Source organism: Neopelma chrysocephalum, unplaced genomic scaffold (assembly GCF_003984885.1).
Source record: "Neopelma chrysocephalum unplaced genomic scaffold, ASM398488v2 Primary Assembly neopelma1_24, whole genome shotgun sequence".
NCBI classification, from domain to species: domain Eukaryota; kingdom Metazoa; phylum Chordata; class Aves; order Passeriformes; family Pipridae; genus Neopelma; species Neopelma chrysocephalum.
In genome coordinates, this window is record NW_020897693.1 from 50,995,171 (window position 1) to 51,138,902 (window position 143,732).

The 143,732-nt window shown below is 42.6% G+C and overlaps 3 protein-coding genes and 1 long non-coding RNA gene across 11 annotated transcripts in view; 3 read left to right on the forward strand and 1 right to left on the reverse strand.

Moving 5' to 3' along the window:
* Positions 1-22,429, forward strand: part of PPP2R5E (protein phosphatase 2 regulatory subunit B'epsilon) — a 78,159-nt gene extending 55,730 nt beyond the window's left edge. For 4 of the 7 annotated variants that reach the window (XM_027674180.1, XM_027674182.1, XM_027674184.1 and 1 more), the window contains 11 exons: positions 3,994-4,095; positions 6,744-6,836; positions 11,229-11,359; positions 11,444-11,503; positions 12,146-12,254; positions 13,232-13,285; positions 13,392-13,442; positions 14,295-14,414; positions 15,478-15,605; positions 17,377-17,478; positions 20,145-22,429. In XM_027674180.1, coding sequence (XP_027529981.1) covers positions 3,994-4,095; positions 6,744-6,836; positions 11,229-11,359; positions 11,444-11,503; positions 12,146-12,254; positions 13,232-13,285; positions 13,392-13,442; positions 14,295-14,414; positions 15,478-15,605; positions 17,377-17,478; positions 20,145-20,244 — 1,050 coding nt within the window. In that variant the 3' untranslated portion in view covers positions 20,245-22,429. The remainder of the gene's footprint in view (positions 1-3,993; positions 4,096-6,743; positions 6,837-11,228; positions 11,360-11,443; positions 11,504-12,145; positions 12,255-13,231; positions 13,286-13,391; positions 13,443-14,294; positions 14,415-15,477; positions 15,606-17,376; positions 17,479-20,144) is intronic. The other 3 variants (XM_027674179.1, XM_027674181.1, XM_027674183.1) reach the window with 2 other exon arrangements.
* A 19,546-nt stretch (positions 22,430-41,975) lies between these two features.
* On the forward strand, positions 41,976-45,627 carry GPHB5 (glycoprotein hormone beta 5). 2 transcript variants are annotated; one of them, XM_027674188.1, is made up of 3 exons: positions 41,976-42,069; positions 43,370-43,574; positions 45,439-45,627. In XM_027674188.1, the coding sequence occupies exons 2-3, from the start codon at positions 43,371-43,373 to the stop codon at positions 45,625-45,627; spliced, it is 393 nt and encodes a 130-aa protein (XP_027529989.1). In that variant the 5' UTR covers positions 41,976-42,069; position 43,370. The 2 variants fall into 2 exon arrangements, with proteins under 2 accessions (XP_027529989.1, XP_027529988.1); XM_027674187.1 differs by lacking the exon at positions 41,976-42,069 and adding an exon at positions 42,533-42,552.
* A 6,027-nt stretch (positions 45,628-51,654) lies between these two features.
* RHOJ (ras homolog family member J) lies at positions 51,655-112,838 on the reverse strand. Its single transcript, XM_027674186.1, has 5 exons — positions 111,922-112,838; positions 67,555-67,613; positions 62,067-62,231; positions 60,894-60,989; positions 51,655-59,544 (listed from the first exon to the last, which is right to left on the reverse strand). Exons 1-5 carry the CDS (start codon positions 112,097-112,099, stop codon positions 59,398-59,400), a joined length of 645 nt encoding a protein of 214 aa, XP_027529987.1. The 5' UTR covers positions 112,100-112,838; the 3' UTR covers positions 51,655-59,397.
* LOC113963228 lies at positions 81,318-91,205 on the forward strand. The gene is made up of 4 exons (XR_003532695.1): positions 81,318-81,392; positions 83,184-83,336; positions 88,241-88,309; positions 91,060-91,205. It is a non-coding gene; the product is annotated as an uncharacterized LOC113963228 (long non-coding RNA).
* Positions 112,839-143,732: the final 30,894 nt, after the last annotated feature.

Below are 143,732 nucleotides of genomic sequence, written 5' to 3' on the forward strand. Positions count from 1 at the left end.
GCTTCATGTTACAGCTTAATTACATTTTATTGTTAATGTATGTTGTTATTATGCACAGCACTTTAAACACTGTGTGCAGAGATACTGGGTTTCAATTTTGTATGTACATGGGGTTTATTTGGATGATTCCACATATTTTTAATTGAAGAACAGGTGTTCCCTGTGAGCTACATGGGTATTCACTTACCCTGGTTTTGTATAGCGAATATATTAAACTTCCCAGTGTTTGTTTTCATTTCAGGCTTCATTCAGGAAAACTATTACTGATAAAAATCTTTGTTTCAAACAGCACAGAGTAGGAGTGCTCAGCTGCAATTGAATTTGTGAAGTGTTTCTGTTACAGCATTATCATTTTTATAGCACTCCAATGAGGGACAAAGAGAGGACTTCTCAAAGCATGCATTTTGACTTCAGGCTTGAGCCTCTTAGTTCTTTATTTTCTTAAAAGTATTTCAAATATAAATGCAGTGATAAAACCAAAGCTTTCTTGAAGATTTATACTTTTAGCTGTATATCCATCATTTTGTAGTTCTGCATTGCCAGGTACCAGTCATCAGACCTGCTCAGAACTTGCAGCTCAGTCTCTATGTGGGTATCAGGAGCCCTCTTTGTCCTTTTTTGTTTTTAATGAATTGACTTTGTATTGTAATTGCCTGGAAGAGTTTTTGTCTTGCTTCTGGTTGGAGTTAGATCAGATGTTAGGAAGAAATTCTTTACTCAGAGGGCAGTGAGGCACTGGCACAGGTTGCCTACAGAAGCTGAGGATGCCCCATCCCTGGAGATGTTCAAGGCCAGGTTGGAGGGAGCTTGGAGCAACCTGATCTAGTGGAAGGTGTCCCTGCTCATGACAGGGGATTGGAATGAGATGACCTTTAAGGTCCTACATCCAGTTTGGTGTGTGCTTCTGAAAGGAACAGTCATGGAGGACAGCGTGCAGATGTTTTTGAGGACAGAGGGGGGAGATCTGTCATGATACAACTTTCTAGAATATTAAGAGTTCTGGTTTGCCTTACAAAAATATCATCTGGGCTTGGAGATGTTCCTAATCCAGTGGCAGACGGAAGTCAGTATTGATCCATAGTCATTTGTGTTGGCTATGGGAGCAGAATCATCAGGGACTGCATATGCAGGCTGGCAGGGATGTCCTTTGGCTTGATGATCCAAGAGAGATCAGAAGAGAAATGATTCAGCTATCCAGCTGAAGGAATTTTGGCATGCTGCTTGGGCCCAGGGATAAATACTAAATACGTACCTTATGCCTATCTGAGAAAAATTCTTTCCAGATTCGATGTAGCGTATTCCCATCTTGGTGTGGTGGCTGTCAAAGTCTCCAATGTACAGCTGGGCAGTTCATGCATGGAAGAACTTGTTGCCTTTGGTTCTCCCTTAGAGGCTTATAAACATTAACCACCCAGAGGCTACTGATTTAGATAAGCATGCTATAAATTGACACTGCATGTAAATGAGCTGTCGTGCTGTGTTGTGGTGATTAATGCAACTGTAATGGCACACATTATCTTTTAAAGTTATGATAACCTGGGGAAATCACTTAAAGATAACCTGTTTTCTCTGTTCTCCTCGGGAGAGTATCTGCATTTTGGCTCCATGTAGCTTATCCTTACTTCTAATGCAAAAAAAGAAAATTAAAGAGAGCAAAGTGTATACTAAGACCATATTCTAGCTTTCATTGCCTTTACTCCTGCATGTTAATTTTCTTATGCAAAAAACCTGCTTTTGAGTTGCCTTGAGACTGGAGTTTTTTAATAGGCACTCTCTGGAAATCATACTGGTTTTGTTCCAAGCTCAAGATCCAGGTGTCAGTGCTGGCACTTAACTAATTGTTGCTGAACCCTTCATACTTTTGGCATGCTGGTAAGGCCCTGGCACTAACTGCTTGAGGCTTGGTTTGACTTAAATTAAGTCTTGTAAGAATTTGTCTTTCTTTGGCTTTTCATTCTGAAAGGATGTACTTTTCCTTGCAGGTTTTGCTTGTGCCATAATTCAGTATTTGTCCCAGTTTCTAAACAAAACAGCTGATCAATACTAAGGTTTTCTGTGACCTGTTGGTACAAGTTTCAATAATACACGTATGGTTAAATTTGCAGAAAAATTTGTTTCAAATGAAATTTAAACCAGAAAAGAAAAAGTTGTCTTTGGTTTTCTTAGTTTCCTACTTTGGTCCAAATCCTGAGATAGCTGGGGTTTTTTTGGCTGTGAAGCATTAACCAAATATGCTTGAGTAAGTATTGTAGAATCCCACATGCTTGGATCCAAGGTACATTTCCCCCTTTTTACTTGGGAATCCTTTGGGCTGTCTACCCTCTTTTGCCCTGTGCTCTACCACAGGAACAGTTCTGTCTTGCTAATTCTGACTGCTCTCCCTGCTCTTTTGTATCAGTGATAGCAGAAGGAGGAGCTCAGGAATCCTTGAAGAAAGACAAACTGTAACATGTGTATTCCTGGAATAGTTATTTGACCTCTCATGAGACTAGAAATGTCTTTTCATGGAGGGGCTCTTGAGAGAAGTGAATGAGTCGGGGAAGAGGATGGAGAAGGGAAAAAAAGAGCTGCTCCTAGTGATTGCTGGCAGTCACTTGGCAGGTGTGGGTACAGGGCAATTGGGGTTCAGCATCCATCAGCTCGGGCTGCAGCAAGTGCTGTATCTCTTCATGCTGAAAACCATGCGGCTTGAAAACACGAGATTTAGGTACAGAGTGGGGGCTTCCGTGAAAGCCTGTGGTGCTGTAAGTGCAGTGGCACACACCCTCTTGTGGCAGAAGGGAAAAGTCCCAGCTCAAACCAGCGTGGCCTCTTTTATTTTCTGTGCTCACTGGTTTGCCTTTCCTACTCTTCTTTTGTCTTTCCCTTGTGTTCAGTGAACATCCTTATGTGCTGTCCTGCACTTTTCTGTTTCATCTTTCTGTTTATGCAGCACCTGAATCTGCTCTGTTTGTCTTGCAAATTCTAATATTTCACTCTATTTCAATCTGATTTTATCAGTATTTAAAGTGTATTTAAACTCTGGCTTTAAAGTGCCTTTTCTTACTAAGTTGCCAACATATTGAAAATATGCCTTACAGATTAACTTTAAGGCATATGCAGGAGCAAAAGGCTGGAAAAATAAATAATGACATTCAAGAGCATACTAGTTTTGTTTCTTAAATAGCTTAGTTTGTCTGAACTATTGTGAAGGGGTCATGTATAGATTAGGAGATAACAGGCTGCTTTTCCCAGCTGTTTGATTAACCAGCTTAGAGATGGGTCAAATGCGCAGGAGCAGAGTGCGAGGGAGGCACATCATCACCTTCCAAGTGCAGGAAGGGCCCTACAGCATGTTTGCAGTTTATCAGATTTGCTGCATAATAAGCTGTACGCTCCATTCAGCACTCTAATTAACCCAGGAAAGCACTCTGCTTCAGTCTTTGCTGATAGCATGAACCTCACAAAGCCAAGCAGTCTCACCAAAGTACCTCTAAATAAGATTAAGCCAAGCGAACCAACCATGAAATAAAATGTAGGCTAAGTGTCGAGCAAATACTATTATTTGCTTTCATTTAGTACCAAGTACTGTACTTGGCATGAGATGTCCAGGCATTTAATGTGTGAGTAGCACTGGCAGCTCTTAACAAGTGCTGACAGATGAGACCTTAATCATTCATGTTTTCTCTCCGCAAAGAAAAGTAACCAAGTGTTGTATGAAAACACTTGTGAATGCATGTTGATGGTATTTCCCACAACTCCTAAACAGCCCATTGGTACTCAGCAGAGTTGGGAATCAAATGTTGGTGGGCTCCTAGAGTGTGGTGGCAGACCAGCTAACACTGGGATATCAGTGGAAAGAAGAAAAGCCAAGATTGTGGTGGCAGATTTATAAAAGGACAGATTCCTCAGCCCTGTTCTGAACTTTGTTAGAGTGGGTACAGACATACACAGCCCTCAAATCTAACGCCTGTTTGAAGAACAGATCTCATCTGTCTTTCTTTCACTTTTCAGGTATCTTGCAATATCTTCAGAACTCTCCCACCTAGTGACAGCAATGAATTTGATCCAGAAGAAGATGAGCCCACCTTGGAGGCATCGTGGCCGCATTTACAGGTTTTCGATTATTTACCTCAGAAGAAATGCTTGTCATTGCTTAACGTATCTCATAATTTTCTCAGCTTTTGTTTTTAACTTGTGAATCAGACCCTGTTAGTCTGTGAGACACTAACATTTATTAATCCCTTTCATGGCTATAATATAGTACCTACAGAGACGGGAGAGAACTTTCTGATATTTGCAGAATGTTAAAGCTTTCTTTAAAAATTCTATTAATGTAGTCCCTCATATATCCTGTTTTCCTTCACTGATTTAAAAATTATTTTGTTTTCCAAACTGCTCTGATGTGCAAGGGTTTTTCAACAACTTCAGCAAGAGCATCATGGGGATGATACTGCTGGCAGTTTTGCTTTACTGAGGGTAGTTTATATTCATACAGAAGTGCACAGGTGTTGGCAGCTGCTCAGAAAAATGAATGATAAACTACATCCCTAAGTCCTTCTTCCTCTCCTTGAGTCAAGGTTTGTTTTGAGGTATTTGTAGCAGGGCACTCACTGCTGAGTATTATCCCTTCCTCTGTGTTTCAGTTGTCAAAACAAGGTATTTTGAGACCCCCACCTGGACCAGTGTGTCCAGTTCTGGGGTCCTCAACACAAGAAAGTTGTGGACCTGTTGAGCGGGTCCAGAGGAGGGCACAAAGATGATCGGAGGGCTGGAGCACCTCTCCTACAAATACAGGCTGAGAGAGCTGAGATTGTTCGGTCTGGTGAAGAGAATGCTCTGGGGAAACCTCATTGTGGCCTTCCTGTACCTGAAAGGGAGCTTGTAAAAAAGAGGGATAGTGACTTTTTACATAGGCAGACAGTGCAAGGGGGAATGGTTTTTGTACTAAAAGAGGAGAGGTTTAGATTACATTTTAAGAGGAAATTCCTCACTCAGAGTGCACTGGCACAGGTTGCCTAGAGAAGCTGTGGATGCCCCATCCTTGGAGATGTTTAGGGCCAGGTTGGATGGGGTTTGGAACAACCTGGTCTAGTGGAAGGTATCTCTACCCGTGGAAGGTAGTTGAAGTGAGATGATCTTTAAGGTCCCTTCCAACCCAAACCATCCCATGATTCCATGATTTTGAACCAGGAACATAAACTAAGTTTGGAGAAAGCATCATCGGTATTAAGGCAGTAATTTCCTTTATTGAAAACATAGATGCAGATCCTTTGTGTGTTAGTCAGGACAATGACTTGCAGTACTAGTAAACTGAGAAGAAGTTTGACTGAGTAACATCAGTTTGTGGAGTCTGGGAGTTTCTGTGAGCAAAGGAGCACAATTGATCTCAGCCTGAAACGAGGATTGTATTTTACAGTTGCATGCACAATCCTTGCCTGTGAGCTGTTTGTTTCGCTCTTTTGTGCTCTCTCATTTAGAGTCTATGGAAATGTAGGTTCATCCCTCATTTATATTTAAATTTCACAAAAAATATGAATCTTAAAAGCTTTGAGGCAGCTCTGAAGAGCTCTGCTCTGCAGGCCTGGAAACAGCACCGGCATAAGTGTCTGTTACCTTGTGTTAAGTGACACTAGTGCTGTAGTTTTAAAAGTCATTACTTACATGGAAATGATGGAATTTCTTATCCAGCGGATGACTTGCCATTGTCAGGAAGAAATTCACCAAAGTATTTGTGAGGAGTCGATGGAATTGATTTCTTGATGATTCAATGTTAGTTATGTAAGCTGTCACTTTTTCCATGTCTTATTTCTAAACCTCTCTCCCCCTTTTTGATTTCCTATTGCTTCCTTGGAGAAGTCAGAGAACACTGACATAAAGTAGCAGCAGCAGCAGCAGTTTTGCAGCATATTGTTGTCATGGAAAAGTTTAAAACTGTTTAAAAATGTAATTTTTAAGCTTCCTTTCTGCTTTCAGTATCGATACTCAGACTCACTGAAGGCAGAAATGAGCAAGTTTTCAATGGCTGCTCTTTATGAAAAGGTTCAGCAAAGAGATTTGCTGGCTGGTAGCTCATTATCAGTGACAGATCAGAGTTGCTGTCTTATGAGGCCACAGCAGTCTCTGTTTCACTTCACTTTCTTGTTGCCTGTTTTTTATACTCTTCTTTTTCTCCACTAAATGAAAAGTCTGTTGCTGTCCCACTGAATAGTTTAGGTAGAGATGGAATTGCATGAAAATAAGCAGATTTTCTCCAGCCCCGAGGCTAATCTTTACTGTAAGTTAGGAACTTCTGAATAAATTCTGGTTTGTATTCTTCTTCTGTGTGTCAAGTAGTAGTAGAACACTACTCTAAGCAGTTTCTAATTTAATTTAAATATTTCCAACTGTTTCACCAACCCTTTCAGAATTGTAATGTCTGTATTTGATGTGACTTCAGCAGTTCAGAGGGCAGTTTAAATGTGCTTTCCAATTACTTAAGGAAGCTTTACAAGATGATAACAGGCATTACAAGATGGCAGTGCCTGTTCTTGGTCATGAAATGTCTTTGACTGGAGTTAAATAAGCAAAAGCAGCTTAAAAAACTCATGTAATTAATTCTAACTAAGACGTAGCAGTTTGATTTAGGAGGAAAATCGTTTTCATTTTTTAACCCTTTACTCTGTGGAAAAATAAGTGCTTAATTTTTTAACAAAATTTAGGGAAATACTAAAATATGAAGATTAATCAAGACATAAATTAACCATATTTTTTTTCTTTTGCAGCTTGTATATGAGTTTTTCATACGATTTCTGGAAAGCCAAGAATTTCAGCCCAGCATTGCCAAAAAGTACATAGATCAGAAATTTGTATTGCAGGTAAGCTGATGTGTTTTCTTTAAGGCTTCACGTTGCTTTTGAAAGAAAATTCCTTTAAAAAGGTTTTGTTCAGAATTTGAAAGTGAAAGTTTATTTGCAAAAGAAAAAGGCTATACCAGCATATACAATGGAAGCTTTCAATCTATGGAGGTGGTGGAAATACGTGTATGTGTTTATATATCAGTCTCTGCTGACATAAAATAGATGGTTTGGATCCAGTTTTGATATCTCAGTCAAAATATTGGACTTACTGGTTATGAGAGGAAACTGAAACAGTAACTATTGAGAAATGAAAGGTTTACCATCAAGTGTCAAAGTGCTGCTATCTAGAGAGTCTACTTAAATGCCAGTTTTAATGTGTCTTAATATTGTTAAAATGTTTCTGTTGGAAGGGGAGAATATTTCTCCCTTCTCTCTCTGCAGGAAGGGGCAGAAGTTCATCAGCAAAGCTATTTCCAGCATGGTACTGAAACAGTGAGGCTGTAGTGTTTGGGGAGGAAGTAAATCAAAGGGTGTATAAAGCTTGAGGTCTATTAAAAGCAGGGAAGGAGAAGCAGCATCAATAATAAACTACATGGGCAAAGAAGAAGTAGCTTTATTTTTGTAGTTTGCTTGCCATTGCTGTGGCTAAAGGGAAGAGATGACTTTCAGCTGCTGCCCAGGTATTTTACACATGTTCAATCTTTTCAATCTTCCTTGATTTCTTGTGTGCTTTGTTACTTCACTGGAACTACAGTAGCCGGTCCCCTCTACTGAGAAATTTTTGTCCAGGTCTTGACAAACACCAGAACAGAGGTGGTTGAAGGAAGTTGTTTTCTAGGATAAGCCAGGACACTCCACAGATACAACTGTTGTGTTCAGCTCTTGGGGATAGGCCTGTCTTGGGTTTTCTGTTCCCATGGTGAATTTTTTGTATAACCACAAAGTCAGAAAGAACTTCGTGTTTGATGCTGCCTATAGCTTGCTTTTGAAATCAGGGAAATTTAGAAGGATTCCTACTTAGTTAGAAAAGGGAGTTTCCTTGCAGGCTGACACTTGAATAAAAAACAAATTAGGAGTGATACTCAGCATTTCTGAAGACCTTTCTCTCACCCCTTATCATGGAGCTTTTACTTTTTCCCTGTAGTGCTCAGGAAATGCAAGTTGTGCTTTTACTGTTCTTGTTTGTTGTTTGTATGAAGAATACCTGGAAAATGTACTTAAGAGAGCAGTTTTCTGTCCTTATGCTCTAAGATTCGAAGAAGGGACTTCAGTTTCCTTCTTAGTGCCACAAGACCTTTTTCACCCTACAAAAGCAGTAGGATATTTATGGTTTTATTGTATCCATCTTGTAAAAACAAGAGCATTCTTCATCTGGATCAAACCTCTTGTGGTTTGCTTTTTGTTCACCTCAATACTGATTTGAACAAGGAGGTGCACCAATCTGATCATCCAGCACCTGGTGGAGATGTAAGAAGATGCATGAGAATCACTCTACAGGTTTTTCCAGGCTGGTTTTAATTTCTTTAGATATAGCAGGATTGCACTGGAATGAATACATGTGCACATGTTCAAAATCTAGTGAAAATAACTCTTAGATGCTCCTGTTATGTGCTGCTGAGCTTGGTCATGACTGGCAACATCCCACTCACGCCTTTCAAGACATTCAAACCTGGCACAGGAGAATGGGTCTAAAACAATGATTTTTTTATTTTTATTTTTAAATCCTGCTAGTCTTTATTAAGTGTACTAAATGAAAGAATGGTATCTACTGAAAAAGAGGAATATGGGATTTTAAAAACTCTGTACCAGAAAATGTATGTTATGACAATAGGTCAGAAGAATTCTAAGGATTCACGTTCTTGACACATGGTTTGGTGATGCACATTTATAAATTGCTGTGTACAGTGTGCCAATTTAAAATTCACATTTTTCTATAAAAAGTTCTATTGAGCCATATGTATTATAAGCAAGTAGTTATGTTTCCATGTGTGTAAATGTTTGTGTTTAGCCTGTAGGAAATGGGCTGTCCTTCCACTTTCTGTTATACTTGTTGTGTGTCTGGAGCAACTCCTGAGAATCTGTGAGCACAGATCACTTACATGGGGAAGTGATTTGAGACTAAAGGTTCATGAAGCATGTTTGGTGTTTCATGACACTGACAACACAAGTGTGACAGTCTTTGAAATCAGCTTTCTCTCAGAATTAATTTTTTTTTAATTTTATGAACTTTATTGGGGTGTTTCTTGGCAGTAAGAATGACTATATGAAAAAATGATACATTTTAATGCACTTTTTCCCAGGCTTTTTCTTGTTGGCTTGATTTTTGCCTTTGGTTTTTTAAATATGGCCGTGTTTCTGGCTTTCAGCTGTATGTTTTAATAAAATGCTGTATGTACCAGTGTAACTGTTCAGTTCTCAAGCCTGCTTATATACAGTCTGAAATGGTTGGCAGTGGTTGCTAAGAGACATACTATTCAAATATATCCACAAGTCTCTGTGTTATGTAGGTTGCTATTTTGGAAAATTTATTTCCCTTTTCTTTGTATGTTTAGAATAGTCACATAAATTATGGAAGTCTTGCAGCTTGTCCGTAAAAATAAGACTTTATTGTTGAAAACTGATAACAAATTGGACAGAGCAAAATAATAGTCTTATTTATTTTTTTCTAAATGAGAGGCTGAGCCTTAGTTTAGCAGTGTTTCCAGAGAGGATCTGTATAAGAGAACTGGAAATATAAATACTTTGCAATCCATTAAGAAAATGAAACACGTAAGTGTTTCCAGCTGTTTGCTGTCTTAGGGTGAAATGTGCTATTTGGGGAAGGATGAGGTGACTATTTATTTATTTAACTGTAGAACTAATTGAACAAAGCAATGTGTTTATAACCTCTGGAGGGCAGATGACAAACCTCATAGTTTCCTCATGAAATCCCCACCACAGATTCTTACTGCAAGGAAAATACAGTGAGATCTCATTACAAGCTGCAGAAACATCCAAAACAATGAAGAAGAGTATGTGCATCAGTTCTAGACCTGCATGTTAGAAGTCAAAATCCCAGACAGCTCAATAACTTTTAATCATATTTTTCTGCCTTTTTTCTTTCTCACCTCTTCAAAGTTGTATAGCAATTTAACAGAGATGTATGTAGCATACATACACTGACAGATCTACTTGTAATAGGTATTTATAATTTATCTGTTTGTGAATCTCAGATAATTTTGCTTTCTACCATTCCTGTAATAACTTTCTGACAGCATCTAATACATTTGTAAGACCTCTTTGGAAACTGTCTTCGTTTCTTTTGCAAGACAGGTGGTGGTTGACAGTTACTTTCTTTTTCATGCAAGAGAGATACTGGTTGCTTATAATTACTATCCAAAATTGCCTGTTTTATATGCATTTGGTGGTGGTGGTTGAGTTTTTTGTTTTTAAGTAAAGTTTACCTTCTCATTTTTTCCAAATATCCACCAGAATAGCCAGTGTTGTGGGGTCAAAAAATGAAGAAAGTGCCTAAGGGGAAGCTCATACTTTTGTGGTATAAGTGTAAAGGGGAATAAAACAAAGATCTGCAGGTGCTATTCCTGCTGCTCATTTCATGTCTTAATTCTTAGAGGCAACTTCAGGTGTCAGTGTTTTGGGATATATTTTTGGGATATATTTTGTGCAAGACAAGACACTGGAACATGTTTTCTTTTCACTGACTCTCACATAATCATTTTGCTGTTTTAAAATCTTATTTAAGAGCTACTTAATAAATGTGAGTCTTCTGTTGTTGGGTGGTTCTGCTGGTTTTTTTTATTTTGGTTTTGCTGGTTGTTTTGTGGTTTTTTTTAATTGATATTAATATTAATTAATTAATTCCCCCAGCGCTTTGATTTGTGTCAGTTGGTGGAGATCCTGTAACAGCAGATCCAGTGCTGGCATAGACCTTCCCCGTTGAGTCTTTCCACAGTGTGAAGGCCATGCAATCACTAGGAAAGCTTAAGAGCTCATCATATAAATTACAAGCAATTAGAAAACTGTGACCTTGACACAGTGTTGTGAGAACAAGAATATTAGAGCAAATGAGGATCTTTTAGTTCTGCAGAGTGAGGGAATGGTGGATGTTAAAAGGCAGGTTGTCTTCGTTTATAGATATTCCAGCATCTAAGAACTTAGGTTTTTATTTTGGGGAGAAGGAAGGAAGGCAGCATTTTGGAGCCAATTAATCAAAAATTTATTAGTCTGAGTTTTGTGATGACGTACTGGGGTTCCAACAGATTCTTTTAATACTGTATATCTACACCTTGGGTACCATGGATGTCACATTTTACATGCATGTGCTTTCATGAATTTACTTTTACATAGAAGTCTGTGTGTCACACTTGTCAAATGTGCCCTGTTTGAGTTCTCTTTTTCCTTTAAACGCAGCTGTTGGAGCTGTTTGACAGCGAAGACCCTCGAGAACGAGACTACCTAAAAACAGTCTTGCACAGAATTTATGGCAAGTTTCTGGGTCTTAGAGCATTTATCCGAAAACAGATTAATAATATTTTTCTACGGTAAGTTGTGGAAGAAGGTACTTTTCTCTCATGAACACTTTAGGAAACTGATATATCGCTTATATTTAACTTTTCTTTTTTTAGATTTGTTTATGAAACTGAACACTTCAATGGCGTAGCTGAACTGTTGGAAATTTTAGGAAGGTAAATGAGTCTTTATTTATTATCTGTCTCAGACTTCCTTTCTAGACACATCAGAATAGTATCAGATTCGGAAAAAGTATTATGATAAGCCCTGATTCTGAAAACAGATATGTGCACACGCTCATCTTTAAGCCCACATGCAAACCTCTGTCACATCTTTGCCAAGAATATAAACTAGATGCAAGTTACAGCCAAGTGTTGGATTGATTTTTACATGTGTGTGTGCATTACATTTTGTGTACTTCACCCTTACATGATGTAGAGTTTTTTTTTTTTTTAAGCACACTAGCAGTGTGAATGTTTTGAGTTAATCTAATTTTGGTAGGTTAATTACTCGAGACCACCTTGCTTACATGAATTTACAGACCACATAGACAAGGTCTTATCTGTTTGGCAGCAGGTTTGTTCAGCTGTTTATGTGATTATTCCTAAGTTGGAGCTGAATTGCTACCTAAAGATCTTGTGCCCTGCTAATATAAAGCAGGACCAAAGTCAGCACCTGTTTACAAATGGCATGAACCTGCTGTTTGTAAACAGGTGCTGACTGCTAAATATACTTTAATCTAGAAAGTGCTTGTGTAGAACCTCCATATTGTTTTCTCTGATAATGACACTAACAAATATTTCTTTTCTGATTTCTAGTATTATCAATGGTTTTGCTTTACCTCTGAAGGCAGAGCATAAACAGTTTCTGGTGAAGGTGCTGATCCCTTTACACACTGTCAGGAGTTTATCTCTCTTCCATGCACAGGTAGACATTATAAAAATATTTTCTGTTCAGAGTTATATCTTTTTAGGGTTGCTTTGGAAATTTAATTATGTAGCACATAAAAGGTGGGGGGAAAGTTCTGAAATATGGAAAAAATACAATAGATTTTTTTAAAAAATTCATTTGATGTGCTTTGTCTGATGGATATCTTGCTTCTGTTCCGATAAGGTACTTAAAATTGTTAACATACAACTGTAATAGTTTGGAGATTTTACTTAGTAGTTAAGCAGTCTCTGTAGGTTTTCCTCTCTGCTGTTTTCTCATTCTCACAAGTTTGCCTTTCCCATTCTCTCTCCCAAGAGGATGTTTGGGTTTCCTTAGTCTGGTGCTGTCAAGGCTCTTCTTCACCCTGGCAACTTTCTGAATTAAAATACCCACATTTTTGCATGATCTTCAACGTTCTCCCTCACAGATTTCTTAATACTGCATTTATGCTCTCAGATATCTTTTCATGCCTTCATAACATTATTTTTCCTCTGATAAGTGCTACCTGTTGCCTTTCTGTCTGATTTTCAGATAGTGCAGTATTTCTTGTGCTGATAAAGCTGTGCTTTCTAAATATGTTATTCCAGGGTTTAGGCATTGGCTCATCTTTCAAGAGTTCTCATGATTTTGCTGATGTATAAAATGTGTAAAAAGACACAGTTTGAGAGAGTAACAGAAGTTTCAAAACATTGGTTGTATGACTGTATTTAGAATTGCAAGTTGCTCTGATTTTAATTGTATGTGTTACTTTGTCACTTGACTGTTTTTGTAAAGTGTCCCCTTGTTTCTTACGAACTGAGCTTTCAGAGCACTTGCACAGTGCAAACTGTGCATCTCAGTTTGAAATCAGATACTGTTTGAGAAAGCTAAGTAGCACCTTGCCTTGAGTGTCTCTTTTTTTAAAAATTGGGTCCTTTTGGTTTCTTTATAGAAATGTTCTGACTTAATTCTCTTAAATTCTCACCTCTTCACAGCTGGCGTATTGCATAGTACAGTTTCTGGAGAAAGACCCCTCACTCACAGAACCGGTAAATATTTCTTTCGTACTTTTTTTTTCCTTTTTTTGTTCCTGAAATGGTTTTCCCTGTTGAGATAAAAATAAAAAAATCTGACTTTTTTTCCCTTCTAATTTAGGTCATTAGAGGTTTAATGAAATTCTGGCCAAAAACCTGCAGTCAGAAAGAGGTAAGTAGTGTGCTAGTATAACAAAACAAAAGAATTATTTTGCTTTAAAGTATAATAAGCAGGGAATCTTTAACTGTTTCCTGGTAGCTAACACATGCCGTGGTGAATCTTGGTATTTTTTCTTGGAGATGATTGATTTTTCTCTACTTGAATTCTGGCTTTTTGGACAATTTCAACTATGAAAAGTTTGATAACCATGATTTCTATTCACTAAATTAGCACTGGTACTTCTGCAGAGAACTGTTATGGCATTTTTTTTAGAGAGGAGAAAATAAACATAGTTGAGGATAGGGTGGAAAACTCTGGTAGACTTGGAATTGTTTGTATGTGAGGGTAGTATTTTTCCAGGGAGGATGAAAGATATTTTACTGTCTAGTGTTTATCTGCTATACATGTAAATGATGCAGTTAGGCCTTTGCATTTTTGTTTCAAATTCTTGATGCAAATCTGAGTTTCCCTAATGAGGTTTTGTGAAAAAGCAAAATCATAATTTTACCTTGTTTTTAGAAGCAATATTCAAAATAATTGCCCTTAGTTGGCAAAGTTTAAACTTTGGTCAAATTCTTTGTATGAGGCAAAGTTTTGAGAATTGAACCAGTATTCCATGCTAATTTTATTGTAAAGGACAAGTGCTATATTTGAAAAGACAGCATTTGAACACACTTGTCCTTTTTTTGAGACTGAATCCAGAAGCTGCTAAAGGTAGAACTGATCATATTATTGGAGAGGGTCTTACTGAGCTTGTGAGGCTTCCATTTCTCCCTGAAGCAGTAGAATGTGAGGGTTACCAGCATTTTGCTGATCAAGATGATTTAGAGGTTTTATATTTAATGCTTTCTTCCTTGTCTTTAGGTCATGTTCCTAGGAGAGCTGGAGGAAATCTTGGATGTAATTGAACCATCACAATTTGTCAAAATCCAGGAACCGTTGTTTAAACAAATTGCCAAGTGTGTCTCTAGCCCTCATTTTCAGGTCAGTGGTAGAGGTTATTGTTTGTACAGGAATGTATAGTCTCAGTTTCAAATGTAACACCCCTGCAAATGTAATTATTATTTTATGTTATGTGGTTTTAAATACTTGTCTTCTGTGGAAGAGGATACGTTGCAGTAGAAGTTTAATTCTGAGCTCCATGTTAGAGGTATCTGGGGTTACATCCCAGAACTTGCTGTTCTGAGCCCCACATAAGACCTTAAAGCTGCATCCAAGCAGTTTTAACCCTTCTGACTGCGGGTGACAGGTCCCTGCCATATAGACCATGTAGGATATATCTGCTCTCCATTTTTGATGCAGTATTGTTGTTTTCCGACTTACTTCCCTCTGTAACCAGGAGATGTCTGGTTAGAGGTGACAGAAAACTTATCACATTGCATAATGGGAAGGAGGGAAATGAATAGGATTTAGATGGAATCATACATGAAGAGGAGGTGGAGTTCATGGCCTGTGGTGTCTCCACATTAAGCCTGGTGACCTGTCCTGGCACAAAGGCAGATGAGATTTTTCAGCTCTTCCTTGGGCTACATTTATTTTTAGCATAATTTAGATCAGCATCCTCCCTCCTACTCCCCAGCTCCTCCCCAAGGTGATCACTGTCATTGTTACCTTCCCCACACGGAAGGTTTCTCCTCCCCAGCTATGGGGCCTTTCTCTGTCTCCTCCCTCTGGTATCCCAGCACTACTGTCTTTCTTCTGACTGCAGTCTTCCTGACTTTGAGGGAAAGGGGAGATGGGAAGTCTCTCTGCTCTCCCTTCCCCTCCACAGCTGCAGCATTAATGCAGTGTCTGCACCTGGTCTTCAGTGAGCAGCAACATATCGCTCAGGGGGAAGAGAGTGTGGATGCTGTGGGATCAGAATTATGGGATAGAAACTTAATTCCATTAATGCATGTTATGCTACTGATTGGAGTTGTTTAATTCCAAAACTAATGACTCCTGTTAATTTGTCTTTGTGAAGTTTCTCTGTGGTTTGTTTTTCCTTAAAATTACAAAATTATAGGTATCTGAATTCCTGTTAATAATTTATTCCTTTGACTCAAAGGTGGCTGAAAGAGCGCTGTATTATTGGAATAACGAGTACATCATGAGTTTAATAGAGGAGAACTCAAATGTTATACTTCCCATCATGTTTTCCAGCCTTTATAGGATTTCTAAAGAACACTGGAATCCGTAAGTTTTTTGTCTTTACACTTTATTTTACTGTTTCTGAATGGGAGAGATCCAGACCCAAAGCTGGTCTGAGCAAGTGCAACTCTGTTAATGCCAATATAAATTAGTCTGTACTTGAGCTTTTCTCAGAGTGTTTTTAATTAACTGGTATGTGTACAAAAATCACTACCTTATGGGATAAAAATAGACCTTCTCACAAGCTGGAAAAAAGAGAAATTAGATGTTACATTGTTATTGAAGAAAAAGTGTTGCTCATCAAGCTTTTCTCCTACACAGTTTTTTATAAACTGGTTGACTCTTAAGCCAGATTGTAAATTGTGTAGAGGGATATCACTTGGCATTAATAAAGCTTTGTGGCTGTATCGTGGACTGATACCTCTGGGAGACCTCTGGTACTGGTATTTTTTAAACATCTGTGAAGCATACAGACATATTCTTCTCAGGTTGCTTTTTTCTAAATTTATTTAAATACAGCTGTTCTCTATTACAGTAATTGAACAGTTACTTCATATTGATATCCTGATAATTAGGCATTTTTATTTTAAACTGAATGACCTAGTAGAAAGTGTTTTAATGAAAAATACTATTACGGTTAGATGCCACATATTCCATACTCGAGTTGAAAAGTTTTTCTAACTCAAGATGGTTACCATGTAGTAAACCCAGTATTTTTAATGAGCTTGTGCTACATTCAGGTCTCAGTTGTTTTAAGACCTTACTATAAAATATTTAATCTTTTCAAACATTAGTCTTTTTGTTCTGTACCTAGGCAAGCTCTCAAGTTTGTGTGCTTACCTGACAAATCTAGTGCTGCTGGAAAGCTTCTGTAGTTAACACTGGTCACAAAAAGACACTTTCCATAGCATTACCAGTCTCCAACATGCCCCTGCTCCTGCCTAAACCTTTATACTGTGCACTGGGATGCTTTTGGTAATGAGAATTCTCCACTGTCCCAGTTTGCAGGTTGTTCATACCCACAGGAATTTTGTTTCTTTGACACACAAGCCAGGTAAAGATACATGTAAAATAAAGAATATAATTTAAAGAATTTTTATATTTATAAGAAAATTTGCCACGTAGGCAACAAAATTAAAAGTTTATTGAAAGAAGTGAAAGAGAGACAGGGGTATGTGGGCAATTGCACATACTTTGTCTGCTGTATGGATTAGCTCCAAAGGTTCCTGGCACTTGTACTGTTGATTCACTGCCTCCTGGCTGAAGTGCTGTTTCTTAAGCAGCTCTGGGTCTGAATATGACAGCCATAGTAGTGGATCAGGAACTGTGAAAGGGAAAATGAATATGAAATGTATGAGTACAATCACTCTTGAAATGCAGCCTTGTATTTTGCATAGAGGCAGTGAATATTCAGCTTCATAGAAAAGTCATAAGGAAATATGAATCACTCTCATTTTGTGTTTGAATTCTATTCCTTCTGCCAGCATTGATGATTTGAATCCCTGAAGTTGCATTCAGAACTGCTCCACAGCATGAGGGAAGAGTCTGTAGTTATATGTAATGGCTTTCTGTTGTTACCTTTTACCCTGGAGTTTTGGCTTTCTCAATTTCAGTAGTCAGTAGAGACAGGAAAGCTGATTCTCACCTTTAAATATGTTAATCAAAAGCAGTTTCACTGAAATCGAAGAATTTACATAATCATACTTGCAAGAACAGAATTGGTCACAGAAAGGCCGGGAAGGGAAGACGCTTTTATTTCACGTTTGATTTCACCTGCAACTAATGGACTCCTTTCTTCTTTTTCAATTTTTCACAGGGCTATTGTGGCTTTAGTCTACAATGTGTTGAAGGCATTTATGGAAATGAACAGCACCATGTTTGATGAGCTGACAGCCACTTACAAGTCAGATCGTCAGCGGTAACTTTTTAAAGCTTTTTTTTGTCAGCTGTGCATAAGGCCTGCTGTTTAGTTTTTCCCTTATGTTCAGGTGCAGTTGCATAATCTCACACATGGTAGGCACAGTGCCCCATTTTTTCCCTTGCCTGCCCATTAACCTTCTCCTTGCAAGGTGTAAGATTATATGTGCAGGTTGCTCTTTACCCTTTATTAAATACAGTATCTGTTGCATTGCTTGGGAATCCACATTGTCCAAGCAATTCCTTTTGACTCCCCATTCCGAGAGACTGAAGCATATCAGGGTCTTCCATAGTAAAAAAAAAAGAGTTTAAAGATAACACTTTGCTTTAAGACTTCACAAAAAAAAGTTACACTGAGCTTTGGAAAGAGACACAAGGGAAACCCCTAAGATTTGTTTTCCAAACTGCTGTTTGTAGGCTGGATGTGGTCTTAAAGCAGAGAGGCCTTTCATTTCTTATTCAGAGGTCTTGCTCTGTATCTGAGTCTTTTAGCATGCAGGATCCATTAAGGACACCACTCATAGAATCATTAGTTCTACCCCAGTAGGTTTTTGTCTTTTCTTTTGTTTTCCCTAATCTTCATTTTCCAATTACAGTGCAGCATCTTTTCTCAAAAGTTTTGCCTCATGCAAAGTGTCAGGTGAAAAAAATGAGGAAATTTCAGGAACTCTGAACAATTTGCAACTTCATTTAAGTCACACCTTCTCTGTGACTCAGGGTTTCCCCCAAAGCGAAGCAAAGCAAAGGGCACTGCATGTCAGCAGACCTTGTTAGTACAGTCTGGAAAGTCCCTTGGAGGCTGTTTTTTGACTTGTGTGACTCCAGTCACACTGGCCTTTTGTTTGGCTTTGTTTGAATTTTATACACAAAAAATCATTCGTTAATATGGTATTTTACCATAGTTCACTAATATGGTATGGCAGTGGTAAAAAGAGTTCATTAATATGGTATTTTACTTTTAGAGACTTGGAGATACATTTGAGTGAAGATGCCAGATCAGTTCTTGATAGGTGTTGATAATTAAGATTCAATCTGCTAGTGCAGTTGAGACAACAGTGGTTTCTTAACAAACAGGCAGAGAATTTTGGGACTGGTCATCAAATCCAGCCATTCACTAAGGGAGGTTGGTGACTTAAACCAATTTGCAGTTGCACTTTGCCCCCTAAGATAAGAAACTCTGCTCTTAACAGGACCAGACACTGAAGTGGAGTGTCCCATGGCTGGATAATGGGGAGGTTTATTGGCTGAACTGCACAAAGAATTTTTCTTGCCCCTGCTGATGTTGTATCTCCTGTTCAGGGCTGGTGCTAAGCATTTCACCATTTCTGTTTATGGCTTATAATTTTAAAACATGCAAATACCTGAAGGTATAAACTGCTGGCATGTTTACCTTAATGTTTCCAGAAAATCTTTAGCATTTTAATAAAACCACATATCAAAAGGGTAGCTATGATACCACTTAAAACTTGAGAAATATGTTCAAGATTAATGACTAGGAAAGGTCAAATAGGTAAGTTGGATGAGGTGATCATCCTCTAACAGCCCTTTAGGTAAGCAGGCATATATTTCATAATGATTAGAGGATAAATATTGTTAGGTAACCTGAAAATGTAAGGCTATTTCACTTATTCTTGTATTTAATTTTAAATACTTTTAGTAACAATGGGCTCTTTTTTTTTCTTTACTGTTCTTGGGGGATTTGTCTGAAAGTTGTTTGTATTTTTTTTATAACTTTAAAATACTCTTGGGAAATTAAAATTCTAAATAAATGAGCCAGATGTTGGTATTTTGACTGAATCAAGATGTGCAGAGATGTTTCTAATCCGCTGAAATATTTTTCAAGACTCCTCTAATGTGACTAGCAGAGAATCTGTATTTCTGTCATTGTTAAGATTTCCATTCCCTCTAAACCTGTAAGGTGATGTAATAGAACTTGAAAGCATTTTGTACCTTCCAGTACCAAGGAGATTTATTCAAAGTAAGCTATGGCAGAGACAGGAAACTTAGAAAGCAAACAATGCAGGTAAAGTAAATGTTAGATTTGCTGTTTAATTTTGTCAAATCAACCATTGAAGTCTGTTGTTAAAGCAAATGCTACATAGATCTTGTAGGAATTTGGTGTGGAAAAAGAGTGACTCAGTGAACAAAAGGCAGATCTTTTAGCTTGAACTTCGCCTTGGCTGGTGCCTAAGCTAAATGGAAGCCACCAGTCAGTTAAGTAAGAATAGCAATTCTAAAAGAATCAGAGAAAGCTTTTTCTTGGAAGTGGCTGTTATTTTTAATATTAAAAAATGCCATGCTTAAATAAACAAACTTGAAAATAATTAAATAATTTAGTTCGTAATGTTAATTTTTATAATCTTGATCCATTAGGCCCATAATAAAAGTCCACTGCAATTTTTTCTTCCTCATTACAAGTTAGTGTCTATGAACACTGTCACTTTGCTCAGCTTATGTTTTATGTTCTTCTCATACTGCTTTTAGTTCTATTTATGTAGGTAGCAAAAAGGAAAAAAAGAAAATATCTTAAAAAATTAAATTTATTGGGAAAATTGCAGTTGTGTTTTTGAAAATCAGTGCAGCTAATAATGTCAAATATATATATTTTAACATAAATATTATACAGTCTTCTCTCCTGCTAACACTTTGTTTTGTTTCATCTGTCAGTGAGAAGAAGAAAGAGAAAGAACGTGAAGAACTGTGGAAAAAACTGGAGGATTTGGAATTAAAGAGAGGTCTTAGACGTGATGGAATAATTCCAACTTAACAAAAAAACAAAACAGCATTATTAACCTGTGGAGTCACACATTTATGTAGTAGAAGATGGAGCAACAGTTTTCTGTATTGTGCAACTTTACAGTAGATTTCACATTTGTTTCATTATTACAACAGCACTGTATATACCTGTCTCTAAGTAAAGGAAAAAAATAAGGACTTTAATCCAAAGTTTGGACAACAGATGGACTTCTCAGAACTTTGCAAACATAATCATTGTTTTAACCCTTCTTTAAAACCAGTCTTCAAAGATCTGTTGATGAAAATTGCAATGTCAAATTCCATTGTCAGGACCTGTTCCTTATTTATCATTAGCAGAGAGTATAATACAACTTTCAAATGTGAACAATCTTAAAATTTAGCTTGTCTTTCTGCTAAACTGTTACGTGTATTTATAGTAAAAGAGAAAAAAAGACTGTCATTTCCTTATGAGTTTGTGTAACATCCTCCTTCTCTGGATAACTTTACTGTAATTTGACTTTTTTTTCCTTTTGCACATCTTCATGAGTTGAATGTCCATTCAGATCAGGGCCATGAAAAACATTGGTCCTGAATAAAAGTTTTGTTTACTGGTGTGAGAATTTTTTTAGTACCAGGCTGTCTCTGGTGCTTCCTTAATTTGAACATTAGGAGTTAAAAAAACAAGTAGGTGATAAACATAGTAGGAAAGGGAGCTTTGGATTCATGCACCTTTTTATTGCAAATCCAAATTAGTGTCCACAATCCTTGAAAAAATGGGCAGTGGTAACACCCTGAACTTCAGTACCTAACCAGTATTAGTGATGCAGCATTGGAGACATGTACCAGAGTTGGTTTAGAAACACTAATTGCTAAATTATTACAGTATGTTTTTATTGGACCATTTAGAAAGAATACACGTGCTAAACAATATGAGCATGAAATTTATCTCCAGTGGTCATGGATCTAATTGGAAAATGAGTTGAGATAGCAGTTTGGACAGTTTGGAGTTGTTGCCTTACTTTTTAATATGTATTTATAAAGTGTTCCAGCAAAAGAGGATGTAGCCTCTAAAAAACATACTCTAGTGTTTTTGTGGTTCTAGTACTATTACTCATCACAGTACCAGCCCTGTGGTCTTAGCTGGAAAGGATTCTGGATAATACACTTCTGCATTCTCATCTGGATGCTCATTCCTAACTACTGTATTTGTTACCAAAAGTGGTTCTACAAATGCTACTGAAAAAAAAAAGAATTCTGGAAATCCTAATGTTCTGAGTATTAATAATAAAGTTTAAAATGCTTTTATATCAAAGGTGCATTGTGACCAAATTGTTTAAAACAAAAGAGGAAAAAAAAATTTACAAAGAACAAAAGAAGAGGGCTGTATTATAAGTATACATTATTGGCTATCTGCTTTGTATTTGAAAGTGGAATCTTACATCTTTGGTAGGTAAAATGCTGATAAGACTTATGTACAGTATATATTTAGCTAATGCAGTTGCATTATTATATACCAGAAGGTATGTGTTTCGGGATTTTTCTCCAGGATGCTTTTGAACTGTTATAGACATATGACAACAGTGAATTGATAATCCTAAACCATCAATCCAGCAGTATTTACAGTATAAAACTGAATTGGTGTTCATGAGTCTTTGTGATAGTTGCAAACATGAATTTATGACCTGTTGCCATTGATAGAAATACAATATAAATACAAGCTTGTATATTTTTCTTCCTACCATTTAAATATACAGTAGGATTTGAAGTTTTCTTGTTTTCAGGCACGGAAAAGAGGTAAAATAGAATTCCCTCCTAGACTACTGACTGTTTCAGGATTATCAGGTCACAGTTTGTACTCCTGGGTCTGCGCACACAAATGTTGTAAACTCAACGTTTTGTAAGAACTTGACACTGTTAATTCTGGAAAAAAAAAAGTGGAACTAGTCATATGCAACACCAAACACCACATGGTTTTAATGGGATAAAAATGAGCTTCTTTTAAGAACATTGACTGGGACGCAATGTAAATTAGGCAGTTACTGTCATAGTTGAAACATTTTATTTTAAAGTGCTGAAGCAAAGGTGCAAGCTGAAATACTGAAGATTAAATAAATTTATAACAAATCATGTCCCTTAGCCCATTGATTTTGACAGTCTTTTATTTCTGTTACCAAAAAAAAAAAAATATTTGCTAGTGTGACTTCTGTGTGAAATGATCATACAGTACAAAAGGGTGGACTCAAACTCATGCTCAAAGACTTATGTTCCATTGTGAAAAACTGAGATAGAATGGAGGACTAAAACTTCATGTTTTTCACCTGGTGGAGTAAAACACAACAATGTGAAATTAGAAAAAGCACCTTGTCCTGTACTTAGAGTTTTAGGTGAGTGTTGTTTGTTCATAACTATTTTTGGTTTCTGACATGTCATTCTGCTATTGATCATACAAGACTGACGAGAACCTGATGGGTTGCAATATTTTGTTACCTCTGATTGTTACCTCTGATGTGGGGATAGTGGGGTGTATCTAAAGTTTATAGATGACTTATCACTTCCGAGAAGGAATGTTTAACGTGAACGGGACGCTGTGATGTTATTAGTCACTTGACTCTAAAGGCTCACACGGCAGTAGGTTTGCACTGTGCGATGTACCCAAAAGAAGCACTTGCCACAATGATACGACCGTACCCCCGGGACCCACAGGCTGCCGCAGTCCCAACGCCATGTCCTGCCCTCTGCACAGCTCCCACTGCTGTCACTCGGAGCTGCAGGCCCAGAAGGAGGCAGCACACGGGCCCAAGTGTGATCAGTGCGTCTGTTTAATTAACGCTTTTCGTTCGCTTCTTGAGTTCCAGAAACTACCTTTGTTTGTGTAAATGTTGTTGTTCACTGCTCGTCTGGCAGTCGTTGGGTGGCCGCTCGTGTCCTGGGCCATATTGGTTTCAGGAGAAAGGATTGGATGCTCTCTGGTCAAAGGAAAAGAGCTGCGTTTTCGACACTAGGGCATTGCATCGGGTCATGGGGATGTAACAACTGTAAAAGTAAAGTTCCTCTCATACACTTTAAATTGAGCACACGTTGCTTTCTTCATCCTGCAAGTCTCCCTTATTGTTTTCCTTTCGTTGCTTTCGAGTGTTTTTTGTCTCCCTTCCAAAGGTTGGAATGCTTTAAATAAAAGTATTCTAATGCCATTGGAGCGTTCACTAGCAGGCTTATGGTAAATTTAATCCTGGTTTTGTTAGCATAAATAAAAGGGCTTAATTTATTTTTTTATCTACTCTCATATATGGAAAAATCGAGGGTGTTGGAGCCAAGAATTGCTTGAGTAAGAAATGGAGCAGCTGTACTTACATTATACGTGCATAAGTACAGCCTCAGGCTCTCTCACTCTGTGGAAAAGAAAATATATTAGGAGCTCTAAAAAGCTCTGTATTGTTTTGTGAGGAGCAGGAAAGACGAGATTCTTCTCCCTCCAAGTAAAACTGAAATGGTTTGCTTTTAGTTCTGTCTTGGAAAACAAAGATGCCCTTTTCTCTTAATTGTATGACAGCACCATCCCAAAGTAGTTGCCCTAAAAGAAGACAAAGATGACAATGCTCAAGATTGAAGAATGTTTTTATTTACATGTGGCTTTTTTATTTTGGCTCACATGCTTCCCTTAGCAGCTCTGGAGTGAGCCATGAATTAGTTTTTCCTAGTTGGTATGTGCAGCATATTTTATATAGCCCAGTTTTTCATTTTGAAGTCTACGAAGCAGTATCTTGAAACAGAATGGAACAGATTTTCATTGAAAACTTTTATCCAAGTGTTACTTCCCATCCACAGAAGCGTACGCTTTTTATCATGACCTCTCTGAATAAGAGTTTTTGTTATTTGGATCACTCTTAACTGTAAATATGTTGTATTCATAACCTCATGGACCCATGAGGAGTTTTCAAATATAAATAGTACCGATACATTTCTTGTTGTTGTCCTATTTTTGACTGTAGTATAGCGAATGACCTGTCATGCTTTTTGTTTCAAGGTTAGCATTAGATTCATAGATCTTAATATTTTAGCATTTCATTGTTTAAGCAGGAGAGGGCAGCAAAAGTTCATTTTTCCCCATAGGAATGCTCTGGTCCCATTACTGTTTTTAAACTTAGTTGCATTTAACTATCTGTGGGTAGGGGGGAAAAATGAAACACTTTTTATATATATTAAAAGGTGCATATGAAAATATATAGACTGGTCCAACCAGACTGTGAAAATGTCTTCTACTCTACGTCCAAGTAACAATAAAAGAAAAATATCTTCCACCTCTGGATAAAGTACAAGCAGGTCTTAAGCTCTTGGATTCAAATGTCATTCTTTGGAAACAGTTTACTTTCTTAAAAATGGTATCAAAGAAACTCGAACTCAATGGTGCTCCCAGCTATAAATGTGTAATCTTCCTCTTTTGCACTTGCTAAAGAGGCTCTGTACTGTGGGTGCATCTAAATAAAGAAGCAATGAAGTGTTTTCCAGGTGCTTGGCTTTTTTTTCCACCTCCTCCCATCTAAACTTCATGTAACTTTTCAGCAGTGAACTTCCAGCGATCAGATACCCATCTGCATGTATTAAATGTGAGGACACTTGTCTGGAAACAAAACCCGAACAGCGAGGTGGTAATTTAAGCTTCAGCCAGAATTACCATAGTAAACACTTGGTTTTCATAAAGTTCATTTTTTTAAAGGTCCTCTCATCGTGGTGAGCTGCACACAACCCCACCTGTGAGAGAGGTCAAGAGCAGTGGATGCAGGAAAAAGGCATTAGAGCCGCACATTGATCTTTAGGATCTCTTTGAGCCTTACACTTTGCAGCTGGTGAAGGAGTTTGTTCTTTTGTAGCACCATTCTCCTGCTTCTGTCCTTGTGCTGTCCTGCCTTGCAGTTTGGAGGCGAAGAGAAAAGCTTAAGATGGTCACATGCGTGGGGGAAACCCTCTGGAGAGGATCACGGAGAGAGCCTGGTAAGGGGCACTGCTGGTGAGCGGCTTCAGCAGCAGCACAGAACATATGGTTGCTTCCATAAGACTGGAGAAAATATTTATTAAACATCTACTTCTGATCTTTAAATACCACTTTTTTACATGAGTTATTCCAATAGTCTAATTCTTAATTCCTTCCGTTTTGATTTTTTCCAAAGTACATTTTCAGCAGTTGGATCTTGCTTGCCTTTGTTAGAAGAGCTCATTATCACAAATCTCTTTAAGTACTTGTAAGACAATATTTAGATCACTTAACAACCTCAAATCTCTTTACTTTCTTATTGCAAGGCAAGTATTTTCTAAAGAAGTTTAAAAAAAAAAAAGATGAGAACATGCAGTAAGTTAGCCTTCAGGGTAGGATTTGTCTTCTTGCTTGCAAGCTGGAAAACAACCTTTACAAGATCGAAATTAAAAACTTAAATTAGTTTCCTACTTTCGGTAATGATAATTGCTTTGCTAATTTTTCATCTTTGTCTTTGCTTCTCAGGGAAGTTTTGGTTTCTCATATACTAGCAGAGTGCCTGGTTTATCTTATGTTAGGTTTGAATGACAGATGACAAGTCTGTAGCCTACAAAAGTAGCTTTGTGTGCAGATAAAGGGTGTTCCCAAGGCTGTATTGATTAGTGGAAACAGATACAAGGTCTTGCATTGTGAGTTTGGAGTGATCTATGGTTTTAAAGATTTTATGCTGAAGCCAAAGCAAATATCCTGAATTTGTTAGAAAATACCTTGAAAACGAGTGTGAGCAGTGGCCAAAGGCTTTTGTGCAACAAGTCTCCATCACATGAAAAATGGCCATACAGAAACTTGATTTTTCACTGTTTTTATGCCTGGTTGGTTTTGGTTTCTCCCCTGTCCATTTTGTCTATTCAGTACTGTCTTCTCTTGAAATCACTGAAGGTGAGACAAGTTAGGGGTCACTTGGGAAGGATGGAAAGCTTGCAATGCATTTAAAGAAATGTATATTTTTTTATAGAATGGTTCATACCTTTGATACACACTTGAAAAGTCTGGGAACTTGTCATACCTTTGATAAACAGTTGAAAGTGTCTGGGAACTTGTCTTGCATTATACCTGGGTCTGGGAAGGTCTTCCAAAAAGAGGATGAGAAAGGGATATTCTGTACGCCTTCTGAATCTTGTTTCCAAAATTCTTACTTTGCACCACCAGGGACAAGTTTTTTCTTGGGTACAAAGCCTCAGTGCTTTCCTGACAGAAAAAGCAGCAACCCAGCAGTCTGTGTTCATGGAGCACTGAGGATCCTACACCAACCTTCCAGCCACAGCAGGAGCACACTCAGGCATAACTGCCCTGACAGCAAGGAAGGAAAGACCTTGTGTTTGCATGAGGATTTGTGCAGCCCTCCAGCAGCAAAAGGCCTGAAAATCTTTTGTGAACTCAGCAGGCTCGGGTCAGTTTTGAATCGTCACCTTCTGGTGAAGCACACGTGGTTTAGCTGTGTGAGCAAACTGGACAAGTGGTCCAACTCAGTTTTACGTTTTAATATTAATTCTGCAAAATGTACTGAGTAGGATTTCGTCTTATGCTCATCAGTCATCCCTAAGACCATGCAGTGGCTCCGCTGCTTTTCTAGATCTTACTTTGGCTTTGTATGTAATGTGCATAAGTGGAAAATCACTGTATATTTAACTATCTCAAACCCAGATGGGCATCTGCATTACGAAGTCTTCCAGTTCAGCCATCCTGGAGGAGACAGGGTCAAGTCTGCAGTTGGCAGATCTTGGAGTAACTTGGCAAAACACACTCTTGATTTCTGGAGCAAGAAAATGTGGAATTCAGACAGTGGTAATTAGTTTGTTAGTCCACAGGCTATTTCACAAACACAAGGGGTTATTATTGCTCTTTGCTCTCCGTGACACTCATCAGACAGTAATTGTCACGGTTAGTGGTTACGAACATTTCGAACACCAGTTCTGGCCAGACAAAAGTGACTCTCAGGAATACAAAGGAAAGAATATTTCCTCCTGCAGTGTGGTGCCCCTCGCTGCCCCCCTTTCTCTTGTGCTGCTGAGTGATGCACCTGCTGCACAGAGGCTCTTGCAAACACAAGTGAGGACTTGAAATGGGCTAAATTTAAGCAAAAGGTGCTATTCTAGTCAAAGATGTCAAAAGGGGAACGTAACTCTGGACCAGTGGGCATTTTACCCTTATCCAAGCAAATGCCTTTCCATGTGGTTAGCTAAAGAACTTTCTAGGAGGTCCTGTGGATCCTTGCAGTGTAGCTCTGCTTTAGCAGGAACTGTATAGAACCTTTTTTTTCAAATGCAATTCTATTTCCAAAATTACCTTCAATCTATTAAATCCTCTAAAATTTTTAATGTGAATTATTAAAAAACCTCTCTCCCGCTTCAAATCCCGTTGCTATCTATTTGATTATTCAGGGTTTGTTGGTAAAGTACTTTGAGGGTGTTAAATTTATAAATTTACTCCAATATTTAGAAATGCTTCTGCAATAAATGCAACATAATGGCTAAAGATGGTTTGGATTGGGAGAGACCTTAAAGATCATCTTGTTCCAACCCCCCTGACATAGGCAGGGACACCTTCCCCTAGACTTAGTTGCTCCAAGCCCCATCCAACCTGGCCTTGAACACTTCCAGGGATGGGGCATCCACAGCTTCTCTGGGCAGCCTGTGCCAGTGTCTCACCACCCTCACAGTCAAGAATTTATTCCTAATATCCAATCTAACCCTGCCCTCTTTCAGTTTGAAGCCATTCCCCCTTGTCCTGTCACTCCAGAGCCTGGTAAAAAGCCCCTCTCTGATCAATATCTGCAAAGATCTGATCCTCACAGGCTGCATAAACCTTTTGGATTCTTCTGGATTCAGTTTAAACAGGTCAAGCACATGCAAGAATTCTTGCTTGTTTGTAGTTTTTTGTCAGAATTTGGGAGAGCAGAGGCAGCTGTTTTTCCCCTGGAATTTCAGTCACTCCACTTTCAACTTTTTCAGCTTCTTTATTCTCTGAGCTTTCATCCATTTTTATTGCAATGGGTGTGTGTTAGTGACACTCTCTGCAGTTCAAAGGCACTTTAGTAAGAAAGATTAGACAGTCCCAGGAGCAGCACAACTACAAACACTTGGTTTACTGTGTCTTTCCTGTGTGGCTTCATAGGAATGGCTTGTGGGAGACAAGTCTGACACTAACTTCTCTGATACAGCTTAGCTGGGACAGAAGCTGCAGAATGAACTTCCAGGAGTCAGGTGCACATGGCATAACAGCATAGAATTTATTTCCTTGGGAAACTTTGCCATAAAGGGATATTGGTCTCCTTGCCTGGATTATGGGAAGTGCTATCCCAACAGCAGCCCTCTGATTTACATTAAGTGCTTCAGATTTGACCAAACCAAGAAGGGGCCCTGGCATTCAGGTGCAAGAGAACACTGTCTTCCAGCAGGTATCAGATGTGCACAGAGACTACCCTTTAGGTCATGATTTCAGCGTCTGGGAAAAGAGATTAACTAAATTAGATTGTTAAGACACACCACACCCCCCCTTTTTTCTCTCTGCTTTTAATCAAGTGTAATTTGTATTGCTGCTAAATCCACCATCATTAAACTGCTTCTCTTTTCCTATTCTAAATTACCAACCCCCTTCCAAATTGCTGGCGATGAAATATATGCTGTATATAACTTAATGGATCAATATCCAATATATTACTGGGATTGGAAATCTAGTAATTAAATTTAGATGTTTGAATTCATGATCTCAGAAAACAGAACCTATAAATAAGCCATTTAATGTCATATTGGTTTGTTGTTTTGTTTGTTGTTTTTTTTTTTAATTGGGTGTCAATTAGTCACTGATGTAGAATATCCTGTTTTGGTCACTTCATTATTGCAAGCAGGGAGTGTGGGCATGGAATCAAGACCCTGCAGTAATAAATAACTCAATTTCTATGTTTCTGCATAACCTTGATTTCATGGGAAGACTGTTGGACCAACCTTCATTCATTATGGCAGGAGGGTTGCAAGGCAAAACTGGGCTCAGTATTATTCCTCAGTGCTTTATTGACCAGAAACAGGAAAATCAGATGAAAGGGCAGCATTTCTCTTAAAACAATCATTTTTAGTAGCCAGGATGTGCAAAACACAGGTAAGGCTTAGGAGCAGAGGTTTAAGCTTGCTATGGCAATACTAGTAGTCAGTTAAACTTCTGTGACCTTACTTCCAATACTGGCTTTTCTCCTTCTGTGCTGCCTGACTTGGCAGCAGTCAAAGTCCCTAAAACACATCTTTGAAATGTATTTTCCTTTACTCCAACCTTGAATTGTTTTCCATGTGTTCGAATTCTGTCATTCCCATCCATTATCCTCATCAGTTTGTTTGTGCTGATACATTTTCCAAGTAAGGTCTCCCTTTCTGGAAATGTCTCTCTTCAGAGTTGGGGTTGTTATCTTTTTGCCTGCAAAAAGAGGACTGGGCAGGTGAGAGGAAAAGAGTTTCTGGCATCCCTGTGCCAGTGGGATGGGAGTGTGAGTGATGCAGGGAGGACATCTCTGCTCTGTACAGATAGGATTCCTCCCTGCCCTGGGTCCCAGGGGAGAGAGGGCCATGGGGTAACTTTCACCCACTCCCACTGGAATCCCCAGTCCTTAGGTTTTCCATCCCATAACACACTCAGTGCCTCAGTGAATGGACACCTCCTGATCCCTCCTTGCCCGGCATGTGCCCTCTGTCCTTCAGTTTGCCTTTTCTTACTCCTATCAGAAACCATCTTTCACCCTGTCCTAAACTCTTCCCTCTCCCGCAAGAGGCAACCCTTACTACTTATTGCCAAATCCCCTGCAGCCCCAAACTACACACCTCTGACCTGGGGCTCATGGGGGCTCCAGCCCTTTTATCTGAACCTGCTCCTCCTGCTCTCCAGGGCTCATGCCCTCCTTCCCCATCCTTCCGTGGGATCCTCTGGCAGGTCAAGTTGTGCTTCTCACCTGGCTCTTCTAGAAGAAAGACATCCTCCCTCTCCTCTGCCAACATGAGGATGTGCAAGTCAGTACTGACCCCAAAGCAATCAGATCCTCAGAGAGGAAGTTATGTAGAAAAAAGGTGTGTGTTAGTCCGGAACACAGTTTTTCCCTCTGCAGAAAGGGATTCTGTTTTAGTCTCAAAGATAAATATGATGTTTTTCTATCCATGGCTAAGGTTTGGGTTTTTTTAAAGAATATTTTATTATTTTTACCTTGACGGCACTCACATGTATGTGAATAATGGAGATCTTCCCTTTTCCAAGTACAGAAACACGATGAGACAGATTAAGTACAGCTCTTCTGTAAACTGCAGGACTTCATTCTCTTCCTGCCAGAGTCAATGATGGAAGTCCTGTTGCTGTCACCAAAAGTAAAATAAAGACCTGTGAGGAGATTGGACAAAGCTGCTGTGTCTGTGGGGGAAACTGGTCAGTACTAACAGGGGTGATGTGGACTCATTTCCTCTTCCTGCAGTAAATTGATCCTATTAATATCATCTACTATTGCGTGCATAGTAGCTGGGTGACCTCTAGAAAGCTTTTATGGATATAAAATTCAGAGAGAATGTGTGATCCTGGTTTGCTTCCTGCCTGTTTTAAAATGATGCACCCATCGGCTCCAGAGAAAAACTGAATAAATTTGTGCTGTGTTATTTGTGGTCAGTACCTGAGCACACCGGTAAATGCTTCAGCACATACAAAAACCCCAACACCCCCCAACACTCCCCCTTCCCCCCCTCCCCGAGGTTAAGTAGAGGCAGTTTTTTTTAAGGCTGTCTAGACACAATGTCTGCATACAAAAGAATTTGGTTATGAACAGGGCAGTATTGTTCAAAAGATGCTATTCTGCTGCTGGGGAAATTGAAAGGAATTTTTTTTGCTTTCAGGAGCAGGGAACTGCCCTTTCCCGGTGCAGTTGTCATTTCATGACCACTGTTACTGAAACACTGTCTTCTCTCCTCTGAGACTCTCTACTATTGTTACTTATCTAAAACATGCTGTCTTGAGGAAAAAAACCTACTTCCCTAGTCTTTGAAGTGAGAAAAAATGAAAATTAAGCAGTTTAACTTTACTTTCTTCGTCTGGACAATACCAATGCCTACATACAGAGCAGTTTTTCTACAAACTGCAATAAATGTCACTGTGATGCTGGGAAGCAAGTTGTGTACTGTCTGTTTTGGCACCCTGTAATGGAAGTGGACTGGCATTTTGAAGACCATGGAAGAAGGTAGTTTGCATGAAGTGTGTTGCTCTGACCCAGACCTGAGAGTAGAGGGGACACTGGGAAAAAGTGTGGGCTTGGAATGAGGTTTTATAACTGGAAGTGCTACAATGAGGTGAAAGTGAAGACCAGTCAAAACGCATTCAAACATTTATCTTCCTTCAGGGATGGTCAGATGTTTAAGAAACTGGAGAAACAAGTAAGTTTTAGTCGTGTCAGATGTGTCTATGCTTAGTAAAGTGCTTTGCTCCTATTGCCCAGTGTATCAGGTTGGGGCTGTCATGGCCATGTCAGTCAAAGGCTGAGTCAGGTCAAGAAGGCCAATGACATCCTGGCCTGTGTCAGAAATAGGACAGCAGGACCAGAGCAGTGACCTGTTTGGGAAGCCTTTGCTTGGGCACAGTCCTGTGCATGCAATCAACCAACTGAAATGGGGGAAAGGAACAGATTAGCCAATTTTAATCAATCTGTCAACACTGTGGCTCCTTGGATTAAAAAAAAAAAAAGAGGTGATTTCTCAGTCGAAAAAACTGTGATGTACAGAAACTGTCATTGTCACCAATCTTTTTAGAGACACATTGATAGTTCCACCAGCATTGTCCACACTGTGCAGAGAACATCACCCAAAGCAGGAAAATCAGCAAATGTTGGGCTGAGGCCCTGGGGTTTGTACGAGGGCCTATGGGTTTTTGGTGCTCTGGGGCCAATCTCTGTGGGGAGGGTTTTCTAAAAGGAGTACAGAGTACAGTTTTCCCCTTTCAGTGGAGGTTTGGCCATTGCTAACCTTTGTACATTTACCCTGTAGTGCACATTGCTCTAGGGTGATGCTGAAGGGTTCAGAAACTGAAGCCTGCAGGACAACTGATCCCTGATGCTAATTAAAGAGGCAAACTTTAAATTTAATTTTCTACCCTTACGTTTAGGGTCAAATCCAACATTTTATTAGCTTTCCAGCTTAATCTGTGAGTCTTTTGTAATGCACTTTCCTTATAAAGCAACATCTGTATGTTGTATTCTTTACATGTCAAAGAGGTTCAGAGTCTTTTAGTATTTCAAGTTGAGTGGGAATCCCTGGGGTACAGTTTGGCATACTCCTCTGCAAACATACCTTTTAGTCGTTTCACTGCTGAGTTAAAACTCAAATGGATGATCGAGGGTTTAAACAGCTGGATTTCAACATCCATTTGCCACATGCCAGCTGCAAGCAAAGCAAGAAATTACTGTGCTCAGCCATGATTTACATGTTTGACCTTTGAACATCAGAGGATATAGCTGACATTGTCAGAACCAAATACAATATGAAGCCGTGTGAAGTATGAAACTTGTCTTGTTAGACTTTCAGATCTGTATAAATTAATATCCGGTTCGAAAGTGTCTTTAAATGACAAAAACATTTTGTTTTTATCAGGATTTATCTGTCTAATCTAATTAAAGTAGACATAGCTCATAAAAGACTGCAGAATAGAAAGCACGCTTGAAGGCAAGCAGAGGTGTGTAGCAACAGCACCACAAAATTGAATTTGTGATACTCTTTCAGTTAATCTCTATCGATTAATCCATATGCAGAGGAGCACAGGCTCTGACCTGAACTTCCAGCTCTGGTATGAAATCGTTACTACTGTGACATCAGAATTTGTAAATAAGTTGCAAATGAGTGATGTTTATTAGGAAGAAATTCTTTCTTGTGAGGGTGGTGAGGCCCTGGCACAGGTTGCCCAGAGAAGCTGTGGATGCCCCATCCCTGCAAGTGTTCCAGGCCAGGCTGGATGGGGCTTGGAGCAACCTGATCTGCTGGAAGGTGTCCCTGCCCATGGCAGGAGGGTTGGAACCAGATGGCTCTTAAGGTCCCTTCCAACCCGAACCATTCTATGATTCTACAATTCTATGTCCTCCCAATAGCAGAGAACTGTTCCCCCCTTAGGGCAGAGCAGTGTTTCAAAAAGCCCTGTAGGTACCAACCCACCTCCATGGTCGGGGCATTTGTTTGTCCTGTGCAGGAGTTGACATTTCCCAGGTCATGGCATGTGTGACAGCATGAATGATTTGCTGTGCAGTAGCGTGCCTGCTGTTTGCTTGGTTTATAAGAGTGGTTTTAAGATGGACTTTGACTCAGAGATGATGTTTCTGGATTGTTTGTTGCTAGTGGTAAAAGAGGGGTGCTGTATGACCCTGTCATGGCCTCCATGTTCTGCTCTCACAAGGACCAACCTCTCTGCAACTGTGTTACAGCAGGGTTAAAACAGAGACCCTGCAGACAGGACATGGGTGTGATTGCAGTGAAACAGTTACAGTGTGATGTGGCTGTGGCAGTGATGCTCATAGGTCAAAGGTGGAGCTTTGTTATCTCTTGCTCTTCTCTTCCTTCCCTGCTGGTTCTTCACTTGCTGACAAGTTGGTGACCCAAGATAGACAACAGAAAACTGGCCACCCTCTGGTCACCTCAGCTCTCTCTGTACAGTTGTGAGGTTTGTTTCTCAGGGGCTTGCTGGAACCTGTTTTTCTTTATGACCTCTGTGAGTCCTGCTGGTCTCGTGACATGGGATGACTCTGCACCCACAAGGAGCTTGTTAAAATCAGTGGGATCAGGGTGATGAACTTAAACTGGAAGTAGTCTGAGGACTCAAAGTGTTGACTGAGATGCATCTTTCCCCAGAGGGTAAATGGAGTTTAGGCTGGAAGATTTGGTTCTATCTGCTGCTGAAGCTTCTTGCCTGTTACTGTCTGGGTCTATGCTGTGCCGAAGTTTGGTTTGGCCACGTGCCTCTCTGGGGTTTGGGACTCTCATATTATTTGTTTTTCTGTCTGGATTTTGATTTGTTCAGTAGTTCTATGAGTTTATTCTAACAGGATTCACAGGAAGAGATGGTAGCTTTGTCTCAGGAGACTTAATTTCCAGCTTTGTCTAATTTGCAAACTTCACTCATCACCAAGGCAATACTGGAAATGGAGCATTAGCACTGGGGGTGATGTGTGTCGAGACAAGGTGTCCTTTTTCCAGTGCGCTGGACATGAACAATAGGGAAATTAAGATAATGCATCTTTGAACTTCTGTAGTTTTGTAGAAGCTTCATCTTCAAATTCTGAGCCCAAAGGAGCTGTGTCATTGCCCACTAGTCTGTCATAAACAACTAAAATGTCTTTTTAAAAAAGACTATTACAGGAAAGCTATGGAGTGCAGAAGTGACTTGAGTTAAAGTGGTTATTGTCAGTCACATAAAGTTTGCATAGCATCTGTATTTATTGGAGAATCTTTTTCACATTGCAATGAACTCAGAGCAGACCTCCAGGCAATTCCCTGGTGTACAATTAGAGAACCCTGTTCTCACTCACATCAATATTCAACCAATTCCATTGGATTTGAATTCTTAAATTCAAATTCTGGGCTGAATGTGACTAAAACAAAGCATATTGCATATCAGTCTATCACTCACCTTAATTATTTTTATTTCTGTCAACCCCTTTGGCTGTTTTTAGCAAATTTGACAGCATGATAGTGCTTAGTATTTTTCAGGTTTTATGAATATTTTGGATTTATGTCCATGTTACTATCCTGTTGAGCAAAAGCTGCTTTACAGTTGTTACCCCTACCAGACACCACGGAACCTGTGTCAGTTTTGATACACACATGCACAGGAGTGTAGCTGTAGTGTCTCTGTCATCATAGAATCACAGAATGCTTTGGATTGGAAGGGACCTTCCAGATCATCCAGTTTCAACCCCCCTGCCATGGGCAGGGACACCTTCCAGCAGACCAGGTTGCTCCAAGCCCCATCCAGCCTGGCCTGGAACACTTGCAGGGATGGGGCAGCCACAGCTTCTCTGGGCAACCCATTCCAGGGCCTCACCACCCTCATAGGGAAGAATTTATTCCTAATGTAGGAGTGTAGCAGGTTTTTAATATAAACCTGCCTTCTTTCAGTTTAAAGCCATTCCCTCTTATCCTGTCACTCCATAACCTTGTCAAAAGTCCCCCTTCAGCTCTCTTGGAGAACCTTTAGGTACTGGAAGGTGCTATAAGGTCTCCCTGGAGTCTTCTCCAGGCTGAACAGCCCCAACTCTCTCAGTCTGCAGAGGTGCTCCAGCCCTCTGAGCATCTTTGTGGCCTCCTCTGGACCTGCTCCAACAGGTCCACATCTTTCTTATGCTGGGGAACCCAGAGCTGGACTCAGTACTCCAGGTAGGATCCTACCGGAGCAGAGCAGAGGGGCAGAATCACATCCATTGACTGCTGTCCATGCTGCTTTTGATGTAAGCCAGGACACAGTTGACTTTCTGGGATGTCAGTGCACACTGCTGGCTCATGTCCAGCTTTTCATCAACCAGCACCCCCAAATCCTTCTCCTCAGGACTGCTCTCAATCCCTTCTCTACCCAGCCTGTATTTGTGCTTGGGAGTTGCCCCAACCCCAGTGTAGGACCTTGCACTGGGCCTTGTTGAACTTCATGAGGTTTGTTTGGGTTCACCTCTCCAGACTGTCCAAGTCCCTTTGGATGCACTTGATCCCACTGTCCATGTCACCAACAAAGATGTTAAGTAACACTGGTCCCAATACGGACTCCTGAGGGACCCAACTTGTCCCTGGTCACCACTTGGACATTGAGCCATTGACTGCAACACTTCAAGTGTGACCATCAAGCCAGTTCCTTATCCACTGAGTGATCCACCCATAAAATCCACATCTCTCCAGTTTAGAAAAAAGGATGTTGTGTGTGACAGTGTCTGATGTTTTGCACAAGTCCAGGTAGATGGTGTCAGTCACTCTTCCCTCATCCACCAACAATGTAACCTCATTGTAGAAAGATGCCGAATATGTCGGGCACCATTTGCTTATAGTGAAGCCATGCTGGCTGTCACCAATCACCTCTCAATTTTCCATGTGCCTTAGCACGGTTTCCAGCAGGATCTGCTCCGTGGTCTTGCCAGGTGCAATGGTAAGACTGACCTGCCTGTAATTCCCCATGTCTTCCCTTTTCATATAATAGCATATCCCAGAATATCATCTCTATAGCATATCTAGTCATAGAATTGTGTCTATAGCATGATATCTATATCTATATTCTGTGCTATAGAATAACCCCTTTTTGTTACAAATGGTTCCAGATTAGTTAATGCTTTTACCTCCAGCATTGTAACGACATATCAAAGATTGTTTATAACAACGATTTCTTCGCCCATTTGTGTATCTTCCCGTTGCTCAAGAAGTTTTCCTGGTTGAGTTTCTCCTGAGACAGGGTGACATGTTAAACACAGAAGAATGCTAATCTTGGAAGCTGCCATTTATGCCATTTGTTTTCACACTCAACCACGTATTGCCTTGCCTTGCCTTGTAGATGTCAGAAGGGCTCAAAACTTGACAGGGAGTTACTCAAGGACTTCATGCCAAGCAAAAGTCTCTGTTCTTTTGGGAAGTTTGTACATCTCTGTATTGAGGACTGTTTTTGCATTAATTAGATCCATTTTTTTACTATTTCAGGGCCTGTTATTCAGCCTTGGTCAATTGTGAATTTACGTGTGCTGGTTGTTTTCAGACCCTGATCGTGCCTTTTTAATCTTTGATTTTAAACTGACAGTTTATCCCAAGCTCTGATCCTATAATGTGTTTGGCATTGGCAAAACAAAGAAAGCAATCCAATTCTCCCTTAATTAGTGGTGTTTTATTCCTTATTACTGGGAGGTGTGCTTGACAAATACACCTTTCCGGTGCAAAGAAATGGTAGCCTTAAGAAGGGAGTCTCTTTACTTTCCTGAGGACCATGAGAAAGGAGTTTCTCAGCCTAGGCTTGGAGTTGTGCCTTTACTCTCCTCCTCATCCATTCCAGATATGTGTTTTTCTGGTTTTTGTTCCCCTTATCGTTGTATATATCACAACTCCTAAATCTTTGGGGAACTCCCCAAGAATGTCCCTCCTGCAAGTAAATTCTTTCTGGCAGTCAGTCTTTGATAAATGTGTCTTAAGCAGTTCTTAATCCTTACAACATGTAACTTCCTGCTTCTGTAGACTATGACTCCACAATCAACATTTGGACTACTCAGACTGGGACAGGCATCAGTATCATGTTTTTTATTTTAAATTGTTGCTATCCTTCACCATTAGGTCAGGATGCATTTTGCTTTAAACAAAAGATGTCCTTTTCTTGACCACAGAGTCTCTTTATTTCCTATTTGCTTTTATACTTTTCTTTCTGATCTTTACTTTCAAAGCATTTTGCTCAGAGTTTAAGGTTTGAGAAATTAGTTTTTCTGAGGTCCTCTCTATATAAACATGTAAAAATGGGATTTTAATAGAAGTGTCCAGTCTATAATACAGAGTCTTTGTCCATATTGTATAAAATCAGGTTATGATCAGGTTCTGAATTGAACCTGCAGTTCTGCTATGGATTCATCTTTATTGGAATTAGCTTGTTTTGGGTGCAATACCTGTATGTTAGAGATTCTCACTACCAATTTTTAGAAGCTTCAGCTCTTCTAGTGGCTGTAGAAGCTTCATTAGTTCTCTTCTGGATTGAATCCATCATAGCTACAGGCCTTTTTTAGCAGAATAGAGTTATCTCACCGGGCTAGATGTGCCTCAAGCAAACTATGGATTAGTGTTTTTTGTTACTGTTAAGCCTCACCCTGAGACTTCACTTTCCAGGTCTGATGGGGAAGGAGGAGACGAATAGTGTCTGACATTTCTCTTATAACAGCCATGCCAGTAAGGCAGTCGTGCTGGAGCAGCTGTGATATTGCTGCTGGTGGTGCAGAGCTATTTCACAGCACTTCAGATTTCCTGAGCTGGATTTTACAGGTGTGTCCATTGGGCCGTTCTGCCGTTCAGAACACAGGTACCCCCACAAGCTGAAAGAAACATTTATCTCCTCTCTAAGATGGGTCATTCCCCTAAGTACTCAGTGTGGTGTGATTTACTGCCACGGCAGCCTCAAAAAATCCTCTTTCCTGACTACATTCTTCTCACCCTAATGCTCATTCAGCCGGTGCCAGTTCGTGTTGTGTTAAGCTCAGGAAGCGAAATGAGCAGAAAGTCTTTTAAAGTAGAAGTGGCTTTGTGTGCCTGAGACCTTCAGCCAGGACTGTGTCCCATTGTTAGCAGGGAGAGTCCACATTTATCTAGTTACCACCCGAGAACACATTTCCTGACGGCCGCATTGTGCTTTCTGTGCCTGCACTTGGCAGTATTTCTATCAGAGCTTTTTGATGAGCTTTACTCGCTTCCTTTGATTTTCATTTACAGATCAGCCATGCCCTCTCAAGGTTAAACCTACTTTGTCTGTCCCTTTGCAAACCAATTCTTTGCATTCTTTAGAAATGGAGCAAACGACAGAAAGTCACACTCCAAGACAAACGTGCAGCTGCTGTGGGGATGGATTAAAGAATCATAATGTACTTGTTTGAAATGCTGTTTTCAGGACATAAGGGTTATCTTTTTTTTTTCCCCAAACTACTGGCAAAGAGTAAACAACCTTTTTAAAAAAAGTCTAATGTTAGCTTGTATAGGGAAAAGTGATTCTGGTGCTAATTTTTTCAGTGAGTTCATCAAATTACATCTAACACACATAGCTTCACCTCCTACCTGATAGTTTCATGACTCACTCTGTTCTAATCTGAATTCTAACCTCTCTCGGATGCAGACTTCTGTGAGTTTGGCCAGCCAACCCATAGCACCTCATTTCCTCATCCATTTTTCCTTCTGTCTTACTTCTGAACTAGCACCCACCCTTCCCAATCTCTCTTGTGTGCAGTGCATTAAGCATCTCCTGTCCAGTCACTGTCTTTGCTTGCCTGAATGGTTACCAGGTTCTTTTTGGCCTGTCACTGCCTATGTCTTTTGCTGCAGTACTTACTATGTGCAGCCACTCAACACTTTTATTTCCCTTGGTCTGTCCCATTAAATAGCACATCTCAGCTCCTTTCTCATGACCAGTCCAATTTGAAATCCTAGTGGTATATTTATTAACTAATTTAAATAAAAAAAACCCCCACCAAAATCACAAATCAGTAAGCCAGCAAAACTCTGTGTGGGAAAAAGCCAACACTCAAGCTTTTCACCTGACAGTCCTTCAGCAATTGGTGTCTGTTCCACAAAGAGACAGTATATTCTAAAGATAAAATGAGAGTCTGCAATTCCACTTTTGTTTTACTTTATAAGACTGTTCAGTACAGATGGAGACAAGAGAACAGAATATTAGTTAGCTGAAGTCACCGAAACTAAACTAAATTACACAAAAAGTCCAGCACCTGGTTTTCTAATCCATAGAAGAAGAGGGATCTGTCAAAGCTGGTTCATCTGCCATCTGGCATCTATTTCCTGTACCTGTCTCTAATCTTGGGCTGATTTTTGCTGGCACATTTCCAGAATAAAATAAAGGGAACTTTAGCTTAATATTTTCCCTTTTACCTGCTTCCTCTGCAAGTCAGGAACATTTAAACAGCATATTTTTAAAAAGCTTTTAAAAGTTTATTTTCTAGCTTTATTTTTGGTCAGGGAAAATTATGGAAAAGTAGTTAAGGGTTTTTTCGGTGGAAAGTTGCTGATAGTTTTAGATCAGTAACAAGACTTTGGCTGTTCCTCTTAATCTCCCTGTGATATAATTTGTCTTAGAATCTCATGCTTTTCCCAATTGGTTTCAATGGGGGAAAAAGGTGTCCAGGACGTGTCTGGTGATCTCATCTATGGAGACATTTACAACACCTCCATTCAGTATTCCTCCTCCAATGTCCCACCTGATCACTCTTCACTTGAAGCTGGAATCCTTTACTGTGAGTGAGACCCTGAATAACAATGAGTGAGAGTACTGGGACAGATTTTAAACATCCCCTCCCTCCTGACTTCAGGACAGCTTACAAATTTTTAGTTAAAATTCTGTTCCTTTTTTTTTGTTGTTGTTTTGTTTGTTTGGTTTGGGTTTTTTTTTGTTTTGTTGTTGTTGTGGTGGTGGTGGTGGTTTTTTTTTTGTTTTTTAGTTAAGTGAATTAATTTTCTGAAGCAGTTGTTTCCATGTCATGATGGCAATATGGCAACAGCACTGAATGTCTTCTGCTCTTCTGTGTTTCAGACAATTTCTTCCCTCTTTCACTTCTCCCAATCACTGTTTCCTAATTTAAGCAGAAAAGGCAAATCGTGAGGGTGAATAACCAGCCTTTTACACACCAGCTTGTGTGGCTGCTCCAGCTGAGCAGTGAAGTAGAGCAAATGCTCTGGGCTTCCCAGGGGGTGTGAGCATGAGTGTGAGCCCTGCTGCTGCACCAAGTGTGGACTGTTGACCTTGGAAGTGGAACAAAGATCTTGAGCCATGGGTTATTCATCCTGAAAAAGGGAGAGCACCTAAGTGATGTACCTTGTTTGGCCCTGGATGGTTCAATATCCCATTTCCTCAGTGTCTATTTGCTGGTTTCCACAGCTTAAACTACAAAAAGCCTGAATACAACTCACCAGAAGCATGTATTGGATAATTGTAAGGTAAATTAATGAACTCATAGTAATTACTGGTTCATATTTGATGAGATGCATGTTCTGGACATCAACAGATGCTGTTTGGATTGGTTGTTGCTGGGTTTTTTAAAATCTTTTTTTTTCCACTCTGAAACATTGTAGGATGGATTTTATTTGAATCAAGGTTTCCTCTATGTTTTCTCTTCTCAGGGCTGGGTTGTACTGTTGTGGCCACTTTTAGCAGCATCATCCCGAGGGGTGCATAATCCCTGACACTTGCCCTGCCTTTTCTGGACGTGCCTGGGTACTGGAGCCACCACTGCTGGGAAATCACCGTCCAGCCACGATGGAAAGGAAGGGAGGTGACCTTCCCCAGGTCGTTCCGTGAGCTTGTGGCTGCTCTTCTCTCCCACTCATCCTTCATGAACTCTCTGACCAGCAAGTTCCTCAGGGAACCAAGGTTCCTCGGCTGCTCTCTGTCCTGTGAATAGCTGAAAACTGTGTTTGCATGGTGCAGGCAGTGGACACAATTTCTAAATTTCCTTTCACAGTGGGGCTCACCTGTGTGACAGCTGCCTGGCTCATCAACAGAACACTTGCTTTCCTTGCAACTCACACCTCCTCCCTGTATTCCTTGCCCTTGCTTGTACAGAGCAATCAAATAAAAAGGGTCTAATACAACTGGCAAAAATCCAGGTGTTTTTTCGCACAAATATCCAAAAAGTCTCTCTTGAGGATGTTTACTCAGGGCTTGTTAATTAGGAGGGCAATGATTTCAGAGCCAACCTCCAATCCCCTCACAAAGGTGTTGATATTCCACTGTGGAAAAGAAGATCCATTTTGCCCCAGTGCATGCTCATAATTTCACTCACTGAGATGCTCCTTTTGTTTCAGGGCTGATGTTATGAAACAATAACCTACAAAAACAATAATTCCCTTGAAGATAATCGCTGTTGGAAAGGGGAGCCTTGCTTTACAGTCAATGACTTTGACGCCTTGAGTAGTTCAAGTAAGGATCTGCCTTGATTGACAAGACCCTTTCTATAAATTTGGGCAATTAAACAACCCAGTAGCAGCTGCTGGGGAGATCCACTGATCACAAAGCTGACAAAGATTGCTGTGCAGGTCTCCTGCTGCTCACTCTGACGTCCTTAAACATCATCTGCAATTTAAAACTGCAAAAAGAATTCTGACTCCAACAAGTTAGGTGAGTGTGTGTCTGTGTTTGCTCCCTGTCATGGCTCCAGCTCATGAATAAAGCAGCAGGGTTTGCTAAAGTGACAAAGAATATATGTTTGATTTGTTCCGAAGTTTTTCTGTTTTGCTCTCATATGTCTTCCTTTAAAAATACAGAATTTTAGCATTTTTTTTTACTCTGTTGAAGCTTATATATAAACATCTCATTTAATCACATGTAGGACTCTAGTGTATGCATGGTGACATATGAAGCAAGCATCGTGTGCTCATCTGACGCTCTGATTTAGCAAATTTAAAGCATTTGGTTTAACAGGAGTTTAGAGATTCAAGCATCAGCCAGGGAAAAGGCAGGCCCAGCTCATTTAACATTGATCTATCCAGCTGAGGACACAGGCCAGTGCACACCAGTCTGTGCCCCGTGCAGTAGCTGACTTTCTCAAAATGAAGTGTCAAGTCTGGGTGGATATATTTGAATGCAGTGCAAGTATCTGAAGTATAAAATGCATCTCGTGGCTTAGAGCTACTTTCCAGCTCTCCTTTTTTTTGATAGAGAAAGTTTTTCAGAAAAGCCAGTTGCTTTTTTTTACTGAGGCAGAAGGTCAGCTGGTATCAGAAGGTCTTGGTGGATGCTGGGCTGCTCAGGTGTGAGGAGTTCAAGCCTCCTGTGGTCACCTTGGCCATGTCCCCCCTTGCCTAACCAGCTCTGATCACTGGCTTGGCAGCCTTGGTTGGGTCTGAGCTGGCTGTAGGGCAGTGTGTGCCAAAGGGACAAACAGCCCCCCTGGCTGCAGCCCTGGGAGATGAACAGCACGAGTGCAGTGCTCAGGGTGTTGGCAATGGCAGCTCCAGTAACACTTTTGGGAGATGCTGAGATTATAGCACAAATTCAGAGATGCTTGGCTCCTAACTAGTCAGCTATTGGCCTTGTGTGAGCTCAGGGCAACCCAAAAGGGCTGGTAGAAAGACATCTGCTGCAAAGCAACCCTGCAATATGGAGATTTCAGTGGGGCTGAGGCACTGGCTAGTGGCTTTATCTCTTCCAGGCAAACTCCCACTGCTCTGCAGGGAAAGTCTTTACTCTGCTGCTTTCTGTGGCAGAACTTTTTACTAAGATTCCCCACTCCTGGGAGTAGGTGACCCCCCATTCCTCCGTCTGCCCATCTTCTCTCAGGCTGAGTGATGATGGGGAACAGTGTGTCCAAAGGCAGGAAGGGGTGTCTCAGCTCCAGCTTAGCCTGCCCACTTGCCCTTCTTGCTTCCTGGACCGTGCTGGCTCTCCCAGCCCTCCACTGCTCTCCCTTCTGCCTCAGCATGAAGCTCCACTGCGTGGTCCTGGGCGCTCTCCTTCTCCTGCTGCTGGGGGGCTGTGGCAGCACACTCAAGACCTCTGCCATCGACCTGAGGACCTTCATCGGCTGTGCCGTGCGGGAATTCACCTTCCTGGCCAAGAAACCCGGGTGCCGGGGGCTGCGGGTGACCACGGACGCGTGCTGGGGGCGCTGCGAGACCTGGGAGGTGAGGCTGCAACGGTGGGCACTGACATCCCTGGCTGCTGCTTCCTTCCCCCCCAAAATCCCTCCACATAAACCCACCCAACATTAAATAGCTTGTAGGTATCTACTAAACAGGCAAGGGCTGTGTCCCACTCCATGACCCCCTTGCTACCACGCACAGCAGCGTTTGTGGTCGGTTGTTCCCTCCCTCCTTCCCCTGCCCCAAAGGGGGATGGACGTCATGTGATGACATCAATGAAGCCCTTATGTAAAACTCTTACATACAATCTGAAAGCCTCTTACAGCTTGAACACTTCAAGAGAGGAGGACTTTATTACTTTTCACTTGAAAAAAAAATTCCTTTGAGATTAAGATGGAGCTCCCGATTGATGGGTGATATATTTTGTTCCAAAAAGGAAATCCCAAACATAATGTCTATTTCTAATTTGGTCCTGTTTTAAGTCATGGTGCTGTGTAAATATGAAGTATTTAAGTTTTGGGGTTGTACAGAAGGAGGAAGAAAGAGCATAAGCACATCTACACTCAGGTTAGAGAACAGATTTCTGACTGTCTTTGCCTTTCTGTCACTGGAAGGCTCACAGTTTAATTTATTCAGGGAAGCCTTGAACCACTCAGAGAGATTTTGCTACATGAGGGCAAGGTCTGCATAGGTGACCAGAGGAGGAGCCAGGGTTTGTGAGACAGCTCTGACTGCCCTCCTTTTGTGACTTGGTGAGACGAGAGGGAAGGCCACCAGTGACCAGATTCCATGGTGGGATAAGGCTCCTTCGAGGGACCTCTTGACATCTGATTTCCCCTACCCCCAAGCTCCTCTGGCAGCACAGACTTTTCAGACTCTCTTAGTGTATTACAATACCACTGGGGTGTAGTTCAGCTGAATTCATCTGGATGTAGGCTCAACAGCTTCTAGGAAGCAGCACAGTGTGCTTGGATGGGGAGTTTGTAAGAGGGAGGGTGTCTGGATGTCTTCTTGATGAGATGTTGCATCTGCTCTCTTCCATACCATCATTCTTGTTTTCCAGGGAGGGCTCTTTACGCAGCAGAGAGTGAAAGAAAGAAATTAAAGTGTCTCCTGGCTGTGTTATCTTATGCTGTTTCCCATCTGTGCAAGTGAGAGGATGACAGTGGACTCCCACTGCTGTGTGCGCTGCCCCTTCTTGGAGTCTTTGGAAAATGGGTGTCCCTGTTAGGGAAAAAAATAATTTTTCAGCAAAAGCAATGCCACTGTGATACCACATGACAGTGTGGGTTTCAAGGCCTTCATGCTCCCATCATCTCCTGATGGCTGAGGTCTCTGGCCAAGCTTTTTTTCAGGAGGAACTGCAGGCTTCTCTGTTGGCTGCTGTGCTGAGAGCTTTCCTCACATTGTACACCCATTGAGCTTTGTGAGACATGCAACCTGACTGAGAAGACTGGTCTGGCTGAGAAAAAACCCAGCCCTTGGCACCTGGATGCACCCCTTCTCTTAGGCAGATTGTGCACATGGAGGGGTTTCCAGCAGAATGTGTTTAATGGAAAATCAATGCTTTTGGAAGAAAGCAGCTGCTTTTGGCAGCATTTGGTCGAAACACTTGTAGTCTGCTGAAAACCAGGTTTTTGGATAATCTTTTGTCTTCCTTCAAGCAGTTTTTAATTTGAGCTTTTATGCTTTAAACAAACTGAAACACGCAGATACACCACCCCCCATTCCCCCTGGGGTGGGGCTCCAAAAGGCAAGTGTTGAAGGATGCAGCCTAAAAATTATTTCCATATCCCCTTCCACCTGATCCAGTAGCTCCTCTATTTACACTAAATCCCCCTGAGGAAGGTGGGACTCCAGATGTTTGTCTCGCCTCTTGCCCGAGGCCATCCTTTCTCCCCCACAGAAACCGATCCTGGAGCCACCTTACATCGAGTCCCACCACCGGATCTGCACCTACAACGAGACCAAGATGGTGACGGTGAAGCTGCCCAAGTGTGCCCCTGACGTGGATCCCTTCTACACCTACCCCGTGGCCATCCGGTGTGACTGTGACATCTGCTCCACTGCCACCACCGAGTGCGAGACTTACTGAGCTCCCTCCACAGCTCAGGCAGGGAGGGGCCGAATTCTCCCCCAGCTTCACACCCCTGGTACCTCCAGCGTTGCCGAGGATGTAAATCGGTCCTGAATCTGATCTCACCCTCTAATGCTCCTAATCATTGACTTCTCTGGGCAGATGAGGCTTAATCCCCTCTCCTCGTGCTGTTCAAAGCATTATTGCTGTAGAAACCTAGTGCACAGCCTTACAATAGCAAACTCTTTGGTAAAATAAGTGATGCAGTTTCCCTTCCTCATGAGCTTTTCATGCTGTGTGACCTTTTCTCCGTGTACAAAGTGCACATGGGCTAAGCAGTCATTGGGGGGTGGAAACGGCTCACAAAGGCATTGCCTCCTCTGTAACAGCCTCCTTATTCACCTGGGGTTTAACTCCTTCCCAGTAACATAAATGCAGTTACCACCATTGCCACCACCTCACCCTCCCACTCTCCCTCCATTAGTTATTTTTACTCCGGTCATTCAGGAATAACAGTCAAAGAAAAATGTCTTAAGGCCGAAGAAATGGAAATGAGTATCCAAATCACCACCTTGAAATTAGGGTGAATTCATATTCAGCCCTGACTCAGCCAAGTACTTAAGCTCATGATTAAGTGTTTTGCTCAGTATCAGTGGGCTTTTACAGTTAAGCAGGTATTTGAGTGCTTTGCTTAATTGGAGTTATTTTCCTGAAAAAAATTTTGCCTCACAAGTGACAGTTCCTCGAAAAAAGAAAAAAGAGAGAAACACATTAATGTGTAGAACCATCTGCTTTCGTCCAGGGATTGGAGGGGAAATGGCTTCATCAAGACTCTGCAGAGCCCAAGGAGTCTCTCCTGACAATTTCCAGAGTTAGAGGGACCAAGCCAAAATGCAACGATCATGGTTTACTTTCAGCAAGCCCCTGGCTGAGATGGTGGGAAAGAGGGGGCTGTGAAGGGTGTTCCCACAGTTCCCTGCACTGCTAAGTTCCATGGAGACCCTCTCCTCTGAGGATGCACAGAGAGCTGGGGGACAGCCAGATGTGCTGACAGTAAAGCTGTGGAGTATCCAGTAATGCTGGGTGAGACAAGCCCAGGACAGGAAAGAGAGCAGACAGGCCAAAGGACAGTTCACACCTCCTCAGACCTAACTAGAGGGGACATCTGGGAGCTGCTGCAAGAGCCCCCTGTGACCACAGCCACAGAAGTGCCTTTGTCCTCTGGTTCCCACCTGCAGGAGGACAGATCCACATTCATCCCTCATTTCCCCCCTGAATAAAATGGGAAATTATATGAGCACAGGAAGATTTGCCAAGTGGGAGAGGCTCACAGGAGCTTACAGAACAAAGACACCTTCTCAGATAGCCATTAGGAGAGAATTGTTGCTGAGAGTAATACCTGCACCTGCCTTCCCCCCATGCAGTGCCTTGTCTTCTGGATGCAGTCACCTTCATTTCTGGGGATGCACGCTTGAAACTTCCCCAGGTGTCCTGTCCTCACTGAGACAGATCTAATTTAACCTTCAATTTATTAGTTGATGTCATTTTTTTCTGTCAGTGGAACTGGAAAAGCTGCACTGTGACTGAGCAGGAAGGAGGTGATTTTATCACTCTGCGTTCTCTAATTTTGAATAGAGACTGCTCTGTCCAACAGCAGCAGTTTTCCGCTGATGAAGAGTTTAACTAACCCTCCTTTAAAAAGTCCTCATGTTTTGTTTCAAATTGCATCTCACAATCCCTCTGATATTGTTAACTGGCATCACAGTTATCATGGAAAACATGTAAATTATTTTGTGTCTTTAATAAACCTCACTATTGTAGCATGAAAGCAATTTAAAGCAACGTGTCCCTCTTTATTTATGCATACAGATTTCTCATGTAGAATATGTATAAACTCCTACAAACTCTTTGCCAGAACTGTGAACACCTGCAAAACATCTCCTCGATGTGAAGTCATTTCCTTCACTGAGTTTCTGTGATGGAGTCTGGCTGTGCTATAGTCTCAGGATCAGAGGTAGGGTTAGAAAGTGGCAAACTTGCTTCCTTTGCAGCCAGCAGGAAATAAGGGCTGTACCCAGACATGGTGAGACAGTAGAAACCTCAGCAAGTGATCAGACGAAAACACTACAGGGCGTGAGAAGAGTTTTGAGTGATGCAGCCAGACTGGGGGGAAGAAGAGGAAGGTGGGAAGGATGTACTGACTGAACCCAATCCGTAAAAGACCACTTCAAGAGGGTCTTTTAAGGAGAAGAGCCGAAGTGTCTGCTGATGCTGTGGATTTGCCCTGAGTGACAAAAGTCCAGCTGACACCAGAGCACAACAACCCATTTGCCATGCAAGTGATCACTGGAGGGATTTTAAAAATGTATAAATGTAGTACTTGGGGACATGTTGTAATTGTGGGCTTGGTGGTGCTGGGTTAGTGGTTGGACTCAATGATCTTAAAGGCCTTTTCCAACCTAAATGATTCTATGATTCTGTATTTTGAGTGGTGCACATTCTTTTCATCCAGATGTGCTGAATTCCCACAAGTACACAAACAAGACTGACTTTCGAGAGACCAACTTCATTCCTGCCACTGTGGCTTTTTTCCCAGAAGTCATTACGGTACTAGGTCTTCATTCTGTTAAATTCCCACTGATTTTGATACTTAAAATCATTGAATGGTTTGGGTTGGAAGGAATCTTTCAAGGTCATCTTGTCCAAAACCCCCATGATGAGCAGGGACATCTTCAATTAGACCAGGCTACTCAAGGTGCCTTGAATGTTTCCAGGGATGGGGCATCCACTCCAGGCGACATGTGCCAGTGCCACACCACCCTCACTGGAAAAAACTTCTTCTTTATATCTTGTCTAAATCAACCTTCTTTTAATTTAAAACTATGACCCTTTATCCTGCTGCAACAGGCCCTACTTGTGACCAGGTCTCCAAGATTTCCCTTTCTTTATGTTGCAGCTGGTATGGTATGTCCTGCTTAGAATTTGCAGGCAGTCAATATAGCCTCTATATTTCAGAGGATGAGAAGCCCCTTCCCAAGGCCATCTTAATTACAGTGGGAGCATTTTAACATTCTTTAAATCCACAGATTTAAATCTCATCATCTCATCTGTCCAAAGCAGTTAAATGGTCCTTCTGTTTTTTGGTGCAAGAAGTGTTTGTCACAGAGACTGTCACATCTCAGGTATTATCTCTCCCATGAAAATCAGTGAATTTTTTTTGTGCCTTAATTTCCCTTCTGGACATTGGGAATGATTTTATACATGACTTTTTTCTTCTCTACTGTGTGCTTTGGAGTGTAAGGTCACAAGGCAGTGATCAGTCATATCTGTAATCAGCACAGCACTCAGTGTCTCAGGTTTATTGTCACTCTTTTAACCCAAAGAGCAATAGTCACTATCATGCAGTGCTTCGATTTGTCACAACACTTTCCTGTTCTATGACAGTGACAAAAGTCCACTGGCCCTTGAAGCTCAGCTCCCCTCATTCCCATGCTGCAGTTGGTGTGCCCAGCCAGACTGACCATGCCAGAAATCAGTATATTTTACCCCACCTCCAGACCTGAGTTACCGTGAGAAGGAGGGCAGGATGCCTCCCCGGATGGGTGTTTCCTGCACTGACTGGATTTCTCTTAGGGGGACAGGACAGGCAGCTCCCTCTGCTCTCATTGTACTCCTATGAAAACAGAGGAACCTCCGCCCTGGGTCAGAGCAAAGGGCTGTCTCGCCCAACATCCTGCCACAGACAGTAGCCAAGCGTGGATCTTCAGGGAAATGTGAAAGCATCAGGGCTGTACAGAGATATCCTTCTCTGCCTATATCCACACAGATTTATCTGGCTGCAGTTTAGGAAGTTTCTGCTCTGGGCGATGCCTTTGGCACCTTGTTGTTAACCCCAGACATGCAGGTCCTTCCATGCCACTTCTTCCCAGATAAATCTGACCATGGAAAGTGTGGTGAGTAATACCATCTTCCTCTGGGGACAGATAAATCAAACATATTCCAGGCTACATACTGTGCCCTCTTGGATTGTCCTGTATCCTTTTATAGCAGCCAAGGATTTGGGCTGCAGTGCCTTTTTATTAGGAATAGACCTTGATACGCTTTGTCTTTGCTCTGCGAGTGAGTGCCCCAGGCAGGGGCTGGTTAAACCCACTGAGGTTCACAAGCTGCAGAAACACAAAAAGAGCCTTTCTCTGGTGAAACTTGCTTTAGCCCAATCAGTATAAGGGACATTGTTCAGAAATGGTGGGATTTATAGCATTAATTTAAAGACCAGACCAGCTGATCAATGGGATTGATTCTGGTCTTGAAATAAATTGTAATGAAGACCTACATAACAAAGGCACTATCTTTTTTTTTTGTTTGTTTTTAAACAAGATCCACATCTCTGCACTGAGTCCCTGGAAGACTGAGGCCAGTCATATTCTTAATTTCAGTCCATCAGGGCTGTCTTTCCTCATGTAACTTCTTCATCCCTGTAAGCATTTCACTTTCCCTCCTGACTCTATACCTGTCCTACCTGCTGGACCACAGGTAACACAACTCATTATCTTCCTTGCCATCAGCAAGGGTTTACTGGAGGGTTTGTTATCCATGTGTTAGGTAATAAACTCCCCTCAAAACTCCTAGGCTAATATTTTTCCACCTGCTTCACCAAGGCTGCTGCTGCTAGGCTGCCACACGCTCTCTTCTCTCCAAAATGCTTCAGATTTCCATTCAAACAAGGAAAAAAAATCTTCTTATGGTTCTGTGATAACACAATGGAGACCACAGACAGAAATTAAAAGAAAAATGAAATTTTAACTGACAGAGCAACAACCAACCACCTTAATATTGTTGAAGGATGGAGAACTAAGTATCTCCAGGCCAGTCCCTGAGGGATACCCTGGGACCAGAGTGAGCTGAAGGCTCTGTGCCATCAGGGAGCCAGAACTGCAATTCCCACACTTCCACCTTTCTGTGCTTCCAGGCTGCAGGGGATTTGGTCAAGCAACAGTTTCCCAAGAGGAACATGCCCCAAACAAACCTGCTGTGTCACTTCCTGTTTGACTTTCTGCAGGAAAGTGCAGGTGGTTTCAGGACAATCCAAAAGCAGCCCTGTATGTTAGTACAGGTTTTTCCTACCTGAAAAGTGCTGAAAGGTGTATATGTGATCAGCATCTGGGAAAATAAACACAGCATCACACACCACACCATCTCAAAAGGATGCTGTCAAAATACTTAGTAATACATTTATTTTGTTAAAATAAACTATGTACAATAGACGATATTATTGTGCATTACAATATACAGTAATTACATGTTTAAAAGAGGATAAACAAAAGAGTACAGAATTATGTGCTGTAAATAGGAAACTAATACTGTTTACATGATTTTTAAACTATGCAGAACAAAATCGCTGGAAAACTGAATTTCCTTGGTTTGAAATTGTACTGCTTTGACGTGACTTCTGAAGATTTGGTTAATCTTTGAAAAGAAGACATATCACTCAAAAGTCAGACATAATGTTTTAGTGCTCATCCTTTGGTTTCATCAGCCCCAGATTCCAGCAGTATTGCACACAGCAACTTGTAAGAGAGAAAAATTCAGTTGCTCACATCAGGTAAATGACTCCTTTTCTCAGCTGGCTAAGATCTGACTGATGATGCAGCAGGTCCTGATCTGTGCTGAGGTCGTTACATCTGATTCACAAACTCAATTAGAATAACTTGTTGCACTGTTACTTTTAAGCATTGCTTAGTGAAGACTTTTGAGTATTACTATAAAGTAAACACAAAAAGGAGGGAAAGAACTTTCCTTGTTTTTTTGTTCTCAGGGGAGCAGAGAATCTCTGTGCAGTGAAATGCTTGTATTTGACAAGTGCATCAACATCATAACAGGTTAAATTCGATTCAGTTATCCTCGCACTGCATCTCCCTGCTCCTCTCTGCAGCCTTCCTTGAAGTCCTCCCAGTTCCAAGGTGCTGCTGAGCTCCAGGTATCCTGGTGTGACTCCACAGAGACACCTCTGAGCCCTTTCACCAGGCTCAATACATAATTTTTGGCAACCCGGGCTCACCACCTTAGGTCACTTCTGCTCATGAGTGAAGAAGACTTTGCCAGTGTCTTTCCCCTCTCACATAACTTTTTGTTATTGCTTATTAATGAATTAATATTTGCAAGTTTGGGGAGAGTTTGGGCTCATTTACTCCATACTGACAAGGCAGTTCAGTGCCTGCCAGGTCTGCAGTGCAGTTAAATAGAGCAGCTGCCTATTTTGGGGTGAAGTATTGGGAGAGATGATGTGACAGTCATACTATGGGTATGTCCTATACCCAAAGTTCTTTGACAGGCATGAGACCAAATTTTCTGTATGTTATCAATACAAATAGCTGTTGTATTGGAAGATCTGGAAACTGTAGACTGGTGACAACTGTTTACTCTCAGTTCATTAATCTCTGATCAAAGTCAAAATTCATCAGAGTTGATATCAGTGAGAGCTCAAACTGATCTTTGGCAAAACCAAATTGAATCTGGCATCCTGAATGGGATGAGATGAAATTAAGTGACAGCAAGGAGTGCAGTATCAAACTCAGCAAAGAAAACCATTTATCTTGAATATTACACTGTTAATGTAACTATTTTCATCTTCAGTCTCAGTAGTGGTAGGAACACAGAGTTTCAAATCCAGCCTCCAAAGATCAAATCAGCAAAGTCTCCAGATGCCCCATCTCCTTTCAGGAGTCTACAACCAGCAGCCAAAAGGTATAAAAGATTCTTGGACCTGGCTCAGTGTGTCCATGTGCTCAAAGCTTGGTCAGCCAAAATAAAAGGTTAGAAAAAGAGGCAATATAAAGACTCTCAAACGTTTTCCACATTAGCCATGTGTGGACCCCATTGAAATTTTCCATTGCCTTCATAAGAATTGAAATGAAGCCAAAATACAGCATCTTTGAAAATCCCACCCTAACATTATAGTTAGAGGCAGCCAAACCCTGCATTATGTTCTGCACAATCTGGAAGGGGGTGGGGATCAGGCTCAAAGTTTTTTTTTGTTACAATATTTTCAGAGTTAGAGATTTTTAACTATTGACAGCAATTCACATGGTTTTTGCTTCTTGCTCTGTGATATATGGGTTTGTGAGCTCATTTTCCTTCTACAATGAGCATCTGATTATTTTTGCTGTTCTGGTGGGGTTCCTGGAACTGCCCAGGAAAAATACATTCATGGTCCCATGTTTCTGCAAGCTTTAACTGAAACAAAGAAAAGAGAATTGGAAGTTTTGTTTTCATTCTAGTTATGGGCGTCCCCTTAACACCTTAAAATAAAATTCAAGTTTTAGGATCAAACTGACTAATTGTGACTCTGGTCCCTGATTTTGCAGCTCTCCCCCAAAGCAGAAGTGTAGATGTGATTCCGTTGCATTCGTGACTTCTAATTGGTGATTTTGTCCCAACTTTTTGATGCAAAAATATTCCTGTTCCTGTTTTGTTTTGATAGGTGAAGACAGCTGAGATCACAAGCCACTACCGAAAGCAGTGGGAGGCTTTTTCCTGCTTTCAGATGGTCTTTATTCATGAAGAGGAAAATAAACATTTATAGTGGAAATTTGTCTTCATTTTTTACATAGAACTCAAATGTGTCTAGAAGTTATCTGACGTAGGTCTCTCCATGCTCACCTCCTGTCACAGCAGATGCTCCTCCAGTCCTATAGAGTTGTGAATCAAGAAAATGTTCTGTCATTTCCAGATTTTCTTTTTTTATGTGGGATAAAGCACATTACAAATCCTCCTCAGGGGAAAGGAAAATACATGGAGAAAGGCATGTGCAGCCAGATTCCTGCATTCTACCTGTTTGTTGAACAAATGGTCCCAGGGCCAACATGAGCATATGTTGATTGCTTTCCTGGAGAAGACAAATGTGCTTTTAAACAATCCTGGCTTGAGACAGAGTGATGCCACTGCAAACTATTTTTAATCCAGATGAAGTTCCAGTATGGTGAATCAAGAGGTATTTGCTGTGCCACTTGGGGAAAAAAGGTACAGAAAAAGTCATGGGCTGTAAATAAGATATAAAAGCAGAGGGGCATCTTAAATATCTGAATTAAAGGGAGGAATAGGCTGCCTAGGGAAGTAGTGGAGTAGCCATTCCTGAAGGTATTCAAAAGACATAAAGATGTGGCACTTAGGGACGTGGCTTAGTGCTGGGCTTGGCAGTCCTGGATTGATGGTTGCACCTGATGATCTTAGGAGGTCTTTTCCAACCAAAATTATTCCGTGATTTTTGTGAGGACATGGCAGCTTGCACAGTGAAAATGCACCTGCTGGACAGATACCCTTGGTGTGACCGACCACTGTGTCACTGCTGTATGGGAGGCTGGGTGCAATAGAGGTGTATATGAGGGGAGGCAACAATAGAAATTGCTTGCAAGGCCTTCTGCAACTTTTTCCAAGCTCTTCTAAAGGGCTCTCAGTTTGGATCTCTGGAGTCTTGGGACAATATCTTGGATGGGATCTCAACAGCTTGCCGTCCATGGAAAGTGAAGCCCGTGCATCCTTGTCAATGCATCCAGACAGTCACCTGTAGAGAAATGTTTGTTCCATGTTGTTCTCTGTTTGCTACAGTGGTTTTCCCACCCTTGGTGTGGCTTTTAGCCTCTTGATGAGAGTTGCAATGCAGTGACTGTTTCTGGGGGAGTCCTGCTTGGTTTGTGTGGCAGCATGGCCAAGGCTTTTCTCCTTTCCCAACTAATTTCTTGGTTCTTCTCCTTTTCCAACCCATTTCTTGGTTCTTCTCCAACACACTGACTTAGAGATGGCAGATACCACACAGATCATGGTGCTTAGCATGACAGACCCCCAAGTGATTTGTAGAGTGTGCAGGGAATGGGAAACCACGGCTTTTTGTGGAACACAGGCCACCAATACTAGAGCAGCTGGAAGAGATTTTGTTATAGGTTAACTACAGGGCAGGTCACAATGGCCATATTCAGCCTCCCTCCTTTATATGAGCAGTGCCAGTGGGATTGAATGAGAAATGAGGAAGTTGGAGACAGTTCCCTGTGAAGTAAGATTCTCTTCTGTAGGAGGAAGACTGCCAAAATCTGTCCCTTTAATAAAAGTATTTGGAATAATGTTATTTCATATCAGGATGCAGGAGTATATTTAATTCTGTGTTTATTGTGAATTTAAACAGTGCTTTGAAAGACAAAAAAGGTGAGAAATATCAATGTCAGCTGCTGAAACGATTGTTTTGATTGTCATTCTGGACTTGGAGTGAATTCTGTAGTTTCCACCCGCAAGAAGAATAATTTTATCAGGATCAGTGCGTGTGGATATCGAGGGAAAGACTCACATCCTGCCTAATGCAAGGCAATGAGAGGTAAGAGCTTGTAGTTGGTTGTTCTCTCTAAGCTATACATTACTGTAACAGTAGTTATTTATATTAGAGAGAAGGTCTGGGACCATATGGCACATGGGAGAACCAGGTTGAGCTCATCTTGAGAACTGCTCACCAGCACCCCTGGATGATGTAAGTACAGGGGATGTATATCCTGTTGAACAAACAAGGATGGACCTGTGTAGGGTTAGAGCATTGTTTCTGTATTCTCTCCAGGTTTTCTGAGCTCTAGGAGGCACAGGACAAACTGTGGAAGTCTTTGTGGGACTTCCTTCAAGTCATGCTGGAAGTGGCAGGATTGTCCCAGTTCCACCAGCCTGGTGTTTTTGCAGGGCTCTGGAGGGCAGAGGCATCTGTGGGTTGTTTAATCATGATATATGATATAATGTTTTATGTGAGATATCTCTCAAATACCTAATACCTCTAATATCTCCTTGCAGGAGTTTGCATGAAAATACTTTAGGAACTCTGTTTGGAACTGAACTTCAGGTTAAGAACTCCTGGTCGGACATTATGGTTTAAGAAGAGGCTAAAGGAGATGGGTTTTACAGGATCTAGCAGGTTTCCTGTAAGTTGTGAGTGCTTTTGAAATGACAGCAGACTATTAGCAAAGGCAGGTCTGTCAGGAAAGGTTTTGACATCAGCTGCAGTAAGAGGATGTCGTCAAATAGGTTCCAGGGATGGTTTATAACCTTTATGACTCTCCTTAACTGTGTTCCTTTGAAGGTGAAATTGGGATCTGATTTCTAGCTCATCTTACAGTGAGAAAACCCATCTGCTTCCACCTGGCAATCCTGTATTGATTTTCTTTCCTTGTTACTAATGGTGCTTGAAAATAACTTCGAGTTTATATCTGTGGCCTTATGCCTGTGCTTGCACTGTGTCTGGTGTTGTGATATTTCTGAAAATAAGCTTTGCTGCCTGTTCACACACCATCTGTTGGCTTTTAGAGAAGGTATTAGGTATGACTTGCCAGATAGTCAATGAATCTCCTTACATCCTACAATCCCTTTCTAAAGCCTATTGACCTGTGCTAGCTCTGCAACCCCAAAATAATAGTGTAACGGGGCAGATCCTTAAGTAAGTGCCACATTCCACGGATAAGTGTGTGTACGTAACCTAAGACAGGAATAATGTTTATGGGACCTGCATTAACCATGGCTATTTTTAAAACATTTATTTTTGTTGGAAGAAAAATTAGAAATAAATGTAGTGCAGAGGCCTTTTCTCAGTGGACTGTGATCACCCTCCCTCCCTTGCAGCTCCCAGATGTCAAATTTTGGTCAAGATCAGCTTGAAAAACTTCAAATTTTACTGCCTCACAAACTTGATATGCTCCATTTCGTAAGTGCAACTAAACCCCTGGTTAGTCTTAACATTTTTGTATGCATATTAACACTTTTCTATCTACTTTCCCCATGCAATGATGTGTTCAGGGTGCTGTAGATTAACACATTAGGACAGTAGCATTTTAGCTCCTACATCACCATATATTTTGTAGTTAGTTTTCCTCAAATCCCATTTGATTTTTGATTCTATTCCCAAGCCTATGCCATCCAATTAGTATTAATAACTATCCCTGGTACTTAGTGGCACGCAGAAGTACCCTTTGATTATTTGTGGCTTTCCCTGATGCATGCTGGGATGTTACATTGCACTTTTGCAGTGTGCTCATTATGTTATGATGAGCTCAGCTGTCACTCTGGATTTCTATCTCCTCTGCATTTTGTGAAGCTCTAAGAATACCTGGCAGCTCCAACCTGAGTGCTTGCATTGTGCTCCAACTAAACCAGACTTCACTTACTTCAACCAGACACTGGACTCTACAGCAACCTACATGAGCTAAAACAATTCCCCTAATTTATTTCCACTGAAGTAAATGGCAGCACAGTGAAGATATATTTTTTCTCTGAAATGTGTTGAAAGCTTTTTTTTTTTCTGTTTCAGTGGATTTCTAGTCATGTTGTAAGCCAACAACCATTACCTAGATATTAATTTCTTTAATCCACTCCTAGTTCTCCTCATACTGTCCTAATATCTCCTTACACATTATAGTTCAGCTGATTGCCAGTGTCCCGGTGGGGTGAACACTCACTGCTCTGTCTGGGGATGGCAACAAACTCTGTGGCACAGCACAGATCCCTGCCCTGGGCTTTGACACTGTCCTTCCTCTGAGCTGGGCTTTAGCAGCCAGGCCATCTGAAGTAAATGTCTGGGACCGAACATAAAACCAAACATAAAATATGGACAAAAAAATGCCAGCAGTGAGGAAAACTTTCTTTTGTCTGCCTTTGGTTTAGCACAGCTGTGCTTTCATCCATGTTTGTGTGCAGTGGGAAAGGGATGGTGAGCGGAAGCCACCAGGTAACAGCAACAAGGCATTTGCCTTGAGTCTGATTGCTTTTGTCAGAGAGAACTGCTGATTTATAACTAGAACAGTTTTGGGGTGTCAGAGCTTGTTTCTGTAGATGTCCATGGTAAATTGGGGTGGAACTAAATGATCTTTAAGGTCACTTCCATTGCAAACTGTTCTATGTTTCTATGAAATGGAATTTGTGCTAAAGGAGGAGCTTGGATCCGTAAGCCTCGATGACTGCGGGACTGGGCACTGCATCAGACTTGGCCCCTGCCCTGTGCTGAGGGTGCAGTTCCTGTTGTCCTGCTGAAGTCACTCATCACTCCAAGCAACACCAGGTCTGTAGTTCATCAGCTTTCCTGGTGACAGGTGTGTACTGAGCTGTTGTGCTTCCAGAGAGGAGAGGGCTGGCAGTCTTATGGGATAGGGTGTGTGGGGGCGCAGGGCATGCGACCCCAGGCTGGGAGGGTGCACTACTGTTACTTTCTCACTCCAGGCACTTCTGGAAATGCTGGCTACTGCTTTTGCAAGGAGTTACATCAGACACTTTCAAATCTGTATGTGCTGGTACTGTGATTTCCTGTTTGGGGAATGAAATCCATAACAAGACAGTCTCATGGCACTGCCCAGGTACCCGAAAGCAGCTGCAAATAAGAAGATGCACTTCGAGTTCACCTCTGAGTGCCTGTGTTGCTGTGATGTGCAAAACTACAGGATCCCTGGAGAGGTTTTAGCAAAAAGGCACACTTTCTCCAGCAGCAAAGGGAGTTCACAGGCATCTTCCCTTCTCTTTTGGGCTGGACTTCCCATCTCCGTGCTCTTGGCTGTCATTTGCCACTCATGGGAAAGTTCACTCCTGAGGACTGCAAGCCACGCTGCAAATAAAACAGCACTCTCCTTGAAGATGGAAAAATGGGAGGAAAGAAAGAAGCAATCAAAGGGAGGAGGGAAACTACAATAAGTCAACGTTTGCAATCACTTTGATGAGGTTTTTTACAGAAATGCTCCACAAAAAAAGATAATCGTAAGGCAACTGGATCACCTTAAAGCACTTAAAGTCAGTACGACCTTTGGCTTTTTGGTTATTGCTATTTTTGGCTGTTGGGTGAGATGTAGAAATCCAGCTGATCTATAAGGTAAATTCTCAGTTGCCATGGCAATTGGTGTCTCGTTCATGTTCTCAGCTGGAAGGGAGATTGTTCCACGCTGCTATTCCATGTCTAGGGCAATGTTCTTTGGTGGCAGAATTTCTTTGTTTCAGTTCATTAATGCTACAACTCTGTTCTTCCCTTCCCAGCTTATGGAAACATGGCTCAGCCTGAACATTCTCCTGTAAAAATACAGTTATTTGCATTTTTTTTTGTTATAAGAACATTCCTTAAGTCTGGAGGTAAATGTTGGTCCATTTTGGTAGCTTGTATGCAGCAACATCCTGATGCTGTGAAGTTTCACCATTAAGTGAAAACAAACTGGAATCACTTCACCTTTGCTTCCATGTGGTTTGAACAAACTTAAGTATCTCTTGAACTGGCAAGTCTTATAAAAGAAAAGTAATTTTAAAGTACATCCTACCTACGGTGTATATCTTATGTATTAGACTTCTACAGATCTCCTCGTGCTTTCAGTCAATTCAGATTTAATTCCTAAGTACTGCAAATTCCTAATTTTGATCAATTCTTACTTAAGGCCACAAATGGAGTTTCTCCTGTTTCTTTTACAGCCTTTAATTCTTTGTTTACCCATGTGCCACCTTCACCTTATTCCTAAGGTAAAGACCCAGGCAGGAGCAAGCATCCTGGTTTCTGTTGGCTCGGTTCAGTCTGTAGTAGTGGGAACAGGCTACATACAGCTCTGGAGGGTTAGGAAAGCACAGAGACATGAGTTGGCCTAGTGTGATACAGCTTGGAGGTTTCACAGAATGGAGGGCTCCTGTATTTGGGTAAGAAGGACCCTTTTCTGGTCATGTTCCCCATTTCAGTTGCATGTGACCTTCATTGCCTTTCTAACCTGCTTGGTTTCATTGAACTCAGCTCGCTTCTCTTTCCAAGCGACTTCACACGAGGGTGCAGCATCTGTGGCACTTTGCACAGCGCTTCTTCTTCTTCTTGGGGTGGAAAATGGTCATGATTGCCTCGTCAAAGACAGTCTTAAGGCCTTTCTGTGTGAGGGCTGAGCACTCCAGATAGCACTGTGCTCCAATCTGAAAGAGAAGAGGAAAAAGTGGAGTACCCAATGCTGGGAGAGACAAAGTGACTGTTCCAGCATCTTTCTATGTGCACATGGGTCCTGCCTCAGAGAGAAGCCAAGACCTTTAGAAAGGGGGTCAGGTCACTGTCTGTTTTATATCTGGCTGCCTGTGAGATGAAGGGACAAGGCAGGTGGTCATCCTGAGCAAGGGAGCAGGAATAAGCATCAACACAAGTCTCTCACCACAGGGCATAGTGGGGAGCAGGAATTCCCTGCACAACTCTCCAGAGGGAGTTGGACCAGGAGCTTGGCCTCCTGCCTGTGCAGCTGGGGAAGGTTTCAAAGAGATGCTTGTTTCAAAGAGATGCCGAATCCCTTCATATACTTGGCTCTTCTCCCCTGACCTGTCACTCTTGTGTCCTGCCTCCTCCTCCAGTGCCAGGGAGCTGTTACCTGGTGAGGACTTCCAGCTGGTTTCTGGGAACAGGGAAGCATCATTTTAAGATGGGATTCTCCTGGGGATGCTGGCATGACACAAACAAACACAGTGGCCTGGGAATGCAGCCTGAGCTTATTCAGCAACCTTGTGGCTTACTCATCTTGTTCTGCTATTGGATGCTCTCACTGGCCTTTGAGGGCCAGGGCCAACAACAGCAAGGGGACCATATGAGGTGGACAAGGCTGGGGTCCAGAATCCTGCATTCCAGGGCTTGGGGAGGGCTTTTATCCCTCTACATTCCTGGGGGAAAGGTGAAATATCATAGAAACCTTGGGAACACCTTCTCTGCTGCTTGAGGTGCAAAGGATAAGTGAGAATCAAGTTGCCCGTGCTTTTGTAAGGGATAGGGATGAGTTTGACGTGAGGTGGCTGCAGAGAGGGGTTTGCCATATGCAGCTCCTGGTGGAACCCTGAACAGGAAACACTTGACTTAGGTAAAATAGGCAGTAAAATCTCTTTTGATGCCCATTTGCCACCTGCTGCCCCGTGTACCTTGATGCTTTGCTTTAGAGCTGTGTCACAACACCAGGCCTGCCAGAGTTCAAGAAATGTTTGGACAAACCTCTCAGGCACATGGTGTGATTTTTGGAGTTGTCCTGTGTATGACCAGGAGATGGACTGGATGGTCTTTTTGGGTCCCTTCCAGCTCAGGATGTTCTACAATTTTATGATTCAACTGGGTATGGCAGCAGAAGTGCAGGCTTAGGGGTTGCAATGAGTGCCTGGGTCCAGCCTGCTGAACAGAGGCTTTAATCTCTGTCTGGGACCACCAACATGCCCTGGAGAAGTTCACCTTGAATGAAACAAACCCAGTGGAAAGGTGTGATCAGTGGATTTCATGGGACCTCAGGAAAAGCTCTTACCTCCTTTGCTAATTTCACTCCGTGCTCATAGGTGAGGGGTTTCTCCTTCATGTAAAGCAGCCGTGCCAAAGTTTTGGGATCATCCCGGAGATCAATCTAGTAGAAAATACACAAACTCTGTGCTGTAATTCTTAAGGCAGATATTCATAGCTTTACAGACCCAGATAAAGGCATCTGTCCTCTCCCAGTGCATCTTGGAAAGCGTTGGGAGAAGCCTGAGCCCCACTGGCAGAGGAGGCTGCTACGACCCTGCACTGCATCACCAAAAACCACCCTGACAGGCCAGACAGACACAGCTCACTTCACTTGAAACAAAATCCTTTTTTTCCATGGAAAACATCAAAGCGAAGTATTCTGGCACTTCAAACCCATCCATTTTCAGAGTGTGTGATCCAAAGGGTAATACTTTCATTTTTAAATGGGTGTTTCAGATTATTCCAGTTTAGAAAACAAAGCCAGTGTTTGAATGAATGACCTTTCCTATGGCATGAAGATTTTGGTTTTGACCAGAATTTGATCTGTTTCTCTAACTTGGCTTAGGTTACTGTCCAGTGTTCTGACATTTTCCAGAGTTGTATCCCTGCTCTCACATTCACTAGTCACTCTGTGTCTTGGAAGCAAATCCACATTTAAGGTATTTTTATTTGATTGATAAATGTATAGATTTTAAGGCCAAAATAAAGTGGTTTGATCATTCAGTCTAACAATCACTATAACGCAAGTAGGATGGTGACTCACTAGTTGCAATGTTGATGTAAAAGCATGAAGGGAAGCTACTTCCTTCCCATGTCTCTAAGTCATTTGGTTAATTATTCCCATTCTTAAAATTTAGTTTGAAGTTTAGCTTCTGCTTTTAACCACAGACTTTGATGGTTTTTTCCCCTCACTGAAGGCCTGTATGAAATCTTTTCTCCCTATAGGTATTTATGCCTTGTTGCCACATTAATATACATTTGAATAAAAAGATGAAATGAGTTCTGCCCGTCCAGACATCTGCATGTTGGTTTCCATTCCCAGTCCCTGAGTTTTCCTCCAATGGGAAAATCTGGCTGCATTTCACATAAGACATTCACAATAGGAGACTTTTCCACAGAGCTCAGCCTCCTGCCACCCCTGGGTGGAGTAGGACCACCCTCTCTCTGAAGCCCCCCCAGTGCTCAGGAGAAGAATTACCTGTGTTCCTATGAGGACATAAGGCACGTTGGGCATGCAGACTTTCAGCTCAGGCACCCACTCCTCCTGGACGTTGTGGTAGGAGGCAGGATTCACCACTGAGAAGCAGATCAAGAACACGTCTGTGTTGGGGTAGGACAGGGGTCTCAGCTGGTTGTAGTCCTCCTGCCAGGGGAGAACAGCAAGAGTGTTACGAGGTGGGGATAACAGCAGATGGGGGCATCACGTTGGCTCCACGTTGGCTCTTGATGAAATAAATGTTCAACAGTTCAAACCTTCAGGGAGCTGCTGGGGGGGAAGGGAACCACCCCTTGTGAGACAGGGGGGCTGATCTGTCAACATCTTTATCCAAAAGAGCTGAAAGTTGTCCCCTCCCTGGAAGTGTTCAAGGCCGGGTTGGACAGGGCTGTGATCAACCTGGTCTAGGGAAAGGTGTCCACCTCCACGGCAGGGAGGTTGGATTTAGATAATCCTGAATGTCTCTTCCAACTAAATCATTCCATGACTCTGTGAACACATTTTGTTTGGGTGTGTTTTATCCATGGAGATGTTGGTGCAGAGGCTAAATGTTAAATGTTAGTGCATCTGGTACCATCACAGTCTGCTGCACCAATGTGTCAGTCAGAAGAAGACACTCATATTGAAAGCAGATCAAATCCAGCCTGCAGTGCCTGGGTACAGCACTGTGGGAGATTTAGTGTTTCCACGGGCCCTGGACAGGAGAAGGAGAGATGTTTTCTCTATGGGCTAGTAGCGGAGAGGGTAAATTTTCAAACATCTCAAAGCACAGCTGTGTTGTGTCATGAGCTGGCTTTGATAGCTGAGTTTCAAGGAGGAATTTAAGTCTGTTTTCAGGCTTGAGAAGTTGAGAGCAAGCAGAGGTTTTGCAAGCCATGTGAAAGGGGTAGCCTGACAGTGAGAGCATATGTAGCTGTGTCTGGTGGGTACTGTTCAATGAAAACTGCTAGAAAGTTTCAGTGCAATGAAACAGATGCTTTTTGAAGGGGATACATCTGTTTCAAAGACCTTTTTGGGGGGTCCAGATTCAAAAAAGGGGAAAGGAACACAAAGCTAGAGTGTGGGAAACAATAATACATGCTGCTGTCAAGCCTGACTGAGATCTAGGTCTGCAGTTTATAGTTTCTGGATTCTGGGCAAGTCTCAAATCTCTGCAGTCTGGTCGCTTTTGTTTTTAACTGTATGAAAACTCAACTGCTGCAGATTTGCTTTGCAGATACTAAATAGTTAATAAAAGGAAATAAAGCTAATAAAAGGGGGGAAAAAGACACCCAGGTGCTGTTGCCTAGAATTGAGAACTTTTATTCTAGGCAGGAAAAAAAACACATTAGGGGCAGGAGCAATACAAGCTGCTCTCTGTCCTGCAGGAGAAAGCGATGCAGGGCTATATCAGTGTGTGCCCAGATGAGATGGTGTTTTAGTTCAGCCTTAATTCTGCCTTGCTGTGGATGGGTCAACAAATGAGAGGGTTTAATCCTGAATTGAGACTGGAAAATCTTCTTTCTGAAGTATTTTGTTCACTGACTATACAGTGATAAGTTGACCCATATTAGTTCTGAATGGAGACTAGTTTCTAAAATATACTCATAAATTATGTAGAAAGAGTCTTCTCCAACTGCTTCTAAAAAAAACACCCAAAACCTTATTTTTTTATTCTGAAAGGAAGTATAAGGCCAAATTTAGCTCTGTCTCATTAAAAAGTTTAAAGAAGCATCCTAAAACACAAACAAAATATTTTGTTTTGTTTAACTGAATGTTCATTGTCCCAAGCCCACTTCGACAAGAAGAGTAAATTCCCAGTTACTACCTCCAGCCCTCACAGCCACAGTATTTAGAGTAAAGCCAGAGTGTTTTTCAGCTGACCTGTGTCTGTCTTTCCAGTGGCATAGAAAGTGTTGATCTGAAGAAGGATTTGCAAGACAAGAGGAGGTGTTTCTGGATATATCACCTCCCAAGAAAGTGAATTCTCCTTGTTCAGAGTATAGTAAGAAAAAACCCTCAGAGATGTTTGTGGGAATATCAGTGATGCAGTTCATGAAGAAGTAAAGTTGGTGAAAGGAGATGTATACGAGACTCTGGAGATGTCACCCAGCTCCCAGCAGAGGAGTTAATAGAGGCAAAGTGATGGGATGGGCTCAACAGAGCAATTGCATCACAGAGACGAACAAGTTTTATGTAAATGTTGTGTGTTAGGAAGGCCTGGTCTGATTATGGGACATTATTTTAATCCAGAAGATCCAACCTGAGATTAAATATGTCTGTGGCTCAGCCAATACAGACTGATATCGCTAAAAGCCTTTTCTGTATTTTCTGTTTAATTGCTACAAATCAGGCTCCCAAACCAGCCACGCGGTGGCAGCAAGCCCTCAAGGAATCCTCATTTAGGATTTTTTTTTGGAAAGAAATTGGCTAAATATAGACAGTTTCAATATTCCAGACGTGCATATTTAGATGGGATGGAACTTACTGTACCATTAAAATTACAGATTAAAGCCATGAGTGCTCTGCCTGGCTGTGACAGCTACAGGAGCACACATTTAATTTTATTTTCCTTGTTCCTTTGGAGTCCCCAGAAAATCCTTTTTTAAGGAGGAGCATTCCTGATTTGAGCTATCAGCACAGAACATTATATAAACTGTAAGGAGGGACAGCCACAAGTCACGTAACAGAGGTCTTGTCTCCCACCAGGGCACATGGAAGCACAGACACATTAAAACACAAAGGCTGTGGATAAGAGTTGATCTGGGCTCTTGTGTCTGTGGGCTGACCCGAGCTTCCAAACAACACCAGACAAGGACCCTGTCTCTGTGACCTGCTCTCCAGGAGAAGGCTATAACACCTTGGACTGTGGCACTACAGTGTCATTTCTCTGTCAGAGATGGTTGAAGTCAAGCAAACAAACAGCATAAAAAAGGGACTGGACATTTGTATGGTTAAGGGGCGTATCCAGAGGTGCTGCAGTGAGTGACAGTGGTGTCTGGGAAGGCACATGAGTTCTCACAGGCTTGGGCTGTGGCTGATCAATAATTTATTTTTCTCACTCCTGCTTGCATTGTGCTGCCTGCTCTTCAGGGAGCACAAGCCTTCCCAGTTAACACCACTGGTTTGGCATGGAAATGTCAGTGCCACACCTGGCCTTGCTGAGTTACTGCCTGTGGCTTGCCAGGGCTGAGATACTTTGGCTAGTGTTGCTCCCTCCTCTCTGTTGCTGCCATCAACTCAACAATGTTAGGGCCCCCCAAAAAAATCCCAAACTGACTTTTTTAATGTTGCTGCCAAGTACATTCCATTAAAGCACTTTTGCACCTGAGTCCAGCCTGGGGCAAAAAGACCAGTTTTTTCCTCCTAGGACTGTTTGTGCCAGGGATATAGAAAACCAGATACCCCAAATCTGGGGTCTCTGCCAGCTCTCCCTTCAGGCTGACAGAGGGTCCTGCTGCAGGAGTACATTTTCCAATTGTTATTTCATTAGCATATGTTTTATAGCATCGTAATGTCAGGGGCTATTTCTGGCTATGACTTCACACTGATGCCTTTGGAAAGCCACACAACACAAGGAGAAGGAGGGAGGAAACAACCCAGATGATCTGTCGTTATAGCTGGAGCATGTGGGAAGCATCATCCTTCCAGCCTCCACGGAGACACAATCTAGTCATCAAGGGCTGATTCACACTCCGAGTTTGGACTAGATGGCCACGTCCTCTGGACCAAGGTCTGGGAGGGAGATGAGCCTGACGAGTTAGAAACAGGGCTTGGAGGCAGGTGTTGATCTGGCCAGTTTGAAGCAGGAGATGGCAAAATGATGTGGAGAAATAGATGAAGGGGTGAGGTTTGTCAAAGAGACAGATTAGTGTTCCTTCTGGCTCAGGAAGACAAATAAGAGGGGGTGTTGCTGAGAAAATTGGTGGCAGGTGGAACTGTCAGCCCTACAGAACAAGTAGAAATATTAAAGAACTGGGTGAAATCTGACTGAGAACTGAATATAACTCCAGTCTCACTTGTGAAGTCCTGCAGGTCTGCTGGACTGTGACACATGCTCCAAGCCTTGCTTTTGTGAGCAAAGAAAATTGAACAGACTTTGGACATGGAACAAGGACTTGGGTCATATTTTGGGACTGCTTTTGGATCATCTGTTTGTGCCATGTCAATAGAATGGATGAGTGGACTTTAAGGGCCACCAAGTTAACTATGAAGTGAGTGTTGCTGCCTACAGAAACATGACAAGGATAAAATTCAAGGAAGTGAAACCCAGAGCATCAAAACCTCAGTCCTGCTGAGTGCAGGCTTTCTGGAAGTGACAGTCTGTTCTGGTGTGGGTTTTTTGATCTCTCTGCATACTGCTGCAAAGTATATTCTGCAAGAAGTGGCCTTTTGCAGACAGGAGAGTCTCGTTCTGTATTGTCTGTGCATTTCATAGCAGTCAGTCATGGCCAAAACCAGTACGGCCAAGAAGTGCTCCTGATGAAAGCACAGCCCTGCATCTGGGTTTAGTGGAACCAAGAGAGAGTAAAGTTCCCAAATCTGCTTTCTCTCCTGCTGGCTCCAGTGCCGGTTCTGACTGGAGGAGCTGGTGGATGCAGGTTATAATCTCCCCAGGGTGTGAAGGATCCGGAATGTGCTCCCTCCCCTCTCAGCAGGTGACTTTCTGCAAGGTTTCTGTCCAGATTGTGGCTCTTTCTTTGTTTGGCCTGTCACTGGCATTTGGAGGTCAGAGAAGGAAATATCACCACAAAAATGTGTTGCTCCCTATACCTTCTTCTGCCCTTCTACTGGCAGAGCAAAGCATGAGAATTACTTTTTCCTCCTCCCCAGGGGTGGAATTATTCTGCAAACTTCAGGTGCAATCACACCATATCAGACCGTGGACAGCAGAAGCAGTAAAAGCATTCTATATGTAAGCAAACATGGGATACAGACTCCCCTGTAAGGGACATCCTTGACCTGGGAGAAGGATATTGGGATGGATGCCAATCTGTCTGGGTTACCACTTAAAAAGTCAATAACTGGTGACTGATAGACTGGTGCTGTATTATATTAGTTTTCTGATCTTGGAACTGGGACTTCTCTGTATCTTCAATGCCACCATGTGGTAAAGGTAAGAAAACACTGAGTATATGAAACATCATGTTTGTAGAAGAAGGTGGCTATATGGGAAGCTGAACGGCCTCATCAGGCTTTGGTATTTTGGTTAGAGGAAATACAGTCTTAGGGTTGAATGTATTTGTGTGTGTTTTATAGCTGAGCCAGAATGAAAGCTCTGTGTAGAAAATGAGGTCAGCAGTTCAACCATTGCAGCTCACAACTGGTTGTTAATATTTGTTAAAAAAAACCCCAAACCCGCAAATATCATGAACAACAAATCCCAGTATATGGTAGTAACAAAAAAAAAAAATCGAAAGAAGAAGAAAAAAAACCTGCAACACAAGAGCACATGGGAAAGGAAAATGATAAATATTTTGCAGTAATTTACCTGCCCTGCAGTGTCATAGAGTCCCAGCAAGTGTTGTTGTCCTCCCACAGTCACTGTTACTGGAAGAGAGAAACAAGAGTTGTTGTTTATGCACAAGTCAATGGCCTCATTTTTATCTGCTTTAATCCTAAAATGCCAATAGACCCTTGTACTAGCCATAGAATCATGTGTCTTACAATGGGCATCCTAAACCAAGCACATCTAGTCAACCCGAATTGAAGGTAACCTGAAGTCACAACAAAAGCAAATTCTTTATGCCAAGCTCTTATATCTGTAAAGGCAAGCAAGGGTGATGACCTGCACACACGGCTGCCATCAGGGACAGGAGACATTTGTTTCTCTCTCTTCAGCCACCAGCTGACCACCATGAACTGAAAGCTCAGAATTCCTGTCTCCCCACTACAGGCATTGGGGTAGGTTTGTCATGGATCACTGAGAGGGTTTTTTAATTACTTTATTTCTTCCAGGCTGTGAAATGATGGAGCATTCAGCAGTGGCAGATGTTTGGTGGGTCTCAGTGGAGGTGAAGCCTGTCCTGCCCTTCTTCAGGCAATCGCAGGCAAAGTGGCAGTGCTTGGGGCTGTGGTGGATGCGTTGAAGGACAGGAAGGAAGAGAAGCATTAATATGTGCAGGGAAGTTGACCAGATTCTGTTACAAATGATGGAAAGCATGGCTTAATTTATTGATCACATTTGGCACATTTACTCCTTTTGCAAAACTCACCTTGAACTTCCTTTTGAGCCCATCGACACATTTTGAGCCCATTGACATTGACAAAAATGTTTTCTCTTTCTCATTGGATGAACCCCATTATTAGCTGATCTCTTAACCAGTGTTATTTTGTATAAAGGACATGATTTGGGCTAACAACATTTAGTTAACCAGTTAATCTGTTTAAATCTTGCCTCTCAACTGGAAAGAAAGAAGGACAATCCAGTTCGATCCATTAGTCAACAGGAACTTTTAACATTCATCAGAGAGGTTGCTTAAAATAATGGTATTTTTGTAGCATATGGACTATTACATTTTATTTAAACCTGAGGGAAAAATGCTGGAATGAACACAGAGCTATGGCTGGGGTAGGGGGGCTGGGACTGATGCCCATCATCTGATCACAACTTGCAATTAATGAGGTCTGGGAATGAGTAATGGTTACTTTGGGCAAAGAGGAGACTTGAAAATATCACACAGGCTCTTGCTGATTTTTTTTAGTAATAAAAGTTTTGCAGGAGAAAAGCACCTACCAATTTATGGAGTTTAATAGCTCCTCCACTGGGGAACAGTGTCCTGTTTGAAATCTCTTAGCCTCGAAGCCTCTGTCAGCGTGGCTGGACAGGCTGATTATTCAGCAGCTTTACTTGCTTGCAAAGCGACACGGTAATTTTGCCAGCACATAAACAGAGCAAACCTGACATCCTGGAAGCACCAAAGGTTCAGTGAAGACCAGACTTGCTGATGAGAGCAGGATGGGCTGCACTCACCTGCCGCTGGGGTTGCCTTGTGATGTGCACTGAGAGAGGAGATGGGAAAGGAGCCGAGACCCCTCCTCCCTCTCCTCAGCTCAGGAGGCAGCACGTGCAGCTCCGAGGGGAACTGAGAATGGGGCTGGCTGTTAAGCATGGATGTCCAAGGGTGGAAGAGCCCAGGGAAGAGGTACCAGGGTGGGGAGATGGGTCTCAGTGCAGATAGGAGATAATCCACATGCCCCATCCCCTTCCTTCAACCTGACTTGAATAAAGTAATTAGAACTAATCCTCCCTGCAGCCCTGGTTTTCAACTTCTTGTGGTGTGGGGAGTCCCAGAATGTCCTAGTAGAGGTATGAACTGTATAAGTTTACTAACCACATGCCTGCTTTTCTTAGTTCCCTTCTCAGAAGCAGTGGGGGTTACAGGTGGTCCGGCACAGCTCATTGGAAGCAGCGGGAAATGCGCATTTTTTTCCCAGTTGCAACCTTGGCCGGCCTCCAATCTGCCCCTGTGCCAAGAAATGCAGGAACCAGACCCGTTCTGCTGGTTTTACTCTGCTCAAGGACCAGCTGTGGGAAGATGTAATGTGCCCTTCAACTGAAGGCAATTTTCCAGCTGCGATGCTCAGCTGTCCGAGGTGGTGTTTAGGGTTATCCAGTTCAGCCTCTCCTGCTGGCTAACCCTGAGAACAGGCAAGCTCAGCTGGATCCTGCCTGCAAAGACCAGCTCTGGTCTTCAGTGTTTTAAAAACTTAAAAGTCGCACTTAAATTTACTCTGCTGTGAAACTTTGCTGGCCCGTTTCTTTCTTGGTGGCATCTGACTGACAGAGCTATGCTGGCAAAAAGCCCTGGTGCAGCTACAAGTTGCTGCCTTGTTCCAGTAATTAATATGGTTTGGAGATAAGCTGTTTGGGTAGAGGACCAGTCCGTCTCTGCTGCCAGAAGGATATAACCCCTAAACTATTATCTGTGTTTTGTGGTCCATGAAGTCACGGTGGATATTTTGCAACAGGTCTGTGGAGCCACACACTGAGCAGTGATTGATAGTTTGTGCGGTTCAGTTTGGCTCTTGGTGACCTCTGGGAAATGCTGAGGGGGAAGAAAGAGATAGGTAGTGTCCTCCCATTACTCTTCCCAAACACAAGGGCTAAGAAATGCAAGGGAGTTTTGAAAAATACACCCTAAGTCTACCCAGCTTGCATATCACATTTTAATTCTCCTTATAGCCTCCTCTCCTGCCTCTTAGAGCTCCTGCTGTGAATTTTTGTGTGGTACCAGTCCTATATTTTTATTTTTTATCTTTTTCTTTTTATCTCTTTCTTTTTCTCCTTTTTATTTTTTTCATTGTTTTCTTTTCTTTTTTTCTCCTGCTTTTTCTTTTGTCCATTCACCTTTTATATTTTCTTTCTTCGATTGTTCTGTCTCATCATCAGAAGATATTCTTTCTGTCCATATCACTTTTCTTGAGTTTGCAGCTACCACCCCAGAAAAATTGTCTTGTTGGCTAAACTTCAGCAACAGGCAAACTGTTGTCTTTGGATTCCTGGCTCTGAACGCAGTGGGGACCACATGGCTCACACTGGCAAATCAAATAATCCCTGGATCTTGAAACAGCAATGTCTAGATTAATGTATTGGTGCTGAAATTTCCACCACACTTTCAAGCAGGCAAAACAGATGTCAAAATACATGGTTTTTGCCTGTGAAAGCTTCATGGTATTTTTTTACGAAAAGTTTATCAGTCTGCTTCTGTCAGGCTGCTCAGAGTATCCACTTGGTAGGTCGTATTTACGAGCTGAGATTGCCCTGCTAGATTTGTAGGCCTTACTTTTGGCTTTATTCCAGTTTACTTTTACTTACCCTGTTAGTATCTTTTCCTGTTCTCTCAGTGACCAAGCCTATGGGAAGCCAATGCGGAATTCCTTTCCAGTCACTGGGGTAATGCAGGCTCCTTTACAGGCTTGTGAACTCGGCTTTATGAGCAGTCTTGGAGTAACAAGACAAATATGAACACTCCTTGCCATTTACTGGCTATATTGATATATTGATTAAGCACTGAAATGATCTGGCCTTTAACACTGAGTGCAGTGGGGACTGCAGTAAAATGAGTCTGAATTCTTGCACAGTCCTGGCTCTCATTTGGCTTCAGTCTGGGTTGCATCAGAGGATGCAACAGGGCAGATGTTCCCCTTCTTTCATTAGGTGGTTTTACCAAGTGCAAGATATGTAAAACACTGCTTTTAAAATGATAGTTAGATCATAAATTAGCTGGGTATTTCTTGCTACAGTTTGAGTAAATGTCTTGGATCACCTCCAGGGCTTTGTTGCAGGTCTGTGTGCCTGGGGGTTCTGCTAATGGGCTTCAACACAGAGCTTGAAGACAACAGCAGAAGGGCAAGGTGCTAGGTGGAGGTATTGTGTGGGATGGACCTGGAGTGTGGACCATGAACTGGTCCGAGCTGGGAGCTCTCTTCTGAAATGAGTGGTCAGTTTGTGTTCCTGGGGACAATGTGACAATTCTCATTGGTGTTCTTCATGCCCAGATTGCCCCAGATCCAGCTGTCAGTGGTCAATCTTTGCCAAACTCTTCTCTCACTGGGCTTTGTTTGCTCATAGTAAAACCCTGGTGACTTTGTGGGTCTGAACTGTACCCACGGAAGGGCCCTTCAGCCATACAACAGCAGTGTCCACGGTCTACACTGACAGAAATGGGAAACATACTGTCTGCTGCACTCACAGATCTTATGTTTGACTGATAGTGCAAAGCAACACATGTGGTATGACACCAAGCTAGGACGCAATAGTGGCACAGGAGAGTGGATGTGCACATCACAGGGAATTTTTCCATGCCAGTGAAGAATTGCTTGCAGAACCCAAAGACTGTGAAACCACTGACACAACAGCTAAGCAATGTTTAATAGGACACCACATGGGAAGAGCGATCTATTTATTCTAGTGCCTTCCTGCCAGCAAATTAAGGCCCAGATGCTTTGGAGAGAGATGCCAGAGGACTGAGAGCAAGCAGAGATGGTAGCACCTGCCCGCATGGAAAGACTTCCTCATGTTTTTGGGCAAATTAGTTTGCTTCAAGCCTCCAACTTTCACAAGGGTCATCTTCTGCCCTAGTCAGCAAGCTCTGAGTATTAGTTTATACATTTGTCTGTTCACTATGATTATATACACCAGATGGATGTTACTTAACACAGACTAATCACAGAATGACCAAATGGCTGAGTTGGAAGGGTCACCTGGTTCCAACCTCCCTGCCATGGGCAGGGACACCTTTCGCTAGACCAGGTTACTCAAAGCCTCATCCAGCCTGGCCTTGAACAGTTCCAAGGATGACCATGGTATGAGAACAACTGCAATTCTGATTGATCTCCTCGCAGTAGAAATTCCCAATTCTGTTTCATTTACAGCTGGGAAAGGGTAAAATCAGAAAATGGACAACAGAGCGATTTTTGGTCAGCTGTAGTGAAGTTTAGATGGAAGTTTTGTGTTCTCACTGCTTTAAGTGCTGGGCAGACACTTGACCAAATTTTTCATTTCCAAAAAGTAAGTTCTTTGCACGTGTGTTGTGTGTTTTATAGACTTCCTTTCACTTCCAAAGGTGCAGGTGCATACAGGCCTCACCAAAGAGCAGTACTTTTTCAAACTCTTGGCTTCAGCTTGTGCCCAGTCTCACAAAACTACTTCAAACCAAACTTCTTTGCTCCTGTATGTACTTGTCAGGTGAAGATCTCCATAAAACTGTAACTGAATCTGATCAATGTTCTAAATAAGGGTCAGATACTAAGGAGGAGGGGTAACAATGGGAAATAATATGAATAATATTTTTTTATCTCTAAAATACATATGCGCACACATATGCAGACATGTATTTTGTGTATAAAATACACAAATGTACATATGTTTCCAGTTTCTAGTTGAACAAAGTTTTCAGCTATAGAATGAAATGTTTTGCTTTGACTTGGGGTACCCTAATCATGCCTGGGACATTTGGAAAGGGGAAGGATTCATATTCACAGAGGAACACAGACCTTATTGGAAAAATAATGGGAAACCTGCTGCATATTCAGTGGCAGGGACTGGAACAACAGCGTCACCTCAGAGGATCAGAGCAGCTCTCAGGGAGGTAAGAAATTAATCTCCTTCCCCTCAGTCAGGGTACTAAATGAAGAAGCTGGTACACCTTCTTCCTTGTTAGTATGCCCTAAATCTGCTGCAACACTAACCTATAAAATCAGGACATTTTCAGCAATGCCAGAACCATTCATTCTCAGTTTCCTCCATGTTCTTTACCGGATTTATTGTTGTTCATGTAAATAGAGTCCACCTGCAATTATGAGGAGGTTTTGTGCTTTTGTAGGTGCTTTCCTCAGCAGAGATTTGAGGTAAGAGTTGAGATCCTCAGAAATGGGCACCAGTCAATGATTTCCCAGGACGTTCCCAGCATGTTCCCCCATTCCCTTATTCATGACAAACAAGATTTGATTACAGCCAAATTGATGTTCTACCTCAGCCTTACCCTGAAGCTTAGCAACATTCTTCTGAAAAGAAAATCAAACCGATGGTATTTTGCCCTGTAATTGGCCTAAATACCGCACTTTAGACGTAAATTGGACTAAATGCTTTTAATTGCTTCTGTAATCATCTACCACTAGTCATACAGACCTCTGAGAGACAGAGTTTTCCAAAGGAAGGGCTCCGAGTAAACCTCTCCATTTTCTGTCACCTCATCAATGGATGAGATCTATGTTCCGCTGAGCAAATACTTTTGCCCATCTGATATTTACAATATCTGAAAAACATTTCCAGTCTGCTCTCCGTGGTGGGAGCACAGAGAGGCCTCCAGGGCTGGGATTCAGCCGATTTCATTCCGTGAAGCTTTTGGTCTTAATGAGGTGGTGAGGAATTTGCTGCTTTGTCTTTAGGCCACAGATATTTAATGATTTTAAAGCCAGATAGAATTCACAGCATCATTTATTCTGCTCTAAATAGCTTATCTAGTGTCTTCCTACAAGGCATATTTTCTTGTTCTTGTATCATTCTTGTAGCTCTTTTCCAAATTCTTTGTCAGGCAGTTGCTGTGACCAGACAGTGGGGTCTAGCAATGGTTTCATTAGTGATCTAGCCAGAGGTAACATGACTTTCCTATTCCTACCTGTCATCCCTCAATGGCTGATCTAAAGCTCTCATTGGTTGATTATTCCCATTATCTAATGAGCCTTGCAGTTCTTTATTTCTGTCTTAAGGCTAAAGTCCAGTCATTCTTGGCTTTTGTATTTTCAGGCCTTTTTATTACATTCTTTTTAACTCTGTGGTTGTATGGAAAATCTGGAGACTGTAACTCAAAACACCCACTGATGGCATCTCACGGAAGGGGAGGCAAACAGTCACCATCCTGTGATGCTCCAATAGCATGGAAGTCAACATTAAAGGCTTTTGGAAGCCTGGGATTGTCTGTGCAGTGACAAGATTTTTCAACAGAATGTCTCAGGTCAGAGAAGCGATATCTAAACACTTTTCAATGTTTCCTTTCCAGACGTCTCTCCACTGTCTCTAGGGATTGCTCTTCTCCTTGAGCTCTTATCTCTCACATAAGGCAAGGGGCACCCCCTGCCCTCTTGTCCATACAGGTTTGAAGATTCCACTGGAATTAGTGGAAAAATGCCCAACCCTCACTCATGTTGCAGCTTCATTGGGGAAGCAGGTTGACACCAAATGACAGCTCTATTGTCTCATTCTGCGAAGGCAATAGATTCATCTAGACAACGTCATCCTAGAGGAGGATTTATGACTTGTTGTATGTGGGTTTTTTGCATCTGGAGAGAAAAACGCTGCAGCTCTTCACAGCTGGGTATTTGCTACTCAAGAGACAGCAAACAGAGGAGATGTACCAGTTCACCAATCATTTTTAATCAAGCAACTCGTATGAAATATTCTAAATCTTTCAAAACACGTTGAGAAGTCAGACTTCAGCGTTGTCCAGCTTACATGACAGAGAACACAAAAGCAGAGGAGGTATTATGAACATGAAGCAGAATGAATCTGGTCCAGAAACAGATGAAAGAGAATGGAAACTCCCAAAGCTTTCAGAACAAGCACAACACTACAAGATGAGCCAGCTTCTTCACTGTCTGGGACACTACTTATTTATAGACAGCATGAATGAAGTTCATTTATCGGAATCATCGACCTCATTGTTTGTAAAATCAGCGCTGGAGGATTTCCCCTGCATATCTGTGAATTATTGCTGTACTAATCAATCCTTGAACAAATTTAGCTTTGCTGATAGCAGAGTCCAAGGAATCTCGGGGTCTCTGTTTACGAGAAAACCATGCCTGGCTTCTCCAGTAATACAAGTACTGAGGGAGCTCTTGAGACCTCAAGGTTATGTAAAGCTGTGCTGGACAGAAAAGGAGAACACGATTATACTGCTTGGGGAATTGAAGAACAATTGACATTGTGTCTAAGAGAGCGTTTTGTTAGATTCTGTTCTGTCTTAAATGGAGGGCTGTGCACTGCCACAGACTGGGAGGTGCTTCCTGCATGTTTCAGCTCACTGTGCACCATCAGCTGTCCTCACAGAAGGCAGTTCTGCTCCTGAGTTAGAAACTAATAATAACTGCTTAGCTAAATGCACTAAATTTGCAGGCAAATAGACTCTGATGTATGCATTTTAATGATAATCTGACTGAAGGTCTTTTTACTCTTTGCTGAAAATAACAGCACTAAGTCCAACCAAATGCTAAACACAGAAACAACTGTAGCATTAAGCAATATAAATAGATGGAATCTGAACATATTATTAAAAATATTAGGATTGTTCCTAAACAATGAAGAATACTGGATATCTTCTTAACCCAGATAGAGGGGAAATGCCCTTTCTGAGACCACATGATTGTCTGTGCCATTGAGATGCATGAAAGAACAAAATTTTGTCTATGGCTGGAGTGTAAACCTATTAAGAAAAAAAAAAGGCAACATGTAGATTATATTTCATGTTTTTAGCTTTACTAAATATTTTGAAGTTTCCATCATCATAGCACAGTATTTAGGAGTATCTATTTTTCAAGAGCTGGGCTTATGACTCAAGTAAATAGCAAAGGAGGTAGAGCTCTGAGATTATTAAAAGTAACTGATATTGGAAGTAATCTTATTAGTGTTTTAACTAACTATGCTGACCTGACCTGTAAAAGATCAGATACTACAGCATTTTCAGTTTCTTTTAACACAGATAAAGTCAGTCAAGGTTCTTTATCAACTGCTTACTGAAACCTAATGGTGAAGGATGTATTTGGAGTCTCTGAAGAGTGATGCTGAGATCATGGTAAGCAAAGCAAAAAGTGTGAATTTTACTCCAAGGAGAAGAAATGGAAATAAAGTGAGAAAAATGTGGGAATAAATGGATTTTTTGCCTATTTTTCTGGCTCCTTCCTCCTGTCTGTGTGAGGGAAAAGTCATTCCTTTAACTCAACCGAGTGCTGGGGAAAAGAATATCTCCAAAGTTATGTCAGGTATCTGGTTATCAAGGGAACACAAGACTTGGTAAATGGCATCAGAATAAATGGAAGATCAGTGGCAAAACAAGACAGATTTCACTGAAATGTATCCAGGCAATACACAGGATGTTTCCCAGAGCACGGGAGGACAAGTCTCTCTGTGCGGCTGGGAGGAATCAAGGCAGCTCTGCTCTACACTTCTTGCACTGCTCAAGGATCAGAGCTAGTGGATTTTTTGCCTAAAAGGGAGAGGAAAGCACTCTGGACAGAGCCTGACAGCTCTGGCTCTTTGCTCTACATAGCTTTCTAAAACCTGTGATGATCTGCCTTGGTGTGGGTTAGGTGGCAGTGGGAGCAGATAATGCTGATGGAAGGGCACTAAACATCTGCTCTGCAGTGGATGGGTTGCCCTCACTGTGGGCTGGATCTTCAGATGATGGAGTAACTCTATCACAGTGACTTATACTGGCAGAAGGCCCTGTGCTCTGTACTTCACAGAGATTTTAGGTTCTTGGTGAGAAAGAGACCACAGTAAAAACAGTTTAGTATTCGGCAGCTACAACATTAGTGGATTGAACTCTTTGAGGATTTTGAGACTGAAAAATTGGGGTGCTTTCATTTCTTGGGCTCCCGAAGAGTTCCTGGCTGAGTGACCAAGGGGAGACAGTTTATGCTGGCCAAGCTGGTTCTCAGTATCGCCCCCATTAATCAACATTGGTAATTGTGGTGGAACAGCCAAGGAATGAGGGTGTGGAACTAAGATGGACTTGCATTAGCTGCTGTGTCAGGGTTGGGGAGAGATGTTACCCCAGCAACATCATCAGTACTACAGCTGGCAGTGAACTATGGCACATTCTACCACTGCTGGATGTGATTCAAGGGGAAAAATGGCTTTTCTGCTTGCCAGCATCTTCAACAAAAAAGTACGGATGCCAAAGCTAGAAAGGAAGAAATATTTGTGTATGAATACACAGAAGAGGACAGGAGTGTGTCTTCTGTAAGAACCTGATATTAGGGAAAACATGATTGTTCTGCAGGAACATAAACTAGGAAGCAGCCACAGCTTGGCTGCTGTCTGTGCAAAGAGCCTGAGACTACTCTTTACACTCAGTGCCAGATAAGATGGGCAGGCCTGTCCTGAGGTACCTAAAGCAAAGATGTGGCTAGTGATGGGTTGAGATGTTCTGGGAGCCGAATTTGGGCACAGACGTGTGGGACACGTGTCTCTGTGTGTGTGTGTGTCTGTGTGTGTCCCAGCTGCTGCCATGAGCATTTGAGCAAGATCTCTGCAGTCAGATCCACTCTCTGGCTCAGAGAGCAGAGCAATGCCTCGGGCATAATTCCAGAGTTAGGGCAGTGCAACTTAAAATAGCATCTGATGAGTTAGAGTAGTGTGACTTAAAATAGCATCTGGTCCTCTGAGCTGTGAACCTCTGGGGCAGGGGCACGTTTGGCACACTGAACTGAATCCAGCAGGCTCCAGTGGAAGGCTACTAAGGTCAGTGTGAGAGGTCAGGAGCATCAGGTTTGCCCAAACTCCAGTGCTTCCACAGCTGACGTTTTACATGCTGTGAATGGTGTTTTGGGCAGGGAAAAGATTAAATGACGTTTTGCAGCCCCTTCCAACATCAACCTCTCTGATGCTTTGTCTGCATCTTGTTTAAGTTTGATCTTAATTCTGGCTTTTCCCGTCCATGTTTCCCCATGAGGCATTGCTTGAAAACAAAGTACTTGTTCCTGAATCCAAGGAGTATCACAACAGAAACTCTGCTTTGCATTTCCAAGAATCAGGACCATTTTCCTTAGCACCAGGACCAAACCTCAGCTGCTATTTACCCTGCAGCTTCCAGAGATCAGCCAAACATTTGGGCAGCAGCTCTAAGCCTATATGACTTAAGAAGCAGAAATGTTAAACACAGTAAACAAAAATCTTGGAGATATTTAAACTTTCTGATAAGAAAATCTGAAGATAGGAATTACTTTTTTTTCCTGGCTACCACGAAGGTTTTAAATGCTGTTAATGTTTTCTCTATGCCCTGCTGAGAATCCCTCTACTTTCCTGTCCAGCGTGGAAGCCGCTGCAGACAACGAAGTGATTGTAATGTTGGAAAAGCAACAGATGAAGATGGATGAAGTGCCTGGTCTTAACCCTCTGCGTGTTTGTGTGTGTGCCTGTGAAAGGGAGAGGTGAGAGCAAACCTGAGCATTGGATACCCTTATCCTTTATTCAAGCATGGTTGCACTCACATGAAGCAGAATGTGATATCCCATGACCTCAGAAAGGTAATTTCTACCACTAGGGATAGTTTGGTGGCCCTTCCAGCACAGAACTGGGTCTTGCAGCCTCCTCCTGGGAGAGCAAGAAGCTGCACCTTGGCTGCAGCCCTGCCCTGGGTGTACAGAAGAGATGCTGAAGTGGCCGGTTGAGCCGTGGCCAGAGGATTTTTCCTTTGGACAGGAAAAAAATAAATCCAAATTCCTGTGTAGGGCTGGAGAGGAATTTTCAGCTAGGAAATGTGATTTCTACAGAATCAGAAGTTTCCATGGGAAACTATCACTTTCAACAGAAGAGTTCAGATGTTTCCACTGGCAGAAATGAGGTGAAATGGTGTGAATTGATTGACCCTGATCTGAACTGTTCCCTCTGTTAAAAAGACCTGAACCAGTTTATCTAAAGCTGTTTCCCTGCCATGGCAGTTACTCCTTTTTATATATAGAAACGTTGTTCTTATGAAAACTTTTAAATTTTTAACCTTTAATTCCCATCTACAGTGAAAATGGATTCTGAATTACGTAGCTTTTCCAAGCAGCAGGAATGTGTGACGGCTTTCTGCTCTAACCAAAGCTTTTTAAACTTTTAGGTTCGGGTTAATTAATTTAACTTTTCTGTTAATAATTCCATGCTTGAATGCAATTTTTAGAATCAAATGTTCTAATTCAGCTGTATTTCCAGGAATGTCTTGCACTCTCTGTTAGCTGTAACTCCATTTAGACTGTATTTACTCTTGAAAAGATTTATTAGGTTTAATTCACCTTCTCTTCCACCTTGTGAACATCAGAGGCAGCTCTGCTGAGCTCAGAGGAGTTACTTTCAGTTGTGAGAAACATCAATCATGTAGCTGGAAAAACAAGTGAACTAATTTTGAGACAAGCAGCGTATGTTTTAATGTAAATTGCTGTTAAAATGTTATGATCTTAAAATGCAATGGTCAATAGGTGCAGAGAGCAGAAATTTATGATGAAATGCTTATTTTTTATAACGTTTCATTTCTTTCCTTAGGTGGAAAAGGAACATAATCAGCAAAATACAGGGTAGCAGCAGGCAGCTCAATAAAAAAATCAAAATGTTAGCCTATATGAAATTGGGCATTTCTCCAAATTATTCTTTTACCTGGCAGAAAAATTATTTATTTTCCACCTAGCTTTATTTAAGGCTGTATTTGCTTAGGGATTGAGTGAAATACACTCTTAAGTATTCTGAGAAAGCATCTAAACATCATACCTGACAATTTTTTCTGTTTCCCACTGCTCTCCCAAAAGCCCTACAATTCATTCCCCCTTTTTTTCTGGAGCTTTAATCTATATTAGAAAATGTTGACACACTTCTTCAGCTACATAAAAGTTCCACTAATGGGGATCACATCTGACTTCAGAGGGAAGGGACTTTGAAGAAAAATCACAGAAAATTGCAAATAAAGGAGAAATGAATCAAGGTAGAAAACCCAGAGCTACTTCCCGCTATTGATTACCAAGTATGATGTGAATTTTGCCTTTGATTTGAGTTACTGCTTAGCACGGTGAACGGATTTTAAGCAGCGTATTTTACACGATCAGATACATGAAGAGCCTTGTTTTTAAGAGAGACATTGTTCTCCGTTTCTATTTTTACAGTGGCAACACCTCGGATGATGACTGCATTGTACTAGGCCGGTGCAAACAGCCGGAGAGGGGCCACCCTGGCCCTGCAGAGCAAGCACGCCAACAATGAAGGTGGAGAAAGGAAATTTCCTGTTTTGCGGCAAGGGAGACAAGGTGCACAGAGGGGATGTGGCTCTTCAGGGCCGTGCCGGGCAGATGGAGTAAAAAACCCTGAGCCTTAGTCTGCGGCTTCATCTCAGCACAGAGACTGGGTCTGGCCATTGTTGCAGGCAGCACATCCCGCTGGGTGATCACAGGATCACAGAATCAAATAGGTCGGAAAAGACCTCTGAGATCATCGAGTCCAACCTGTGGCCCAACACCATCCTGTCATAAGTGCCACGTCCAGCCTTTCCTTCAACGCCTCCAGGGACAGTGACTCCACCACACCCCTGAGCAGGCTGTTCTAATGCTTAATCACCACTTCTGTGAAGAAATTCCTCCTGATGTCCAACCTAAACCTCTGCTGGCGCAGCTTAAGACTGTGTCCTCTTGTCCTATCACTTGTTGCCGGGGACAAGAGACCAACCCCCACATGGCTACACACTCCTTTCAGGCAGTTGTAGAGAGCAGTAAGGTCTCCCCTGGGCCTCCTCTTCTCCAGGCTGAACAACCCCAGCTCCCTCAGCCTCTCCTCATGAGACTTGTGTTCCAGATCCTACCCCAGCTTCGTTGCCCTTCTTTGGACTCTCTCTAGCACCTCAGTGTCTTTCCTGAATTGAGGGGCCCAGAACTGGGCACAGCACTGAAGGTGTGGCCTCAGATTCTGGACATTGCATCCTGCTCATCCCAGCGGGACAGTCTCAGATCACAGAATCATGGAATCATAGAATCATTAAGGCTGGAAAAGACCTCCAAGTCCATCCTTCGACCAATACCATCACACCCACTAAACCATATGGTGAGGTGCCATGTCTACTCATTTCGTGGACACTTTGGCTCTTGCAGGTGCATGGAGCAGCAGGGAACAGGATCCATTGCCCAAGTGTACTTTAGGAAAGCGGGAGTCCCTGCAGTATTTTATTTGAACTGATTTCCCTGACAACATGATTAGAGTGGTGAAACATCACTGCTGCTGGGAATTGATGTTGAACATCAGCTGGGCAAGGGCTCACCTCGGCTGCAGCTGCCTGGCAGGGCTTGTTTCTCTGCAGTGACTGGGTTGTTGCTGAGTTTTCAGGCATTCTGTAATTTTCCATTGGTTTTTAGTGAAACAGTGCTGATGCTTGTATTAAAAGACACCTCAGGGTCTCGTGCTGACTTTGTCCAGAGCTGAACTCATCAGATAATGTTTTCTCCCAGTTTCTGCCCTGTCAGAACAACGTCTGACAAGCACACAGAAATTCGTTCAGAAAGTGCATCTTCAAAGAAATCAGGCTGCCAGATTAAGTGAAATAGATATTAACTCAGATGCCTCTGAGCTAGCTGAAATGGACTCTTCTGCTGGCAGAAAAGTCAAATGGTGTGATTTTTTTTCTCTCATTTAAAAGGATTTGGAGCATTTTTGTGCATTCTCATAGCAACAGATTTAGAAAAGACTGAGAAACTCTCAACTCCCTGCTTTGGTGTCACAAAAATGGAGTGAAAAAAATAGTCTGCATCATTTTAAACCAAGCCCAGTGAAAAACCAGGAGTTATTGGAATGACAGCAAACCAGACTGGCCTGTGGCTAAGCATGTGCAGGTGCATGTGGTCATTTCCCTACAGCAGTGAATGAGCACATATTACCTGACCCTAAATATTCTCATGATAAAAACAGGTAAAAACAAGGCAGGTAAAGCAAGCTGTGATATTCTTAGGGTGGTGGGGCACTGGAACAGGCTGTCCAAAGAAATTTTGGATGGCCCATCACTGGAAGTGTTCAAGGCCAGGCTGGATGGGGCTTTGAGCAACCTGGTCTAGTGGAAATTGCCTCCCCCGTGGCAGGGGGGTCAAAACTAGGTCATCTTTAAAGTCACATCCAAACCATTCTATGATTCTGTGATTCTTGGGTGGGTTTAGGCATTTTGTGCTGCACCCTCTGACTCATGCCAGTGGTGTGAGAAAGCTCTGGGGTCGAGCACTGGTTCAGCAGAGCTCCAGGGATGGGAACTCAGAGTTGCATGAGTTATAGTGGGGCCAGGGCTCTCATCTATCAACACCAAACTGGACTTTGGAGGTCTTTGCTGCTGCCACAGGCTGGAATCTTTAAGGATATCTCTTTGGCTGCCTTCTAACCCATCCACATAAGGAAAGCTGCCACCGAGCTGCATCGGGAGAGAAATTCAAGGGGGAGGTTGCTGCTGGTTTTAAACCCTCTCTGATGCTGCCCACATGATGTGAAGGCAGCACCCTGTACATCTGGGATGAGTAAATCTGTCTGCCCAGCTGCCTGGTAATGCTCTGATGCACTGGGAAACTCATTGCAGTTAGTGACCACATCGTGTGCTCAGTTATGGCTTGCGGTGAAACAAAGTGGAAGGGAACAGGAAGCAAGAGTGGACCACATAGCTGTGTCCGAAAGCCAGAAGACACTGCTAAAGAATAACAAAAAGAACAATTTTTGTTTAAATTGCTAATATTTTTAGTGCTCTAAGCAAAACACCTTTTCTATTTTCCTTCTGCCTGTGCTTTTCTACTCTTGTTCCACCCAGCATTTCTCACAAGGAGGCAGGGTAAAAGTAAAATGCAGAAGGTAGAATAAACTCAGCTGCTTTCACTTAGTGCACTTTATCTGTCTGTTTTTTTCTTTGATCCCAGGGCTATCCAGAGCTCCTACATCAAAGAAGGAGGACAAAACCTATGTATAAAAGGGTGTCTACATGCTGGCTGTAGATGTTACACAACCAAGCAGGGAGTAGAGGCAAGGAAAGAGCTGTGCAATCTTGACTGCATGGGAACTGGGAGCAGGAGGTGAGGAAAGTGCTGCTTGGTGTAGCGTGTTTATTCCAGTCTCAGCTCTCAGCCTTACAGCCCCTCAACTCCCTGCAGTGATGCCCCTGTGCCAGCTCTCACAGCAGCCCCCCACCAGGGCTCTCCATCATCCAGAGCCACTCTGCAGGTCAGGGAAACAGCCCTGCCTCCGCCTGAACTGACCCAGCACTGATGGAATATGGACACTTTACATAGCCCTTCCAAGGACTGTGTGATGCAGTGGAGACTGCAGAGGACCCTTTCCCAGTGCAGTTTGCCAGCAGCAAGCTCTGTGCACGCATAGCATTTGCTTTCATGTGATGTGCTCCTTTCCCAAGTGGCATTTTCCACAGATGCTGGCTGAGATCAGTCTGCACCTGCACATGTGTGTAACCAAGGCTGCAATTAGCCCATTTGTTTGAACAACTGTGGTTTCAGCTATTTTTATTTTTTTTTCCCATATGCTCATAGCTCCTGTTTCTAAAAATTTGATCTCCTGCATATACCAAACCTGTGCTGCAATAGATGCTTTGCAATTGCTGCCCTCTCCTACCATGCAAACTGAACTTGCTGTTCATTTCTTTCCCCTCTGGTATACAGCCACTCTGTTGTTTCTTTGAAAAGCTTTTATCATCATAGCAAAAAAGTAAGCTGTAGTATCTGGGAGCTATACCTACTTTATTCAATAAGACTGAAAATATCCATGGAGAACAGGGTTTTCTCTAGCTTTAAACACACTTTTACACCACAGTAACAGGGCTGAATTTCATAGAATCATAGAACAATTAAGGTTGGAAAAAGCCACTGAAATCCTTGAGTCCAACTGTTAACCTGTCACTGCCATGTTACCGCTAACCCATGTCCCTAAGTGCCACATCCACAGGTCTTTTGAACACTTCTAATAATGGTGACTGCAACACTTCCTGGCAGCCTATTTCAGTGTCTGACCACCCTTTCAGCTTGCTATGGTTCTTAGAGAGGCACCAGAGTAAAAGAGCAGCTCTTTCAGTGAATATAAATATGTCAAGATTTAAAGGCTTCCTGGTCTTCCTGGAGAGTGACCGTTTGGAGACAGAAGACTGGGAATGACTTCCTGTCTTGTTTCATCCTTGGAGACAAATTAGATTGAAGACAGTGGTAGCCATGTACTGTAACCGGCTTAGTGACTGTTGAAATATGTAAGGATTAGAGATGCTTTTTAAACCAGAACCAGGATTTGAAGGAGAATGGAAAAGAGAGAGCACAGGCAGGATTACAGCTTTCTTGCATTGCAGGATTTCCCCCTGCCAGTTGGTGTAACTGCACCACATGGCGTCGCTTTTAAAACCAGCACAAGAAGCGTGAATCAGAAGCAGTGGTGGAAATCCCTCTGCCTGAACCCGACAGAGCCATAGCTCTGTGACAGAGGTATGTGAGGCAGAAGCCTGGCATGGGAATGGGATGGATGGAGCTGTCTCCCTGTCTGAGGTGCACAGAGCTATTTTTGACAATTTAACAGTCAGTGATGATTCTGGTCTGATGCAAGCTGGTACACTTCTCTGCTGAGGCTCAGATGGCAAGCACTGCTGCTTGGTGGATATTCCTGAGTAATTTCCCTTTCAGCTTGCCATACTTCTGTCTTTTCTGGCTGTTTTTAAATCTGTCTCTAGTCCACATACAGGGAGGTGTCTGCAAGGTGGTGCTGCCTGTGCCACCGGGAAGGAACAACACCTCGCCCGAAATACTGAAATACCTTTGCCATCCTAAAGATTTATGCAGCAGTTCTGCCTGAAGAGCAGGAGCCTGCTGCTCCCCTCTGTGTCTGGACAGGCTGGTTAGATATTCTGGTCCCGGTTTCTACACACAGTTTTTAAGAAACTCCCACTGTGGTGTCTTTCTCCCTGCCTAATGTAAAAAGGCAACCCACCTCTAATCTGGTTATTAGAAAATCATCCAACTCCACGGGTCAATGAAGAGTCAAAAGCATCATTTAATTCTTGAGTTTTGCTGTTGGCCCCTGGCCGTGGCTGGTGCTTGCTGGGAATCCAAAGCAGCTGCACAGAGAGAAGCTGTGATGTGTCTGTGTGAAGGCAGCCCAGGGCCAGAGGCCAGTTGTTTCCCTGAGGTGGTGGCGGTTTTTTTTTCCAAGAATTTTGCATCATTGTGACTTGCAGATCATCTTTCTCTCGGCCAGGGAAAGGGGCTGACCCTGATCCCACCACTGGGGTCCTTGCTCAAAAGGACAGATCTTACCATCTGGGTACAAGGAGGAGGGGGACACACTTCCACTGGGTTTATTCCCGGTTCAAAACATTACCAGGAAAGGCCTGATAAATCCCTTCTGAGAAGGTTCCTCCTCAAATGCTGGTGTCTCATTTCCCCCTTTCAAATTCCCTGCAGGGTCATCACTGGCGTTAATCTTGCCCTGGTGGTTCATGCTCCCCTGGCTTACACCCTCCCCACTGGGGGAGAGACTTCCTGCCTCTGAGTCAGTGCGGCAGCGGGACCGGAGGGAGCAGATGGAAACAGAGATGGGCTCTGCTCACGCATCACATCCTCCCCATGCACACTGACATGGAGCAAAGTTCTGCCCTGACACACTTATTCACGCGCTGCATGCTCACCCCACAAAACCCCAGACTATTCCAACCACCGCTGCTCCATGCTGGCTTGCAGCACCAAGACTTGTGTTTAGGTAACAAGCGGGCTAATTTCCAGCACGGGGATCTGTAGGACTCATATTACAGTGCTAAGGAAATACCCATAAAGCATCATCTCATTAGGCACACTCGGCAGTGGAGGCACATCAACAATGAGTCAGATTTGCTGTTTGTCGCTGCAGCTCAGGGTTGAAGTGGTCTGAATAATTGTGGGGCTTCCCCGGCTGTGCTGTGTACAATGGGGAGAGGAAAGCAGGGAGGTGGTCACTGTGCTCATGGTTTGGTCTGATACAGTCCACTTCAAGTAATGTATCTTCTGAAGTCATAGGATCATGGAATCACAGAATCAAATAATGATTTGGGTTGGAAGGGATCATAAAGTTCATCCCTCTGACCAACAAGGTGCCCCGAGTGCCAAAACTAACTCAGCGACGAATGCTGAAAAAAATATAATATTTCTCTGTGTCTTATGCTGGCTTTTTATAATGTGTGTTTTTAAAAGAATGACTATTTCCCAAGAAATTTTCTTTTCAAGTCTCTAAAAGGGAGTGCTGTATTTGAAAGGTGAAACGGATTACTTTTGTCTAAAGGAGGAGCTTTAGGTGTTTCTTTGGAAAATATTGAATTGAATAAAATTATAGGGAGAAAAAAAGGAAGCCTGGTTTTAATCAGTTCTGTTGAGGGCTGTGGCTAGTGCAATATAGCCCAGAGCAGTTGTGGATGCCCCATCCCTGGAAGTGTTCAAGGCTAGGTTGAATGCATCTCTGAGTAACCTGGTCTAGTGGAAGGTGTCCCTGCCTATCGTGAGGAAGTTGGAACTAGATGATCTTTAAGTTCTGTTTCCACCCAAGTCATTCTATTATTCTATGATATCTTTCATCCACACCTCAGAAGGAAGGAAGAACATCTTTTGGCCCTGGATGGAAGACGTATGACTTTTTCCTCCTCCTGTAGCACAGGTTGTGAGTGCTGCCCACATCCACCTCACCATCAAACTGCTTCCATGGGCATAAACTTTAAAATTATTCTTAGGAAGGTTATTACACGTGTGGACTTGAAAACATTTGACAGTTGTGCTGACAGGAGAGTTAAGAGACAGGGAAATGTATCTGACAGGCACGTGCTTTCCATGCAGAAGCCTGAAGAGATGATAGCATTTATCCAAGTGGATATGGTGCTTGTGTCTCTGGACTTGTGTGGTTACGCTACAGACTTCACAGTTGCGTGACTGGCTATGCTGCTCTGTGTGTGAAAAGATCTTTTGTCCCTTTAAACGTCACTTGCTGTCAGACTGAGGAAAAGCTTAGAAGGCAGTGTTGACATTTGCGCAAACAAGATCTAGAAAAATTCCTGGTGAGGTTCCACTGATAAAAACTTTGGCCCTAATCTTGTAGTTGGATGTGTGTGGGCAGACACGTGTGTTCCTGCAGAGCCTCTCTGGTTGCTGGGAGAGGACACACATGTTTTTAAGTCAGCTATTGGCCTTGAGTTTTTTGCTGGACAAGGTCTTAGCAATGGGGTTTGAAAGGCAGATGAATGATCAAAGAGCATAAAGCCACCTAGTTCTTACTGGGAACTGTACATCATAAGTGAAGTACAGGCTCTTTTGAAACTCTAAAGTCACTTTATTATTTAAGAAGCATTGCCTAAATCTTTCTGATTTTCCATTTTTTCTCCCTAAACATTTACACTATTCTGTCCTGTTAAGTCTTACCTTGTTACCAATCATGAGGGCCTGAATTTTTCCCACAGCTGCTCAGGTAAATCCCTTATCTTCAACCAACTAGACACCACTCAGTTGAAGGATTAGACTAGCCTTGCATGGAAATAGAGAGATCCATGTGGTTTGCATGGGCATGTTGCATATGCAGTGATTCCCGCAGAATGCAAAATCAACTAAATTGCCTACAAACAAAATTATGTTTAAGTGAATCTTGATTTTCACTTAAATCTTTTCGATGACAAATGAGCAGGTGCTAAAATTCTAGTTGAATACTCAGTTTCAGGTATTAGGACCTGGGTTGTGTGTGTGCACCCAAATTTTTTTCACGGCAGTAGTGAGAACTGAGTGAACATAGTTGCTGTAAAATTTGTGACAGTGAATTTTAAGTGAGAACACATCACTTCTGTCTTTCTTAAAGACTCTGCTGCTAGAAAATGCCTGAGAAGTTTGTCCTTTCAAGGAGGCTGTTTGTCTGTCAGTGATACACGTAGGAGCTGAGCTCTCAAGAGGTGTCTGTTCCTAAAAGATCTCCTCCCATCCAGGCTTCCCAAGGTCATGCTTCAACATGAGACTTGAAAATCTTACATGACAGCAAATAGTGGGACAATCTGGTAAGTACACTCAAAGGCTGAGTTTCTTTTTTCTATTGCTGTGTAAGCTTAAAAATGTAGAGAAATTCCATCAACTTTGCTACCAAACTTAGTGTTATTCAGCCCACTCAAGAGTCTTCTCCTGCCATAGTGACTTTTGTGTAGATGCCTGAGCGCTATTTCTTTGGTTATGTTTTCTTTCTTTGATGTTTCAGCATTTCTGATGTCTCTTTTGGGTTGAATCCCAGTGAGTCAATGGAAAAGTCATGTTCATGGTATTGAAATCAGGAACTGGCTTTTTAGACCCTCTTCCTAATCTGAATTTGACACGAACTCTAATTTAAAACATATGCAACCAGAAGGGTAACAACAGCCTGGGAATGAAGGTTAACTGTCACCTTTAAAAGTAAAATCACTGAGCAGAGTGGGTTCTTGTGTTCACCCTCTCTGTACTCCACTGTGCTCTGGTCTGGGAATCCTTCTTTAGGATAACTGGCCCAAAGGCTTAAGAGATGTTACTTTGAACATGAAAAAGAAAAACCATGAGCCTTGTCAGTGGTTTAAGTTGGTGTTAGAGATCAGCCAAACGAGAAGAAAATGGTCATTTGGACTTCTGTCCCATTAATAAATCATGGGAGCTTCACACTCATTAGGCACCAGCCTGATATGGGCTGATGCCCCTTCTGTGGCTCCATCACCTCTCAAATGGCACATGGCTGCTGTGATCCAACAACAAGTGACAGCCAAAGTTCAGGGCACTGCTTTGAACTCTTAGATCACCCTGGCAGAACTTGCCCTTGCTCTGAAGACGAGCTCATGAGCTGCACGTAATGACGAACAAGGATGATTGCAGCTGATCTTGTTGGCTGGGATACTTTCCTGGCTTCAGAGAGATGTTGTTCATCTCACATATATTGCCTAAGTAAGGAGGGGAAAGGAAAAACAGAACACTTCGGGAAGAAGCTTTCAGAAGTACTAAGTTCTGCAGAAACCAAAGACTCATTTTTACTTCAGGAAAGAGGTGACTGGACTGTTGGCTGCACACAGATGTGTGTGTGCAGCATCTGGAACACAATGGGGATGCCATCAGCTGAGAGCAGCGAGGCTGAACTCTGCACAACATGAAAACCAGCCAATGCCTCCACTGTATACAACACACTTAGGAGAATGGCTCCGTTGTACCCAGCCTTCCTTACTAAATGAAAGAGACTGCATTGTCCTTTCCAGGCACAGTCTGAATGCAAATCCATAAATACGGTTAATATGGTTGTTCTGCTTCCACAAGTTTGTTCTTACAGTCTCTACTTACTAAAATGTTATGTCCTTAATTGAAATTCCACCTCTGGTGGAACAGCCCTCAGCTGTCCCCGTGAAAACAGAGTGAGTGATGACAGCAAAAGCATTGTGATGAGCTTTTCTGTGCTCTCCTGGTGCTTTTTGAAAATTTTCCATTATTTTGGCTAAGAGGTCAATGCTGTTCTGGAAACTGTGCTTTTGATTCTCTATTATCAAGCAAAACATAACATCATTTAAAACAACTACCAAAATCAGAAACCAGTCCTTGCATATCTTGGGAAGGGCCTGCTTTAATAATATTTTTTCCAATGATTCTGTGACTCAAGCAGCACTGAGTTACCATACCCATCTGGCCATATATATTTAGATATAAATTGTTTTTCACAGAGGAGAAGGTTTACACATAATTTTACATGAAGGGGTGGAAGTTGTTGTAGTTTACTTGTGTTTCTCTCTCTCTCTTCCCTTTCTCTTTAGATTTAATTATTACCTTTTGTCCTTGTTCCTTTGACTAGTAACCTTTAACAGGAAGCTCTCAGCTCACACAACATAGTTCTCCACAGAGAATTATGTGAGGCTTGAAGATAACTACAGGCATATCCATGAGAAGGGATAGGGTAGAAATAAGATCCCAGGAAGCCTCCTGACTGCATATTGTCAGTTCAGGACAAGCCATTGGAAATAGGAAATGGCAGATGACAGGAAAAAGGTAGATGACAGATACATCCCAGAGGTGTTGACAGGTAATTCAGGCTCTAATATTTTGCACATATATAACATCTCACAAAGATATGCTCTATTTCCTCCCAAATAAGGAAAACAGAGTCTGCCACAGGCTCTACTACAGATCTGGTTATCCTTGTACTTTGTTAATGTCCTTAGGGGACTCATTTGCACCAGTAATTAGTGTTCTAAAATTAATGGGTTTTTTATAGACATGTATTTACAAACACATGCAGTCACGTACACATATGAAAGACTTTCAGGTGGACTGTGCAGCTTTACAGCACTCTCCTCACCAGCATTTAGTAGCTCTTTCCTGTGCCCACTGCCATGACTGGACTTAGTCCCCAGGTCACTTGTCATGAGCTGGCTTTGACCCCTTCTCTGACTGTGAGACTCCCTTGCTGTTTGAAGAGATTCCCCCCCTGACTTTGGTGGAATTGCTCCCTGTTTCCACAGTTTGAGGCTGGCAGTGATATTTTATAGCTCTGAAATTCACTGGGAGGAGGAGGAGGAGGAGGAGAGAGGAAGAAAACACAAAAGCAGAGAGGGAGGAGGCAGGCAATACAGCAGACAATGTGGACTTTTTCCCAGCATCATCTAACAGCTGCTTTGAATGAGTGAGAAATGACACTAGAAGTCTTATAAAGGCACAATATGTATAATTATATGGTTATATTGCAGTGATATGGATAATTATCACAATTTAAAAAGAAAAAAACTTTAATCTGCTCTCTTTTTTTTCATTACAGCTACTTCATGGATCATAAAGTATTATCTACTGCAGGATTCGGAAATTACTTGTTTTATACTATTGTTGTGGTTTTATTTTGCATCAGTCTCTACAAGTTGTTGCTGCATAATTGTTGAGAACCATTCACTGGCAAATAATACTGCTGAAGACTAAAGTTATCTCTACACCAATTTCTGATGCACATACTGACTGTGTATGCCACTGCAGTCCCAGGACAGGCAAATCCTGCCTTGGGTGGCTCAGACTGTCAGGATCTGACCTGGTCCCCAGCCTTGCAGTCAATGAGTGGCAATCTCTCATCTGATCCACGTGGGCATTTTATGGAGCAAAGTCCTAAATTTCAAGCCTTATAACTTGCACATATGTTCCTGCCACCCACCATGGACTAGTGATATTCCAATTCAAACAGGCACTCTTGATTTTGCTTGCCTTGTACTGGGAGATATATCAGCATGCTTGTTTATGTGAAATTTGGGAGAACAAAGGCTAATTTGATCCCACCCTTCCAACAGGTTATGTATTTTTTCAACCCTGCAGCAAATTTTCTCTGTCTGTATGTTTTGGCTTTTAAACTCAATAACCTGCAGGCATCAACCACGTCAGCAAAGAAATGGAAAGCTCATTATTGCACTGTTATAAGGTTTAAAACTTAAAACCAGAGGCTATAACAACAGTAAATGGGATATCACAGACATGCCCTTCTCCTTGAGACTTTCACTGAATTCAGGATGGAAGGATGCTGTGAAGATTGTTTTACTATGCCTGTGCAGTCTCCAACCATCACAGTATGTTGAGAGTATAATGGATTTTTTTTGGATATTATTGTAGATTTTTATTCTACCAGATAAACAGGATGAAACAAACCTTTGGAGGCGAAGACGTGTTGTTGGGCCATGTGAAGGAGCATTCACTCCCTGCCCAGTCTTGCTCTGGACTTGCAGTGACTGTGACACAGGAATTTCACCGGGCAGTTTATTTGGTTTTACAACTGGCCCACAGGTTACACTATGAATTTTAGTAAAAAAACCTATATTCTAAACTTTGGGCTGTTGGGCGGTCATTTAACTCCATTAAAAAAAGAGGTTCCTTTTTGCCCTGAGCTTCCTATTCTCTATTCCTCCCTGATCCCTCTGGACTGTTACCTTGCTGCTCTGTATTATTTTTCCACACAGTCCCTGGCTTTGATGTCTGCAATGCTGAAATTTTTTTCCTCTAGATCTTATTTTCTAAACCTTCCATTATTTTTGTGACCTTTTGGGTATTTTCCATTTCAAGAGCATTCTTTGTAAGACTGACTTGATATAGAGAGAAATAATTCCAACCTGGTCTTACAGGACATGTGTTTACACCCTGATAGCATGTCTTTTTAACTCTGTAGTGTCCTTCTCCATGATAACTCTGGTGCCCTGCACAGCCCCAGCTGGCAGCCATGGGAGTTGGGGGCTTTCTCAGAGGTTTGTGGGTTGCTGTGTTGATGGGGAAGGTGGTTTCTGGAGGATGCTGCCACCCAAAGCAAAATGCCTCTGTCTGGCTCTGTTTCTACACAACCAACAGTTTTAAGGCTTCATCTGCGTGGATATCATCTGAAGGAAGTCTCCGGTATCCTGCACTGTTGGCTTCCTAAGAGGAAGAAAAAAAGTCTGCTTGGAGCGGATCCTTGGAGGGATTCAAGGTTCCCTCGAGGAATGCGGCCCTGAACCAAAAGCATCAGGTGCAGCTGATCCCAGTAAAGCTCGGGGCTTACAAGGGGCTGAGTCGGTGTTGGAGGATGGAAGGATTTCTGGCCAGAAGCCAAGGCCAGGCAGGCTGGAGGCTCCCAGTGCTGCTCTATCTGCCCTGGGTTCTTCGATGTGAAACAGCCACCGAGGTGTGTGGAGGGTGGTCGGGGGCTTTGCTGGTTAAACACAAACCGCGGGTATAAAACCTGAATCGCAGAAGGGAATCATAATTTTTGCCTGCCAGGCTTGGATATAAAGGAACCTCCAACATTTTACGTGATTTCTGCGTGTTCCAGACAGGTATACTGATGCTATCCTTTAACACACAAGCCCTAGAATGCGTGGCTGGCTGGTGTGGCTCACAAAGCCCTGACACATGGCCTTTGCTTGTCAGAAGTGAAAAATGCACTTGGTGCTCAGGGCGCTTCTGGAGTAAAACATCACTAACAGTCTACATACCTTCAGGTTTGAGACAAAGCAGTTGCATTTAAAAATGCTCCAGTCCTAATGAGAGGGGCTGTGAGACAGGGTACTGTTTCCCAGGGTTTGTTTCTACCAGAGTGGATGTTTTTTAGGAATTGCATGTGCTCTCCTGACGTTTTCAGTTTGGGTCTGCTGGCTGGTGCCTGACCCCGCACAGAGGGGACAGTGCTGGATTGTTACAAATGAAACGTGCTGGTACTAAACAGCTTAGGGACTTTGCCTCATCTGTTAAACACCAGGAATTAAATTGCTTTTCACTTCCGCTCTACCAAAGAAAACTTATATCTAAACCTTCCGCTACTGGTAATCTTGGCTGGCCAACCATGTATAATTAATGCAAAACCAAAGCAGGAGGATGATCATTCCCACTTCCCATAGGCTGGCAAACCAAAAGATTTGGGTCACTTTAATAGGCCCTTAAGAGACACAGGAACAGCATAATTTCATCTGTGCCTGAGTGCTTCAGCACAGACACAACATTGAATTGATGGCAAAAGTGTGTGGCAGCAATTACTGCCATGAGAGTCACTCTGGAAAGAAACACAAAAAATTCATTTAACTCCCGCACTCGCCGCTGTAAGTTAATTTGGACATGCTATATTCCCAGCACAGTTATAAATTTAAAAATAAGCACAGCCAGGGCTGTAGCTGGAGAGGGACTGGATGGTGCAACCGATCAAAATGTGCTCCAGAATATACTGGAGTGGAGTTTACAAAAAGCTGCCTTTTAAATCTTATGCCTACGATCTATTTCTTTCTGGAACAAAATACGGTACTTCCTGCCTACAATATGAAGTGACTCATAATATTGCCATTCTCCTCCCAGCACAACTGGAGCATACCTATGGTATGAAGTGGGAGAAATATTTGGCCAAGAAGAAAGCTCCAGAATTTTTTTTAATGTACTGTCAAGACACGCTTAATAAATGGAGAGTATTCTTTCCATATTGCGTAATTCCGACTTTCCTCATTCTGGGGTTGTTTCAGAGCAAAACACGCGAGTGTGTACTTATCTTTAATGAGTGTTTAAGCCCAGATGACTGTAAACATACATAAGGGAAGGACTTTCCTTCCCATGCACGGGGGCAAACACAGGCTTACACCTGCATGGGGGCTGAATGGAGTCTTGCTGGCAGATATGGAAGGTGGCCCTTAGTGGCAGAAAGCACATGAACTTGCTGTGGTCCACAGTCCACTCGTGTGGGAATGGACTCAGCAAGGCCGGGAGAAACAACCTGAAGGGGAGTAAAGAGAAAGCCTGGCTGCCCAGCTGGAAAGGCTTTTGGGCAGAGGGTGAAATCCCTATCCCAATAGTAAAAACAGGCATGTTTCCTTCAGCAGAATGGATTCCATTCCGTGTCTACAAACAGACGCTGAAACAGAAATCACAATGTGATGGCTGACTGGGAACTGTTTTATCAAGGGAAACAGGGATTAAACCTTGAACTCTTCCAGGTGAAAAATAAGAGCAGAAGAAACTTTTGTGCACACAAGAGGGCAGGCGGGGTGGGCTGTGGGTAAAGCTTTGGTCCGTGACACGGATGATTTGGCTGTGATTCCTGCCCTGCAGCTGTGTGATCCTCCCAAGCCAGTGTTTCCCTTCAAACAAAACGTGAGTATTGACACAAACCTGCTTTTATATAAAATCTGTGAACCCTCATGTATTGCTGTGCTTATACTAGAGACTGTTTATGGGTTGAACTTAATGTTTACTTAATATATCCTACTCCTTGATGTTAAATACTGTTACTATTAACTGCTGTGATGCCTGCTGCCTGCAGGGCTTTAATGATCAAGATAATCTAAAATAACAGTGGCTCATTTTATTTTTAAGCATTCAATAGCATGCAGTGAATTGTTTAACGTTGGGCAGCATACGCATTATTATGCTGTGCTCATATATGAAGTGTGTTTTTTGACCAAACAGCCCAGAAACCTCTATTGCTCTTTGTAATGAGAGCTCCCAGAATTGGAGAGCTGATGAACATTTGAACCCTCCAGTGTGTGAAATAATAATGGCCAGCTGGTGCCATTTCAGTGGGGAAAGCAGTGAGCCAATGGCAAAGATATGAGATTTAAATCTTGTTTATACCGTGCCACTGAGGACCACTAAGAAGCTGGTTTGGATTGGTTTTAAGAGGATTTCAGAACAAAGGGGTTTCTCAAAAATCTCTGCCCTTTCAGAACAGCAACATTCCTCTGTACATGCAGGATCTTTGGACTTTGAGTTTGGGAGCAGATTCTGGAAAATACATGGATTGACCACTGCTGGGACCCTCTGGAGAAATTAGGATGAGAAAAATGTCAGGAAATGCATGCCTATATAACTCTTCAAACTCACCCCCTTCAGCTAAAATGCTAAATTGTTGCTGCTATGTTCATAAGGCAGCTTGGGGTGTCTGAGCAGACTCCTTGTTATTTAACAAACAGATGGCTGGAGTCAGACAGGTTATATCTACCTGGTCAATGATCCATTGGTATCCAGAAAGCCAGTGCTAAAGCAACCTGGGGATGAGTTATGGAAAAAATATGTCTTCTTGTGATGACAGAAAGACACTGGGGACAAGTTAATTCAATCCTATGAATAATTTCATCATCATAAGCTTACAGTTCACTTTGTAATTACAAAGTGAAAGAGTATTCTCAGGGTTGTATCCTTTTGAACTCAGGGCCACATCCTTTAGCCTGTGCTGCCATGTATGCCTATGTTTCCTCACTTGGAAAATGCTCCTTCTTTACCCTAGAGTATGTGGATGATGGCAAACCGCAGAGTTTTTTTTCTTTCCTTCTTAAAACATTTTTCTCTGGAGTTTTTTCCACCCCTGTTCCTTCAGACATATTGATCTCCCTAAGCTTACTTCTTCCTAGTAGAAGATCTGTTTTCTTTTAAGACAGCTACAGGTCTGGGAAACACATACTCTGGTGTCCAAGAGGGCAGAGGGAGGTATTCCTAGAAATAGCAATATGACAAACAAATCGCTAGAAGTTCTAGTCTTGGCTACCTTACTATAAACTCAGTGCATAGATCTCTCTGTTTTTCTTTTTTTTTTTCAGAACTGAGGTTTCCCATGTGTCAATGGGTGGATATAAATCCCAGCTGATGTTGAAGAGACATCTGGAGTGTATCCATTGCACTTGCCATGTCAGTGATCATCTCCCAGTTACCACAGATTTTTGCTGAGCTAAGGGAATTTGTGGCCTTCCCTCCAACTGGGTGATTGCAAAAATTGTGATATATCTGATATCCTCTTCTACAGCCACTAAGAGTCTCTGATACTGAGACTCCTGCTCAGCACTTGTGTTTCCATAGGCAAAGGTTTAATGGCCAGCCAAATGAGCCATTCTATAAACTAAAGGGTGGGTGCTGAGGGATGGGCTTGTTGCTGTCCTGCAGGGAAGACCCTGATGTCTGTGGCAGGACTGTTGGCCATGGAGGAACAGGGAACTTTCAGCAGCTCAGGAAGCTGCATGAGAGGATTTGAACCTCTTGGGAGTCAAAATGAGGGGAGAGGATTTTCCAAGGAAGCCAAAATGTTCGTTTTCAAATTGAATTTGAATGGCGTCTCCAGCTCTACAAGGTGGCTTCAAAACCCCTGACCTAGTTTTGATTAAGAGGTAGAAAGATATGTTTTTCATCCTCTCACATCTGGCCATGGCCTGAGGTGCCCAGGCAAGAGAGAAAACTTTTCCAGCCAACTGCATATTTTTCTACCCTGGGAACAGCTCCATTGTACAGCGTGAATGCCAAAGTCCAGTTTCCTTCTGGGCTTTGCACATTTTTTGAAGTTGGTGTTTATTTTTCCTGATCTGTCCGGACTTTCTGGTTCCTGTTACTGTTCTCTCCTATTGTTGCTGGTGAACTCTGGCCCTTACCAGGATTTTGGTGGAGTTGCCTTTCTCTGAGCAGGTATATGAGAGATTTCCCAGTACTGGAGATGTGGTATCTGTATTTCCCTGCTGACCAACCTCTTTTTCTTCTGTACATACTATTACAAAACATGGAGAGAAATAAGGCTCATTTACGAGCCCCTGTAATTAACAGAGGTTGCATCTGTGAAATGGTGAGAGACATTGGAACTATTGCTTTTGCTTAGCAAAGAGCATCTGTGAAATGATTTTGAGGAAAATTTGCTGAAAGGAAAACTATAGGCACTTCTCCAATTGTTTATATAAACTAATATAGAAAAGAAAGAAACTTGGGGAAAAAATTCCCAAACATATGGTTGCTTTGTTATCTAATTTTTTTACAAAAATAAATCATGTAATTATTAATATATGGACATTTCCCTGCATGTCCTGCAAATATATAAGGGGAAAATTGATATTTCCTTCTTGAGAAATTATCTATTGTGTGTCATAAATATCTTCATCCTGATTTCTTGGAATCTTAGAATTTTGCCCAGAAATGCATTAAGGAAATTACCTGCTTTCCCCCCTTATTTTATTCATCTACTTGTTGGCCTTTTATTGTATGTCACACATCCCTTCACTTCAAGGGTTTCCTGACTGAGATTTGTTTGGCCCCAGCTCTGTGAGCCTTTCAAAACCAGATGAACCCAATGATTTGTGTGAGCATAGCTAACCTTGAAAAGGACTGTCTAAAATTCTATTATTTCTTCCTTTTTCAATATCAAAATGTATTTACCATGATTTCCTCATTCTGAAGACCGTCAGACTAAAAGCCATGTATTATGGCAACAGGCATAAATATTTACAACTAATAGAGGCTACATCTAATTTTAGGTACCCACACCCACCATGCTCACTGGGAAAGGAAACCAGTCTCTTTCAGGTTGTGCTTCCAGCTCTTCTAAGGAAGAAAATCCATTAGGCTCCATCAGTAGTGCCTTCTCATTATTTCTGACGTCTCTGTTTTATTTCTTGCCTGACAGCCCACAGCAGGAAAACATTCAAAAGGGTGGCCCATATATGAAATCTGAAATTCAGTGGTCCTCAGACACCTCAAATGAACTTCCTTAGGTCAGATGTAATTCATATGAGAGACAGGATTTTGAGCCCTCCCTTGAGAAGCTCCTGGGAAGGACAGACCGTTTTAGCTCCAGGCTTATGGAATGAATCCCTCCTATCAAATGGCAGTGCCTTGGTTTGTTAATGTGACAGATAATAGAAATGCAGCTCTACAGGAGAGATCCTGAAAGAGACCTGGTAGAAACTGGAATACAGGTTGAATTTCAAGTTTAAACAATCCAATTCCCCTCCCCACGATAGTGTTCTTCCCAACTGAATATGGCATAAACTCCCAATGAGGTCCTTTACTGTATATTTCCTCCATAATCTACAAGCAGCATTACCAGAATGTGGCCACAAACACCTCCTTCCATGTCCACTGGGCATCAGAGCTGAAGTCCTTGTTCCACTGTCCCTAACTTTGGGGACCACTCACTGGAGCGAGATGGTGTCTGGCAGGGGGAAGATGGACTTTGCAAACTTTTGAGAGTGCTTGGGCTAACTTCCTTCTTCTGGGAATCAAACCTATGTGGTCTTATAAGTTAGAAATGTGAATTTATTGGACAGTAATGTGATGACAAAAGTTGTCAAAGGAGAAGAGGAGAAAAAACTCTCTGCCTGTACCAGAGAGGGTAAAACCATAATGACTGACACTCAGTTCAAAGAGTGTTTTCCCTTCTCCTAAGCACTTGCCTGGCTCTGCCATCAGGTTTGCCAAGGCTTGAGAGGATTGCCAACCTCTCCCTGCAACCACTGCAGCTCTTTGTATTGAGAGAGCCCAAAACCACACCTGAGCTCACGCTATTTGAAGCACTGTCCTTGGAATTTTTTGTCTTTGCTGCACAAACATTTCATTTACAGGAAGTAGGAGTAAGCCTGCCCTTGGATAGTAATGACTGCAATACAGTAACTGTAAAATGGATAATAACAGCAACCAACTAGAACTGGCCAGGGGGATGATAATTCAGCTTTGCGACAGCTTCTGAGGTTTTACAATTTGTTTTCATTTTACAATGGAATGAAAACAAAACCTTCAGATATTATGTTTTCAATTTGGGTCTTTTTTGCTGCACTGTCAGAAATAACCAGAGGGCCCCGGACCTCAAGAATTTGTCCTTTCAAGTATTTAAAAAATGCGTCAACTTTCATGAATCAGCATTTTCTCTTGGTGGGACAGTTCATCAAAAATGCTCTGGTCAGAACTTTTGCTAACCCTAAAAGTTCAAAATTATGAGTCATATCCCCCAAAACATATTTGCTACAAGTAATTTGTTTTATGATTTATAGACTGTTTCTGGACTGTCTTCTCTTAAACATACCTTTCCCCTCCATCCTTCAAGGATGTACATTTCTTTACCACAGTCCTCCAGTCCTTCTCTCCTATTTACTTGGGTATTTTTTTGGTTCTCATGCAGCTCCTTGGCTCGTTTGACCTTCTCTAGTTTACGCACAAGCAGCAATGCTGAGATAATGTTTTTTGTGGAATGCTGTGGCAGGGGTTTGCCAGGAAAAGGGTGGCTGCCGGATGGTCTTTGGAATGGAGAGTGGGCACTGCGGGGTGGTCCCACTACCCTCCTGCAAAGCCATGTCTGGCTGCTTGCTGGTTCTCACTCATCTCAGATGGCATTTTCCATGAGCAGAGCTGACATCTGTCAGAAGGCAGGAACATCTGCTCCCATGCCCTGGTCAGCTGCAGCCCTCGCCGGCTCAGCAGCGCTTGAGGAATCAGAGGGGAGACACGGTAACAATTATCACTCGGTGATTGTGGGGCAGCTGCTATGAGTGCAATGTCTGGGGTTGGGTTTTGGACCCAGCTGGCTCAGAGGTGGCTCTACAGGACCCCTGTCTAGTTCTGGCCAGCTCCACGTCCCATGCTGTACCCAGGCAAGCTTTGGAAAGACAAACTGTCTTTTTTTTTTTTTTCTTGAGCATTTCAGGTGGAAAGATCTTGTTCACTGAGGAAAAAAAGCAATGTGGAAAATAAATACCAAAAAAAGGAAATGTGGCTGTTTATTCTGAAAGCTGGAGGGAGCTGTAGAAAGGATATCAGGACCTGGAAAGACTTAATGTGGTAAAAGGTACAAGGTGCTCCCTAGTCGGGTGATCTTTGTATGAATTGCCTCATGCACCTCACAAAGACATACCATGAATGCATTCAGCCAGGGACAAGCTTTGTGTCCTCAGGAGTTTCCACCCTGTTGGGTGTAGTCTCAAAATACTATTTTCCTTGCAAAATTGTTTTAAGACTTGTATTATTACTTTTTTTCCAATCTCTCACGTTCATGCATTTAAATAGAAGGCAGGGGGAGAGAAACCCAGTTTGGAGCACCATATGGGGACAACACAAGTTATTGCTGTTCCACCATTATCTTGGCACAGATCTTTGTCAAAAATTACTTCAGATTTGGGACCTCATCTTCTATTCACACTCCCTGTTGCTTCTTCCTTCCTTGGAAGCATCAGGAGGGACTTATGGTATTGCTACAAGGAGCTCTTTACAGGAAAAGAAATAAATTGGGCAATATGATTCAAATAATGGAAGAATGAATTATTTCACCATTTTAGCAGTTTCCCAGGAGGGAGACTAGAGGGAGAAAATGCATTTAACACTCTAAAATATTAAAATAACAAGAACCACAGCAGCCTCACCCCTCTGGATTTGAACCAAACCGAGTGGTTTAGGTAAATGCCTAGCAGATCTTCTAGTGGCACAGTCCATCAGAGACCATTTCTATGTGTGGCAAGGGAAATTCTCTATATTAATGATATCATGAACCGGCTCAGCTAATTTGGACTTCTTCTGTAATGCCTGTTTTTTGGCAGATTAGCTGAATATTTTTTGGAATATGAACTCCTTTTTCAGTGTTGAGTTTGATCCTGTTTTCCTGGATGATATTCCTGGAAAATTACTTTCTTAAAGCTGTACTTCACATGTATTTTTTTAATGAGAGATGTTGCAACCTTGTATTCCTGGAACAGGCTTAAAACATCCTGAGCAGTAACTAGAAGGTAATGGGATGAAGGGAATTGTCCTTCATTTTTGCAATTTACTGGTTACATTCCTGGCTACACAGAACAAAGGAAAGCTGCACCGTGGAGGTAAAAGGCCTTTCTAAGAGCTTAAATAATGACATCCAAATGCCTTCCTAGATGTTGTTCACGCTTTTGCTGAAATTCTTAATGGCAAGTTTTCAGTGAGCAAAAATGGGATTAAACTAGAAAGAAATTAAAGGCAATTCTGTAGCATCCTTTGTGGTTTTGGTATAGCTGAAAAGGTTTATGTGCAGCTATAACTAGACAAAAATAAAGATGCAGCTTCCAAACACCTCTCTAGAGGTATTTGCAGATACACTATGAACCCTCCGTGGTGTTTGTGTGCCCATGTGGATCCACTTGGGAAGCAGCATAATACAACCCAACCTGTCTAGCAGAGCTCTCGTCCAAGCTGGAATGGACAACATGAATTCCTGGGCATTACTTCCACAGGCCATTTCTTGGTGCATATATAGCATAAAATAGATGGTCTCAGGAGGTGTTTTCAGTGTGAGTTTGTTCTGGAGCTGAGATTCCCTGGTGGAAATGCCTCACCTTTTAAATGAAAAATCAAGCCTCTGCATTTCAGCTGCTTGTGGACAGGCTCTCAAGCAACAGGGCTCCCAAAATTTGCCAAGATGTAGACTACACACCTAGTTATTAGAGGAAAACATGCTGAAGTAAGTTAACCAGTTCTGAAATGGAGCTGGGGGGATTGCTCGGAAACCAAGTGTGTCCTAGATGGAGAGGGTACGGCCTGGGAGGACACAGCAGCTGGATAGCTGCCCACTCTGGAACCAGAGCATGAGACAGCTTGTGAACTTAAAACACATTTTCCAACCTTATGGGATTTTCCTTAAAGTCTGTTCTCAGCAAAGCAGAGTACTATTGTAAATAGATGCACTTTTTGCCCCATCTCCCAGGGGATAAAAATTAATGTTATGTTTAAACATGTATGTTTTCCCACTCATTGCTGAAGCTGTTCTTTTCCTTAAAGTATGCAGAAAGCCTAGCATGAGCAGATATGTTAATACCATTACTTCAAAGTTATAGCTGGAGTCTGTGCCAGAGAGTCTTTAATAGGAGACGTGGCCTCTGTTTGCAGGGCTTGGAAAGTAGTTTTAGTGAGTCATCTCAGGCATCCTCCTGCACTGTGGCAGGATCTTTCTGTCCAGCCCCTCTGCACAGTCCTCTTTAACTCTTTCAGATGCCTAAATGCTGGCTCCCGTGCTCAGCCCTGGGACTACTATTTCCATGAGACACTTGCACACTGTCCTAAACCAGGAGTGAGGATGCTGGTACAGCGCTGTGCTGCTCTTCCCCTCCTGCCCCAAACCATCACCATCCTGACTGTGCCTCCTGTGCCACTGTGCTTGGGAATATTTTTACAGTTGTCAATCTTCTTCCTTTGGGAGTTTTCTCTTTTTCCCAGTGCTTCTCCTGTCAGTGAAAGTTTTTTCCAGCCTTTTCGTCCCCTGAGGCTGGTTGGCGCATTTTGTATTTATGGATTCATTGCTGTGCCAGTTCCTGAGTAAAAAGGCAACCCTGGGGCAACCCCAGTGCTGGATTTGCTGGTGCACTGGACACACACTGAATCTGGGGATCTGTGTTAGCTGAAATAACAAGCTCTCATGGCCTTTCATGACCTCCCTTTCCCAGGGATCCCAAATGAACCACTTTGGTGATGGGGATTAGGGGACACCAACTCCCAAGTGCCATAAAGTGTCCCCCAGGACCCTTCCAAGCCATCTTCCCTACTCTGCCATAGGACTTTCCGTGCCCCCAGTGATAGCTGTTTGAGAAGAGGGCTTTGCTCTTGGTCCTAAATCTATGAGTATGTCTGCTACACAACAAATGCTCAGGAGAAGCCACCGCTGTGTAATGAGATCTGTGTCTGTTTCCAAAAGAGATCCAATCTGAATCCAAAGGCGGTAGCAGCCACACAGCTGGGCTGTATCCCTGGGTCCTCCCTCATGCTGCTCACCTGGCTGTATCCTCACTGCTAAGACAAGAGGGATGGTGCTTGGGATTGCAGTGAGGCGAAATGATTCATTCTCAGGTCTGGGAGAGCTTTCCCGTCCACCCGGGTACGTGGGAAAGCCATTGGCTGATGAATGAAACTTGAGCATTTCAGCACATGTACAGGTCGCACGTAAGGTCTAGTCCCCAGATTCAGCCAAGGCTTCTGGTAACACAGCTTGTCTTGGCTGAGAGACTTCCGAGTTTGCATGCAATTAATGGTTGATATTAAATAAGGTGAATCAATCTTTTTTTTTTTTTAAGCTTTTACTTATTAGACATTACTTTAAAATTAATTTTCACTGTTATTATTTGGGGGAAAAAGGGAGATGAATACTAGTTCAATAATCCAGTTTAGAATTCATTCACTCAGTACCTCTTGGCATAAAACATGGGGTGAAAATTCATAAAACTTCCATTCTTTAGTAACATATTCCCTGACTTAGCTGGAAGATCCATAACTTGAGGTAAAGAAAAATATAACTGACAGGACACTGGTGAGTGGTGACTCCCAAAAGCAGATGAGAAATATAATAATTTGGATTTTTTTCATTGCAAAGATAAATAATAATTTGACAAGAGATGTCATTACTGTTTAATGACTTCGTCTGAACAGGACAATTGAAGGAAATATGTTTGCTCTTCCTCATCCCTTGCCATTTCCATGATGTCATTAGGCCTGGCCATAACAACTGGAAAGTCAGAACATAGGACTGGCACTCCCTGCAGGGCAAAATATACACAATGATGCACAGTAGAAATTATATGTATCACTAATACAAATGTCAAGGTATCAAGGTGTATAAAGAGAACAGAATACGAGAAAGAAGTTTTAGTGGAGGTGTTTTGCATTGACTTAATCAGTAACTAAAACATTTCTGCCACATCCTGCAGAAATGAAGTTTTTACATGCTTAGGAATTTGGGTTGCTTGGACTTCTTTGCTAAGTTTGTTTTTTCTTTCTCGCATGTGGAACATCTTCTGCTGGAAAGCATCTGCCTGGCTGCCAACATGTGTCTGGTCTGGCACTACCTGTAAGTGGCTTTGCCCCCTTGTGTGGGTGGCTGGACACATATACTGAGTCAATTATTGATTTTAAGACAGTGGATGTGATTTCGTTCAAGCTGTAGAGATTGTCCTTCAAGGGCCAGAAGCAACAGTTTCAGTTCTGGCTTTCTCAGCTGATGTCACCTCCTGCAAAGTTACAGCGATGAGAAGGGGAGGGAAAGACTAAGACTGACTAACTTGGAGCAGTGGAGAAGAAAAGGGTTATTTTCTCAGTGCTACCACTGTTAACCCTTTTTGTGATCCAGACGAATCCCTCCACTTCTTTTTGTAGCAGTCCATTGCTGCATAAGCAAAATTTCAAAATCTGCCCATCCATATACCAGAAGAATCACTCCAAAAAGTCCCTTTCCACAGCTCTGAGCACAAGGGTGCTGGATTGGGCCAAATCCACAGCCTAATGTTTTCCTCTCTGACATAGCGGTGAGCAGCTTTAAGATGATTTGCCATTCATCAGACCAAATGTAGGGCTTATTCTGGACTCTTAACAGAAGATGGTGTCAGCTCACTTCTTGCAGAAGTCTTTTTCATTAGCCTGTGATAGCACTCAATCTCCCTGATATCTGATCCAACCTCCTTTTTTTGCAAACCTTGTTAAAATTTTGTCCTCAGGAACTTCCATAAAGCGATAAGTCCTTGGGTTAATCACATACCATGCAAAGAAATATTTCCTTTTAAGCCTTTTCACTTTTCCATCTTTCCAACCCATTCCCTCAGGCCTGTGCCTGACCTTAAGAAAAATCCCATCATTCTACACCCAAACCACCAACACACATTCAAATGGTCTAACTCCTCTTTTAGTATTCTTTGTGATTCCCCTTGCCCTTCAGACACCACATAGCTAATACAAAAGAGTAGACAGAGGGGCTTAGGTGGAATTTAGGCTGGATAATTCTGGATAAAGTAACATGGCTGCTTCATCTACTCCTCTAATTCCTGGCACTGTCCTTCCTGATGTGTGCTGTAGTTTACTTACTTTCTACATCTAGTTTTCAAACTGCAAATGTCATTTATGGTGCAGTGTTTGTCCCCTGCTGTGGTTGATGCCCAAGGGCATCCACTGACTGATACTGGCTGAAGAAATCAGTTCTCTGCATTGGGCTGCTGCAGCTTCTGGGCTGTCGGTGGAGTCCTGGGTGGGGAAAGGATTGGTGCAGAGCTCTTTTGTGCCTCTTTGTAGCATAAAGTCAAAGTAAAATCAAACCAGGAGTGGCAGCAGCACTAAGAGAAGCCGTATGACAGAGCCAGAGGCAAAGGTAGGAAGCAGCTCAGGTGCTGCAGGCTCGTCTCCACTCACAGCTGTAGGGGGACAGGGGGGACTTTGTCACCACAGCTCTCAGAGCACTGCTGCAGAAACGATCTGCCCTGAGAAATAGGATCCCAAAGCATGCACACACCTCTGTCTCCATGGGCTTCAAGTGGATTGTGCACCCACAGGACAATACAGGGATGTGTGTGAGGAAGAGATAGGAGCGATAGTTATCTCGAGTCTTTGCACACTGCAAAACACCTTCAGAAGAACAGGGCCCTAAGATGCTTGGGGGTGTATGTGGTGCCTGTCTCATTTGAAAGGGGATTAACCATGGTGATTAAGGAAAAAGGCACCTTTTTGGTATAAGGACCATCCAGGGTTCCTGGATGTGAAAAAGCCTTAGGATCACTAGATCACCTCCGACTCGTGTGACTCAGGACTCAGAATTAAACCTTCTGTGGAGGGGCTAAGAACAAGTGGTTCTGTAAAATTCATCTTCAAAAAATCCAGCCATGAAAATCTTTGAATTGCACTGGTGGGTTTCTGTGCTGTTGTACCTCGAATGTTTTATTGAGATCCCTGGTTTATTCTGGATGATACCAGGAAGATTGGCAGAGAGTCAGTGCTTTCTTGTCTCAGTGATAGAGTTCAAATCTGTACCATCAAAATTGGATGAACATTAAAAGGAAAAAAATCAAACCACAGCAAACATCCATGCAAAGAAACATCACAGCTCTCTTTCAGTGCTATTTATAGATATTTCAGTTTAATGACCCTAAACATTACATGAAGGGTTTCTCTAATGTGCTACCAAGACTGTTTATAGGAGACAACTGTCTCAAGAATGTGGTAGTGTGAAGACTCCCATGGCAGCACTCATGCAGAAACTGCGAATCTCCTTGGGCAGTCCCTTCCTGTCTAATGAAGTTTCAACAAGGGGAATAAAAAAGTGATGGTATAGGGTTTAAATCATCACTTACACGCCATGGCAAGCAGAGATGGGTTGAAACCAATGTGCAATAGCAATCAGTTAAAAATGACTATCACATCAAAAGCATGGACAGATGTGCTCTTGTGCCTGTAGCTGGAGAAATTTGGGATATTATGGCTCCCATCTGGTTTCTTGGCTGGTGGTTCCTGCCCCATGGGGAGAAGCTGCAAGGCAAAGCTGTTTGGTGCTTGCCCTTCCTCCCCTGGGTGCTCCTGCCTGCCCCAGGACACAGAGCAACCAGCCATGAGCAGCCCCACGATCAGTTATTGCCCACTTCCAACTCCTCCCTTTCGTGGGAGGACACAAGGAACAGGGATTTGAGTCAGTGTTGTGGCATATAGACAAAATATAATAGATTTATGGATTTGCACAGGTACAAGCTGACTGCTCTGGGCAATAGTAGTAGTACTGTCCCTATGCTAATAAAAATGCCAGAGCAGGAGACTCTCCTTTCTTGCTTGGCTTGTCTGGCCAGCAAGGTTGGGATCACTGCTCTGTGAAACTAGTGAGTGCTCCAGCCCACTTCAGTGCAAAGTCAGACAGATTACATTGAATCATCGCTAAAGAACAAAAAAATGTGTCTCCTAACAGTAAGTAATGTCTGTCTTCTATATTGCTTTTTATTTACAGAGCTTCAGTCAGGGCTGAGCTATTCTATATGCTATTCATTAGCTGATCACATGCCACTGCTAATTTTTTTCAAATGGATTCACTATTTATAAATGTTCACCAGTTTGTGCCGACACACAAGGGGAGGGAGGGACATTTTTGCACCATCTACTTTCTGCAGATGCTTTGCAGTTCTCCTTTGGAGGGACCTCGCTCATTTACCAAAGATGCAACTTTGGCTCTTAAAGCTATTTGTATGGTACTCCTGTCTGCACTGTGCCTAAACTAGATAGTTCAATAGTCACAACCCTCTTCTCTTCAAACTGCAACCATCTAAGCAGCCCATTCACCTTTGTCTGCTCAATGGGCCAAGTTAGTTGCATGCCATTGTTACTGCTCCTCAAGCACTGAGGGTTTTTTTACATAAAGAATGCACTTTGGAATAGAATAGAATATTTCCATTTGGAAGGGACCTACAGTGATCATCTAGTCCAACTGCTTGACCGTTTCAAGGCTGACCAAAAGTTACAGCAAGTCATTAAGGGCATTGTCCAAATGCCTATTAAACACTGACAGGCGTGGGACATTGATCTCCTCTCCAGGAAGCCTAAATATAGATTTTAGGGTGAATAAATGTCATGCTAAAAATTGCAGTGTTTTTAGGCTTCATGAATATAAAATGGGATGCTTGGTGGCTGCCTAAGTAACAAATAACACGGATCTCCCTTCTGTATTTCACAGAGCAAGTCAGCTAACTTTGGTACTATTAATCCAACTCTTCTGGTAATTGAGTTGAATTTTTTTGTTGGTCCAACTTCAGCCTTAAATAAACATGTATAACCTCACATAGCGAGACACAATACAAGTCACCCTGGCTGAAAGACCTTTGCTCACGGAAAATCAGCATTTGATGTTCAAAAGATGGAATGGAACCAGCATGTCAAAGCATCTACTCACTATCCAAACAGTCCCTATTGTTACAGTTATGGCCAGTAATATCCTGTTTGTCACTGGGATAGCACTTTGGTTCGCCTGCCCTAGAAACAGCCATTTGCCTCATGGCTAAACACTTCCAGTATGGGACTTGGAAATTCACCAAAGTAAGGAAACCTACTCAGGGCTCTGGCCTCTAGCAAAACCTCTCCAAAATGCCTTGAGAAATAACCAGACTCATGAAATTCCATACATCCAGTGAAAAAAAACATTTTCACATCCAAGTAACAAATTTGCCCTCCCCATCTGTCTGGCATTGCTCTGAACCTACTCTACATGCATCACACCCAACCCTGGCAACAGGCCCCGAAGAAATTTGGTTTTGTGGACTGTGGGTGAAATCTGTGGCAGAATATTACTAGTGTGGAGCTAATAACTGGTTTGGAATTTTGTACAGTGCAGCTGCATCTGTGGTGAAGCACCAACAGCCTTTCGTCCCAGGCATCGCTGTATCCAAGTTGTAAATGCTGTGTGAGTTATCTACAGGAATATCTGTTCCTTCTCTAAGTGAAATTCAGCTACTGTATTTTAGATTTTCTTAGAGGTAGGTTGGGCCCAAACTTTATAAAGTGGTTTCAAGCCCTTTCGTGTGAAAGGCACAGAATAAATACCGTACAGATCTAATACTGCTGGAGCTCAGCCCTTTGAAACACTGGTTGCTTCCTCTGGGCCACTCTTGTCAGTATGTCCACTTGCTTCACCTGCTCCATGAACACCTGTCCAGGGAAAGAACTAAAAAGGTGCAATGCAGCAGGGCAAATACATGTAGCTGGTGCTTTGGGGCCATGAACAGTTAATGCCTTGGCCACGGCAGTGGTGCAGCTGGAGCTTTTCCCAATGCTGGGCTGGATAGCATCACTGTCTCCCCCGAGTCACTGGAGTCGTGGCAGTGAGAAACTGCTCTGAGATCACCACTGGAATCCTTGATTTTTAATGTTTCCCCCTCCCCCCCCACCATTTTCCACTAGAAAGAGGCAAACTGGTAAATGCCCTGGGACTCACAATCAGGTTGTGACCCAGTGAGGCAAGAGGAAGCACTTGCTAACACACCACTGCTGGTAATAACTCCTGGGTTGAAAACCTTCAGTGGAAAGTGCAGCTTTGAAAATATCTGCAGCAATTAATTGCTTTTGAAAATTTCCAGCACAGAAGGACTGAATCTAACAATTTCAGCTTCTTTGGGAAAGCTGAAAGAGTTGGTTTCAGCAGGGACAAGGGCAGGGGTAAACAAACCAGTTCCCTGGGGTAAATTCAAAAGTGATATTCCAGAGTCTCCAACACCCTGCAAGATCTGCCCATGTATGAAGCCTCCCTGTGTGCTGCAGTGCCTGTGATGTCACCATTCCCGTGGTACTGCCATGTCACTTCTCCTCTTATCCATGGGCTTCCATGCAGACAGATGTGGAAGAAGCTGTTCTAACGGAATATCTTAAAGGCTGTAAGCCCAGGGATAAGGGTGTCTGAAGTGAGTTCTTTTCTCAGTCAATATCCACAGTATTTTAAATAGGTTATGTTATATTTTATGCCATGCAGTATTTTTATGAGTGGGACTTTTTCCAGCACTCTGCTGTGGAAGTAATTTCTACTGCTCAATTCTACGGACAGTTTTGTAGTGAAATTGGTTTAATAAATGATGGGATTCCCCAAAAAAATGAAATTCCTTTTTTGATCAATGCTAGTTTTGACCACTGCCTCTGGACAGAATAGCATGTTAATATACAGAGCTATTTTTTCCCTTATCTTTCTCGATTTTCCCATTGAAAATATCCTTAGTTTATATTTATGTGCTATAATACTTAAGAAGGCAGATAAGAATAGCTGGAGCTATTTTATAGGGTAAATCTTCAAATCCTGAAAATGAAGCTTGATTTAAAAGTGCTTGCATACTGCTCTTACCTGGCACCCGAAGGAAACCAGGACTGTGCTTCTTCATCTATCCATCCTTCTCTCAGTAACTTTTGACCCCACTGGCAATTTCTACCACTTCTGACAGAGGAAAGGAAACCAAAGCAAGTCCCCCTGAGTCACCTGCAGCTGGGTAGGGGAGAGAAACTCGGAGTGGTGCCCTCACCAAGTGCCAGCCTGCCTGGCTGGCGTCAGTGCCTGTGTGTGTGCGCAGCCCCCATGCATGCATGTGTGTCCCCACACTCACTCCAAACCCACCCAGACTGATGCTTAGGTGGTCTGGCACCAGCTAGTGTGGGGCTTTTTCCATATGCAGAGATATTTGCAGGGCATGAGAGAGAGTGGGAGAAGGGCAGTGGATGCTGGGACCAGCATATTGTAAGGGATGAACAGATCTGAAATTATCAGGGGAAAGTGGGTGCTGTTGCAATATAGGGCAGCCAGGATCCCTTAGGGATTTTGGCTCATGGAAGTACACATTTACAACACACAATATTCTGTCTTATATCTTGCCTGTGTAAAGGTTTTCTTCTAAAGAGGTTGTTCAATCTATCTGGTGGGAAGGGCAGAGAAAAGAGAGAGCCGCTTGCATTAGAAGTGACGCTGCCCACTCTTGTGGAGGAAAAGGTCTTCACATTTCCATGGATCAGATTCTGCAATTACACAGCTTTCTTGTTTGGCCAGTTCATCTGCTAAACCTGACATGAAGCCAGAATGCAAACAAAGATTTTCCCATTACAGAATACCAAACCCATGATAAGCCACACCATGAAAATTCAGTTTTTAAGGAGGTGGGGAGAGAATGAGGGAAACTCCAACTGCTGCTGCAAGATAAGCAATGAGTTTTGCAGTGCTTCTAAAATCTGTTTGTCAGGGATCTCATAACAACTGTAAGCCAAAGAACACTGTGAGAAGAAGAACAGTAGAATTTGGGGTAGTAAAATTTAAGCAGATGTTTGAGCACCAGTTTTAGTCTATAAACCATCTGTGTGATAACTTTGGACACAGCTGGGTAAAGTAAGTAATTGCTACAGAAAGAGGTTGTGAATATTGTACTTAATCTGTGTGTCTATTCTGCACAGCAACGCAGTGAATACCATCAACGATCTTGATTATGTTTGTAATTTTTTCTTATACTACAAATTATCTCACTGTAAAGTATCCAAAACAATCACCACTTCTGCTTTCCCTATCACCAAGTTATAGTATTAAAATCTATTTATAGATGGAGTAACAAATGCCTCTGAAAGGAGTTATATTCTGACAGCACTGAAAGATACTATGCTGGTTTTCTCGAAGTTTACTCTTTAAATAGGATATATTCTCAAAGATCACTCCTTAAATAGGATATAATTATTGTAATTTATTCATCATTTGCCATGAGGCACAAGATCGCTACAGCATATATTTTTGTGTGTGTGTATATATATATATATATATATATATATATATGGTCTTCATAAGTGCAGACTGCAAAGCTCAGAACTTCAAAAACTAACGAAGAATACAGTCGATAGAGTCTGAATTACATTTGTTGTCCCCCAAATCCGGTGGATTTAATGGCACCCCTAACGCTGCTTAGTTGCCAAAACCAAAATAAGAATCAGAAGCAAACAAATAAGTTCTCTGAATAAATCCTGCATTGCCCCAATTGCATGTGCTGCCATCTAAGCTGCCTGGCTACCATCCAGGCCTGAATGACATTCCCGGACAAGAAGTAACCCATGCATCCCTTTTGAACTGTCCTCTCCTCGAGCTTCCTTTACCTCCCACTTGGCTGTCCCGCAGCTCTCAATTAAATTTCTTTTTAAAGCACTTTCTTACCTGCATAGTGGTCAAACACAGTGGGGACATACTCCTCCGGGAAGGCATCATTGGCATAACTCATCAGCAAGCAGGTTTTCCCAACTGCACCATCCCCAACCACCACGCATTTTAACATCTTCTTGGTGTTATTCCTGCTCCCATCAGTGCAGTTGTCATTTTCTTCCTTGCAGTTCATTCTTGCTGCTGCTGCTGCTGCTGCCGCTGCTCTTGCTGCTCCCAGGACTTCCAAGTGCACATGAAGGAAAAATGAAGTGCGATTGTATTGACTTTTCCTGAGTTTGGAGTTGGGGGGGGGCAAGCAGCAAATCTCAAACTCAGGAAATCATACTAATGTTTCCAGGCTGTCACAGCCGCTTCTAACAATTACCAGATCAGTCAAGAGAATCATCGAGGTAAATAAATTAAATATGTAGAGAGGAATACCATAAAAAAGTGATCTGTCCCGTTTCGTTTGTCCCGGTCAGGAAATCCTCATCCTGCCCGGCAGTTCTCAGTATTTATTGCGACTTCAAAAATATCAGCAGCCTGCGGCTCTGATTCGCGTCTCCCTTTCTCCAGCTTGGACGCAGGAATCAGGGACTCCTGTTAAATCCACTCCATTTTCCATTTCATTTCTAACATGGAGGAGAGCCTGGAGGTTTTTAATGGAGTTTTTCCTTTCTTTCTCCAGCTTGCTGTGTGTCAGGAAATCATGGGTTTCCTGCTGAATTCCATATTAGGATCAGTGGGCTTGTGAAGGGCTGCAAACAATGGGAGCTCTGTGTGTATTTGTACTTTGGAGGAACTCTGCCAGGACATGGAGAAAGGAAAACACTAGAGGTCCCTCTGCAGAATGAAGTTTTCAGGCTTTCTGCTCCATCCCGCGCTCCAGCTGCTCTCCGGGCTGCCGGCACCGAGACCGGCGAGGAGGATTTGGGAGAGGCTGAGGGAGACACGAGTGTTGGACATGCACGGCCGGGCGGGGTACGGGGAGGCTGCGAGCTCTGTCCCTGTCTCATGGCTGCCTGTTGATCCCAGGCACGACCTCCTCTCATCTCAAATAGGTATTTTCTTCCATTTGGGAGGGGAAAGGGGGGAGTTGGAAAAGCAGATAGGAGGTGTAGTGGGCAGATAGAGTTTAATGTCAACTCTCTGTGTCTATAGCTCTTTAAAGTACTTGGTTATATGGAATATATGACTGATTTTTCAATTCAGGCACTTGGAAAGTTTCTCTTGCACTTCCCCTCATCCACCCCCCAAAAAAAAGAAAAAAAAAGAAAAAGATTTTCCCTTGCCTAGTGTAAACATGTAAACACAGACAGAGAGAATAAAGTGGAATTAAGGGTTAGAGAAATTAAAAATATAAAAACACTGCATAGAAGTTTGTGAAAAACCCCCTTTGAACTGTATGATTCCTGCCCCCTCCTCTGTTTTGATCTGGTGTTTCACATGCCTTCTAAGCCTTCTCTCCATTTAAATATACATCAGTCTATATGTACATGAAGGGCTAAGCTCCCTGCTACTTCCACAGGAAAGATTCTGCAATTTCCAGCAGAAATGAGCCAGACATTAACATAAACCCCAGTGCAGCAGCCCAGCACATCCTGCTGGCTGCATTTCCCTTCCACAAGGCTCGAAGGCTTTGAAAGGGGGAAACACCCCCCTGCTGGGACTCCACGGGGAAGCACACCGTGCTAAATGCTTCCCTTGCCTTGCTCATGCCTGGTGAGAAATAAATGCCCAAAAGTACTCACAGGCTTGGAGCAACGCACACCTGGAAGTGCAAAGACCAACACAACCCTGAAAAGGAACTCTTTTAGCTCCAAACTGCACGAGTAAAAACAAACAACCTTAATAATGAAACTCCTTACCCCCAAACTGCGTGTCTTTCAATTTTAGTGGTGAAGGGCCAGAGTAGACCCACCTGCAGTCTCTCCTGGACAGGCCAAGTCTGTCAGAGCTCTTCAATGATCTATCTGTGCTGGGCCAGCTCTGTACACCTTCCCCAGGAGGTGGCAGAATCACAGAATCCTATAATGGTTTGGGTTAGAAGGTACCTTAGAGATCAACCAGTTCCAATCCCCCTGCCATGGGACACCTTCCACTAGACCAGGTTGCTCACAGCCCCATCCAACCTGGCCTTGAACATTTCCAGGGATGTGAAACAGGTAAAGCATGTGAACAAGGTTTGTCTATTTACCTGGAGTGCCCAGGGAGCTCTCTTTGCCGTCTCCTATCAGAAGATTTGGTCATTCAGTAACGTGTGCACTGTGCCCCATGCTCTTCACCTTCTTCATGTCCCCCTCCCTGCTGAGAACAGAGATCTTAGTAGGCAGTGTTTGGCCCAGCATCACACCTGCTGTCCCAGGGCATCCCTAAAGTTAGGAAACCAGCTGCATCCTCTTAGCTTCAAAACTGCAGCCCAAGGCTGAGGTTTATCCAAGAAAACCTGGGAGCTCTGGGCATCAAACCCCCCATTCTCCAAGTATTTACTCTGCTGATCATTTCCACCATCAGCAGCACGGCTGGGTCGTCCTGAGGTGCATCACATGTTAAAGGGATTTATTCTTTAAGCTTCTTTCTAGTTGCAATTGAGGTCAAACTCCAAGCCTGTGCCTCTGTTTAGCAGTTGTGTAGCTGAGTAGGTACCAGCACACTGATACCCTCTGTGCCTCCGCTTACCAGCCTGGTGACCTTGTTGGGAAAGCGTGCCAAATATGTGGGTGCATGCTGTTGCAAGGTAACTGCAGAGCCTGAGGAAGCTAAACATTCCAATAATTCATGGTTCAGTTCCCCATTACCTCTATCAGACAAAAGCAAAAGCTGTCTTGCTTCCCATTTTACACAGGCATAATCTATCTGCAAGCTTTTTCAACATCAGACATACTCCAGTTAAGGCAAGATTTAATGCTACTTGGGCCAAATTTAGGCCTGCAACAAAATCCCCATGGCTCATTTCTCCCTGATCATAAAGCTGAGCAAGTCTCAGCAGGACTGTGCACACCTCCATTTTCAAGAGGTTAAATGATGAAACTCCCTTGCTGTTTCTCTAGAGGCTTTAATTGAGTTTATTCTTTCTCCTTTTTTTTTTTTTTAAGGGTCTTTCAGAATTGCTTAAAGGCGTTAGCTTTTCTGATATTCATGCTATCAGGAGGCTGAACTGGAGGGTCATACACTCAAAGAATCCCAGAATCAATTAGGTTAGAAAAAACCTTCAAGATCATCGAGTCCAACCTTTGATGGATTACCACCATGCCAACTAAATCATAGCACTAAATGCCACATGAACAATTGCAGGGATGGTGACTCCACCACCTTCCTGAGGTGAGCTCAATGCTTGACCATCCTTTCAGTGAAGAAATTCTTCCAGAATTTCTTAGGGCTTTATAGACCCTTCCAATTCTAAGCTCCGATGCAGGAGACACTTTGTGGGGAACCAGTTTTAATTAAGATGCACCAATAAAAGACCTTGCATGCCCCACCTTGAATAATGGAAGTGCAACCACACTATTAGAGCCTACCTAATGGCTGGCCTGGAATAGACCAACAGGAAGAGTTTATCTTGAAGATGAGGAAGGCTGACACATTGCCTGTATAACTCACACTCAGTGCTACATTTTTGCTTTAACTATATAGGTGATACGTGCAGCTTTAGAGGAGTTATGATGAAGTTATAAAATAAGAACAGTACCTAGACTAAAAATATGTATTTTCTTTAATCTCATTACTTTAACTTAGTTTGGCACCATCAGCTGGAACAAAACATTTTAAGAGCTGGTTTAGTTGAAGCAAAGTATAACCACATTATTTTACACCTTTTTTTTCTCTCAGTGGACTGAGACAGCATTAACCCCTCTGCTATTCTGGGGTTTTATCTTGTACTTACCCAGTTGGCACTGACTTTGCTAAGTGAATTAACAAGCAAATTTGTTTTCTAGCAGTCTAGCAAAGTTTGAGGCAATCCTGTTACATTTTACAGAAGATTTGTTAACTTGCAAATAGCAAGTGGCAATTCTATAGGTTAAGCTGACCCTTCTGCACTACTGGGCAAGTTTCAGCTCCCCTAAGACCACTTCTTCACAAGGAGCTTGTAGGAGCTGCCTACAAGCCCCAGAGTGGAAGTCACAGGGGTATTGGTAATGATTAGCAAAGGTCAGGAGGTCTAGTGATTTAATCTGGATTCATGGCTTATTTTGCTCTTTCACTAATTAGGTTAGAATTGGTCAGATTTTCTCACAAGATCTCAGTCATTACCATATCACAAATCCAATAAGAGCGGGCTGGTTATGAACCACAATTTGTGCAGACATGGCTGAAGTAAAAAAAAGTGAAACCAACTGGTCTAAATGCTTGGAAAGCTTGTTTAAATGTGTGGTTCTTTGGCATCCAAGCCAGTTTGTTTCCCACTTATTTTACAGGCTTCTAGCCAAGAGCACTGTGGCACAAATAGATATGGCCAGGTGCTATCAGCAATGTGGAGTGAAGCTGTCACCTGAGGCACTTTCCAGCAAAGTTTCTCATGCAAAGAGCTCTTCTCTGGATGAAGTGCCTCTGACCTTTTGTTAATTAACAAATTAACTGGCAGCAGATCTATTCCTAAAACTGCAGAGTATCTCCAACTCCCACAAGCTGTGTGGATGCATCAGCTTCATCTTCATCAGCACAGGTCAGACAGGGTGGTGCCGGGAACTGCTTCCTTGGGGATTAGCAAGTTCAAGGCTGGCGCAAGAAATTTTGGTGAGAAGATCTGTAGGAGATGAAGGACTCACAAATTTAATTAGCTTGGCACTTAGCAATATCTTGGTCAATTAACTCTATTCTATATTTTCTCTGCAGGCTTGCAGGAGGAAAAAAGGGTTGTGATGCTTTATCGTGCTCTCCCTGCTCTCTTTCCCTGACCAACCTGCCACTCCCATGTTTCTCCAGTGCCTCCTACAACACAGTGGTCTTCCTTTGCGCAATCTTATGAATTTAAAACTTGACAGTCAGAGGAATTTTCTCCACTAACTGGTTTCCTCACCAGACTTGAATAATTTTTAAGGGGGTCTTAGTCTTCCTGAGGTCTTATCCTCCTAAATCCTCTCCTGCATCCCCTCCTGGCCTAAACCAAGCAGATCCGTCTCTGCATTCTCATCCATAAGAAGCAGCTCCACAGGGTGGGGGATTTTGAAGGTGACAACACTACTGTGAAGCTTTTCTCCCCATGTCTTGCTGTTAGAAATAGACACATTCAGCCACTCTCCTTCCACCTACCAGTGTTGATGAGGGAATGAAGTTTCTGGCACTACTACCGAACTGTAAATTGATTTCAGGCAAGTCTTCTCACATTTTTCTTATCCTTTGTCTAATCTGTTTAGATTTTGAGGTTTTTAGGGCAGGGATTGCACTGATATTGGACTGAACATAGCAGAACCATATTAAGCTTAACTCTCGCTGTGCTGTTTAAAACCAGGTTTCGCTGGCCATCAGATTCGAGACTATGTTGTGGTAAAACCCAACCTTTTGCAGTTAAAAAAAAATTGGTACTGTCACCACAGTCACCATATTCTCAGGGGAGGACCCCTAGTCCCAGATGGATCTGACTTGGCATAGGTCCTCTTTGTTCTAGGATTGCCTGTATGGCCCTACACATTGTGCTAAGAATAATTGAAATGAGGGCATTTTATCCTTATTTCCTCCATCCTCTCTTCCCCTTCCTTGCTGGCAGCCCTACTCATCAGCCTCCCACCCCAGTGAAGCTCCCATTGATTTCCTCAAGTGAATTTGATATACTGAAAAGCAGAAGCAGCAAATTAAAGAGAAAAAATAATAGTTTAGCAGTGACCACAGGAGGGGTGGAAGTGCTCTGTGTGAAGCCTTTTTAGAGGCAGCTTGCTGAAGGACAGGTGCTGAGGGTCAGCTTTGAGGCTTGTTGAGTGAAAGCAAGTCTCTCTACCCCATCAGTCAGCTGCCACCATCACCACCACCACGGTGGTCCATGTCAGCAGTGGGGGGCTCCCTGCTTCAAGCTTCTGCCATGGATATAATTAGTGTCTTTGTGTTTCCCTTTGGAAAGATGAGCTAAAAAAACAAATGACTTCTGGGAGAGGAGGTCAACCAAAGGATGTTTCATGTCCTGTCCATCAGAGTACCCTCTTTATTTCCAAGGGGAGCTGCTGTAAAATGAGAGCTGCACATGGTGTATTTGTGTGCTTGTGAATGGGGAGGGCTGTTTTCAACTGGGGGAGATGGTGCTCACTTGTCACCTTAGAGTCAATTCTGCATCACTGGCTGTAGATAGTCCTGTGTGTGTTACCCATCCTCACTGCTGGTGGTACTTGCCCAGAGTCTGCATTTCCAGGTGTTTCTGTTCACAGGTATTTGTATTTGGACTTTGAGGATGAGTTTTCCTCGGAGGTGTGAAAGTTCCCTCTGGATAGTGGAATATGTGCACCTGGCACATAGTGTGGTGCATCCCTCTGTTTGCATCACTGTTTTCTTTTTTCCTTGTAGAAAATCACTGGCTGTTGCCTCTGCCTTCACTCCTTTCTGGTTTTGTCCTTTCATGACTGTCTCATTACATATCTTTCTCTTCTCTTCTCTTCTCTTCTCTTCTCTTCTCTTCTCCCCTCTCCCTCTCCCTCTCCCTAGATTAGAGCTGATGTATGACAAAAGTTGTTTACCTCTCTCTATCACAGTGGGAAGAAGTGGACTTAGGTAAGTGTTCAGCCTGAGATTAGCATAGCAGAAAAAAAACATCACTTCAGGCAATTTCTTTCTCCCTACCTACGATGTTTTCCATAGAGACTTTTTTTTAAATTACATTTATTTTAGGTTGAGCAGTACAGCAGGAGGCTAAACAAAGGGAAACCTCATCTATGCCTCTTCTGCATCTCGAAATGGCATTTGTCCCTGCAGATTGCGGACTGCTGGGAATGTAAAAGGGCTGCAATCAGGAAATCAAGGGGCACCAACATTGTGTCCAATTAGCACTGTGTGTGCATGCACTCAGTGAAGTCACTATAGGGACAAATCTATTTTCTTCACCTCTGAGCAATGCTTGGGACATAATCTGCAATTTCTTTAAAAGCAGAGAAACTTCCCCAAGTTAGATGGGTCCAAATGTTTCCAATGGGGGAAAAGGTTCGTGTCTAAAAACATGCCAGCTGGAATCTGCAGGTTTTCAGCTTCCCCCTTTCCAGGCCAAATTGCCAAGCTGGCTTTATCGTTGAAATGAACACGTCTGATTCATAAAACATTCATGCAGAGTTTTTACTCTCTTGGAAAGAAGGGAGCAGGATGCTTCCAAGAAGGGAATGTGCTTTTTTGCTTCATGTGATCTTTCTGCCTCCACTAAAAAATAAGCAGAAGGCTGGTGCTGCCTCCACATTCCAGGAGCAGGGAGACAGGAGGGGGACCAAGGTGGCAAGCAAAGGGATGTCACAGTTTTTCTGCTGTGTCTCTTTGCTCAGCCTATTCTCAGCAAAGCCTTGTGGCAAAGTGCTGCAATGAGACCTGGGAGCACCGTTTCCAAACCTGCTGCTCAGACTGGCACAAGAAGAGTGGATCGTTTAAGTGAACTCCTTACCTCGTGTGTAAAATAGGAAAGAGGAATGCTTACTTTTTTTCTGTCTGTTTATACTGCTGATCTGCAGGGCAGGGACCAGCTTTGGGTGTGGGTCCATGACACAGCTAAAACAACTTATTTGCTGACTGTCACGAAGAAAGTGCTTGGTCTAACCTCACAACGAGCTTGTTAAAGGAGAAAATGCATAGGGAACTCTTCTGCTCTTTTTTTTAGCCCCTTCATGTTGTTTTTGTGCTGGCTGACCTCCCCCAGCTCAGTGTAGGGACAGCTTGGCTTCCCACAAGTGACAAGAGCTAGGTTACTTCGCTCCTTTTGTAGAAATTGGAGGTTTCATTTGCATTGCGAAATCATCCTCTTACTTTAAAGGTGTCTGGGTGTGGTGGTAAAACAAGTGAGGAATGTGGGCACCCTACCTAGGCTGCTGAAATGTTTGCCCAAAGTTGCATGAGGCTTAATGTTAGAGACTCAGGTCAATGCCTTAGGACCTACAAGTACTTGAACATACAATGGAAGGAGGAGAGACGTGGAAAACAGTCAGAATCCTAATTTTCAGTGTCTGTTGTCTACTTGCAGGTAATTTTTGCAGCCACAGACAATGAAAGGGACTTGTTGGCAGCTCACCAGTGGGGGAAGGGTCAGGGCAGGTGTCTAGATGGGCTGATAACCCAGCTCTGTGGCTGAAAATCTTTCTGCTCTAATGAACTCTATGGCAAGATTTTCTTGTGGTCAAAAGCCATCAGACACATACAGAGTACCTTGGGCTGTCAGAGAGGGATGGATGAGAGCTCCGGGGAGTGGCTGCAGTGATTCTCTGGAGAAAAGGGGACAAGCAGGTGCCAAAACCTTCAGCAGATCCCTATGGCTCAGTCCCTGCCTCCTCTGTGGATGCTCATGTTACCAGTCCAGCCACACTAGCACAGCCCTGAGCTACATGTCAGAGGTTTACAGGTTGCACCTGCCTCCAGGGCCACAGCCTGTGCTCTCCAAGCTTGTGCTCTGCAAATGTGTTCCCGTGCTCTCTGCAGAACATACCCCAACGCTTTCTATGAGATCTACACAGGCTTCGTGGTGCTCAGCAGAGCTTTTGCTGCAGGTAATGCAGCTGTTATTGTACCTGTGCTAATGTATCTGGTTTGTGTAAGGCATGAGCTGCAGTCACAGCCTTGCAGACACACCATGGTAGGCGTTCATGGTGCACTCAGGCTGATTTAGAAGCTCTTCACCCATCTGTGCCTCCTCTCTCTCATTACTGTCTGGCTCATTCTTTCTCTGAGAGGGCGCAGACATCTCAGGAGGAAGCTCTGCTTGTTTAGCAGTGGCCTTTTGTGAAATTTAGGTATAATGTATCGTGGGGGATCTGTGGCTGCTGAAGACTGGTGTGGTGCTGTGCTCTGCACTGTGCTGCCATCAGCTGATGCAGACCCATGAAGCTTTTAATGGTCAGGACTCCCTTTCACTGCTCCCCATTCTCCCACAGTGGCACATTTACGTAAAATGAGCCATTTGCCACCATCTCAGAGCTGTCTGGGTTCGCACCCAGTGTCTGCCATTAAAAGGTAGGAACCCCTGTGGGTTATTTTCCTTAGTTCAGAAGCACTTGAGACCACGCTGTCTTCATGACTGTGTATTTTGCACTGGTGATAGCTCAAGAGATTTAGCAGGCAAAACTGACTCCCCAGATTTTCCAATTTTGCTCAACAAAACAAATATGATGTAGATAACAACTATAGTGAATAATATGGGGATCCATTCTCAGAGAACTATTATTCACTGAGCTTAACTCCAACACAATTTTTTTTTCTCTCTTCAAGACATTTGTGGTAATAGTCAGATACAGGTTACCATTATTACAGCAAATGTCTAGAAAGTGGTCAGGGTGATCTGTTCTCTTTCTTGTCTCTCTGATTTGCACCCTGCAGGCATCAGACCTCATTATTTGGGCTGCATTGGGATGATCTCTATATTTTCTGATATGCAGAGAGCACATAACTTCTCCTCCTCGTCTGTGGTTGTGGATTTTGGGTAGAGGCCTGTGTCCTCTCTCCAGAGCAGATCAGTACAGTGTGGAGATGAATAGATATCTCAAAAAAAATTGGGTTCACTTCACAAATTAAGCAAAACATTAGAGGAACTAATTTGAACACAACAAGCAGCTGATGAGCTTCTGTAATTTATATTTCAGGCTTCTTTAATGGGCTTTGCTGATCAGTGATAGGAGCAGAACAGCTCCCAGTTTACCTGCAGGTGATCTGGAGACACAGACTGATCTCAGTAGGCATCATCCAGTAGAACATTATCTTAGGAAAGCTTTTCCCAAAGCCCTGGGCCCACTGTGCTCATTTGAGCCCTGTGACCATATGTTGCCCTGGCTTTTGCCGTGGGTGCCAGCTGTGAAACTCTCCTTTTGTCATAGACTGTCGTCTTCTTTTTCCACTTGGGCATCCAAGCAGCCTGAGAGCTGCAGGAATCACCCTGTAATCATACCCTCCAGAGCAATTCCTCTTTAACACCTGGGTCACGGAGCTTGTGATGACAGTGAAGCACAACCAGGCTCCCACGTTCAGTTGTGAGCCCACCAGCCTTCATCACCATCGTCAGCTGAGCTGAGAAACCCACACGGCAGGTGCCGTTCAGGTACGCAGTAGCAGAGAAACCAGATGGCTTCCAAGAGCATTTCAGTCCTTCCTGTCCTCTCTGCAGGTCTGTCAGCCATATTTCAGCCCCATCTGAGAAGGGAAAGTGCTGGAGTCCTGGAAGATGTTATGTCTTTCCCTCTCTCATGGGGAACATGAGAGGGTGACAGCCCTCTTTTTTGCTTGCAAATGAACATCAGGAATAAGATGCTTCATTTCAGCCTTTCACTGTTACATACTTTGAAATCCTCTGGTGATTTTTAGTCTTTCCTGTAGCTCGTCTTCAGAGCTTCATCCACTTTCAAAATGGTCATTGAGACCCATTTTGCTGTGTTAGTTACTGGATAAATAATACAAATAAATAATAATCTCCAGTTAAAGCCATTCACTAAACATCTGAATAATGGCGTGGTGCTTACATATAATTCTCCTCTTTCTTAGGTGTCTTGAGCACTGTTAATTTATTTTACCGGGTTGGAAGTAGAACTCAGATTGCCACCATTTCAATACCTCTTTCCATTTCACCCAGACCATCATGGGCCACATTTTGATTACTGGTGGGAAAAAAAAAGAGAAATAAAATAAAAATAAACTTCCTTTATAGGTTTTCCCAGAGAAATAGCTGCCAAACTCTCCAGAAATCTGTCCTCATGAGATTTCCCAACTTTTTTTACCAGATCCTGTTAACAGTCCTTTTCCAAGTTTGTGCTGAGGTAAGGAGGACAGGAAAACAGTCCATTGGGAAATCATACGAGAGTGGGTTCATGTGACAGATCGTTCTGCGACTTGTCATGCCGTGAATAGCAGAGCAACAGCCTTTCAGCACTCAACCATGTCACTGCCTGCCTTGCTTTTGATGGAACTGGGGTGAGTGCGTGCTTGTGGAAACAAGGAAAAACTTAACTAGTGCTTTTTATCTCTGCAAAAGGTCTGGTTGCATTCCCATTCAATGTTTGCATAATATCCCAATTTAATTGCCATCCTGTTACTGTGGCCCCTGCTCCAATTGCTCTGTGCTGGCATGTAGGATTTGTATCCAGCATTGCTTTGAAGACAGCAGTGGAAACACGCTCCTGTTATATCAAGCATTGTGCAGAGGTCCAGGGAAACTCAGCAGCTCCAGCCCCTTGCAGTCTAAAGGTGCAAGTGACAGTGGGGGAAGCAGGAGAGAAAGGACTATCCAGCTGATGTGTGAGGTACTAGTGTTGCCAGAAATAGAAGCCCATGCCCTTGACTCATAACCACTCGTTATCTCCTGCTAAGATAAATGCCTTCCAGTCACGTGCTGTGCCTAAAGCAGGTTGCTCCCAAAGCAAGACCAAGGCCAGACTATCTGTTTATAGGATTGTTCTGCCATGAGACCTGCCACTCTGCAGTATTTGGGAAGGTCTCAGTGTAAGGTGCTAAAACTGAAAGACATAGACCTGTTGGAGTGAGTTCAGAGGAAGCCATGAAGGTGATTAGAGGGTTGGAGCACCTCTGCTAGGAGGAAAGGCTGAGAAAGCTGGGGCAGTTCAATCTGGAGAAGAGAAGGCTCTGCAGTGACCATAGTGCTTCCTTTCAGTGCTGAAAGGGGATACAAGAAAGCTGGAGAAGGACTTTTTATATTGGCAGATAGTGATAGAACAAGGGGTAATTGGTTTAAACTGAAAGAGTGCAGGTTTAGATTAGATATTAGGAAGAAATTCTTGACTGTTAGGATGGTGAGACGCTGGCCAAGGTTGTTCAGAGATGTTGTGGCTGCCCCCATCCCTGGAAGTGTTCAAGGCCAGATTGGATGGGGCTTGGAACAACCTGATCTAGTGGAAGGTGTCCCTGCCCATGGTAGGGGGTTGGAACTAGATGATCTTTGAGGTCCCTCCCAACCCAACCCGTTCTATGATTCTAATATCACTATGAAAACTGTCCTCCAGGTAACACTTGAGCAGGGCAGACAACCTGCAGGGCTCAGGCTGGGACTCCTCTGCATCTCTCTGTTACATGTTTGCCTGGAAATGTTTGGAAAAGTACATTCCCTCTCTTTATCCATCTGTATCAAAGACTGTAAAGCCATAAGCAGTGAAAACCTGATGACACAGGGGCCTTCCCTTAGTTCAGCTCTTTCATGCTCCTCCAGTTGCCTGTCCCTGTTGAGACCATCCCTGTTGACTGGGCTTGAATTTGTGTGTGAACTTGTTGCATCCTGCAGCTCACACCAGCTGCTGCCATTGTGCCCCGAGAGGTAAAATCCAAGTCTGGACACTTCCAGTCTCTAAATTTCTTTGGCTGGCAAGTCCCTTGATTCCCAGCCAAAGCAACTCAGTTTGGGAACCAAATGTTTGCAAATTTCAGGGTTTGAGAAGAGTGGACTCAACATGGGCTTTAAATGCAAGACGATATGACAATATAGCTATGAGATCTTCTCAGGTACACAACTTCATCCCACCTTTTCTTCCTTCCAGAGTGTAGAAACCACATTTATATCTGAGCAGGACAGGTCTGATGGGGCAAGCAATTTCCCATAACTTCTCACAACAGGCAGCTGCTCACAGCTGCTGTTTCCCACTGTGGACACACACAGCTTTGCTGTTATGATGCAGGGGGAAAGCTTGAGCTTTCAAACCCTAACAAGCTATTTGCTTCGCCTTCTCCGTCTCTTCACACTGCTGACCTCCGTATCCAGCCGTGAAGGCATTTTCTGGTTTAAGACTAGTGTTGAGCAGAGTGCCAGCAGGTGAAATCCCAGCCTCTCCTGCCGCTCTGTAATTAGCAGCCCCTAATATGGAGCAGTGTTTGACCCTTTGACATTTTTTCCTAAGGCTTTTATTAATTTGACACCAGTTTTCATAGCAACTCACCAGAGAGCTGTAACAAACGCTCAGCTGTACCTGACAGAAAATGGGGGGGTTATCTGCTCAAAAGGTTATCCCGAGCGTCAGAGGCCAACTGCGGTTTGAATCCTGGGGAACACTCCAACTGTTTGATGGAAAAAACATAGAGAATTAAAGTGGGAACAGTACAATTTAAAAGCAGGGTTCGTGTCACCTTGAGCTACTGAGCTCTGTTATCGTGGTCTATCAAAACTCCTACTCTCCGTGGAGCAGGCAGGAAGGGGACTTTTAACACCCCAATGTCACTGTTTCTGAGGGCACTCTGCCTTGTCACCTCTCAGGTTATTAAAAATGAAGGGTTGTTTCATTTGTTAGCTGATGGAGAATTTTTTCATCTTCTGAAGTGGGGTTTTCTGTTATTTCTACTAAAAACTGATTCTTAGTGCTCCTATGATCCCTCTGCTCCTGCTCTGTCCATTTCTGGTGGGAGCACACTGTTGCGTAGTAATTCTTGGACACCTCAGATTGTCTCTTGTTTTGGGCCAGACACTTTGATAATGGCCACAATATGTGCAAATTTTGGGTATTGTGTTTTTTTAGTGGACTTAAGCTTTTGGTTTCATGTGTTATTTTGTCTCAGGGTCCTTTACCCTAATGCAATTTAGTGGCAGTGTTCACCCAGCATATGCTGAGATTCACTGAAGATCTCGGCAAAGCTTCCATAAAATGGCTTGTGGTTGAGACAGGAGTTCTTTCCTCCTTTACCCCCCATGGCAACAGAATATATGATGATTTGTGCCTGTTAACTGCAGGTGGTCTTACAGGGGTCTTCCTGATGCTCATGTTGGTGAGCAGGTAAATAGGCCCATGCTGCTGTCCTTCCCCAGTTGCTTCCGTTTGCAGTGAGGTGAAATTAGCGGGACTGCAGCTTGCTTTCATTTGCAAAGCAAAATCATTCCTAGGTGTAGGCAATTTTGGGATGAAGGCAAGGACAGAGAACATCCAGACATCGTAAAGCAGCAAAGTCTGTGTCCAAATCATACCCTGATGCATTTTCACAGCTGCCAGCAGAGAGGGGTAGCCAGCCATGTAGCCAACAGCTGCATTGCCAAGGAACAAAATTACAGAGCCAGATGTTCTTCTTGGAAGTACATTACACCGAACTTGGTAGATGAGTGCAGTAGCTGCCAAGTGCTTCTCTTATTTGGTCATAGGTAATGATCCCTCTATCAGGGAATGCGGAGGAAAAAGACCACACAGAATATCCTCATCAAAATGTTGTACTTGAAACATTAACTTCTCTTGGACCAGGAAGATTTGGGAGCTCCATGGCAACCTTCACATCTCGTTTGAAAGATAATGTTGTTTACTACCAGGCATGAAGTGAGAAATTTACAGTTACTGAAGCCAAATGCTTTCAAGGTATTTGCCACTGAAAGGTGACTAAGATATAATTTTTATAGCAACCACAGTTGTTTGTGGGCGCTGTTGTAGTTCTCAGCTCAGACTGCAAGTGAGAAGGAGAACTTCTGGTTCTGTCTCTACAGCAAATACCAGGAGGTCGGGTTTCTGAGGACGTATTTGTGCTGCAGCCATGCTTGGAATGCAGACCCAATCTAGCTTTAAACTAGCCAGCTGGGTGTCAGTAGAGACTGGCCACGGCAGTGCTGAGCACCTTCATCCACTGCGTCTGTCTTCATTGGAAAATTTTGAAGCCTGGTGTTGCCTGTGTTTCTGTGTGGAGCTAACACTGTGAGTGTCCTTGGTGCTCTTCAATGGCTGCATGTGGGCACATAGGCTCGAATTCCTGACAGCTAATCAGATGCAGCTCTTGAAAGTGGCTGACCTGGGGAATCTGGTTGCCAATGGAGAAGGATTAATAACTCTTTTAGCGAGCTCCATCCCTCCATGTACCCCAGACATCTCTGTAAGTACTAACCTAGTGAGACTGAATTTTTGGAAATAGATAATATTGGCAGCTCTGAGATAACTGGAGAGATAATTCATGTCCTGTATCTCTTCAGTCATCTTTCTTAAACTCTCTGAATTTGATCCTTTTCTCCTGGGACTTACAAGCAAACCCAATTCTTTCTTGAAGTACCTTCTATTTAATAGCCGAAGAAACTCAAAATAGCCCAAATCCCTCTGCCAAATAAATCTGTCAGTAAGGAACTTACCCATAGAAATTACTTTGGCCCAACATTTCCTGTATATAATATTAAACTTACTCCTGCACCATCAACAAATTTAAGATCCAACATCTCCAGGATTGCAACAGAGCCCAGAAAAACTACAGACCATAAATGAAACCTGCAGATCATACTGAGGGATTTCTTTGCCTCTGATTACATCTAGTTTATGGCCCCTCCACTCATCTGCAGCTGAGGGAGGGAATTGGTCAGGTTAAACACTGAGGGTTTGGAGTGACAGCACACCATGCTGCTTTACATATTTTCCAGGGATTTAGGGACAATAAGTTTCTCTCCCCACCTAGTGGTCATTAAGAGACTTTTAACAGAGCAGCAGCCTAGGCCAGGGTGCTCAGCAGCCCTCTGCCAGCGATGCATTTTCCAATTTTCCCACGCCAGCAAGGGAGGAGGTGGTTGCTCCTTTTGCTGTAGGTTATCTAGCTCAGATGAAAGCAGAGAGGAGGATTCCTGGAGGAATACCTTTGTTTCCAGTGCTCTCTGACACAAAACATTACAAGGGTGAGAAATTGAACTGGTGGTAGGAAATGATTGTGAACCAACGACTCGGCAGTGGCCACTAGTTTTTCCTTCCTCTGTAATCCTCCTTCTGTGGGTTTTGTGGTGAGTGAGAGCAACTTTGAAATATGACAGGCACAGAAATATCTTCATTGCTCGATAGCATGTTTGGCCCAGCTGTGGTTAAGTCTTTCTGCAAACAACATGGCATTGGGTGAGGGAAAAGGAACGTGAAATTAAAATGAATGTGGATGCTAAGCAAAGCTGATACCGACTTGCCTAAATTTGAATAAGGGAGCCAGGAGAGTAAGTAGTGAAAGAAAACAAAGTTGTTTGAATTCTTCCCATTCCAGTGCCCTAAGGTCTTATCAGTAACATGGGAAAAATATATATGAAGCAATAATGTGGTCACAATATTAACACAAGACAGTACACTACCTTCTCAGACTTCTCATCACACAGAGTCTATAGCACTGCTAACTGGGGAGTGGTCCTTTTGGGGAAAGCAGTGCTTTTTTTCTGCTACCCTCTTTTAAAGCAGGTCATGAAACAGCACAGAGAGCAGCCCCAGTGGTACCCTGTGCTGACTCTGGGTTACCCAGGGATGTCTCCCTGCCTCAGAGCTAAATGAACCTTGCCATGTTTTCCAGCTCTTCCCCATAGTTTTGTTAATCTGAGACTATGAAATGAGAGTAGTGATATTTTTTTTGCTGTGAATAAAACTTTGAAAATGAAAATTGAAAAGCATAATTAAAGGCCTCAACTGCATCAAAAGTGCTGGCAGAGGCTTATTATTTGCAGAACAGCTCAAATGTCCTTCCCTCCAGCCAGACACGAGCCAGGGAGACCCAGTGGCTGTGCTCCTGTCCCTCATGCAGAGGCAGGGTTGAGACAGGGGTCCCAGCTCATGCTACTATTGTTTCCCCCAACAGACAAAGTTCCTAAAGGACTCTTGTAGAAAATCTCTGGAACTTAGGGCTGCACTGAGTTCTTTGCCCCTTATCTCTGAATGCAGACCCAGGTGCTGCTCCACCACCTCACCCTGACACACCCTATTTCAGCCCTTGCTGATGAGCCTTCCCCTCCTGCACACTAGTAAAGTCTTTTGATCGAGATTTGAACTTCTCTAAGCTCTATTAGACTGGGACAAGCTTCCCTGAAGAGGAGGCAGACGTTTCCCCTTAGACTTCCCACGAACTGCCTCAGCTGTCAATCTGACTTTGTCTTTAATAAATACCTAAAATAGGAAGAGAATCTGAAAGGCCATGGGCACCACGGGAAGGGATCAAATTATCCTTTGGCTCAGGTGAGGAGGAGAAATAAAAGTCTGGCAGAGGTTTTCTCCATGTGACACCATCGTTCTGGAAGGTATGGTGGGATCAGTTGGGATTGAAGAAGTACATGTTAAATTTCTTGTCATCTCAAACCTAGTTATTATTTTCTCCACTTGGCTCTACAGAGACCTTTCCTGCTGTGCCTTACAGTGGTGTAATAAGGCAGATGGACAGAAATGTGCATCTTCTCTCTAGCTCTCTTATCAATACCTTTGTTCAACAGTAAATAACAAGGAAATGGAGCTCGCTTGTCAATGTTCCCAGCTGCCGTGGCTTTCTTTGTATATACAGTCAGATATTTATTGCTAACTGTTTTGAAATATATAACAGCATGGGACAGGGCTATGGACACATTGTCCACAGATATTACTGACAGCCAGTGTTAGATATCTTGGGTTTTTTTATTTTTTTTTATTTTTTTTTTTTCAGTAGATGTTTCCTTTTCAGAAGGTGCCAGAGAAGCTGTCAAGGCAGTCAAAGGCAGACTAAGTCACTAATTGATCTCAAATTAGGTTAGGTTGGCAGCTAACCCTAATTTACACCTTGAACATCTAAAAGGTGTGTTTGCAGGGGTATGTAGGTGCTGATGCCTCACTGGCACAGCTCCATGAGTGTGTAAGGGGAGTGCATCCCCTTCCCCACCAGCATCATGTCTCCTGGCCCCTGCCTGGTCACACGTGGTTCTGGTTTGTCTGTGGGCATATCCTGCCCTCCTTGGTGTGTATGACCCTCTTAATTGAGGCCACCTGCATGTTCCTGGAGCTTTACTTTGCCTAATTAACATGAGGAATGGAAATATTGAGTACAACTGAGCAGGACTGACCACTGCAGGAGCCCAGTGGCAACATGTATGTCGGTCTCAGGACAACTGGTTGTGACAAGTTTTTGCAGGCTCCTGGAAACCACACTATCCTTGTTTCTCATCACTGAAATCAAGACATCCAAAGTCTACCACCTCCCACCTTCCCAGTCATCCTGTCAAAGAGGGAAATGAGTTTAGGATGGGTACAACGTGTTCTTGACGCATCCACTCTAGCTTTTTTAAATCACTTTATTGTGCTCCTGGTGTTTATAAACAGATTGTTTAATAATTTTTGCTATTTTCTTTCCAGACTGACGGTTTTATGGTTCCCCAGATCCTCATTTTCCACTTTTACAAGTGAGACATACTCTGTTTACCCTCCTGGTGTGCAGCGCAAGTAATTTCATGTGAAGAAGCAGCAAACTGATATTGTAACAACTATTCTGAGTCATCCTGAGGGTTGATCAGGAACAACGGCGGGGATAGGACCTGAATGTTCAGGGCGATAACAAGGCAGCAGGGAGGGGCTGTGCCAACAGTGGGTCCCACCTTTGCAGAGGGTGGGTGGCAGAAGCAGTGGCTCGGTCAGGAGAGAAAAGCATCTGTCAGACAAGAATTCCACATGCTGGAGTATGGCTGAAATCCCAACATTTGGGTATTTGGCTCCTGGCATTTTGACATTTTGAAAGTGGAGTGTTGACTTGGTGCACTGCTGTCCATCTCCCAGTGTGGAAAAGCCAAACTTGCCTTTTCCAGAATGCACTGGTGGCCTGAAAGAACTGAAAGGCCAAAGTAAGACATGTAGCTTCTGTCATAGCCACATTAATCTCTGGTGTTTAAAAAAAATGAAAGAACCTTGTAGTTTAATAAAAAGTGAATTAACTTCCCAAACAGTTTATTTTTAAAAAAGTTTATTTTTCTCTGGCATTGCATGATTGACCTATTTTGGTGGATTAGGTACTGGGACATGATGCTTATATAAACTTTCTTAATAAGCTATGCTAAGCACAAACATCCCTTATGAAAACTATTCTGTACTTGCTGCTGATAACTGTATCCTTCTTATTGTTCAGAACATAATACAAAGCAAGAGAACAGAGAATCCAGAAGACACCTGCATAATTAATTACTTTATAATTTTCCCTTTGCTTGTCTTTGCACGTAAGAAAGAAAATGTTTAAATACGACTGTAGCATTGGTTTTGTGTTTATAGTTTCTGTTTCTCACAGCTTAGAAAATGAAAGTTTGGGGAAATCACATAATTCTGGTGATAATGAATTTTATTTTCTAACACCCTTGATGTGTAAAATAATATGAAATATACTTTTACTTAACGTTAATCAGGAGCAGTGATAGTATTGCTGTGATTCCTGAGGTTCTCTCTTTACTGTGTAGGATTGTGGTTCAACCTTAGCCCATTGCTATGCAATGTGAGTCCTGTGCATGGCCATACAACTTGATACACTAAAGGAAACAAAGGGATGACCGAATTCCTGAAGATGAGGGCATATTTTAGCATTTGCAGGATCAATCCCTTAATTTGACATTATCCTTTTAGGGTAAAAACATCAGGATTGTAAACTAAGTACACATTGCAGCATGTTGGGCTACTGCCTCCCCAGTGCTGAAAGAGATTGGAAAGATGTTGCTACTTCTAGTTACCAGTTTTATGTGTACAGAGGCAGCAACCACAGATGAAATCTTCCATCTCTTAGTAGAACCTGGATCCCCTTTTTCTCACTGTAGCAAAGAGAAAGGAGCTGCCTGCTTTTGTACCAATTCTCTGAAGAATATAACATTATTACATGCTATTCCATGTTGCGGCACATTTTTGCATGACAGGCACAGTACTTTTTTGGCAGAGCCCCTGGAGAGGCTGTGTGTGGTGTGTGTCTGTCATGTCCTTAGTGCTGCTTGCAAATCTCCCGTCCTGTGTCACGCATGGAAGAGTATTTAGGTCCTCACCTGGTTTAAAGTGGTCTAGAGAGCTGAGATTGGGCTGAAGTTTTTCTCTTTCCCCAATTTTTCCTAATATCGAACCTGAACCTCCCATGGTACAACTTGAGGCCATTTCCTTTTGTCCAATTGCTTGTTACTTGGTAGAAGAGAGTGACCCCCATCTGGCTACAACCTTCTTTCAGGGACTTGTAGAGAGTGATAAGATCCTTCCAAGCCTCTTTTTCTCCAGGCTAACCACCCCCAGCTCCTCAGCTGCTCCTTGCAGGATTTGTGTTCCAGACCCTTCCTCAGCTCTGTTGCCCTTCTCTGGATATGCTTCAGCACCTCGATGTCTCACTTGTTGTGAGGGGCCCAAAACTGAACCCAGGATTTGAGGTGTGGCCTCACCAGTGCCCAGCACAGGGGGACAGTCACTGCCCTGGTCCTGCTGGCCACACTATTGCTGATACAGGCCAGGATGCCACTGGCCTTCTTGGCCACCTGGGCACACACTGGCTCATGATAAAGATTGCCAAATCAAGTCCCTCTTTTAGTTCTACCATTGTGTTCTTTCCTTCACACCACAAGTTTTAAGTAAACTTTGCTGATGGTTTCTTTTCCCAGTGCCTTTCTGCAGTGCTTTCACACGTGACAGACAAAAGCATTTTAAAGTGATTATTTTTTTCTTAATACTAAAGCAGCTGCATCATGTTCCCAAGTCAAATATCCTCATTATTTAAAACAGATCTCTTCTTCATTCCTTCAGTATTTTGTCAGAAGAAATTAAGTCAGCAGAAAAAATGGTCACAAAGCCCAACTGCCAAATATTTCCATTACAGAGAGCTCTCAGTCAAGTGTCTGCAGACATAATGAACAGGAACTGCAGCCAAGTTCACAGTGTATTGGAGACAATTTAATGAGAAGCTCACAGGAGAGACTGCAGCTTACTTATGTAGGCATACCCCTTTTCTCCCTAAAAAAGCACTTAAAAATGGAAGGTTTGATGGTAGGGCCACTAGAAGTATTGAGAAAGTCCTTTGGGAAAGTCTGTCAGTATACTGATGTGCAATAAATGGTTGGGGTCAGCTGCAATATACACTCACCTTGGTTCTTGGGGAAATGACACAAGGGCTGCTCAGGAAAATTAATCCTCTGCTTTCAGTGGAAGCAGGATTACTGGCTTCAGGACTCTTATGTCCTGTTGTTCCCTGGTAATGGAGAAGCTGTGTAGGTCCCTGTGGTTGGGAAGGGCTGTGATCATGGCTGATCATCTACTTTAGCTTTTAAAAAACCATAGCTGTGAAGACACCTTGCAAGACACACACAATCACTGTTTTTCTTTCCTTTGTGGCTGATAAAATGGCCCTGACTAAGGAAACAATGTCTTGCATCCTAAGAAAATATCTCAATAAAAGTGAGGTAAAAGTGGGCAATGACCACAATGTTGCCACTGGCATCAGTGAGTGTTTAGGAGTACCTTGGAGGTGTTGAACAGCCTTTGGTGCAGAGACTCCTCTGTTTTGGTGATAACCTCACTAACTTAGTGGTGCAACACCTCTAAAACAGCTCAGGAAAGCATTTGCCCCTCATAATATGAAAGAGGAAATAATCAAAATAGCAGAAATCAGCCATGGAGCATTACTTGAAGATGATTAATTGACACTGACCACCCAGAAAGAGCAGAGGCTGAGTAAATTACACTTTATGAAACAGGGCATTGAAAAAGCTGGAGTATGTGTAATCTTTCCTAAATGGTAGAGAATCTCTGACCAGATCCTAAGTCAATGAAAGGGACGTGAGGAAAAGGTGCACTTCTTTTTTTCTCTTGGTTAGTTGGTTGGTTTGGCCTTTCCCACGGAATTATCTTTTTAAATAAAACCTAGTTAAGAGATGTTGGTGTTTGAGCAGTCAGGCCATCCATAAGCCAGGCTGGCAGGTTGCTGTCCCTCTGAAGCTGACTGAAGGTACATCTGGTACGGAACTAACAATCTGCTGAGGAAACAAAAGGACATTTCTCTTTGGCCTTGGGGAGACATGGAAATGCACAGCTCCCCAGTAACCTACAAAGGACATGAAAGCTGAAGCCTTCTCCTTTGCCAGGAGATGGAAATCCTTTAGATACCTCCTGCAGGCAGGCAGCAACCTGTTTGCTAGGATTAAGGTTTTGTTTCATTTCTGCTCCCTTGGAAAGAGTTGGTGTCACTGCAAAGACCAAGAGGGAAAGCTGGATAGGAAAATAAAATAAAATAAAAGGAAATTCTAGGATATATTCAAAAGTTAAAGGGTGGTGTCTGAGACAGAATGTATTTAAAAAGGGGAAACAGGAAATGTGTCTAAGAAAATAAATGAGTACTGACTGAAAATTTGAGAGGGAGGACTAAACTGACCCAGGGTGTCATTTCATTGGCTTTTTTTTATGTTGCTCCTGGGATGAGTTTGGCTCAAATTCTGCAAATGTCAAAAACAGGTCAAAAGATAATTGTTGATGTTATTTGCACTTAGCCTTGCTCATGGTGGTTGCTGTTCACTGCTAAGGCTCCTGAGAGGCTTAGTAATACAACTAATGAAGACTAATAATGCAGGTAAATTAGTTTGCATCTGACGTAGTGTAGTGGACTATTTTTAAAACTGTGATGATGTAAGTGGGAAATCTGCACTCATTTCAAAGTTCCAGATGGTTTTAGAGTGAAGTCTGATTTTCTGAAAAAAATGCCTCAGATACATCATCTTCAAAACATCTGTATTTAAATCATGTCTGTCTTGTCCTGAATGATGAGCAAGGTATGTAGTTTCCTCTACTCTTCCAGGAAATGTGATTTATGATTTTATACTGTGCAGCAGGAATAACAAAATGGAAACTGAATTAAGAAGAAGCAAATTTGGGTGCAGGGATGGGGTCCAGATTTGGTTAATTACTTCACACTGAAGGAATGACCACTTTACTTTAGCTGCCCTGCATGTAATTTGGCAAGTCTTCTAACAACCAGTTCATACCCATAAACTGAACTCTTGACACTGCCTGTCCACCCATGACAGTACAGTGCGATTTTTTCCCTCTCAGTCCCTGTTTTCCACATGCACATTGTGTTCTTGGCTGGTGTTTGGGGTCTTGGTAATCCTTTCAGATTACTGAGTTTGGATAGATAGTTCCCCTGGGAAGTGGGGGGCAGCCGAGCAGAAAAGATGAGGCTGCAGAGCAACACACCCTCATCTTCCTTCCTTCATACCAAATCAGGGATTTGATATGGGGATTAGGGAATACTCCCACAATGCTTTTTAAGAATAAGCTTTTCCCCAGCACTTTTCATACACAGATTTTCATATTATTTTCTGTAAAAGTGCATTTAAATGCTCTGATGTTAGTCTCGTTCTCTCTCTACCATGTGTGACCCCTTAAAAATTAATCTGCAGGCCTTGGGCAGCAAACTGAAATCCACCAGCTGGAGTGTATCCCATACCACATCTCTTGGAGCAGCCAACATAGTGTCTGCAAGTTTGGCACGTCCTTCCCTTCTCTGAGCACCTTGCAGCAGTACAGCAAATAAACCAGCTCTCACGTCTGTTTAGAACATGCTCTTGGCCTCTCTTCGGGTAGGAAAATTGTGGGCAGAGAAATGTTTTGTTTAGGTTGGAGTTTTTTTGAGCATATGCATGTGAGGTCTTTATGGAAAAAACTCCTCTCCAACAGCCAACAGCATGTGTGTGTGATGCACATCCAGGAAAGGACTTGGAGCAGATTTCCTGGTGCTCTTGTTCGTGAAGCCCAAACACCCTAGTACTGAAAGAAGGTTTTGGTGGGAACTCTGCTTTACAAAATCCCTGGATGCCTTTTTGCCTTCCTGACTTCAATTTACAGGAAAGCTCGTTGTGCCCCTTTGTAGCACTAGGAAGTTGTGTTGATTAATATGAGTTACCTATGTGTTAGTTTTAGTTTAATTTCCATTCCCAACTGAAAAATAGAATAAATTGTTGCAAGGAAACTGGTAAAGTCCTATGGTGTCACAGAACTGCAGCCAGCAGGTCACACAGCTTTTAAAGCCAAAGTTGTGGTGGTCAGGAGGTAAAACTTCAGGTGGAATAAGAAGAAAAAATTCCCAATGGTGTGTTGTACCAGGCCTTCGAATAATGCATGTAAGGAGTGTCTAAAGTCCAGTAAAAAGGGTAATTTGATGAGCAAGAGGAACCCTGGTGAGTGGGCACCAGGGACCAACTGGGTATATGGAGGTGTAATGTGGCTTCTGGCTCTTTCTAGTGTGTCTGATTTTGTTCATGAACAGTAACTACTGAACATCTTAATCTATGCTTAATTCTGGTTATTGTTAAATGTTTTCTTCTCTGTTGTTTCTCCAGGGAAATGTTAAATTATTCTTTCTTTTTTTTTTCCTCCCATCTCTCTACGGGTGTTTATCTCTTCCTGGAAGAAATCCAAGTCTAGTAATTAAGGCACTAGGAACAGTCAGAGGTTTGATCAGTAGATAAAACGTAATTATAACAGATCTACGAATCTCTCTGCAGTAAATATTTTATCACCTTAGGCCAAATCCCCATTAACATAAACAGAGTTATTGGAGATCACACTGTCTTACACCTACTGGGGATCTGTGTAAAACTGCATTGACAGCTCCATTGTGCTTGTGTGGGAAAACTTAAAAAAAAAAATTACCTAAGAAAGATGATGAGGTGTGATACTCTGCCCAGCAGGCAGTTTGGATGAAAGATGTGAGTTTTTTCTCACATCCTGTGATATATACTGGCTTATCTTTTTTCCCTTGGCTGTTTTCAAATATCCTGAAATAGACTTATGTCTGTACAGGTAAAATTTTCAAACTGATCTCTTTGGTCGCAGTGGTGAGTAGTTGTATTATGTAAATTAATTAGGGAAGTGGTGTAACTTATTCCCAAATTTGGGTGCTTAGGTGAGGGTGTGTGATAAAAGCATTTCACAGACAAAAAAAACCCCACAAAATTCCCCAAATCCCATCATTTCTGCGTATCTTGTTTACCCTCCTGTTGAAGTCTGGAGCAGGTTTCCTTGCCATAGCTAGTGGCAGTCACTATTTCTGGTCTCCCTGACCTGAGAAAAGGGTCTTATGGGACATCCCTCGAGGTTTCCCTCAGCTGTGAGCCCTGGGGGAGACTGAGGTCAAGTGTTATCCACTGAACCTGCAAAGTGCCAGATGTTCTGTTGCCTCCTGGCATGGATCAAAGGCTGTAGAGGGACACATGGAAAGGTGGCCTGCCATAGGCACCTGTGCTGGTTTTGGCTGGGGTAGAGCTAATTTTCTTCTCAGTGGCTGGTATGGGGCTGTGCTTTGGATTTGTGCTGAACACAGGGTTGGTAACACAGAGATGTGTTTGTTATTGCTGAGCAGGGCTTACACAGAGCCAAGGCCTTTTCTGCCTTTCATACTGCCACACTGGGGAGACTGGGAGTGCTTGGGAAGCTGGGAGGAGACACAGCTGACCCAAATTGACCAAAGATATTCCAGATCGTGACACATAAAGTGGGGGAAGAAGGAGAGGACATTTGGAGTGATGGTTTTTGTCTTATTAAGTTATCATTATGTGTGATGGGGCCCTGCTCTCCTGGAGATGCTGAACACCTGCCTGCCCATGGGAAGCAGTGAATTAATTCCTTGTTTTACTTTGCTTGTATGCTCAGCTTTTGCTTTCCCTGTTAAGCTGTCTTTATCTTAACTCACAAGTTTTCCAGCTTTCACTCTTCTGATTTTCTCCCTGATCCTGATGGTGAGGGAGTGAGTGAGTGAGTGGCTGTGTGGGGCTTGGTTGCTGGTTGGGGTGAAACCATGACAGCATGGAAAGGGAAGGACTTTTGGGTGGAACAACAGTCCTATAGGAGAGAAAATTTTCTAAGGAAACTGTATGGACGAACCACAACACAGTTTGAGAAGCCATCCCCACTCCAGGCTGTGTTGGCAGTCTTTTCAGCTAGTCAAGACTTAATTCCTAAGGGATTTAAAGATTTTAGCGCAGAACAAATAATGGGAACTGGTGGGGGTGGTGAGCCGTGTTGCCACCCTCATGAATGGAGGTCGCTGACCCTCTATGATGTGTGCCAACCACTGCTACCAGGTAGAGGGGCTGAAGCATTTTCACCTGTGAGATCTTCACTGAAGGAAGGGAGCTGAGCAATCAGCTTTCTGCCTGGTCACAGATGGCCTTTGTAGGGTTCAGGATCATGCTCAGAAGTAGTAATGGAATCATATAAAAAGGAACATTTAACCCATTGGGCAACCTATTTGCTTTAGTCCTTCTTGAAGCAGTTGTTTGCAGAAATTGCCTGATGAATATTTTGGAGGGTGCTTGCCATCTGATTGCATCTCACTGTGCAGTGGTGGTTCAGAAACTAAAAGGCATCAAAAGAAAGACAAAAGAGAGGAAAGATGAAAATCAAAAAGGAAGTGAATTTTAAAGTTATGGCAGCCTGATGGCAATTCCTACTCGCCAAAACTGAGGGGCACAGGTCCTGTAGGAGAGGTTAGGCAGCAAGGGCAGCAGCAGTTAGATGGGAACAGGCAGCTTATTACATAATAAAAGAAACTAATCCCTCACTGTGTCTTCCTTCAGAAGCAGAACAAATAACCTAGCTCACTAACACAATAGAGAGTTTAAAGAAAGCATTGAATAAGAGTGTAACATTATTATAATATGAAGAAAAATAGTCTCATTAAAATGTTAGGTACTTAATCCTTTAAAAAACAGAGGTTTCAGAGAGATGAGAGTGAAAGTTAAGTCTATAACTCTTCTTGTATTAAGATATAACATTATGTAACATAAAGTATAATATAATACAGTAGTATAATAATATAATAAAATTAAAAAGGCTTCTCTTCTTCAAAACCAGGGTCCAAGGCTCATCTGGCCTTTCTGGGTGGCCTCTTTCCTTATGTGGAGTTGATATGAAAACTCTTACCTCAAGCTTATGTCTGCACTGAGCGTGTGATCAAAGAGCAAACCGCAGCGATCTTTAAAGTCATCACAAAGCCGCATGTCTGCAGAAGACGTATTTCATTATGATTCGGAGACGCCAAAAGCATCTTTTCCCTTCAAGGTTTGCCAATTCATTTGAAACAAGACGTAAAGGATGCATCTGTGCAAAAGGCTTGGAGTTACACAGCTGCAAGGGGGGGGGAATGAGTTGTTTATCTCTTCAGAAGTCTCGCGTTCGCACAACCAAACGCTGCACAGATTGGAGAGGATGTGCCCCACACCACACAGCGACGTCTGTCTACGTCTGGCTGTGAGTGCTCACAGAGGAAAAACTGTGGTTGGCTCTGACCAAAAGCAATAATGAGAAAAGCTCGTGGCAGCACCAGCACATCTATAAAACAGAGTGATGTTCCTGTAGAAATATGCTACTGTGGTTAAATACAGACCAAGAGAAAATATACCCCATGCAGATATCTTGATCATATGGTTTCTGGCAGGGGAAAACAATTAGAAGGAGGGGTTCTCAGGCACAAATTTACTTTCTTTGGGCTGAGCAGCATTTGTGAAGTAAGAAATGTAGATCCCAGCCATGCCAGACGTTCAGCTGCCCTTGGAAGTTTCGTTGCATTTTGGTGTTAGAGGGCTGTCCCGGGGCAGTCAGTAGTTGTGGGTTATCTGGGTTCCAGGGAACTATACCAAATTAGTTTATTTTGGGAAAATGTGTTTTGCAAACAGTGAAGAAAGATCAAAACCCATGAAGTGACATTATATCTCTGACAACTTTCATTTCTATGGGATATTTTCATCCTCTGAAACAGAACTTGGTAGTGATGATTGAAATGGGAAGATTTTTTTGTTGTTGTTGAAACTAAAAAAAGAACAAACTGTCTGCAAATAGAATTTTCAGTCGGGGTGGTATTTTTTGGTGGTTTTCTTTCCCCCCCCATTAAGCTTAAGGACACTTATTAGAAATTACCAGTAGGAGCTATAGAAAGTGGTCTTGTTATTTACAACTTGTTATTTATATATGTAAAAGTTAGTTCTTTGAGAAATGCTTATTGTTTATCACAGTTCATTTTGGTTTTGTTTTCCTGAAATCCAAGTTCATATTTGGGTAAGAAGGCACCTTAAAGATCATCTCACTTCAAACCCCCTGCTGCATCCAGGGACACCTTCCACTAGACCAGGGTGCTCAAAGTCCCATCCAACCTGGCCTTGAACATTTTCGGGAATGGGGCATCCACAGCTTCTCTGGGCAACCTGTGCCAATGCCTCACCACCCTCACAGTCAAGAATTCCACCCTAATATCTAATATAAGCCCACCCTCAAATTGCCCTGACCCATGTGCAGGACCTGGCACTTGGCTGTGTTGAACTTCGTGATGTTTGTTACACTTTTTATATGAGATTTTTTTTTTCTTGGAATCAGTCTTGATAGCAGCTGCTGCCCTCAGATTTGCTGTGACAACAAACAAAACTTTTGGTTCAGATATCTGTCTAAGGGCTAAAAGAGCAACTAGACAAGCCCATGGAAAAAAAATGTGCTTGCTGACATTAAATGCAAAGGAAACACCTCTGGCTTAGGAAACTCATGAAGTGCAAAATATCACAGTTTGGCAGAGTAACCTCAGACTGTACCTTCATATGATTTCCAGGTTCTTGTACACCTTCCCATACACCTGTTCTCAGTCAATGCTGGAAACAGGACAATTGGTCTTTCATCTGCAGTAGTATCTCAGGTTTTCGTCCTCATGTTTTTATTCCATGTCATAAAATCGCAAAAGCTTTGCTGGTTCTAACATGTTTCTCAGCAGTAACTCACCTGATTTTTGGAGCTACTTTGGCTCCACACCATGGCAGAAAATAAACCAGCTTGTTGATATGGTAATCTATGTGGCAAATTTTGCATGTGAAACACAAAAGAAATAGGGTGTATTGAAAGGTGGTGCAACTGGGTACACCCCCCAAGTAACTCTGGAAACTGTCATGTTTTGAAAGTAACCACTAAAAATTAAAAAGACATGATTAAACCTCATGAAAATCCCTTAAAAGTTTAATACTGGTCCCCAAATTTCATTAAATAACAAGCAGAGAAGTAAACTATTTGTGGTTGCTTCTGGTCATATGAGCTCATTTGTGGCTTTACTTTCTCTTGATGAAATTCTTTGTAAGAGCTGCTCTTAAAGGCAGAAAAAACAGTGGGTTATTTTCATATATCTGATTTAATAAGATGGCCCAAATTACTATTTTTCACTGCTTCCAGGGAATCAGAAACATCCCTGTATCTTTTCTCCTCAGTCTCTGGTGACTTTGGCATCCACAGTGTTTGGACCGGGTGAGTGTGAAAGAAACATGTGGTAGTAGAAGCCCAGTGGAAAGTTTAAATAAGTGTTTCAGACTCCTACAGCACTTGCATGGGGTCATCTGGCTATAGAAATCTTGGAGAACTTTATATTAGAAATAATCAGTGTACCCCCAAGAGGTTGTGACCACCAGCTGAGGAGACATGAATAGTTGTTCAGCTGCTTGGTGCAGTCACCGACAGGACAAACTGATAGTAGCTCCACTGGCAGTGCTTTGATGGGGTTCAGTTCGGCTAAAGAAGCACCCAGCTGTGTGTTAGGGAAGAAAAGGCCTCTCTGCAGATGGCTAAATAATCTGGTTTAGCTGTATTGAGAGGCTCTTGCCCTTACTTGGTGCTATTTGCATTAGCTCTTGTCACACCAATGAACCTGGAGTGCTATATTTGCATGCTCTCTTGTGGTAGCCTGCCTGGAAAATATCCCAGGTGTCAAAAATAAATCTATCCATCATTCTCATTTGGGTTTTCTTTTTTTCTCCTAAACTTTATAGTCAAGAATTCAAGTTTGATAAGTGAAAAATCAAAACACCTTTCAAAAAAGGAAACTACAAATTAAAAAGACATGTTGCCTTAACAAATGTCTTGAGTTAATTTGAACCGGACAGCTGCTTGAGGAATCCCAGAAGGACGTAACATAAGGCAATGCCTATTTTTCACCAGCAGCCTCCAATCAAGTTTACCAATTTTTCTATTATTTATTAAGGTCTTCTGTGTTCTTTTATAGAGATCTTCTCAGCAGGGAGCAGTACTCAGCCTCTGCCTCCAATGGCCTGGGCAGAATTGCGTGCTGTCTTTGACACTCTGGTCCCTCAGAGCCTGGGAAAACATTAAGAAATATGAGAAGTCCTGCAGGAATGTGGAAGACATCATGTGTCTTGGAGCTTGGTGAATTTCCAGCAAAATTTACTTGTGCTCCAGATTCATTTTAGTTCCTTAAAATCTGCCATTTGAGATGCTCTTAGCGAAGAAAACCGGAGGAAATTGAAAATCAGCGTAGACCAGAGTCAACCTTGCACAGGGTCTGAGTTACTCGGGGCCTCCTATCTGGATAGAACAGCCTTAGATATCCCTGTGAACCTGGTGAAAATGTCTCCACAATGCAGAGCAGCTTGAAAAGCTAAGAACAGTAAGGAAGCTGTGTCAACAAGGGAATAAGGAGTAATAGAGAAAGTCGAGGGGCCTGATAAGTCAATCAGAGCTGGGCAGCAGTTTAAGAAACCTCACAAGGATATAAACCAGAGGGGCTCAAATGATTTCTACCAAGAGCTGCTTGATAGATATAAAGACTGAAAGTGTTTGGGTCATTTAACTTCTAAAGGGATCTCAGGTTTTATGTGAGTGCTGGGGAGAAAGAGTGGGATTTGCAGCACCAAAGGAAAACAAGGAGTAATGCTCTGGTCCTGTGTATGACATGGAGCTCCTGTATGCAGGACAGGGAAGGGGATGGAGAGGGATTAGATCACATAGGGAGATGAACAAGGGGGAAAGGCTTTAAGATGAAAGAAGGTAGGGGTTATTGCCATGGACTGGCTTCAGAACATAAGGGTGACCTGGAGCTGCAGGATTTGAGAAATAAATTTGTGGGTGGAGTAAGAGAAAACACAGAAGATTTGAATAAAAAGAATTTGAGCTAATACTTTCTACATTGAGTCTCTGTTCGGACTGCAGAATGTGGGATTAGTAGATCTTATTCATTAAAAGCAGAATTGTGTTATTTGATTTTCAATTAGTAGGTGGATTTCAGCCTCCTAAGCAAAAGCAATGGAGTAACTGGAGACAGACCTGCTCATGCTGCAGTTCAAGTTGCTTTAATCTCTTTTAAGGGTGTTCCTTACTGACGCAGCTCCCTGCTCCTCTGTCTGATTATGCCAGCTCACAAATCAACACAGTGTATTCCCATTCCTGAAATACATAATGCTTTGCCTAAAATCTTCTTATAATTAGTGATGGGTAAAGATCATCTTCAGATCCTGATCACTATTAGTCATTATACACAACATGAAGGGAATGTGCTTTTTTCCCTTGGAAAAACATCATATTCTCGGATAAGTTTGGTGGTTCATGCAACTGCAATGCTGTTTCCTGATTCCATTGTGTTTATCTGTTCTGAATCTGTTCCATCACTGGAAGAGACTGGTGGAGGAGTTAAGTCCCAGAAGAAGCATTTAAGAGGCAAGAGATCAGGAGTTTGTGTCATGAAAAGGAGGAAAACAGGAGAGTGTGATGAGTGGGATCATGAGGTGGAGGGAGAGAGAAAAGGCTTCAAAAGGAGGGAAAGGCAAACATACTTGGTGTGAGCTGGGAGGATGTGGGGGCCACTGGAGCTTGGCAGAGGGAGCACTGGTCTCAGGTAGGACAGGACCCATCACTGAGCCTGAAACTCAGGGCTCAGGGAGACCACAGAGCCTGTGATGTGAAACATCTTGTGCATTCACTGTCTTCTGCTCAGCTCATGGGACTGGGGTTGGATGTCACCTAGAAGGCAGCTGAAATCATGGAAACACTTCAGTGTCAGGAATTGATGTAACTAGAACAGAAAAATGGTTTGGAAGAGGCAGACAGTTCTGCTTTATAGCATACTCTGATTATATTATGTTTTCTGGTTTTGTTGGCAAAAATCTGCCAGCATGAGACAACAAATGGCTTTTAACTTATTGTTTTCTCTAAGGAAAACATTATTTTTTAAAGATCTCCCCATTAAATCTGCATACACTTGGAGCCTGAAGA

What these genes read in the sequence shown, in the direction of transcription:
- GPHB5 (XM_027674187.1), top strand. Translation starts at nt 42,533, where the DNA reads ATGCAGTGCAAGTATCTGAA. An exon ending in ATGCAGTGCAAGTATCTGAA is followed by an intron (nt 42,553 to 43,369) that starts GTATAAAATGCA and finishes CTTCTGCCTCAG; the next exon opens with CATGAAGCTCCACTGCGTGG. An exon ending in GGCGCTGCGAGACCTGGGAG is followed by an intron (nt 43,575 to 45,438) that starts GTGAGGCTGCAA and finishes TCTCCCCCACAG; the next exon opens with AAACCGATCCTGGAGCCACC.
- RHOJ (XM_027674186.1), bottom strand. Translation starts at nt 112,099, where the DNA reads ATGAACTGCAAGGAAGAAAATGACAACTGCACTGATGGGAGCAGGAAT. An exon ending in TGTGTTTGACCACTATGCAG is followed by an intron (nt 67,614 to 111,921) that starts GTAAGAAAGTGC and finishes TCTCTCTTCCAG; the next exon opens with TAACAGTGACTGTGGGAGGA. An exon ending in ATGTCCTCATAGGAACACAG is followed by an intron (nt 60,990 to 62,066) that starts GTAATTCTTCTC and finishes ATTTTCTACTAG; the next exon opens with ATTGATCTCCGGGATGATCC.